Here is a 144,179-nt window from a genome sequence, read left to right on the forward strand (position 1 = left end):
AACTCTGAGGAGTTCCAATCGGCAACAGCTGCCTTCAGCTCACGATTGGCAGCAACAAAATTTGTCCCGTTATCCGAGCGAACCTCTTTCACTTGTCCTCTTCGCGCTATGAAGCGCCGAATCGCGTTAATGCACGAATCAGTGTCTAATGACGAGGCCAACTCGATGTGCACTGCGCGAATGGCTAAGCAAGTGAATATGACTCCATACTTTTTAAAGATGGTTCTTCCACGCTTGACCTCCAATAGTCCGAAATAATCCACACCAACTCGAGTGAAAGGTGGGTCATCAGGAATCACTCGCTCTTGTGGAAGATCAGCCATAAGTTGGGTTCCAGTTTTCCCATGCAAGCGGCGGCACGTCACACACTTCCCAATCACTTTTCTAATAGCCATGTTGGCGCTCGGAATCCAAAACCTTTGGCGCAGCTCAGAGAGCATGTGATTGCGCCCTCCATGCCCAGTCTTCAAGTGAATCTGTTGGAGGAGTAAGTCTGTTATGTGAAAGTCTCTGGACAGGATGACTGGCTGCTTGCTACTTTCTGGCATAGCTGCACGACTCAGTCTTCCGCCTACTCTCAACAGGTCATCTTGAAGTACTGGGTTTAGCTTGTACAAGTGACTACTGCGCTTTATGCTTTGACCTTTGCACAAAGCTGCAATCTCCTCCGAATATTTCTCTTTCTGACAGAATTTGATTATGTCAATTTCTGCTTGCTCCAGGTCTTCCATTGAAAGTTGAGTAGGTCCAATGCTCATCTTGAAGTGGTCAATCTGGCTTTGGATCAGCTGTTCACTTTGAACTGCACTGTTTTTAGTGTCAACTGCACACAGCTCTTTGTGTTTTTGACAGAGGCATCGCAGCATGGCCTTCAACTTCAAGAACCACGCCACGATTATTTTCAATTTGATCCAGGATGAGAAGTGGTTGATTAGTCTTTCGAAGGGAGTGACATTCTCTTCCACTTCCACTCGATTCACTGTGACCTTTTTGATCTCAGGATCATCTGACGTAAGTTGTGTGTGGCTCAATGGAGTGTTGGGCCAATTCTCTTCGGGACCGTGGAGAAACTCAGGTCCAGACACCCATGTGGTGTTCTTCAGGAATTGATCCACTCTTTGCCCTCTAGAGGCGCAGTCGGCTGGATTCACGTCGGTGCTGACATGTCTCCACTGTTCCACATCAGAGTTTTTTAGGATAGCCGAAACTCTATTTGCCACAAACGTACAGAAACGCGTGGTCTCGTTCTGCAGATACTGGAGTACCACCGTACTATCAGTCCAAAATGTTGATTCTGCAAGATCCAGTTGAAGCTCTCTTCTTAGGACACCGTCCATCTTAATGGCTACCGTAGCCGCAATCAATTCCATCCGGGGAATCGTAGGAGGCCTAAGAGGCGCTACTCTGGACTTGCCCATCATGAACGCACAATGCGTCTTATTGTCTGCATTGCGCAGGAGAAGGTAGCTGACCGACCCGTACGCATCCTCACTCGCGTCTGCAAAGTGATGTAATTACGCGAATACGCATCTTCCAAATTCTTCAGGCTTGAGACATCTGGCCACTGAGAAATTCTCCAAGGCAGGAAGACTAGTTAGCCAGTTCGTCCACTGCTTCTTCACTTGCTCAGGTAAGTCGTCGTCCCATCCAATCTTCAGTCTGCATAGTTCTTGCAGGATAGCTTTCGCTGGCAAGACTACGGGTGTCAAAATGCCTAATGGATCATAGACTGAACCAATGACTGAGAGAAGTCCTCTCCTGGTGAATGGGCGATCTTTGATGGTGATCTTGAATTTGAATACGTCTGACTCAACACACCAGTTGAGACCAAGAGCCCTCTCCATAGGTAATTCGTCACGATCCAGATCCAATGTTTTCATTTCCTTTGCCAATTCAGACTTGGGAATGGAGTCAAGTACCTTCCGTCGGTTGCTCACCCATTTGGTGAGGCGGAAGCCTCCTTTAGCACAAATCCTCATGAGGTCTTGACACATGGATACAGCTGCCTCCTCTGTAGCAACAGACTTGAGGCAATCGTCTACGTAAAAGTTCTGTAAGACAGTCTGAACCACTTCGGGTTTGAACTGCCCACTCTGATCTTCGGCACACCTCCTCAAAGCGAAGCTGGCACAACTTGGCGAAGATGTGGCTCCAAATAGGTGCACAGTCATCTTGTGCTCCGTCAACGCCTGGTTGCAGTCGCCGTCTGTCCACCAGAGAAACCTGAGAAGGTCAGAGTCTTCATCAGACACCTTAACTTGATGGAACATTGCTTCCACGTCTGCCATGATTGCAACGTGCTCTTGTCTGAATCGTATCACAACACCAATCAGACTGCTGGTCATGTCTGGACCCTGAAGGAGTTGGTCGTTCAGGGATGTGCCTTGATACGATGCTGCACAATCGAACACAACCCTTAGTGTCTGTTTGACAGGGTGGTATACGGCGTGGTGTGGTATATACCACACCTTCCCTTCTTTGTGCATCATTTCATCCTCTGAAAGTTGCACTGCATAGCCCTTCTTTATCAGGTCTTCCATAAAGTCTGTATACTCCTGTCTGTAGCTGTCGTTTCGAAGAAACTTCCGCTTTAGGTTTTGTGCTCGCTGTTCAGCTATTGGTCGATTATTTGGCATGTGAACCAATCTGTTCTTGAGTGGTAGACACAAGGAGTAATGACCATCAACCAACACAGCAGATTCCGTGACCATGTCCATGAACTGATGGTCTTCCCTGGACATTTCCACTTCTTCATGTTTTCCACATTCTGGAAAATCCACTTTGAACTGTTGTAGCCACAGGTTCTCCAAACTGCTGACTGATATGCGGTTTGCTGTTGTCCTCTTTAGTCTTCCTTTGTTCTGACTGCTATACGTTTCCCTCAAAGGCCCATTTACAGTCCAGCCTAGCTTGGTTCGCACAGCGTATGGCCCATCACCAATACTGCTCACCAGCTCCCATGGCTCCATAGCTTTTGGCACATTTGCTCCTATGAGCAATCCAATGTCGGCTTCGATATGAGGTAAGTGTATTCCTTTAAGGTAGGTCCACCTTTCTAGATCCTTTTGTTTCGGTATGTTTTCCTTTCCAACAGGTATGGATTTCTGCGAGAAAACATCTGGAAGATCGATAAACTCCTCACCGGATAAACTGCTGACTTTCAAGCCTGACAATATGTGAGTACAAACAGGTTTCTCTTCGTTCATAGTTCTCAGCAGTATGTTGGTCTTTCTTCCAGTGAGCTTCAACTCCTTCATCAAGGCTTCGGTACAGAATGTGGCCGAGCTTCCTGGGTCTAAGAAGGCGTACGTCTGCACCACCGCGTTTCTCCTCTTGGTTTTAACCTGTACGGGAATAATCGCCAGCGTGCAGTCGTCTTCTCCGGCCCCAATCAGCCCACCACCTTCGGATTCTGCAGCAACGAAGGCACTGAGTATAGTTTGCGTTTCAGAACTCTGTGTCTCTGTGTTTGTTTCATCAGCGATGCCTTTTTTCTTTATGTGCAGCAACGTTGGATGCGTTAACGAACACACCTGACAGCTGACTTTTGCCTTACAGGATTTACTCATGTGGCCTTGCTTTAAACAGCCAAAACAACATCCCTTGCTCTTCAGGAAGTTTATCTTCTCGTTGTGTGGCTTGTCTTTAAGCTTAGTACACGAGTCCAAGTTGTGTTCACCATCACAGAAGAGACACGTCTTTGTGACTGTCATCTCTGAGTCCGTGTTTTTCTTTGACTCTGTGTTTGCCTCCTGTTTGTCCAACTGTTTAGCACTTATAGTGAATGACTTTTTAATTATGCCTTTCTTCTGCTCTTTGTTATTGTTTTGCCTAAGTGTAGGTGCTTTAGATGTTGTGCTATCTTTTATGTCTCCGAAGACTGGGTGCAGAGCGATCTTGGCTTGTTTGTTAATAAACTCTACCAAATCTTTGAACTTGACTCTCTTGTCAGGTTGCTCCTGCACACCAAATACGACACCTCTCCACCTTTCTCGTAGCTTATAAGGAAGCTTCGACACAATGGCCTTCAAATTTGCAACATTATCAAGCTCTTCCATATAATTCACTTCAGTCATGGTGTTGAGGCATGCTGTCAGAAAGAGTGAAAAGGCATTCAGTGCGTCAGCATCCTCTGGCTTTATAGGCATCCAGTTTGCCACCTTGTTCATGTAGGCTACAGCAATCTTGTAATCGTTGCCGAAGTGCTCCTTCAGTAACTCTTTTGCTCTCTGATAGCCTTCTTGTGGCTTCATATGAAGGCAGCTCTTCACCAACTCTTTAGGTTGATCACTCGTAAATTGCTCTAAAAAATAGAGACGATCCCTAGGGCTTTCAGTGCGTGATTCTACACCATGCTCAAATGCCCTTACAAATGTGTTGTAATCAAGGGGGTGACCACTAAAGGTGGGAATGTCTAATGGTGGCAGGCTCATCGTTTTCTGTTGTTTCACCATCATCTCAGTTATTGTATTCTGACGAGCCATAACACCGCAGAGTGTTTCAACTGCATGGTCACCTGCTACAGGGATAGCTGTAGGCTGCCATGTGCCAGTAAACTGTGGCTGCTGCGCACCAATAGACTGAAGCTGCACAGCAATAGGCTGAGGCTGTAGTGGGATGAATTGACCATGTGCACTTGTATTGTCACTGACTGGATTTCGATTTACAGGCCGTTGTATGTATCCAGACTCAATAGTTAATGAATTGCGTGATGAATGGCGTGACGCTTGGCTCACTTGTGAAAAGCATTCATTTTCATAATTTTCTAAAACTTTTATTTTTGCGTCCGCTGCTGCAAGAAGTGTTTGCAGATCTAATTGTTCCCTTTTTGCTTTTAATTCAGCTTCTTGCAATTGTCAATTTTGTTTTTGTTGCAAAGTTGTTGCCTCTGCGAGCAATGTAGCTTTCTCCATCTCTGCTTTAAGCTTAAGTTTTGAAGAAGTGGTGGATACTCTGCTTCCAGCTACTGTCTCGCGCCCTTTACTCCTCTTGCTCGAGACAACCGATATGGCAGACACGCTGTCCGAAGGACGAATTTCGGAGTCACAACGTTTTGATTGTTCAGCGCGAGCCGCAGCTGCTTTAATCCACATTTCCACATGTTCAATGAAACCCTGCATTCGGCTCGCATTTGGGTTAAACCACGACTTTTGATCCCTATCTCGTTCTTCCTCATTCATTAATTGTTGCAGACCATCGTTTATCTTACACAATTCTCTGAATGAGTCTTGAAAGTCCACACGCAATTTCTGTTTAACAGTGTCCACGCTACCATCGAATCCCATTAGCGTTTCAATCCGGCTAATTTGACTAGTTAGATGGCCTAGCTTAGCTTTCCTTGACTGTGTTAAGCGGTGTAGCTTGTCTTCGACAGCTTTCTCTGTCATTTTCGATTCTCTTTTTCCACTAGTTAACTGTTCAGTAACTTCATGCATAATGGCAAACTTCCGAAATAACACACAAGTTGCAGCTTACCAGAATGATCATCCACTCGTCTCGTGGTTAGTTACTCTTCTCGTCTTGATAAAACGTTGTCCGACGTTTTCACGATTTTTAACGAGTCCTTTTTCTTCCTTTCCAATTCCTTCTCCACACGAAGCAGAGAGGTTTTTCTGACTAAAGATGTAGGGTATTCTAACTAAAATTCTTTAGGTCGGAGCTTTGTGGCTGACGCGTGTTTCAGGATCCAAAAGTAAACGACATCTTCAACAAAAGTCACGTTTTGTATTTTTTATTGATGCAAAATAATAATAAAAACGAATACAAACGAACACTTTGCCTTTTAAGTTTCCACTATAATCGTTCCACAGTGTGACTACGTCCACGGTACAATCCACGGTACGATCCACGTACGGTCAGAAAAACCGTGAGCCTCCAACCCTCCTTCTCCCGCGTCCCTCTAACCACACTGTCCACTGCCCTAGCCCACCTGTGTCACCAAAGGCCAACCACGTCACTTCCCAAAATTACTTTTAAATCCACATTATCCTTTTGCGTATATTCTCACAAAAAAAAAAACATGAAATATACTAAGCATAAATTTAAACCAGTATCAAACATCTTATCAATATTATATTATAATATGAAACATGAACACCAAATACACATAACATGGGCAAACTCCGAACTAGGCATAAAATAGGCATCTGGCGCCTACAGACGACATTTATCAGATGTGTGTTTACCTGAGCTGTTTAATGTTGTTGCAACTCACGTCATGTTTTTATGACACAATTTATATTTATCTTTCAGGCCAGTCAGTTATAATTAAATTTAACTTGTATAAAATACATATATTTATCCTCTCAGATAAAAACAGTCTGCAAGCGAGTTAAATTTAATTAATGGTCGGCCGTTGTCAGCGTTATCGCAGTTAATGGCCCACCACTAATTTTATTTTATAATATGCATTACTGTAATGTTACTAATAATTGGCATATGTAACGAAGCTCGCGCTGCGGAGCGAGAGGACAGACACAATTGCTGAGAGGAGCGAGATTTATTCAAGGGAATACCATACTCATCGTCCGATAACCAGTCCGGGTCCATAACAGGAAGGCAGTCCGAAAAACATGCGTAACAAGACAGGGGACACGAGTACAGACAATGGATCAAAAGACAGGAACAATCAACGGTCAGGTACAGCGATCAACATAGACACAATCAAAATACCAGACAAAGGACAAGGGAGACTCAGGGGCTTATATACATGGGACCGAAACAAGGAACAGGTGTGGATGATAATACAGGGGCGTGGTAACAAACGAGGAATCACAGAGACAAACGAGCAGGGCGGGACAAACGGGCAAGGAGCACAGACATGAGGGAACCCGGAGTGACAGCTAAGGGAGGGGGCGAGGCCATACGTGACAGCATAATATATTTCGGTGTTTCGGTTTTCGGCTTTCGGCCTTGGTTTCCTCATTTTCGGTTTTCGGTTTTGGCTAAGAATTTTCATTTCGGTGCATCCCTAATAATTTTTGAAAATACACTCAGTCCATTAATATATAAATGTCAAATCTGCTTTTCCTCTTGCAAGCTTGCCAAAATGGCTTTAAATAGGCATTCAATTGTGCAAATTTGTCCTAAAATTCCTAGTTTCTAATACTGAGTATTTGTTTTCAGTGAACACGTTTTCATAAACACTGTCAATGTTTTTCATATGGAATTTGTAATTGTGCAAAAATAGTGGAATGACTTGAATATCTGTTCAGCTTTTGTAAAAGTTAACTCATGAACGAGACAAAATATAAGCACTTGTTTCCCATAGAATTGTATTATTTAATATATTGCACTATGTTTTCCAGTATATTTCCATATATTTTTGTTTCATAAGGGAAAAAATCCCGCACCACATAATTTTCCATTAGGGTGATCTGGGTCTGAAATCTCATGGGTTAAGGGAATTTATGATTCACTGTCTGTGACCCTCAGTTAATATTTTTCTATAAAGTAAAACTTTATAACTCTTTCCTGACACCCATGTGTTGTGAATTGTTATGATACGGGGGCCTCCTGCCCGCCGCCTCTGTCCACAGTGGCAGTATTTTGTGTTGTCCTGTTGTTGTTGCGTTGTGTTTGTCCCTCAGGCCTACTATTATCCCCTGCACCTGAGGGCTGTTCGTCCATCTACATATGTCTTGTCTTGACTTCTGGTTATTGTATACTTAATTCGGATCATGTCATGGGTCTGTGGTTTGCACACGTTATTCATTAAAGCCTCCTTTTTCCCTCAGACTTGACGCGATCGCTTCCTTTTTATTTTGCTCTCCTCGCCTGTCACAGAATAACCAGCCAACTTTCAGAAGACGCCGGGCTTCTTTACTTTCTCCTTCGTTTGTGGTCATGTCTCGTGGTAAGTGTTCGTCTGCGCGATATATGTTTGTTGTATATTTGTTGTGTGAGCGGGAGCTGGGTCGGTCATCGCTCGTCCCGCCGTGTTTTAATGTTTGTTCATCTTGTGCACTTTATGTAACATGGTGGTGAATGAGCCGGTGACCACATTAGTGCTCCTCTCATACGAGGCTGCGCCTGTCTCACATTTTTGCTTGGCCGTCATCTGTGTGTGTGGATGTTTGTTTGAACACTGTGTGTGTATATATGTGACAACGTCTGACTGGAACATTACACTGATTTGGTCGCCAGTGGCCTGACCAGTCAACAGGGGCTTGACCGTTCACTGTAGGACCAGGGCCTGTCCCTCATTAATGTTGTGTGTGCCAGTGTTAATTTTGACAGCAATTTTTTGTTTTAGTCTTAGTCTTTTGACTAAAATGTCATTTAGTTTTAGTCATAAGTTAGTTATTGGAGTTGTTTTCAGTTTTAGTCAACTAATTATCATTAGAATTTAGTTGATTAAAATATAAATGGTGTAATAGTCATTATATACACTTGCACAAAATGAAACATTTATTAACCAGTTACAGAATATTATTGTTTGTATGTCCAATATATACAAAAACAGATGAACAAATTAGACACTTTAAAAGTGTTGTAGTCATTACACTGCAATAGAGTTATTTTTAACTACTTAAAAGAGTTAAAATGTACCACTGTGCAACACTACTCAGTGTTCAAACTTTTCAGCACCAGAGTCCAGTGTTATAAACTGACTACCTTACAGTGTAAATTTTTTCTCAACTGATTTACCATGCTGATATTGATTTGCATACTGCAGCTTTGGGTGTGCAATTAATTCAATTTAACTTGAAAAATAGAATCACATACTACACAGCAAATTCGAAAGACACAAAATAACTCTATGGGAGTTAATTTCAACACTTTTAAAGTGTCTATATGGGTCCACACCCCAGGGTGTTATTTTAACACTTTTCAAAGTGTTGTAGTAATTACACTGCAATAGTTATTTTTAACTACTTAAAAGAGTTAAAATGTACCACTGTGCAACACTACTCAGTGTTCAAACTTTTCAGCACCAGAGTCCAGTGTTATAAATTGACTACCTTATAGTGTCAATTTTTTCTCAACTGATTTACCATGCTGATATTGATTTGCATACTGCAGCTTTGGGTGTGCAATTAATTAAATTTAACTTGAAAAATAGAATCACATACTACATGTTTTATCATTTTTTTCTCAACATGTGCACCACATAAAATAAAACCATTAAAAATACAGGATGACATTCTCATATTTTCAACGTATAACAATATGGCACTATGCAAGCTCTTTTATTATTCTCATTGGAGAACTACTTATCAAAGGATCTGAAATATGTAAGCTGATGTAATGAATTGACCAGGCGGAGAGGGATCCAAATGCGGAAGTAGGTCGCTTTTATTTACATAAATCACACACACAGAGAATGACCAGTAGATCACTAGCATTAGCAGCGGTAACGTTCTCTTGGGGTGGTCGTGACGGTCCAGGGTCGTAACGGGAGAGCAGAATCCAGGAGGTACAGAAGGGCTAGGGAGGAGACGAGGTCTATGGAGCGAGCAAGGGTCAGAAAACGGGGAATCAAACAGGAGATAGAAACGCTCGGTATGTGGCATGATGAGTCAACAATACTTCGCGACTGAGACGTGCTGGGGAAGGTGTATAAGTGTGACTGAAAGGGGGCGTGGTAATGAGAGGCAGGTGAGGCTGGTTAGGGAAGATCAGGTGGCATTCCTTATACTTACACTCAGTTATTTTAAAGGAGAGTTTGTTTAACACTTTATTTTGACACTGTTTTTTTGGGAGTTGGGAGTAAAACCACAGAGATGAGACTCTGTTCAGAGTTGGATTAACTCGGGCAATAGTCAGATTGACTCTCTACTCTCAAATATTTCATCAACACTGTGACGCGGGAGGCGGCAGACGGACAAGACACAGAATCCTTGCTGCGACAAACTTCACTTTTATTTAAAGTGCACAAATAGCGCAAGTAGCGCACGTTGAACATAAAACAGACACGGCAACGTGTAGACTTTAGACAACGACGAGCACAGGACACTGCGCGAGCGCACATTAAATAGACAAACCACATTAGCCCCACGTGACTATGAGACGAGTCACAGGTGAGACAGATTATCACATGACATAACCATAACCACGTAGATCCATAGACGATGCACGTGGACAACGTAAACACACGCCCAGAAGGGAGGGGCCGGGGTCCTCAACGTGACAAACACCAAATATTTAACTCTGCTGATTTTGCTGTGTGGAGTTTGTTATGAACAATACATATTACATTCTATATAAAACTGTGTGCCATAAAAACAGCAATGCCATAGCCCGCAGATGTTGTTTCATTTGTTGTATTTTTTCCAACATCATCGTCCCACATGGTTTACACACCATCTTGTTTTTCTCAAAGTCAAAGGAGAAATGTGTCCATATGTGTCGCCGCTCATCTTTCTCCCTGCTGACATTGTCGAGTTAACCACGAGTTGAATTTCATGAGTGACCACAGTTCACAGGCTAGTATGTTCTTCCCGGGTTCTGTGCGATGGGAAGATGTTAGTACTGATTGCAAGGTTATCCGGTTTGTCCCGCCTCTCCGTGTACGCTAAAGTAGTTACGGTTGGATCTCTTCTTAACTTATCCCTACCTTTCACTAAACTAAATCAGGTCTGATTGGATGTCGTCCATGTAAAATGACTCCTGTAATGGTGTGATTGAGCTCATACAGCCTGTTGGCAGTACCCTTAGAATTCAAAATAGTTCTGAATCTGAAGCAGCCTTAAATATAGAAAATGACACCAAATACCAAACATCACAAAATCATATTTTTGAGAGCTGTAGTGGGTAAATATTGTGTCAGTGCTCAAAATGGTTTAAAGTAAAACTCATATATTTACCTCAACGGTTAACCGTTCATGAGGCCTCAATGTCAGCAAAATCCGTGTGAAGCAGTAGGAACTCCATTTTGGTTGGTCTGGTGCTCACACAATTGTTACAACCAGATTTGTTGGGTCATTTTTCCACATGGTCTCAACCTGCAGTTAAATTGACATGTAATTAATGTATGACACACTTTACCCCTGCTCATGCAATATAATGTTGCATTTATTCTTTTCTGGACGTTACTACTTACCCTTGCAGTGGCCTTGTAGAGGAACAGATTTTGATCTTTCATCTCTTTGGCTTTTCTCATTTAAAATCGCTCCTGTCAGGGAAATTTGCTAATGTAATTTAAGATCCCATAAGAACATTATGATTTAGTACATTAGCAGAAAAACTGTGAATGAGGTTGGTCAGTGATTCGATTCAGTGATTCATTTGTAATCATGTCCTTGTTTGTGTGTAACTGGCATCAGGAGAATGTGAAGAGACAGAAATAAACTATGTTATGTCTGTCATCCCTCTGCTGACCATCAGCTCTTTCTGTGTTCTGCTAAAAACAGGAAAGATCCATATTAGGAGGAATGCACACGTGAGACAAAAACTGTCTACTGTGCATTCTCCTCCCTCAGGTTCTCAGTGTGCCCAAATGTACTGTAAACATGTGATAACAGCGGAATAAAGGAGATCGGACTGCCCTCTCTCCTCAGAGTTCTTGTTCAGAGTTCTTATCCTCATTTCATTACCACAACTCCTCCTTCGAATTCCCGACCTCGACGTTGCTTGTCATGACTTTCTTTCAGCTTACCCTGCTTATGAATACCTCTCCTCTTTAAGTCTTTAAGTCTTTACGTTTTCTACCTTGTAACATCTCTGCAGGTGACTTCCCTGTTGTAGACTGTGGCGTAATCCTGTAACTGAATAACACACGAGCCACTTTTGTAGAGATGCTACCTTCTCCAGCTTTTTTCATCATGTTCTTGAATACCTGCACTGCTCGTTCTGCCAAATCATTTGAAGATGCATGGGAGGGAGCAGCAGTCACATGTTTAGTTCCATTCTTTGTCACAACCATCATGGACACTCAGTTCCTCTTTTATCAAAGCAAATGGAATGAACTCAGAATCCAACACATGCTGTGGTCAACCTCTCATGATGTATTCTCTCACACTGGCCAAAACAGGATCTCTAGTTGTCCATTTGCGTACATCATAGTCAGACACCAGTGCTATTTCCTCCATCATTAGCAGTCTTCCCGATCCTATACCACTTCTGAGCATGGTAGTGGCAATCTGCTCAGAGCTTCTGCATTGCCATGGTCTTTGCCTGGCTTGAATAAAATGACATACTCATAAGCTCACAGTGCTACTGACCACCTTTGTATCCTTGGTGATACCATTTGAGGAAATGCTTTCCTTTAGTTGAAAAGAGACAGAAGAGGATTGTGATCTGTGCATATGGTAAACTTCCTACCATACAAGTACTTGTGAAAGTCTTCCCCATTGGGCATTTAATGTGACGATACAGCCCTGACCCCATAGGTGTGATGCATCACACGACAGAATGAGCTCCTTCTGACTGTCATTCAAGAATTTCCCTCTGGGATTCATTTATTGACTATCAATCAATCAATCAATCAGTCAGTCAGTCAGTCAGTCAGTCAATCTATCAATCTATCAATCAATCAATCAATCAATCATGCACTAACACCTCAGATGACCGGATAAGCTTCTTAGATTTCTCAAAAGCAGCTTCTTGCTCTTTTCCCCAGTGCCATTTGGAGTTTTTTTTCTGCTGCTGGTGTATAGGAGCTAACAATGTTGACAGATTTGGCAGAAACTTGTTATAATGATTCAACAATCGAAGATATGCCTTGAGCTCAGTAACATTTGTTGGTGAAGGTGCTTTCTGAATAGCACTGACCTTGTTTTGCAGTGGATGCAATCCTGTAGAATCCAATTTATGTCGGAAGAACTCTGCTTCCTTGCCCTTGAATGAGCATTAGCTCCGTTTCAGCCACAAGCCTGCATCTTCCAACCTTTTTAGAACTTCACTTAAAGTTTTTAGAAGTTCCTGGTCATTCCTGCCTGTCAGTAATATGTCATCAAGATACACGGCTACATTTGGAACTCCCTGCAGTAAACCCTCCATGATTCTTTGAAAGATGGCTGGACTGGAAGAAACTCCAAAAGGAAGTCTATTCATTGCCAACAGACCCGTATGTGTACTGATAGTGACATAGGGCTTTGATTCTTCATCAAGAGTCACTTGTTGATAGGCATGACTTAAGTCTAACTTGGTGAACTTTCTCCCACCTGCCAACATCTCAAAGAGATCCTCAAGTCTTTGAATTGGATACTGCTCTAACTTGGATACTCTGTTGACAGTTAGTTTGTAATCATCGCAGATTCTCACAGAATTGTCTGGTTTCAAAACTGGAAAAATAGGCGCTGCCCATTCTGAAAATTTAACTGGTTCCATAATGTTCTCCTCTACTAGCCTATCTATCTCTGCCTCTACTTTCTGCTTCATTGCAAAGGGAACTGGTCTTGGTTTGAAAAACCTTGGAACGGCTTCTTTATTAACATGTATCTTTGCAGGAGGGCCTTTCCATGTTCCTAAACCTTCTTTGAACACCAAACCGTCTTTGAAGTACCTCCTGCAATGTCTGTGTGGTCTCAGCAATCTGGTTTACAGCAGACCAGTACACAACCAGTTCTTTGATCCATCCACGCCCTAATAAATGTGGACCTCTGCCTGCCACTACTACAACAGGTAGCTGTTTGACAATGTCCTTGTACACTACATTGACCTTTGCTACACCTAAGGTCTCTACTGTACATTTTGAGGTTCTCTGAACATTTGCTTAACCCTAAAATTTGTCCCTTGCCTTCTAGTTTTAAATATTCTGCCTGTGTCAAAATGGTTACGCTACACCCAGTGTCTATTTCAAAGTTGACATCCAAGTCATTAACTTTGAGCTGAAGCTTGATAGGGTCTACTTTGAGAATGTTTCTCTCTGTTAGGTTGTGCATTGTGAATATCTCTTCCTCTTCATTTTCTGAATTTGAATTTTCACTGATGTAGTGGGCTGACTGTTTGTTTTCTCTTTTCTCATACATTTTCTTCCCACCCCCTTCAGACTTGGAGTGATCAACCGGGCTTGATAGGGCTCAGCAAGTTTCTCATGAGGCTGAGAAACTTCCCACATTTGACTTCCCACAGAGCTAAGAAGAATAACACGTTTCTTAGCAGCATCTGTAATCTCATTAGCCTCAAAAAAATGTGACACAATACTTATTGTGTATTTTGTGTCTCTTGTGCGTAGAGGTTGGCTGCCACCTACACCCAACACACCGCACATGGAACCTCTCCTAAAATACGCAACATCACAGCAATAAATCAACAACACAATTATAACCTGCAATAAAGGCACAGTGGAAATGAGAACCTAAAGAACCTGCCTATGTTACACTGGCTGAAAGAAAACCAACGTTTCCCCAAACAACTCACATAGATGTGTTGGTCTACTTCCTTTAACAGACATTTAAGACAGTGTAGTAGTTCATATTTACAGTAAAGAGGAAATAGGAATGCTTCTTACCCCTCCACCTTCCTGTTTAAGTTCCATGTCACATGCTCAGTCTCGGGTTAACAGACTTGTTTTCATAAGTAAAGGAGATGCATTTCAACAATATACAAGAGGAAGTCATTTATTTAGAGCTTATTTTAATTGGTAAATTTGGCAAAGGAGTTGGTCACCCAATGTGTGGCACAAGAGAAAACGGCCATTTTTTTTCTCAGAATTCAAATTTTACAATATTGATGATTCTGACATAAAAAGCCCTGCAGCAACAACTTTGTCTCCTAATGAACTGGATCAAACACAATATATTTGAACTTCAAAGTGTCTTTCAGTGTCTCAATACAAGGAAAATGTTTATGCAACTAACGCATTTATTTTAAAAAGATCAAGATTGGCAGGGTACTTGCACATAGCCTGGCTCGGTGAGGGCGCATTATGAGGCCTCCATGACTGAACACCCTCTCTACTGCTGCACTGGTGGCAAATCAATACCAATATTGCAATATTGTTAATAACTTTTCAGGCAGTGACTAACCTTTCCGGGTGGGTTTTCAGGTGGCAAATAAAATTAGATGTGGTGGAACCAGCGTCCTGTAGTTTTATGCCACATACGCTGCAGTTTGCTGCTCTTCTATTTGCTACTTGTTCTTGTACCCAAAACTTATGAATGGTGGAACAGAAAAGCTAGGTTTGAAGCGTTAAGTATAAACCGTTTGCGCAGGTTCGCGCGAGGTGTGCGGAGACGTGCGCTACAGTCACTCGCAAAAGTATAATCCAGCCTTTATACTTGACGCGTCGCGACCGGCGCGAGGGTCCGCTCGCCGAAAATGTTACGTCAGCGGGAAGTAAAAAGCATTCAGACAGGCGGAGAAAAGGTTGTCAAATGAAACACAAAACAACATTACAAATAAAAGATTGTTCACGAGTCTCAAATCACGAGTCCAAGTCAAGTTGCAAGTCTTTTGAATGCAAGTCTAAGTCGAGTCTGAAGTCACTGTGTATGCGACTTAAGTGCGACTCAAGTCCGAGTCCCAAACTCGAGTCCCCATCTCTGAGCCGTGTATCTTGATGACATATCACTGACAAGCAGGAATGACCAGGAACTTCTAAAAACTTTAAGTGAAGTTCTAAAAAGGTTGGAAGATGCAGGCTTGTGGCTGAAACGGAGCTAATGCTCATTCAAGGGCAAGGAAGTTCTTTCGACATAAATTGGATTCTACAGGATTGCATCCACTGCAAAACAAGATCAGTGCTATTCAGAAAGCACCTTCACCAACAAATGTTACTGAGCTCAAGGCATATCTTCGATTGTTGAATTATTATAACAGGTTTCTGCCAAATCTGTCAACATTGTTAGTTCCTATACACCAGCAGCTGAAAAAAAACTCCAAATGGCACTGGGGAAAAGAGCAAGAAGCTGCTTTTGAGAAATCTAAGAAGCTTATCCGGTCATCTGAGGTGTTAGTGCATGATTGATTGATTGATTGATTGATAATCAATCAATCAATCAAATCAATCAATCAATCAATCAATCAATCAATCAATCAATCAATCAATCAATCCCAGAGGGAAATTCTTGAATGACAGTCAGAAGGAGCTCATTCTGTCATGTGATGCATCACACCTATGGGGTCAGGGCTGTATCGTCACATTAAATGCCCAATGGGGAAGACTTTCACAAGTACTTGTATGGTAGGAAGTTTACCATATGCACAGATCACAATCCTCTTCTGTCTCTTTTCAATGAAAGGAAAGCAGTTCCTCAAATGGTATCACCAAGGATACAAAGGTGGTCAGTAGCACTGTGAGCTTATGAGTATGTCATTTTATTCAAGCCAGGCAAAGACCATGGCAATGCAGAAGCTCTGAGCAGATTGCCACTACCATGCTCAGAAGTGGTATAGGATCGGGAAGACAGGATGCTAATGATGGAGGAAATAGCACTGGTGTCTGACAATGATGTACGCAAATGGACAACTAGAGATCCTGTTTTGGCCAGTGTGAGAGAATACATCATGAGAGGTTGACCACAGCACGTGTTGGATTCTGAGTTCATTCCATTTGCTTTGATAAAAGAGGAACTGAGTGTCCATGATGGTTGTGACAAAGAATGGAACTAATCATGTGACTTGAAAAAAGGAAAAGTAATTAATTATATTATCCCGTTACTGACAAAATGACGCCGTTACCTAACGCCATTATTTTTAACGACGTTATTCACAACACTGATCACCACCAATGCTTATATGTGCTATGGAGATTTTTTATGTGCTCACAGACTATTGTCCTATAAAGAGAACAATCTGCAATATTTTTTTGTCTCCTTCCTAATGTTATCTGTCTATCTTCCCGCTGTGACGGTGGGGTCGCGGCGAAGGATGAGACACAAAATCCTTCTGGACTGACGTCACTGTTACTTTATTTACATATAAAGCGCATAAAACACACGAAGAACATAGACTCATTCACAACAACGTGTAAACCTTAGACAATGACGAGCACAGGACACTGCGCGAGCACACATTAAATAGACAAACCACATTAGCCCCACGTGATTACGAGACGAGTCACAGGTGAGACAGATTATCACACGACATAACCATAACCACGGAGATCCACTGACGCAGACAAAGCACGTGGACAACTTTAACACACGCCCAAAAGGGAGGGGCCGGGGTCCTCAACGTGACACCCCCCTTCTGTAAAAGGTGATGCGTTTCAGACGCAGTGGCTGCTCTGGGATCGCGGTGCTTTACACTGAGGCCCCAGAGGAACTTTATTTCCTGCAGAATCAATAAGGTATATGGGTCATTCCAGGATTTTGGTACATTTCCTGTCTCACCACTTAAATTCAAATATACATATCCAAAATATCTAAATGACTATTTTATTTTTTTTAACAATGTACTTGTTATAAGACAAACTGTAAAATTTGGTGGAAAAATAAGCTCCTTCGATATTATTCAAAAGACCGAATACCTTTGTACCACCTGTAACGTTTCTCGCGCTGCGTAGCGAGGAGACGGACACAATCGCTGAGAGGAGCGAGATTTATTAAAGGGAATACCATACTCATCGTCAGATAGCCAGGCAGGGTCGATAGCAGGAGGGCAGTCCGAGAAACACGCAAAGACAGGCATACCAAGACAGGGAGCACGGGAAACAGGATAAACACAAAAACGGTCGGGTACAGAGAACAGCAATTGGACAGGCACGATCACAAATCAATTCAAACAAAATACCAGACAAAGGACAAGGGAGACTCAGGGGCTTAAATACAAGGAATCTAACGAGGGGCAGGTGACGGTAATAACACGGGGCGTGGTAATAAACAAGGAATCACAAAGACAAACGAGCGGGGCGAGAGAAACAGGCACGGAAACACAGACACAAGGGAACCCAGAGTGACAGCTACGAGAGGGGGCGTTGCCCTACGTGACAGAACCCCCCCTCAAAGCGTGCCACTCCGGGGCACGCAAGGGCAGACAGGACAGGGACACCGACTAGGACAGGACAGGGAACTACGGCACACGGCAAGGGACAGCAGACACGGGACGGACCAGAGGGACAGGACATGGGACCTGGGGCATGGCAGGGACAAAGACAGGAGACGCGGAGACTGGCCTAGAGCTGGACGGGGACACGGCATGACATGGGATACAGGGAGACCGGACAGGGCCAGGGCGAGGCACAGGAGCAGGGCTGGACAGGACAGGACCGGGGACAGACACTGGAGCGGGGCCAGGGGACAGGGCAGAGGTAAACACTGAGGCAAACACGGCTTGAACAACCGAGACTGGGACAGGAACAAAGTGGGTGATTACTTGGGGAACAGACACAGGGACAGGGACCTGGAGGGACCGACCAGACACAGACACAGGGACGGGCACAAGGACACGAACAGGTACATACACAGGGACTGGGACCAACACAAATCCAGGGACAGAACATGGGAGCAAGGGGAACATGGGCAATGAGACAGGAGTACAGGGCAGAGCAGGGGGCACAAAAAGTCCAGGCCCAATAGAGGGCAGCACAGTCTCTGGGGTCACAGGCGCGGCCGGGCGGTGGGCAGCGGGCAAGGGCGCGGCCGGGCGGCGGGCAGCGGGCACGGGCGCGGCCGGGCGGCGGGCAGCGGGCACGGGCGCGGCCGGGCGGCGGGCAGCGGGCACAGGAGCCGGCAGGCGGGCAGCGGGAACAGGAGCCGGCAGGCGGGCAGCGGGAACAGGAGCCGGCAGGCGGGCAGCGGGAACAGGAGCCGGCAGGCGGGCAGCGGGAACAGGAGCCGGCAGGCGGGCAGCGGGAACAGGAGCCGGCAGGCGGGCAGCGGGAACAGGAGCCGGCGTGGACGACCTCTCCTGGGTCGCGGGGATAGGAACCGGCGTGGACGACCTCTCCTGGGTCGCGGGGACAGGAACGGACTGCCTACGGGCAGCGGGGACAGGAACCGGCGTGGACGACCTCTCCTGGGTCGCGGGGACAGGAACAGGCACGGACTGCCTACGGGCAGCGGGGACAGGAACCGGCGTGGACGACCTCTCCTGGGTCGCGGGAACAGGCCGCAGACGTGACATGACGTCCTCGGGGGGCGGAGTCGCCGCACTGACGTCCTCGGGGGGCGGAGTCGCCGCACTGACGTCCTCGGGGGGCGGAGTCGCCGCACTGACGTCCTCGGGGGGCGGAGTCGCCGCACTGACGTCCTCGGGGGGCGGAGTCGCCGCACTGACGTCCTCGGGGGGCGTGACCGCCTTACTGACGTCCTCGGGGGGCGTGACCGCCTTACTGACATCACCGGGGGTCCGAGCCGGCCACTCCTGGGTTGAGTGGCTAGTACTCCCCCCCAAAAAATTCTTGGGGGGCCTTCGGGGAGCGGCTTCCGGGAGGATGACGATGTCATGCGCTGTAGCTGCGGGGCTCTGAACCGGGGGCGCGGTCTTCCCTCCCCGGTCTGGTCTGCGCCTGGAAGAACATACAGACACAACTGCTTCTCGGTGGCTTTCATTGTGACTCCACCTCGTCGGAGGTATCGGGAGCTCACAATGGCTTTTGAAAGCCAACCGAGAGCCAAGCCAACGCTCGTCTGCACATTCATTCCGTCTACCCGAATCTCGCGCTAGAGGTTGCTCCTCCCTGTAGCGTGTGTCGAGTCGGGCAGACACGTAGCGCTTATCAGGGAGCTCGTCGCTAAAGCTAGAAACCGAAAGTGATTTCGCTTTGTTTTTACAGCGACGAGACTCCCCTGTACCCACAGCGCAAGGGGAATTCCTGTCTCTGGTTCGTTCACGCTGTAATACCGGAGAGTCGAACCGAATTAAACCAGTCAACATCTCATTACAGCGGTTGAACTTACCAGAGTCTCGCTCTCTCGCTGTGTCCTTGTATGGTCTGGTATTATGTAACGTTTCTCGCGCTGCGTAGCGAGGAGACGGACACAATCGCTGAGAGGAGCGAGATTTATTAAAGGGAATACCATACTCATCGTCAGATAGCCAGGCAGGGTCGATAGCAGGAGGGCAGTCCGAGAAACACGCAAAGACAGGCATACCAAGACAGGGAGCACGGGAAACAGGATAAACACAAAAACGGTCGGGTACAGAGAACAGCAATTGGACAGGCACGATCACAAATCAATTCAAACAAAATACCAGACAAAGGACAAGGGAGACTCAGGGGCTTAAATACAAGGAATCTAACGAGGGGCAGGTGACGGTAATAACACGGGGCGTGGTAATAAACAAGGAATCACAAAGACAAACGAGCGGGGCGAGAGAAACAGGCACGGAAACACAGACACAAGGGAACCCAGAGTGACAGCTACGAGAGGGGGCGTTGCCCTACGTGACACCACCTTAAAAAATGGCCGTTTTCTCTAGTCCCACTCATTGGGTGACCAACTCCTTTGCAAAATTTACCAATTAAAATAAGCTCTAAATAAATTACTTCCTCTTGTATATTGTTGAAATGCATCTCCTTTACTTATGAAAATAACTTCTTCTTCTTTGGTCTACATTGTTTTGCATGTCACAGTTTTTACACTATTAAGTTGTGTCCCACAACATGCGCGCAGCCCTGTTACCATAAGGACTTTTATCTGGCGGAGAAAGGGTTAAAAATATTTGTTTACTGGCACAAAGGAATTTGCATCACAAGGACATTTCCTGCCCACATGGCAAGAAAAATGGTAAGTGCTCTAACAATTTTCAAGGTTTTTTTTCCAAATATGTTTGTCCAAGTTGTGTGTGTCACTCAGTGAATGCAACTCTGTTCCTCATATTGTAAGACTAATATTGAGTAGAATCAAAATTTACTTTATATACTTATATAACCATATTTGTCCTTGATCTTGTATACATAGCTAAATTTTACAGTTAGCATCTGTTCCTGGGGTAGACCACAACTTTGACTAAATTTGCAACCCTGTTAGTTGCAACCCTGTTACTGCATACCAATTACATCTAATTAAAAAAAAACTGCTTCCGAGCTTGACAAATCAAACTTTTTGATAGTCTATAACCTGTAGTTAATAAATATGTGACTAAAAATGATCAAATTGAAGATCAAATTTTCAGAAGTGACCACCCCTGAAATGTACCAAAAACCTGGAATCCATGTTCATTCATTCATTATTCAAATGAGGTAAGGGCATGTTAATCTTAAAATCACTATAAATGTATAAATGCAAATAATAATTAAGCTCTTGGTGAATATAAATGAATGTGAATCACTATCTTTTGCATTAAACACTTAGGCCTACATTTAACTTGATTTTGTAGTATGCTAAAGTTATTTATCTTGTTAACAATGTGAACTTTGTTAACAGTTCAAATATTAAAGCCTTTGAACTCAAAGGTTCTACATAAATAATAACACCTAATAAACATAACATACATACTCAGCACAGTGTGCTCTAAGGGGGGGGGGTAAACATACATACCCAGCATATTGTGTTCTATGGGGTTAGAACACTGGGTTCTATGGATCAATGTGTAACAATCACTCTGCATAATGAAAGACATTAAAGTAAAACAGAAAATGAAGGCTGTATGAGACAGGGAAGAACACGGTTCAAGGACACAGACCCACAGGCATTCATGTTCCTGCTGCTGGCGTTAACTCCAGGGCATGATGGTTTTCACTGCTGTTTTTGACACAAAGATCCATATCAGTACCAGTTCTGCCACATCTTTGCCTATTGCCTCAATTACATCCTGTAGCACAGATCACTGTAGAAACTCAAAGTTAAAACTGAAATCCTCATAACTGACCCCAAAGGTTGTTTTCATGCCAGGATTGTGGAGAAATTGGCCTTTGGGGCCACTGAATGTTTCAATTGCAGACCCAAACTATTTTCCATCTGTTAATTAAATTGCACTCAGCTTTATATGCCCAACATATGTGCTCCAGCCCTTCAAAGTTTCCTGTAATGCCCTTTGTGTTGATGTGTCTGCTAATACCCAGACTAACCACACAACATCAACCAACAACCAGCTACTTGGGTTCTAACACTCTAGGGATAGAACAACGCACTCTGCTCAATTCACAATACTGGATTCACAATTTGATTTTCTCATGATATTTGAAACAATTGGTACAAATTGTACACAAATTGTTACAAAATGTAGCTTTACCATATATTGCTGAAAGCATTCCTTTATATTTCTGAAGCATAAATAATGCAAAAATAAAACAACATTCTTAATTCCCCTGCATTTAAATAAAATACAATGAGAAATAAAGGAAAGTTTGTTTATATTGTTGGTTTATAATGTGTTATTATACCAAATGTGCAACTGTCACAGCCTCATAGGTCAAGTGTGCCCCCTAGTGTAAATAATACAATTGCATAATAAACAGACCACGGTATTGCCCATCATGCATGTAGTCAAATTTCTGCAATGATAACTTCATTCACATCCTCACATTCCTGCCCTAGCTGAGCTTCTCTGTACATAAAGTCCAGCCTCAACATTTTGCTTAAGTTCTGATCCTAGCTTATTTCCAACAGCATCAGATTCTAACACTCAGAAGTATCCTTTCCCAATGTCCTCTCCTACAGTACATCTGATATTTATTGATGAGGTACATCTTTTGCCATTGAAACACTGTTACGATGGTTTACTCAGTCTGTGTCCTCTTTCTTTCATCTTCCAAATATATATTTACTCTTGTCCTGAAGATTTCACAACCAGCCAAACAAAAACTAACAAGTAACATGATCTGTTTCCTAACCCCATATTTTCCTTCTCTAGTCTGGCTCTCACCCTCAGACATCCTTCTGTAAATGTACTAGTATTCATGTGTTGGTCAGTCAGACTGCTTAACTGCCACAATTATTTTAAATACCATTGTAAACCGTGACACAGGTTAAACTTAAACATAAATAAAATGCGAAATAATGCCTTAACCGAGAAGATGGATCACAAAACAATAATAACGACAGTCCTGCTTATTCTCGCCGTTAGCGTTCACTTGTCATATGGATGTAAAATGAGTGATTATTACATAGTAAATATTCACGGTTGTATTGTTGCGTGTTCAGTCGGCAGTTGTTTTTTAAGTGAATGTTCTTATCTGGTAGTTGGTTATTTGTCTCTCCAGAAGTGCTTGGTTTTCTTTAATTAGAGAAAATACACTTATTTTCATGAATGTAATATGTAAAATTTGTAACTAGCCGATTGTGGAAATTGTGGAAAAACCAGCCAGCACCGATCAGTTTCACTTTAAACATCGGCGGCTTGATGTTGCCTAGTGACTGATGACGCTCTGTTTTAGTCGTTCATAATATAAGCAGTAAATATGGAAGCGCATTCCCGCCACCTACAATGATTTTTTTTTTCTTTATTATTTTGAGATAATAAGTAAATATTTTGACATACTAAGTAGATATTTTGAGATAGGCTACTAATTCTATTTGATGAAAATACGTGCTGGATTTTGGATTTTTTTTTAACCTTTTTATTTTTTATTTTACATTTTTGTTTATGGAATGGGCTTCCATAAGTAAGCGATAACGTAGTCTCGGGTATTTAAAAAGTTTCTCGATGATGTCATGTCATGCAGTTAACAGAAAAGTCAGATTTTACTGCAGCACTGTTGAACAGATCAGACTGTGGAGCTCCAGTATACAGTGGAGGATAAAATGTTTACTAAATGTAATAAGGTTCACACTCACCTCATTGTGTATTAGTAGGCTCCCATTCTCTGAGGTTCTTACACACTGGAAAGAACCTCCCAGAGGAAAATAAAGACCCGTGTTACACATGTTTGTTTGGTGGATGAACAACTGTTTATGTACTATGACAACAATATCAGGAATATCAACAAGACTACAAACTTAGACTGGATAGAGAAGAATGAGGGTGATGACCACTGGACACGTGAAAAAGCAAAACTGCAGGATATTGCACATAATACATTGCAATTTAGTGACTCCTCGCCTATTATAGTTAATGTAGTATCATAGCCAGTGATTTAGATTTATCAAAATACTGTTCTTCAGAATGTATATGTTCATTACGTCAGTAACAAAGTAATATAAATGTGGCTGTCAGATAAAGAAGTTTGGTTTGACAACAGTTTGGTGGTAGCAGGTGTTGCAGTTCTAAACTTGGGCCTTAAATGTTGAGTCATGAAAATGTGATCAATCCCAGTTCAATCATAATAAAGGGACAATATGATCAATCCAAGTTCAGTCATAATAAAGGGACAATATGATAAATCCCAGTCGTAATAGAGGGATTCCTCCCCACATCTAGCCAGAGCTTTGCTGCTGTATTAGCTGTACTGTGTGTCATTTCAAATGAGTTTGACCTCATGTGTTTGTCAGAAGCTGATGTGTATCTTGGTAAGGGTTTAGCAGTTGCAAGCTGATGTGTATCTGGGTAAGGGTGTGGCAGTCTGTGTATCTGGGAGGGTGCAGAGTTCACGACTTTCCCCAAATGCCTCAGAGCTGTAGATAAATACACACCTCCTGGAAATTAGCAAGTACTGATATATGACAGAGTAATCATTAGTAGGTGTGTAATGATGTTATAACAGTATGACAGAGTGACATTTTACATCCAGTTCCTTCAGGCATGCTGAATATCAGGATGTGAAAACTACTCAGAACTCTGGAAATAGGCAAACATGACCTGTAGTGATATATATCAGAGTGACCCTTTGACTTCCACGTGTGCAGTTTTAACAGCCAGGTCAATAGCAACAAACTGATGCCTTCAAAGTAATTGACAGCTGTTCTAACCAATAGAGCACACCCAGGTGAAAATGTTGACAGTTCAATTGTCTTGAATGGTCACCTACTGAGTGAGGGAGGACAATGTGCAAAAAATCAAACACAAAAGGAGGAGTCAAGTGTACCTGCCACACAGAGTCCTTTAGAGTAAACTCACACACAGATTGGCGACAGTCTGTGATTTGTACAATATTTATGAAATACCAATGATAAGCACATTAAATGCTTCGAGTCTACACTTTTAGTATTTTCAAAAAAATGCCTTGTTGTGATGTGGCTTTGTCTCCATTAACAGGAATCCACACAGTGCAGTGGATGTACGGCTGTGAGATGGATGACGGTGGAACCATGAGAGTATATGACAAGTACAGATATGAAGACATCCTCAGTCTGGATCTAAACACAGTTACCTGGACTGCAGCTAACACTGTAGATCACAATCACCAAGAAGAAGACTGAAGCTTCCGGACCTTCTGCTGATGACCAAAAAAAAAACTACCTGGAGAACACCTGTATTAACTATATGAAGGAGTACAAACACTTACATACCATCACTGGAGATGAAAGGTATTGTGCATTGAATATGCAATATTTTGTAGTATAAAAGACTCCAAATTCTGACATCTCATATTTTGTCTTAAAAGTACAATAAACATTTATGTTCTGTGTTAGCAGACTAGCAGAAATAAATCAACCTTAATTGAAGCATGCACATTTAGCAGAGGTACAAAAGTGCAAACTGTCACGGTGACAGCTCCGGACCCCTCCTTGTGGGCGTGTCGCTACGTTGTCTGCGTGCCGTTATGTCCATGTTTGTAGTTCCGTGGGTGTGGGTAATTTGTGAGCGTGTTCGTAGTCTCACCTGTGCCTTGTCTCGTGATCACGAGGGTATGTGTTAATCACCTATATAATGTGCGTTCGCGCAATGTCTTGTGCTCGTCTTTGTCTAAAGTTCGTGCCTGTGTAAGTGTCTGCTGTGAGTGCGCTACCGCACAGAACTTCACGTTATTTGTTCATTAAAATTTGTATGTTGCACCGTTTATTCGTTCGTCGTGCCTGCCTGCTCCGCACGTCACACAAACCTAATAGACATAAACACGACACAATGCAGATTGAACCATACAAAGAATACAGAGGAATGAATGCTCGGTATGCTTTCAAACAATATGTCAGCAATACTTTGCAATGCTTAATTAAAGTGACTGAGCTATATACACTCACTGGCCACTTTAGTAGGTAAACCTGTCCAACTGCTCATTAACACAAATGTTGAATCAGCCAATCACATGGCAGCAACTCAATGCATTTAGGCATGTAGACATGGCCAAGACGATTTGCTACAATTAAAACTGAGCATTAGAATGAGGAAGAAAGGTGAATTAAGTGACGTTGAACGCAGCATGGTTGTTGGTGCCACACTGGCTGTTCTGAGTATTTCAGAAACTGCTGATCTACTGGTATTTTCACGCACAATCATCTCTAGGGTTTACAGAGAATTCCAAAGGTCAGAGGAGAATGGCCAGACTGGTTCGAGCTGATAGAAGGGCAACAGTAACTCAAATCGGTCGTTACAACCGAGGCATGCAGAAGAGCATCTCTGAACGCATCTCTTGAGGTGGATGGGCTTGTCACGTATGACCGCCCCTCCCCCTTAACTGTCACTCCGGATTCCCTTGTATCTGTGTTCCATGTCTGTTCATCCCACCCCGCTCGTTTATCTCGTAATTCCCTTGTTTATTGCCACGCCCCTGTATCATTGTCTGCACCTGCTCGTAGTTAGTTTCCATGTATATAAGCCCCTGAGTCTCCCTTGTCCTTTGTCCGGTATTTTGATTTGTGATCGTGTCTGTTTCATTGCTGTTTCTCTGTACCTGACCGTATTCGTGTTTCCCCTGTTACCCGTGCTCCCTGTCTTTGTAATGCCTGTCTTTGCATGTTTCACGGACTGCCCTCCTGCTATCGACCCTGCCTGGCTTTCGGATGATGATTACGGTATTCCCCTGAATAAATCTCGCTCTTCTCAGCACTTGTGTCCGTCCTCTCGCTCCGTGGCGCGAGCCACGTTACATAATACCGGACCCATCAAGGACACAGCGAGAGAGCGAGACTCTGGTGAGTTCAAACACTGTGAATGGATGTCGGCTGGTTTAATCCGGTTCGACTCTCCGGTATTTCAGTGCGAACAAATCAGAGACAGGAATACCCCTGGCGCTGTGGGTACAAGGAAGTCTCGTCGCCGACCAAAGAAAGCGCAGTCTCTTTCTACTGGCTTTCGCGACGAGACTCCATCTGAGCGCTGTGTGTCTGCCCGGTTTTGCGAACACGACGGGAAAAAACCTCCTGTAGTGCAAGCAGCGGGCAGACGGTCTGAGCGCACAGACAATTTTCGCTTAACCCTCGGTTGACTCTCTCTGACTACCGCGAGCTCCCGGCGCCTCAAGGGAGGCGGAGCCGCAGCAGAGAGAGCAACCGAGGAGCTTGGTTGTCTGTGTGTTCTGCCAGGCTCACCCAGGACCCAGAGGATGAGGACTTCCCTCCGCCGACCCCGGAAACCACGCCCCATAGGCTCCCCAAGAATTTTTGGGGGGGTCGTACAAGCCACTCAGCTAAGGAGTGGCAGGCTGAAACCCGGGAGGACGTCAGAGCGGCGGACACGCCCCCCGAGGACGTCAGAGCGGCGGACACGCCCCCGAGGACGTCAGAGCGGTGGACACGCCCCCCGAGGACGTCGGCTTGGTGGACACGCCCCCTGAACGCATCTCCTCACCTCAGCGGCCTATCCCTGCGACCCAGGAGGGGTCGTCCACGTCAGTTCCTGTTCCCGCTGCCCGTCGGCGGTCCACGCCAGTTCCTGTTCCTGCGACCCTGGAGAGGTCGCCCGCGCCGGCTGCTGTCCCCGCGATCCTGGAGAGGTCGCCCGCGCCGGCTGCTGTCACCGCGACCCTGGAGGAGTCGTCCACGTCAGTTCCTGTTCCCGCTGCCCGTCGGCAGTCCACGCCAGTTCCTGTCCCCGCGACCCTGGAGAGGTCGCCCGCGCCGGCTGCTGTCCCCGCGACCCTGGAGAGGTCGCCCGCACCGGCTGCTGCTCCCGCTGCCCGCCAGCGGACCCCGCCTGTTCCCGCTGCCCGCCGGCGGACCCCGCCTGTTCCCGCTGCCCGCCGGCGGTCCCCGCCTGTTCCCGCTGCACGCCGGCGGACCCCGCCTGTTACCCCTGAGACTGTGCTGCCCCCTGTTGGGCATGGACTTTGTGTTCCCCCTGCTCCGCCCTGTGCCTCCTATGTTCCGTTGCCCGTGTTCCCCTTGCTCCCTGGTCCCATCCCTGGTTTTGTTTTGGTCCCTGTCCCCGTGGTTGTGCCTGTCAAGGTCTGTGTTCCTGTTCCCGTGTCTGTGCCCGGTGGTGTCGTCTCCGTCCCTGTCCCCGTGTCAGTGCCCCAAGTTTTGACCCACTTTGTTCCTATCCCGGTCTCTGTCGTCCACGCCGTGTTTGCCTCCGTGTATGCCCCTGCCCTGTCCCCTGACCCCGCTCCCGTGTCTGTCTCCGGTTCTGTCCTGTCCAGCCCTGCTCCTATGCCTCGCCCTGGCCCTGTCCGGTCTCCTTGTGTCCCCTGTCCTGCCCAGTCCCTACCCGGCTCCTGGCCTGTCTCTGCTCCCCTGTCTCCGGTCCCTGCCATGCCCCTGGTCCCTCGTCCTGTTTTGTCTGGTTCCTGTCCTGTCTGCCCTTGCGTGCCCCGGAGTGGCACGCTTTGAGGGGGGGTACTGTCACGTATGACCGTCCCTCCCTTAGCTGTCACTCCGGATTCCCTTGTATCTGTGTTCCATGTCTGTTCATCCCGCCCTGCTCGTTTATCTCGTAATTCCCTTGTTTATTGCCACGCCCCTGTATCATTGTCTGCACCTGCTCGTAGTTAGTTTCCTTGTATATAAGCCCCTGAGTCTCCCTTGTCCTTTGTCCGGTATTTTGAATTGTGATCGTGTCTGTTTCATTGCTGTTTCTCTGTACCTGACCATATTCGTGTTTCCCCTGTTACCCGTGCTCCCTGTCTTTGTAATGCCCGTCTTTGCATGTTTCTCGGACTGCCCTCCTGCTATCGACCCTGCCTGGCTTTCGGATGATGATTACGGTATTCCCCTGAATAAATCTCGCTCTTCTCAGCACTTGTGTCCGTCCTCTCGCTCCGTGGCGCGAGCCACGTTACAGGGCTACAGCAACAGAAGACCACACTGGGTGCCACTCCTGTCAGCTAAGATCAGGAATCTGAGTCTACAATTTGCACAGGCTCACCAAAATTGGACAATAGAAGATTGGAAAAACGTTGCCTGGTCTGATGAGTCTCGATTTCTGCTGCGACATTCGGATGGTGGGGTCAGAATTTGGCACCACCAACATGAACGCATGGATGCATCCTGCCTTGTATCAACAGTTCAGGCTGGTGGTGGTGGTGCAGTGGTGTGGGGGATATTTTCCTGGCACATTTATTTCATTGGGCCCATTAGTACCAATTGAGTTTCGTGTCAACGCCACAGCCTACCTGAGTGTTGTTGCTGACCATTGTTGTCTATCCCTTTATGACCAAAGTGTACCCATCTTCCAGCAGGATAACGCACCATGTCATAAAGCGCAAATGATCTCAGACTGGTTTTTTGAACATGACAATGATTTCACTGTATTCGAATGGCCTCCACAGTCACCAGATTGCAATCCAATAGAACACCTTTGGGATGTGGTGGAACGGGAGATTCACATCATGGATGTGCAGCCGACAAATCTGCAGCAACTGTGTGATGCTATCGTATCAATATGGACCAGACTCTCTGAGGAATGTTTCCAGTACATTGTTGAATATATGCCATGAAGTATGAAGGCAGTTCTGAAGGCAAAAGGAATTCCAACCCGGTACTAGCAAGCAAGGTGTACCTAATAAAGTGGCCAGTGAGTGTAGCTAATGACAACCGGTGGAACTCAGTAATTAGGGGAGGAGGACCGGAGCCAACGACGCTGAGCATGATGGGGACTGGAGTCTATGGGGTCAGGAGGTGTGACATGGTGTTGTTTAAAATGTATATCTGCAGTTAATAAATGATGTTGTGTTTGTGCGGCTTATAATTGCACAATTATGTGCAATTATCTGGCAGTGATATAGTATAGAAAGCAACAGAACAGGTGTTTTCCTAATATCCCTAATTGCAAATTAGTGTTAGTTGCTTAATTATGCTTCATAAATTCAGTATGATAATTTGGCACATTTGACACACTTTTGGCACACTTAATTACAAGCTTTATGATATTTACCTTGATGAGTTGATGAGTGTTACTGTAATGTTTGTAATGTATTGTAATAAAAATGTTTGATTGTTTTTATCTTCACAGGTTCCCATTCACTGAAGTATGTCCTCACTGCAGTCACACCAGGAGTCAATTTTGCAGCATTTTCTGAAGTGGCATTGGTGGATGAAGAGCAGTTTGTGCTCGTACTATGACAGCAACAGCAGCACATATGAGGATGGAGACGTTTGTGGATGTGGCTCCAGAGGATCCGGACTTGTCGCCGCTGGACGTCCTCTCTGCACCCCCAGAGGACCCGAGCCCACCTATGTGTCCCGGTACGCCTCGGTCCCTGCCCATCCCGCCCTGCTCTGGGCCTTCTGTTGTGCCTTGTTTCCGACCCTCCCCACCCTCTACTGTGGGTCCTGGTCTGTTTTTGCCTTCTACTTTTCTTTTCCCCTGTCTCCGTTTTTGTCTGTTCTTGTTTCAGTTTGTGTTCCTATTCCTGTGTCTGTGCCTATTTGTGTGCCCGTTCCATTGCCTGGTCCATGTTTTTCTCATCCTCCTGGTGTGCCTCCCTCTGGACGCCGTCGCCCTTTTTCTGTTGTTGCTCCGCCCCCCTCTCGTCGGCCTGTTCGTAATCCTTGTGTTCCTGGTTTTGTGGTTCCTGAGTCCGCTTACGCTCCTCCTTTGGTTTCTCTTGCTTCTTCTGTTGCTTCTGTTCTTCCGGTGTCTTCTGTGTCTTTGCCTGGTTTGTCTGTTTTTGTTGTTCATTTATGTGTTTGGTTGTTTTTCTGGTTGTTCTTTGTCTGGTTTTTGTGTTTTGGTTTATCTGGTTTTGTTATGGTTTAGGGGTTTTTTGGTTGGTGTACCTTGGAGTAGTGTGCTTTTGGGTGGAGTACTGTCTACCCAAATATCTAATTTACATGTATGTTATTATGTGACATCTGGATCCCTTTTGGAATATCACATTTTTAGGTATTTTTAGGTGGACTACCAGTTAATACTGCTCCAACAGAACAAGGTTCTGGTGTAGATCCTCTCTCTCTCTCTCTCTCTCTCTCTCTCTCTTTCAATACTTTTCTCTCTGTGTGAAGATTCTTGTGTTCTATCATCAGAAGCCAGAGTTTGGTATTCAAACAATGCTGGTGGTGTGAAGATACAGGTTGGTAAACAGGCAGGAAAAATGCTTGGAATTTGATTGGAGGAGAGAAGCTGGAGAACTGGTGGAGCAGGTTCATATTCAAATAAGTTTGACCACATGTGTTGGTCAGAAGCTGATGTGTATCTAGGTAAGTGTGTGGCATTCTGTGTGTCAGGGAGTGTGCTGAGTTTGCAACTTTATCTACAGCTCTGAGGCAGTTGGGGAAACACACACCCCCACTGGAAATTAGCAAGTATTGATATATATGACAGAGTAATCATTAGTAGGTGTGTAATGATGTTATAACAGTATGACAGAGTGACATTTTACCTCCAGTTCAGGCATGATGTATATCAGGATGTGAAAACTACTCAGAACTCTGGAAATAAGCAAACATGACCTGTAGTGATATATATCAGAGTGACCCTTTGACTTCCACCGGTGCAGTTTTAACAGCCAGGTCAATAGCAACAAGCTGATGCCTTCAAAGTAGTTGACAGCTGTTCTATAACCAATAGAGCACACCCAGGTGAAAATATTGACAGTTCACTTGTCTTGAATGGTCACCTACTGAGTGAGGGAGGGCAATGTGCAAAAAATCAAATGCAAAGGAGGAGTCAAGTGTACCTGCCACACAGTTATTGGTTGATTTACCACACCTGTTCCTTGTTCAGGTCTGCGTTCCACAGGCACTATATAAAGCCTGAACTCAAACTCTCGCTCCATCTTTATGTTTTTTTTTCATGATTTTATGTTTGAAGTCTGCTTTTCCTTATAGGCAGTTAGGTAAAGTTAGCTAGCTAGGTTAGGCTAATTTGTTTAAAACATCAGGAAGAGGATTCTGAAGACTGGCTGGATAAAGAAGATTGATGATGATGATTCAGAGTATTAGAACCCAAAACAGATTCCTAAGAAAATTCAGGAGATCTTCAGTGACAATGTGGCTACTGCAAAGGGAAACATTAACCAGACTGAAGGTGAGGACAAACACTCAGAATGATGAACACAGTGACACTTAACAACATTCACTATTACAGTTTAGTAGTGAGTATTCATGGACACCAGCAGTCAGGCAGTAACAGTCTGATGGATTCTGTACGTCTGCCAGCCTGTAGTGTTCAGATTAATCACCTGTTACTTGATTACAGTCACATAGCAACAGCAAACAGAGAAAATGTACACACATGACTATAGTCTTTGTTGGAATAATCACTCCAGACATTGAATAATATTTTGTATTGTTTTCTTACATTAGACCGTCCCATTTCTCTGGAGCAGAATACAAAAGTGCACATTTACAGCTACACATTTATGTGCACTCGCAATTGCAAGTGACTGATGTATCTAGAACCGTGTTCTAGAGACGATAAAGAAGTGTGGTCATTTGTGTAGATATTAACCTGGGAATTTGGTCATTGTGATTTATATGTTGAATGTTGCTGAATCCAAAAAGGGAGGACATTTTAATTAACTTAGTAAAAGTATTGATATTGTGGAGTTTATAATATTGTACTTGCTATTCTGCTGTAAGGGGGCCTTAAGAATAAAGACTGCATCTAAAAGCTATTAAGGTTAATATAAAGAAGTAGATGTAATGTAGTAATATGAAGTGGAGGACATGCAGATAAAACGCAATCGTTGTAGTACCTCTGTGATATTCTTACTCCACAAGAAACACAACTATGTTTTGATCCCACTCAGAACGAGATTGTGGAATGCTGCCACCTTGTGGCTCAGTATTAAATTACTTTCACTTTTGTGAAAGATTTGGTTTTATAGTCAGAAAGGTTTATAATGTATAACAATATAGCAATAGCATAAAGCAGTCATAGTCATTTAATGATAAAAGTAAGAGTTAGGAACTGTAGTTTACTTGTGATACATTTAATTTGAATTTGAGTATCTGGAGTGAAAAGACAAAATAAACCCAGTGATGTAAACTAAATAAAAGACCAACTCAAGTCAGACCTGTATTGAATTGATTAACAGAAGGCTTGTTTGTGTGGGTTCTCTGAATGTCCCTTACAACCATCTAAACGGGTGTTGATTGTCCAGCCCTCCTCAAAACAATTCAGTTAACAAGAAACGTGAATAACGTCAAATTAATAACTACCAAGTTTTAGAAATATAGCTGAGCCCCAAATACAGCAACATTTTTATAGACTGTAAAATAATTTATGTAACGTCTATATGAATTTTAAAAAGATGCAAATTCTCCTAATCATGTGTCGTGAAACAGCACACTATTGGCTGGAGGTTTGGGTGTAGCCAATAAAGCCCGGTTCACACTACTACGATTTTAGGCTGGTTTTTCAGTCACCGACTGATCGCAGACAGAAACTGTGGTCGGAGGTAAATCGGCGATCACTCGTCGCTCGCTCAGTCGTGTAGTGTGAACTGCTGAAAAACGCTCGTCGAGCCGTCGCCGACTGGTCGCCGACTGGTCGCAGACGACTGGCAGATATCTAGCATGTTTAATATCTAGCAGTCGGCGACTCAGAGTCGGCAGAAGCGTCTAGCTACAGCCAATGGGAACGCGGAGAGAGAACCGCGGCACCGCTGAAGATATCTCTGAAGAATGTAAAAAACTTTCAAGAATACTTTCAAAACAGTAACCCAGCAAACACACAAAATCCTCACCTTTCTTACAACTTTACTACAACACTGTGTTTAAGTTATTGTGACAGCACTGGAGAAATAGTGCGATTGATTATATTTATGTTCACTTGGGACTATGGAGTGTTTAAACGGTAAAAAAATAATAATAACGAAAATGTGGAGTACATGTACATTGTTTTTTTTCTCTTCTACGTGGTGTTGCTGGTTCTCGCGAGAGTTTCATTTTCGTGTTCTCGCGTTTTTGGACGGCAGCCAGATGAGTCGGCGATTCCCCAGTCGTGTAATTCGTGAGCCCGCGTCGCCGATCAGTCATGTAGTGTGAAAGCCACAACAACTGAAAGACTCGCGATTACAGCACGACCAGTCATGTAGTGCGGACGGCACAAAAACCTGACGACTGAAAAGTCGTGTAGTGTGAACCAGGCTTAAGAGAGCGCTATTCTATAGCTAGAGAGCGATATTATATTTAGCTGCTGCCCATGAGGCACCAGAACAGGCTCATGCAGTTTTTTGCATACCACTTTGTCCACTCTTCGCCAAGATCTTATGATCTTAAGCGAATCTTATGATCTTAAGCGAATCTTAAGATCTTATGATCTTAAGATGCTGCCAGACACCCTGGCTCGTCAAACATAGGTTTGTTTAGGCATTTTTGCAGTAAAATATTAAAGCTTCTTTGCTCTTTGCAGGTCTTCTAGGTACATAACCCTGTAAATTCTGGGGTTTTACTGTATGTGAAAGTATTAGATGCGTAATGGAGGTCAGCAGTAATGTAATACAGTGTTTTTTTCAGGTGAAGGCAGATCAGTGTCCACCTCAGGTGACTGTCATCAGGATTTCCTTGATAACTACAGAAAATAAGGTTTTTATAATTTCTTCTTTTTTTGGGTTCTCCATAAAGTTGTTTCTTTGTTTAAGGTTTAAGCCTAAACAGTACAACTTAAGTCACACACAAACTATTTCTTTGTATTTGTCTTTATATACAGACCTTTGATGGAAGAATTCAGAAGAGATGTCTGCAGATATAATTCTTCAACTTGTGGCATCAAGTGTCCCAGGTGCCCTCACCCAACATCCATGTCAGTCCTGTATATGTTTTGTCATTACTCCCCCACCCACTACACACACACACACAAAGTTGCAACCAAACCAGAGACTTTCCTCCCTTAACGAATGTCTAAGCCATTTCATCCATCCTGGCACAATACCATATGTGTAGGCCTGCAGATGATCATGGTTGAGGAACTTGGTGCCCCTTTCATGATGGACATTGCCTAGTACTGGGCCAAGGCATGAGTAAGGGACCTTTATGGGGAGGCTGCAGCTTTGGACACTGGCCCTTCGTCATGCTGTCCTTTATGGATACCAGGTCTCCAGGTCTTGATAGGTCTGCTCTTTCACATGAAGGTCATGATCTTTTCTGCTTCATCTGTGCAGCCAGCAGATGTTTCCTTGCCATCTCATGTGTTCCAACTTCTCTTTAAACTGCAAAGGGGATCTGCCTGTTGGGCCCACAGCCTTATTTACTTGTTTTATTAAATATATTAAATTTACTTGTAAATTTATTAAATATATTAAATTTACTTGTAAATCAAATATATTTGATTTACTTGACACTGGGGACACTTTTGAATAAAGTGCCATCCCATCCCATGACAGAAGAAGTGTTATCGGGCTCTGTGCTGTGTTTAACTGATGTCAAGGGGACTGGACAGTGGAGTTGTGGAAGGGCCCTGGTATAACTTTTCCAGTAGTATTGGAGAACTCCTCCATGCCACTCCATTGGGGGCTACACAGCCAATACTTCCTGATGGCTGGGCTCCTAAGGTCAACTTGCTCTTGTACAGGGATATCTTTCATGTCCATCAAGTGGTGGCGAAGCCCCAAGCATGGATCCTGGATTTGCTTATCCTCCAGCTCTTGCTTACTGTACTGGGACATTCAGTTGTCTAGAGGTCCCGCAAACTGCTGACCATTAGGGTTCTGGGAGCTGAAGCTAAGCTAATAACTGCTTGGATCTCATTGTACATTGCCACATGTATGATGGCAAGGGGCACCACATCATTCACATCAACTCCAAATCTAGCCCACTGCTGCTGTAGCATCTGGCAATGAGCACGTTAGGATTAAAATATCATATCTATCCACTATCATAGCCTTGAGACAACATCCTTAAGGGCCAGAGAGGAACTGGCATTTGGAGTAGCTTCACTCTGTTTAAAGAAACTTTCCAAGGACATCTTGACTTTCTTTGCCTGAGATGTGTGTGCTACTTTGGCCTCCACTTCAGTTCTGCAGCTTCATGTCTCCTGGTATTGCAGCATCTGTTAGTATAGCCTTGACTTGAGGCTTGTGATCTGCAGTGAAGTAGTCCATCTTGAACCAGGGGTCCAAACAAGATGCAATATCAAGCAGCTCCTAAGTAGCTTAATCTTTATACTTCTCATTGATGTAGTTCGAAATCGTGTTCTTCAGCTTCTTGGTCAGGTCTGTCTTCCTCTTGCTTAAGAAACATTGAGGTCTTGAAGAGGTTAAGAACTGGCTTTACACAGGAGACACTAACGTAGTCTTCCCCTGTAAACTCCAGCAGTGGGCCCAGTGTCTTGCTGTCTTGAATACTCATTGAAAAAGGAAGTTGACATTTTATTTGATTATTCGCATATTTACTCTTTACCCTGTATGGAAACCTTTTGAAGTGGTTGAATGCAAGCAGCTGGGAGTTCAGCTTAAGATCATATCATATTTGATGATCCAATGTTCTGTGACTCCAAGAAAGCCTGTGGGCTGACCATATATCTACAGGCAACGCCACCTTATCCGATACTGCTAGTTTTTCAGCTTAATCTTCCACCAGACTGTCATGCTTTGAAGTAATTGTTGTTCGTCTCACTGGACAGTACTTGTTGTCCACTGTTGACAAAGTATGAAAGCCTTGATGTTCAATGATGAACAATGTAATGTTGCAATTTATAATGAGATGTTACAGTATTGTTTGTAATGGCTTTCTGCTGGGGATGGTTGCAGTTGTATATTTGCACACTCCTCGATTCAATGAATTGAGAGATTGGAGGCTGATTGAGATCAAAAGTTGCTTTGGTATGGATGTACTCTTCATATCTGTAGATATTAAAAAGAGAGATTTATTTAGCCCACATTATGATCTTATGATCATATCACATGATAGAAATATTGTTTAGATCTATGAATGCAAGAATCCTAAAAGATTAATTTAATGTTAATCATGGAACCGCAGACAATATAGCAGGACTAAATCAGGAAGTCTGTTCTGGTCTTGATTTGGTGGTTTTTAGATGCACTCAAATTTTCATACATGAAAACAATTTTTTTATATGCAATGTGAGATAGTAGCATTTGAAACAACTGGTCACAACATTCCTGTTACATAGCACGCGTCAAGGGAACAGAGGTGGACACATGCAGAGTAGAGGGGACTTTATAAATAGACTTGTACAACTCACATTAACAATTTTACATATCGAAACAGAACATCTAGACAACGTGAGGACAGTGATGCATGATGACAAAATTGGAACTAAACAAGACAAACTAAACGTTTGTTAAGATTAAACTGAAAACACCACTAGGGGACGGACACAAATGCAGAGAAGAGCGAGATTTATTAAAGGGAATGCCATACTCATCGTCAGATAACCAGTCCGGGTCCATAACGGGAGGGCAGTCAGAAAAACAAGCGTACACAGGCATAACGAAAGGAAACACGGGGAGTAGGCAACGGATCAAAAACAAGAAACACAATACGGGCAGTCACAAGGATAAAACATCCAAACATTCAAAACAACCGACAAGGGACAAGAGACACTCAGGGACTATATATACACAGGACTTTAAACAGGGAACAGGTGAGGGCAATGACACGGGGGTGTGGTAACAAACGAGGAATCACGGAGACAAACGAGCTGGGCGGGATAAACAGGCAGGGAACACAGACATGAGGGAACCCAGAGTGACAGCTACGAGAGGGGGCGTAGCCCTACGTGACACTACACCTATAGAATCACAGCCAAACTAACCAAAGACAAGAATCGAGAGAGATAACAGAACTAACTGAATGGCACCAGAAAACTAGACACATACCGAATGACAGAACCATGCATATAACCAAGAACAAAGCAACGTAATTAACCACAAAAACAGAAAACAAAGGATATAAATACCATTACTAATGAAAACTAAACAAGACACAGCTGAAAAGAAGGGGCATTAACAAAACAAACAACGAACAAACTGAACGTAAACTTAATTGACACGGAAGGCAGAGTAGTTTTAAATAAATTTAAGTTTAACATTTCTGAAAGCCCCATAGAAATGAATAGCGGAATGTTCAGAATGTCAAACTATAACTGCCAGTTACTATGTGTGCCATCATTCAAAATGATCAAAAATCTCCTGTATAAACTGCTATGAAATCCTTCAACCTTCACCTAGAAGTTCCATTTAAATAGCAGAGAAACTTGTCCTTTCAATTAATTCAATTTGATCAATTAATTTTAGAGTTATGTGCATTTGTTTGGCTACAGGCACAGAAAACTGCTCCACTAGCTCCCATGTAAATTTCTAAATTGGCTTTTTCACAATTTGAAAATGAAATGAAAAAAAATATGTGCCATATTTTGTCAATTGTGATTTTTACACCCCAATCGAAATTTGTCCTCCGCTTTTAACCCATCTGTGCAGTCAGAACACACACACACACTAGTGATTACTAGGGGGCTGTGGATCAAACGTACCCAGAGCGGTGGGCAGCCCTAGCCCGGCGCCCGGGGAGCAGTTGGGGTTAGGTGCCTTGCTCAAGGGCACCTCAGTCATGGCCTGTCTGGGAATCGAACCCACGACCCTCCGGTCACAAGACCAGTTCCCTAACCGCCAGGCCATGACTGCCCCTGTGTTTAACTTATCATAAATCAGACAGTACTGGGTCGAACCACACACAATTACACAAAAATTAGCAAGGGGTCCTCTCTCACACAATCTCTTTGGTTAAGCAATAAGTTAAATATGTCCCAAACTACGAGTGTTTGTTCGGAGGGTGCAAATCATACTAAAACAAGGCAGGTACAGGAGGCTTCTGTGTAGAAGTAGCAGGTTTCATCCAGTGATGTGAGGCATAGGCTTAGCAATGTGCAGCATTGGACTGCACAACCTGTGGGCTTTAGTACTGTGCACTGTAGATGGGGAACAGGTGTCAGTACTGTGGTTATTGGGATCTAGGGACTAGTCTGGTGCGCGAGGGTGTGTGCTGCACGGGAGTGAGCGTGAGTGTCTGTGAGTAAGTGCTCCTCTAGTGGCTTCTAGGCCGACCCACCGTGACAAATGGGTTTTTGGTATTCTGAGCAAGTCAATAATAAGTCAAAAAAGCAAATTTTTACTGTTACTAAAATGTACAGTTTTGTATTCTTAATGAGAAATACAGTAAAGGACTGTTTTTTTACAACTTTCCTGTAAAAAAACGGTAAACAACTGCAGTTGATTTCCCATTATGTTGCTGTAAATTTAACAAATTTTCACTGTTACTAAAATTTATTTAAAAAATTAAAAATTAAAATTATTGAAAAAATACAGCATTCACAGTTTTGCAATACTTTACACTCAACTAATTTATTAAAAAATACATTATCAGTCTTTACAAAATCTACAAACTACAACAGAATGTGATTTGTGAATTTAGAACAGCAGCGTGTAATTGCAATGTGAAAAAAAAACACAGCTTCTTAATGCACTTTGCCTTTTATTTTAACATAATTTAAATTCTCTACATTCAAATAGTGCCTACTTTGTAAAAAAACAAACAAAAAACAACACAACCCTTTGACTGAAAATAGTGCAATAAAAGAACAAGGCATTCAGACTTGGTAATATTGACATGAAACTAGTCACAACATAACAGTTCCGATAATGAAACAACAGGAACAAACCAGACAAAGACAAACTTCAAGTCAAGTCAAGTGGCTTTTTATTGTCATTACATCTGAGTACAGGTACACAGTGTGACGAAATTTCGTTCCTCCGCAACCATGGTGCAACACAAGTCGACAGTACAACAGACAACATAAAGTGCAGCAGGGTAGTAGTTCAAGAATGTGCAAAATGTGCAGCATAGGGCATTCTCACAGCAAAACACTACAATAAATACAACAGGCCAGAGACAATTGAGACATGATGGTGTAAAGAGCTGGGACAGCGCAATGTGGTCTAAGTGGTGTCTGAGATGAGTGATATACTGTGTTATATGGGACATACATGAACACAGTGGTTCTGAGGTAGTTATTAGGTCCTGTGGGAGAGCAGCAAATATTTCTGGTGGGGGGTTCAGTGCAGTCTTTTTGTGCGTGTGTGGGGTCAGATCAGTGTTGGTGTGTGTCAGTTCCATATCTGGGAGTTGAGGAGCCTGACTGCCTGGTGAACGAAGTTATTACAGAGTCTGGAGGTGGAGGCTCGGATGCTCCTGTATCTTTTGCCGGACTGCATCAGAGTGAAGAGACCGTGTGATGAGTGGGTTGGGTCTTCCACAATGCTGGTGGCTTTGCGGATGCAGCGTGTGGTGTAGATGTCACTGATGGAGGGGAGAGAGACACCAATGATCTTCTCGGCTATCCTCACTATCCGCTGTAGGGTCTTGGGCTCCGAGATGTTGCAGCTCCCGAACCAGACGGTAATGCAGGTGCTCAGGATGCTCTTTACAGTCCCTCTGTAGAACATGGTGAGGATGGGAGGTGGAAGGTGTGCTCTCCTCGCTGTTGGACTTTCTTTGTTATGGAGCTGGTGTTGAGGGACCAGGTGAGGTGCATGAATAACAGCAATTCAGACTTTCTACCCTGTAAGAGAGAGAGAAAGGTTGTGAGGGAAAAAGAATTAAAGCAATGAGACAAGCTGGTGTCTTTGTGTGTGTGTGTGTGTGTGTGTGTGTGTGTGTGTGTGTGTGTGTGTGTGTGTGTAATGGGACTGAATAATCTCACCATTTCCCAGTGAAGTCCATCAGTCTTCTCCACCAAGTGAAGTCCACCAAGTCCCAGTGAAAGTCCATCAGTCTTCTCAGCAGAGTGGATACATGTGGGTTGACTGTTGTCATCTTTTTGCTGGTGGCTTTGCCAGTTTTCTTTTTTTTACAAGACTTTGCCCCGTCCAGCCTTGGTGCCTCGCTCAGGGTTTAAACCAATAAAGCGCCTGAAAAATAATAGTGTCTCTTCAGACAGTGTAAAACTCAAGTTGTGTAACTCACTTACATTAACAACACAACAAAAAGCAGAAAATGTTTTGTTCACAATAGCCTACCATTAAAGAGTTAAGAAACACTTGTTTTAGTGAAAAAATGGATGAATTCAAGAGTGCATGAGGCCTCTTCTTGGTATTCGAGATTGAAGATGTAGAAGATAGATTATAAGGCAGCAAGCCCTGTCAAGAAGGTGGGTTGGATACCCTCACATATTACATGGCCCTCAAAGCTGACCATCCAGCGCTGAATACAGTGTCCTGCTGTTCCACCTGAAACATGACAGAATTTTCCTGTCAGATTTTTTTGAAATACAGCAAATTACAACGTGTACCCTTGATAAATTGACACATGACATACATACACACACACAACACACACGTGTAGAGTGTATTTTTTCAATGGAAACTTACATCTGCATGAAGAACTAATCCTGTGGTGTTCTCTGAGAAATGAGCCATCAGAAGCTGTGTGACATTTTCGAAAGGTCCTTTTGCAATTAGGGATACAACACTGGAGTTTTAAATTGTGCATATTTCTGTGAATTTTCATGTGTCTCACATAGGCAACTGAGCAGTTACACTGATGTGCACATATCTGACAAGAAAACATAATTGCAAACTCGACTGTTATGATTCAATAAATGTACTTACTAAAATAAATAAAAGTACTTACTGTGATCAGTAGCGCAGCATCAAATACTCTGCAGTACCTGTAATGTCAAAGAAATATGTCACACTCACCAAACATTGAATAGGTCAAATAATACTGCTATGGGCTGCCATAGATTCATTAATTAATGGCAAACATGGTAACAACAATGGTAATTAATACTAAACCACAATAGAAAAACAATCTTACACTGACTAGAAAAAATAGTGAGTTACAGTAAAGGAAATCTTCTTCAGCACTCAATTTCTGAACTAAAATTTAAAATCTGGAATACCACCCAATAATCAGCAGGAAAAGAAGTCTAATGTTGTGCGGTGTATTTACATCAATAAGCATCAATACGCTTCACAAATTCACTAATAAAATATGTGTGCCCACACATGTAGGAATCATCTGTGAAAATGTAGCTAGCTACTGAATCATTCTTCAACACACACATATTTAGTAGGCTGATAAAAACAAACTGAAAACTTTGCTAATATACTTTGCACCAATTTCCGAATATAATAAAACTGCTACTCACCAAATAACTTGCTAGATGGGGATGGATGCAGAGAGACACAGATCCATGTTCCCATGTGTAGCTTGGTTTAAACAATGCAATTTCCCACAATGCAAAAAATACAACATCATACTGTAATTTAGATGGTTTGGTTGAATGATTAGCGGTAAAGTGCTGTATTTTAGAAAACCAGTATAGTCCTGTTAAAAGAACAGTAAATTACCAATTTTCTGTTTGTATTAACAGTAGAGTGCTGTTTTCAAAAATAACAGGTTAATACTGTTGGAAATCTGCTGTAAATTAACAGCAATTTTTTACAGTGTACAAACCATCATTCACACACAGTCACTCTCACACACACATACATTCACACACTGTACACTACAATATCATCACATCATACACAACATCACATCAACACACCCCCATACACAATACACACCATTCACACTACACAACTTCTTACACACAGCATGCATTACCACACAGAGGCGGTCTTTGCATAGAGGCGTTGCTAGGCAATTGCCTTGGGCCCCTCCCACTGTAGGGCCCCCTTGTCTAGCTAAAGCCAGGTTCACACTACACGACTTTTCAGTCATCAGGTTTTTGTGCCGTTCGCACTACACGACTGGTTGTGCTGTAATCGCGAGTCTTTCAGTTGTTGTGGCTTTCACACTACATGACTGATCAGCGACGCGGGCTCACGAATTAAACGACTGGGGAATCACCGACTCATCTGGCTGCCGTCCAAAAACACGAGAACACGAAAATGAAACACTCGCGAGAACCAGCAACACCACGAAGAAGATAAAAACAATGTACATGTACTCCACGTTTTCGTTATTATTATTTTTTTACCGTTTAACCACTCCATAGTCCCAAATTGCCAGAATTATTTCATCTCTCCGTTGCAGTGAACATAGATATAGACAATCGCACTATTTCTCCAGTGCTGTCACAATAACTTAAACACAGTGTTGTAGTAAAGTTGTATGAAGCTAGACGCTGCTGTTGACTCACAGTCGCCGACTGGGCTAGATATGAAACATGCTAGATAATAAACATGCTAGATATCTGCCGGTCGTCTGCGATGAGTTGGCGACCACTCGGCGAGCATCTTTCAGCAGTTCACACTACACGATTGAGCGAGCGCCGAATGATCCCCGATTTGCCTCCGACCACAGTTTCTGTCAGCGATCTACAAAAACAGTCGGCGACTGAAAAACCAGCCTAAAATCTTGTAGTGTGAACCTGAACTTACTTCTCGTGTATTAATGTTGATGGGCCCCCTAGCTAAATTCGCCTTGAGCCCGCAAATTGCTAAGTCCGCCACTGTTACCACACACCATACACAGCTTAACACATACTAAATTTACACACATTACACTCTAGGCCACACCTTTTCAAATCTTATAGTATTTCCTTCAGGAAATGCTAATCTAGTTTAGCTTAAGATACGTTAAGATATGTTAACATTCATGTTTGCAAAAGTGACCTTTCTTGTTAACGTTTGATCAATTTGACAACACAATAGGCACTTTTACAGCGCATTTTATTGAGAATACATACATTAAGTTGCTTCTTTAAATGGTCCATCATAAGACCACCAAACAAGTTGCATGACACAAAGGGCATCCTAAATAACAACCTACAACTCAGATATGGGTATTTCTACCTCTTACCTATTTGTGGTGGTGAGTTTTTGTTTAATTATTTCAATAGCTTTTAAACGGTCTATCATAAGAACACAAAACTAGTTGTATTACATTAAGTGCATCCTACATAACAACCTACAACTCAGAGAAGGGTATTTATAGGTGCTGTTCATAAATTCGTTGAAAGGACTCGGTGTTAAATATCCCTAGTATTGCACCATTTGTAGGACAGGTGGGCACTACACAGCTTTGCATTGGGACACATCATCAGTTGTGTACCTGAGCATCACCGAGTGTTTCGGCCTCTTAACATAATACACCCTCTGCTGAGGCAGGCCCACCGCAGGTTGATCAGGCCTGGATGTGTGTCTCGCTGTTAGCTGTGCCTAGCAGCCCAGGTGGTATCGCCTCTTTTCAGCCATATTCAATGGCTTGTTTTCTCAGCAGTGTTTGCCAGTTCTTTGATGGCTTGTCTGTGCACCTGCCCCCTGACTCCTATCTCCCTAAGGAGCTTTGCTGTCATGCTTGCCACAAAGCCCCTGCAGCCGACCTCCACTGGGTGCACCCTAATCTTCCAGCCCCTGTCCTCTGCCTCAGCTGCAAGATTGAATTTGCGCAGCTTCTTGCTTTGAGTGTTGCTGGGGTTGTACACAGGGGGCAAGATGGGTCCTTCCCAAGCCACAGGTGCAGATTAGTAGGAGAGAGTAGAACTTCATATGTAGCTGGGATGATGAAGCTCAGCCGGTTGGATTCCACCCCCCAGAGCTCACTCCACGTTAGCTTCTTCCTCTCAACCCCTTCCCACTTCATCCAGCGACCCTGTTTAGCTTGGGCCACAGCTCTGGAGCGTCTGGCTGCTTCTTCTTGTTGCTGTACCTCCTCCACCATCAAGTTGCGACGCTCAGCTGTGGTTGCCTTCCGCCAGAGCGGTGTCATGGTCCCTAGGCCAAATCCTGCTCTTTCTTGTTGGACGTGGCCACTACGTCCCAGTGCTGGAGGGCAGACTTGGCCTGTGTCACTGCTGTGGCAGGGGATCCACTTCCTCTCAGTTGCTAAGGTAGGTACAACACCGCTGACCATAGGGTCCCGGGACTCATTAAGGGACATGTTCAGCCTCACTTTTGCACACTTAAACTCTTCCACCAGACTAGAGATGGGCAGTGACACACTGTAAAAAAAAAAAAATAGTAAAAAAACGGTAAACGACTGGCAGCAGCGGCTGCCAAACAAAAACTTTAATTTTAAAGTAAAAAACCCTGATTTAAATTAAGTGAAAAAACAATAAATTTACAGAAAAATTCATTAAACATTCTGCAGAGAAATACCATTATTTTACAGATTTTTCCTGGATTATTATGATTTAGCACTTTTAATAAAGTCACAGCACTAATATTTTTGCAGAGAAATATCGTTATTTTACAACTTTTCCCTGAATTATTACAATTAAGCACTTTCAATAAAGTGACAGTACTAAAAGTTTTGCAGAGAAATACCTTTATTTTACAACTTTTCCCTGAATTATTACAATTAAGCACTTTCAATAAAGTGACAGCACTAATAGTTTTGCAGAGAAATACCTTTATTTTACAACTTTTTCCTGAATTAGTACAATTAGGCACTTTCAATAAAGTGACAGCACAAAAAGTGCTCTTCGTGACTTCCAGGACAAACTCAAATGTGGAATGCAAACTGCAAAGTTATTTTATACAAATGAAAAAGTATATTATACTAATGTTGAGCACCTCAATGTCCTCTATCATAACTTTTAATCATTTAAATCCCCAGGACTGTACTCAGTGTCTTTCTCTATCACCAATATCAGTAGCCTGAACACAACTACAAACACATAACACTGATGTGACATGAAAGATACACTACTTCACATTTACATGTACACTGTAAAAAATCTTTGTTTGCTTATGTTCTGTGAATATAAAAATTTATGTGGGCAAAGCATGAAACATAAAAATAGTTACTCCAAAAACAAAAAACGAGTTGTGCCATCAGCTGCTGCATTTTTACCATTCAACTTAATATTTTGTGTTCAGTGAATGAGCATTATGGTTCTCAGTCAACACGTCAAGTCCAAAGTAAAAAACTGTGTTGGGCGAGCAATAGTGGTAGTGGTGAAACTAATGCGCATGCTCGAGAGAAGTTTTTCTTGGCGCCTTCTGCACCAAAACTAAAATGAAGACTCAGCGTTTCACCGTTTATCTAGAGGACTTCAAACGTTCACTGAGTGAAGTTAATGTGGATCTTTACTAAGCTAACACAACTAACTTGGTGGTGTTTGTTGAGTTTGAATTTGAACTAGGTCGTATTTCAACATATTTTCCAAACGTAGTTATCAAAACTAGAGCTAAGCCAACAAGTTGTTTTTCAGTGTTTAACTTTGCTATGAGTTTAGTAATGTTAGTGTTAATACTGTTGTGGTTGGCAAGGACAAGCTACCGATTAACGGTTACGCGTTAACTGTCCGTTTGGAATTTAACTTTACCTCACGTCGGCAAACTGTTAGCATGCGGACTAACGTTAGCTACCTAGCTAGCTAGAACTGTGTAGTAATTAAGCATTTGCTGAAGCCCAATCGATTTCTAATTAAGTACTTTTTTAGATACTTTTTCCAACCACATACAGCTCCGCGGTCAGTTCTCCCGTTTCCCTGGATGTGTGTTGTATGCGTGTTAGTGTCCCCCCTCCCTTAGAACCAGTGTGTTTTTGCCGTTAGCGTATTGCTAATAAATTAGCATTGAGCTAACGTTGGTGTCATGGCTCATTCTTGTCCTCCTGACTCGACGACGTTTCAATTTTTATTACATTTATACAGCCTGTTTCATAATATTTTTGACATTTTGGTTTACTTTTTGACATGCAAATAAAATGCACAATTACTTAATTATATTCTGTATATTTTGAATTTACTTCATAAAGCATAAAATGTATAGTTCAGGCAACTTGGATACTAATAAATAATTACCTGAACTAAACAATTGTAGCTGGAACAACATAAAACATTTTGTTGGACTCACTAGGTGTATTTGGTTAATATATAACATTTTGTTGGCTCAACTTATTTTCTTTAATTAGACTGAATTCTGTAGTTGTCAGCAGAACTTAAAATTTGCAATTTGCAGAGCTTAAATTAGACCAACTAAAAAAATTAGGTGCAACGGGTCACTAAGATTTTTTTAGTTGGTGAGACTTGAAATTTTTTACAGTGTAGGGCATTTAGCAGACGCTCTTATCCAGAGCGCCTTACGAAGTGCTTTGCCATCTGTTCACAGAATTAATTCTAAATAGTACATAGATATGTCAGAATTCAAGATACCCTTGAACCAGAATACTATTAAACTACAGAAATCAATGCAAATACCTAGAAGTACACAAAAACATAGGCTGAATATTGCTAAACTACAGAAATTAAAATGGATACTTACAAGAAATGCAAACTCACATGGGTACTATATCATACAATGGAAACAACTATGACAAGTGCTAGAGATTTAGTCTGTTTGAAGACTGCTAAGGACTCTGCAGTCTGGACAGTCAATGGAAGCTCATTCCACTATCTCGGCGCCAGGACAGGTCTTGAAGTTTGTTTTCCGTGAGACTTTAAGCATGGCGTTTTAAGCCAAGCCGTACTTGAGGTTCAAAGTACTCAAGGTTTGGATGGGGCTTTGACCATGGCCATCATGTAGGGAGGGGTTGGTCCATTTTTGGCTTTGCAAGCAAGCATCGAGGTTTTAGATCTGATGTATGCAGCTACTGGAAGGCAGTAAAGAGAATGTAGCACTGGAGTGACATGTGAACTTGGGGAGATTGAAGACCAGTTGTGCTGCTGCATTTTGGATCAGTTTGTAGAGGTCTGATGACCCATAGAGAAAGATCCGTAAGTAAGCAGTCGCAGTAGTCCAGCTTTGAGATGATGAGAGACTGTACAAGCACCTGGGTAGCTTCGTGTGAAAGAAAGGGTTGTATTCTCCGTATGTTGCAGAGAAGAAATCTGCAGGATCTGGTCATTGGCCTCTCAGAAGTGAAAAGCTGAAATCTGCCTGTTAAAAAGTTGCAGACAAAATCCAAAGTTAGCTGCTGTTAATTTTGTGCCAATAACATTACAAATATTATAGTTCTTATGAGCTGAAATATTTACCATGATTTGGTATAAATGATAAGTCTTTGAATCATCATTTACTTGGTTAGATTCTGAATCTTTGCAGGTAGAAAATTTATTGATATTGAAATTACTACTCAAAGTTCATCCTTGGAAAACAATTGATGTCTAGGGGTACAAGTGTGCAGGTTAACAAAGCTCTTTTTCAAAGAGACAAAAATGTGATACGTTCACCTTATCGGAGTCCCTTTGAAAACCTACAGAGCTTTGTTAAGCTTATACATCTGGACATCAGTTTTCATCCAAGAATGAAAACTGCAAAGCCATTTCAAAAAGGGATCAGACTTCTGTTATGTTGAATCATGACAATGACGTCTGTGAATTAGCATTTAATCTTGGAAAACACATAAACAGTGAAGAGGGATTCAGGAGGTGGCAGATCCTGAAGATCCAGTGTAGTTTTGCAGCAGGGAGAGTCACTCACCTCAACATAATGGTCAGATTGATTTGTACTGTGAGCTAGGCTGTGATGCTCCTGCTCTGGGCTGTGTAGCGCTCCTGCTCTGGGCTGTGTAGCGCTCCTGCTCTGGGCTGTGTTGCGCTCCTGCTCTGGGCTGTGTTACGCTCCTGCTCTGGGCTGTGTTACGCTCCTGCTCTGGGCTGTGTAGCGCTCCTGCTCTGGGCTGTGTTGCGCTCCTGCTCTGGGCTGTGTTACGCTCCTGCTCTGGGCTGTGTTGCGCTCCTGCTCTGGGCTGTGTTGCGCTCCTGCTCTGGGCTGTGTTGCGCTCCTGCTCTGGGCTGTGTTGCGCTCCTGCTCTGGGCTGTGTTGCGCTCCTGCTCTGGGCTGTGTTGCACTCCTGCTCTTGGCTGTGTTGCACTCTAGCTCTGTACAGTAAACAAAATGTAGGCCAAACTTGGTGCATATTATTTTTTTGCTTTACATATTTAACATATGAGAAAGCATATTTATTCCCTAAGGGTTAAAATGCAATGGACAAAATCTTCACAATGATCCCAATAATAGTGTTTTAATTTTTTACACAAACCATACCTGGTCTTCACCCTTTCTTTCTTCAGTGCAGATCTGCATTAGCTTAACTGAGAAGTGGTCCAGCAGCAACATGAATTTTAATTGCATAGGATTTTCTCCATTAATCTGGAAAGGTTTTGACAAAAAAATGCTGCAGTTTTAAGTATATTCATATTCATTATATATTGTAACGGTGTCGAGTCAGAAGGACCAGAATGAGTCATGACACCAATGTTAGCGAACTGTTATTTTATAAGCAACACGCTAAGAGCATAAACAAGTGCCAAATACACTGATTCTAAGGGGAAAAGGGAGGGGGAACACTAACACACACTAACACACATACAACACACATCCAGGGAAACAGGGAACTCACCGCGGGGCCGAACAGTGACCGAATTAAAGTATTTTAAAGCATCGGAAAATATTAGATATTAATATTTTATTGTTTTCATCTTTATCAAATGAAACATTCAAGTGAAATGTGTTTTTAGACTGGGCTAACTAGCTAGTTAACTAGCTAACGTTGGCTTACATAGGGTGACCAAACGTCCGTATTTCCTGGGACATGTCCGTATTTCACGTCCTGTCCCGGGCGTCCCGGGATATTTTTTAAAACTGTGGAAATGTCCTGGTTTTTAAATTACGTTAATCGGGCCATTAATTCTACAGGCACTAGGACCCTGAGCACGGCACTGTATGACATGGAATCCCTGAGCCTCATCAGTTGAGCCTCATCATACTCAACTGGCGGAGAACCAACAACTTACGTTCGCCACCCCCCGCTCGACAACTTACGTTTTTCTCGACAATTTTACAAAGTTTTGCATTCAATTGGAAAAAATTTTAAAATACATTAAATATTTACAGTTATTTTCCAAAAAATTAGGATTTTTTTTTACAGTGCAGGGCTCCTCTGCAGTACAGTCCGATACTGCTGATGCACTTCGGAAGTCCAAGCCATTTTCTCACATATGAGTTCACTAGTCTTTCCAAGCAATTGGCATGGGTGAGTGAGACCTCATACATGGTTAGTGGCCACAGCAGCCTGGGTAGCAGCCCAAACTGGCAGTGCTGTGTTGTTTATTTGCTTAAGGCCATTAGTCACATCCTGCCGAAGTTGCTGGAGTTGCTGAGTGTCTTTGAGGTCTGCAGTATACCACCGCTCAAGGTTCTTGATGGGCTTCTCGAGGACTGTTGGGATTGGTTCCTCGCTGATGCAGAAACGCTCGCCTATTAGATGGCCTTTTACGATGGAGATGCTACATGACTTGCTTGACTTGAATTGTATCCTTGCCCATTGGATGTTTTCTTGGAGTTTGTGGAGCAATCATCTGGCGCAAGGTTTTGTTGTGGCGATGATGGTCATGTTGTCCATGTAGGCTCTTACTGGTGGAAGACGCAGGCTGGTTCTCTCGCCTCCCACCACCCAACGTGATGCCTGTATAATTAGTTCCATGGCATGTGCAGTCTGCCATGATGCCAATTTCCAGATGCTGCCAGGCAGTGGTGGTGTTTACAACCGTTATACAGAACTGGATATCCTGAAAGTAGCCCCTGACCAGATTGGTGTTGTGCTATGGTACCCCAAAGTTGCTGAAGGCAATCCACAAGATGTTGTGAGGGACCAAACCAAAGGCATTTGGAATATAATGAAAAAGATTATTTATTTCAGTAATTCCATTCAAAAGGTGAAACCTGTATATTATACTCATTCATTACATACATATATTTAAAGTGTTTATTTCTTTCTTTATTTATTTTATTTCTTTACAACTAATGAAAAATCCAAATTACTGGTGGTGGTGAGTTTTTATCTAATAACAGTGGGGAACCGTCAGGGCCCTCTACGCCCTCTCGGAGGGCCTAAAATATTCTTAAAACAATATATATATATATGTGTATATATAAAATTATCCAATTTCATTTTATCTACTTACAGTTTGACAATCAACATCTAAACAATTACAAAAATATAAGCAAACAAATTATTCAACCGTATCTATTCAATCTGTGTTGGAACGTGAGGGGTTAAGTGGAAGCCTGTGAGCCTGTGTCTCCCCCTATCAGGACTGTGATGCCTCCGCAGAATGTTGGTGATTGGTGGTCCCGCTGTTCGTTTACAGAGGGCCAGGCAGTTATAATTCAGTGCAATATCAGTTTCAAATGACAATAAAATTGACCAATCATATCTCCCCTCTGAGTGGGCGGGCTTAACTGTATGATAATTTCTGCCCGCTGTGAGGATGCTAGCTAGCGTTACCGTAGCACCGCTAGCTAGTTTCGATTCATTCCTTTGATGCCCTCGTGTGCATCGTTTACATATTCCGCTTCCGAGGAACGTGGAACTGTGGAACCTTATTTTGTTTGGAACCTTATTTTGCTATCAAAGTTATCAAGTACAGATATTATTGTTTATTGCGTTTCTAAAGCTGTACTGTCGTCTCATTTTTAAATTAATCTTTATTGCAGTTAATTAGGAGAGGAAACAATTGTTTTTTGCCCAGATTTAATGGTCACGGTTCGCTACTGTCTAATAATGTGTAAAACAACTTTGTGTAAAAATACGATTGTTATTTAGGATGCACTTTGTGTAATACAAATTGTTTGATGGTCTTTGAAACTATTGAAATTATTGCACAAAAAAAAGCTCAGTGCTCTGGGGCTTACGACCGCCACTTGCATCCGTGTTAATCGTGTTAAGGTTATTTGTAGACGGTGCCTTAGACGCGGTCATAATAGTACATTTTAAATAACATGTTGTCTACAACTTAAAATATGTCTATTCCTGGCGTAAACATAGTTGTAGGTTTTTGTTTTGTTTGCCAGAAATGAGAATTTGCATATTTTGCCACTTTTGCTAATACTGTCAAAGTTATTGAAGAAAGAATTCCAAATATGCGAATATGCGAACGTGAATCCAACATTACCGAAGTGTTCCAGTATCCGGATGTAAGCATTCAATTTTGACTGATGCCTCGAATTAGTTATCGCTACGCAACCGTTAGTTATATATTGATTTGCACAGTGTTTTCGTACATCGAGGTAGCAGCTACGTCTGAATTACTAGAAATATAAAAAGAAATTAAAATTGAAGTTAAACGGAGGCATATTTGCATGCGAATTTACCGATGTTCAAACGGTCCGGAACGGAACGATATCTGAATCTATAATCTTGTTTTAATGCTAGATTAAAGTAACACATTCAAATTTCTGGTATTCCACGACCTTGTGATCGAAGTCTGATTTTCCATGGATCACAGTAACGCCATGGTGCTTTTTCTTCCTATTTATCTGGCATCGGCGGGTAAGTTAAAATATTACCACACCTGATCTTACCGTGGTAAAGTTAGCTTAGGGTTCATATTCGCCAGACATTCACGAAAGAATGAGCTCGTTATAAAAAAAACAAAACAAAAAACAGATAGTGTATGATAAATACCTGTTATGCAATTTATTCTCACACAATGGCTTTGAATCAAGATTGATTTAGAAGATGTGAAAAGATCACATGTATGAATTAACCACGAGTTCAAGCTAGTCGATAAGCGCTTCAGTGCTAAGACGTCTTTTCAAAATGAAAGTCAAAGGGTGCAACTTTTAAACATGTGGACCTATAAACACAAAGGTATCAATCACATACAAGGAGCAATGCATTTGATAGGGACTTGGATATTTCCGCATGATAATGATTGAGCCGCGACCATTTTTTTCCGGTATTAACACGGAAAGGCATCGGCATCTTACGTAAAGGTTACGCTGGCATATGCCATTGACATCGGCATCTCACGTACAGATGTCAGTGGCATGTGCCATTGACATCGGCATCTTACGTACAGATGTCAGTGGCATATGCCACTGTTATCGGCACAGGTGACAGTGGCACATGACACTCACATCGACATCTTACGTTTAGGTGTGACGTCGACATATAACGTATGAAAACGTTCTGAAAAACTTCGGTAAAGTTGGTTTCACATTCGCACATTCGGAATTATTTCGGAAGATTAGTAAAAGTGCCAAATATGTAAATTTTTATTTCTGGCAACAAAAACAAACACATACAACTTTGTTTAAGTCAGAAACAGACGAATTTTAAATAGTAGACAACACGTTTTAAATGCACTACTTTCGCCGCTGCAACGAGGAGGGTACGGCTCGAGAAAAGAGACCACCTCCCCGTGGCTGCGTGTGCGTGGCTGCCTGGCCATGGCACAAACGCGTTCCTGATCTCGCGCATGCTCGTTCGTGTCCAAAACGATGGCCGAGTAACTAGTATATGTAGTTATTTATGTAGAAACGGTAAATTTGCATTTATTACTTTTATTTAGAAATTCCTATCACGCGATACTATAACGGAACTTCACCAGCGCGGTGCAGCCAGGATGAGAGAGCCATGGTGAGAGAGTCTCCGGCTGTTTCTCAATTCAGGGGCTGCAGCCTACGTAGACCGCGTAGACCACAGCCCACGGTGGCCACACACTTCGAAGGCCGGGTAGGCTGCATCTCACGGCTGTTAAATGAGACAGTCTAGTCTTCGCAAGACGTATGTTTGCGTGACCACGCTCTGCCCCGTTTCATACGTTACATACGTGTTAGCGCGCTGTCCGACAAATATCACATCACCCACAAATGCATAAAAGAAAATGCGTTGAACATGTATTCACGTTTGACGGGAAGTATAACTTCATAACAAAATTCAATGTATTTTTATAAACGTTACTTTTACGTTACTTTTACGTATAAACGTTTAGTAAATACTCAAAGCACATGTTTACCTGCAATATCATGAATAACTGGCATGTTATTTAGCATCTCATTGCAGTATAAATGTCCATATTTAAAAAATACCAACATTTAAAAACGAATTCTTCGGCCCGTACACTAGACTCCGCCTGTTTATTGTTCATAGAGCAATGAATCCTGGGATATGGTGGGATGCGAAGGATACTCAGATGCATCCTTCGTTTTCGGGGTTTTGAAGGCTACATTCGTCGGCCGCATAAGAAGGAGTCCACGAATTGGGACAGCCTCGTCGCGGCGCAGTGACGTAACCGGCCTACAAATGCGCACTTCGTGGGCTGCAGCCCCTGAATTGAGAAACAGCCTCCCAGTCTCGCGCCGTATACTCTTGGCTGCAACGCCTTGTGGCCTCCAGGCACCGTCTACAAATGACCTTAACAGGACGAAAGTGGAGGTCATAAAGGCTCCAGAGCACTGCGCATTCTTTTTTTTTTTTTTTTGCAATAATTTCAATAGCTTTTAAACGGTCCTTAAACCTGTACAGTTTAAGGTAGTTTTTTAAGGCTTCCAAGACAACGTGTTGGTCCGATGAACCACGATAACGGCGGGCATGGACTAGCCACATGCTAAAACTAGCCAGAGCTTTTACTTTTCATTGTGGCATGTTTTCATCACATCAGTGTTTAAATCAATCTCGTAATCATTACATTTAAAGGAGACATTTATGTCAGAAATACCGTACGGTGAAAAGCAATACCTCTGTGCCGTGATTACATTTCGAGCTGTATTATATTCAATTCTGGCACAAATTCAGCGTTTTGGTTTTGAATGGTAATTCTTGTGTATTTTTCAATGAAGAGATAAAGTGCATTGAAATGTAATGTAATAGTGCTTTTGGATTTCATTGTGGCACATATTCTGCATGTTTGTATGGAAAAGCAATGCATTTTGTGGATTGCATTTCCATTTTTGCCTAGTAGCGATTACATTTCGAATAGGCACGGATCCTCTCCGTATATACAGGCCATCTTATGTTCATCCAAACTCCAGGCTGCTAAAGCAAACTGAAGGGCTTCTGCAAGGACATCAGCAGTATGGTTTCATGCCAGCTAAGTGCACCACAGATGCTATGTTTGCTTTGAGACTGTTAATGGAGAAGGGAAGGACAAAAGGAGTTACATTGTGTGTTTGTTGACTTAGAGAAAGCTTATGATTAGTGGTGGACCGTTATCATTGTTAATGGCGTTCGTTAATTTGATACTCTTATCGGGCGATATAAAAAATATCGCCATTAATCTATTCTTAAAGTTGGGTTGGGAGCTGGGTCAAAATAGGTAAGCAATAACCTATTTATAATAACCTATGATGACTTTCACCTTGATAGTTTAGCTCGGTGTATTCCTAACCAAATTGCACAGTAGGGGGTGAGAACGAGTTTTCAAACCACAACAAATAGCACGTGTGCTTACATGGATGCAGCCAAGAAGTCGCCAGGTTTGCTTCATAGAAAATTCATTTTTAGGAAGCTTCCTAATGGAAACATTGACAAGACTAAAGTTGTTTGCACCTTATGCAACGCGGAAATAGTTTATTGTAGGAGTTCTACCATTCTGAAGTACCATTTACAGTTTTTGACGACTGCTAACATGCGTTTCCCAATACTTGTGATACATTGTCAAAACTCTAAACACAGCAAAACATTGACCTCACACAAATAGCCAAATAGTTAATATCGTGTTCAAAAGTGCATTTTCTTAACTAAATAACAATTCTGCATTTTTGGCAACATACTGTCTACACAATGAGTGATATTTACTGTTAGGTACTATATGGAATGTAGATTAGACAAAAAGGAGTCAGTAACAGTTTTGCAGTAAAGGGTATATTTTACTGTATATGGGACATTACTGTAAATTGTGGCCTAACCCAAAAAAGAATTACTGTAATTGTAAACATAATTAGCCATGGTCCCATATGTGTAAAAATACACATATACCAAAAAAGCCACACAAGTAGGGAAAAAACAGAATACAAAACTGAACAGTCTTGTTATTGTAATGTAAATGGTCTTCAGCAGTTGGCCATATGTTTTCTTCCTCATCACATCTGATGTTGGCCCTTGCCATGCACCTGGGATAGAACAGTTTGGTATGCCTTATTCACCCCTGGCAGTCTTCAGCTGAAATGTCTCTGCAGCTGGGATCCATTACATCCAGGAGGGACATTTGGTCATGGGGCTGATGATCATACACTTTCCACCTCCAGACTGAAAAAAGTACCTCAGTGGGGTTGAGGAAAGGCGAGTAGGGCGTGAGGAAAAGGGACATCACTTTTTGATGGTCTATAAACCAGTTTGTGATGAGATGAGAATGACAAAATACTACATTGTCCCATCACAAATGTCTTGTGTTTCCTCCCACCGGTTCCATTTCTGCTTCTGGAACCAGTTCTTGGTAGAGTTCATTCAAAAACAAAAGAAGGAGGTCGCTGTTATAGGGACCAATCTGGCATTTGTGAAGGACCAAACCAACACTTGAGACTGCAGGAAAAATTGTTATATTTGCTCCTCTCTGACCCAGTACATTGCTGTACTTCATTTTATTTCATTGATCTATATGTGCAAAAATATGTATTACAGTAATAGCTTTTCAGCTGCCTTTGTTTTTGCAGAACTTTGCATTTTATACAGTATTTAAGGTTTTGAACCTTAGGTTTTCATTTTTGACATGCTGTGTGCAAGCAATTGTAAATGAGGCAAAAATGATCCAGAATTTTGTTATTGGATCACCTTGTGTGTATAGAAAATTTAAGCATTATAAAAGCATGTAAAATGACTGCATGTTGTGCCATAACAACATAAATTGAACTAATAGTATAGCCACTGAAGGCTGATGTTGTGCTCAATGTGTTTAGAGTTTTGAAAATGCGACTACAGATTGGACAAATGCATTTTAGCAGTCGTCAAAAACTGTAAACGCAAAGCACCCGTTTGCTAATGCTGACGCTGGGTCAAGCACTGATGCAGCCCAGGGGAAGAGTCGCCGCCGCCAAAAACAGGTTAAATCAGGGGTCACCAACGTGGTGCCCGCAGGCACCATGTCGCCTGCAAGGACGTCATAAGTTGCACGCGGGCCTGTTCTAAAAATAGCTCACTATAGTGCCATGCACCAATGAGCTGCATCATTTTTTTTTTTTTGCTACTATTAGAGATTGTCCGCGGTTGCTAGCGGTCTTCCCGCTTAGCAATTGACACTCGCCACCCCCCCCCCCCCCACTCAACAACTTTTGTTCGATTGATGTGTATCAATCTGGTAACCCTCCGCAATAATTGGTATCCAAGAAGTAGCTCCCAGTTTCAAAAAGGTTGGTGACCCCTGGGTTAAAATGTACTAAATGTTGGCTTACATTTCAAATCTCATGTTTAACTGAATAAACATGTTATCAACCCCTTTTAATGTACAGTATGTAGGCTTACAAATTCATGTTTAACTGAATAAGAGTACATTTTATTGAGCATGTTTTTTTTTTTCAAGTATCAAAGTAGAACAGCTTCCTCAAGCAGTCATTGATGCATTTTGGAAACAGGAGAAACCCTATCTCAAAGACTGACTTTTAGTCATTACTTGGGTAGCACGCATGAGCCATTTTAATCCAGATTAATCTAGATTAATTTCAAGATTTCAGTGAGATTAATCTAGATTTTAAAAAATAATCTATGCCCACCCCTATTACCGTATTTTCCGGGCTATAAGGCGCATCGTATTATAAGACGCAGTCTGAATTATGGGGTCTATTTCTGTATTTGACCCACGTATAAGGCGCACCGTACTATAAGGCACAGTCTCAATTACGGACTATTTTTGTACGGTACTTACCGGTATTCTGTACGGCACCGTATTATAAGGCATGGAGTCACAGATCAGCAGAGACGGTGATGTGTGGAAAAAACCAAAAACGAAACGAAAACTCAACTTCTTTACTTGACACAGTTCATTTTCCCCGTTTCCTCCATTTCCGAACCATAGATTAATTTATGCAGAATTGTATCGCAGCTGCTCTATTCCCATTTACAGCCGCATAACCGATAGCCTGTAGCTTTAAGTGTGCCTCGTAAGTGTGTCTCTTCACTGGTGCCATTTTCGAGGGTTCTGGAAAAACAAATGTTGTTTTGCAGCATACCTGTAGGTAAGCGTAAGTACTGGTACAGTACGTATTACGTAGTGTTCTCTGATTGGTTTACGTGCGGTACGTTCTGTATGTATTACATTCTTGCGTCAGATTTTGGAACCCAGTACACGTATAAGGCGCACAGGATTATAAGGCGCACGTCCGATTTCTGGGAAAATGTTAGGCTTTTAGGTGCGCCTTATAGTCCGGAAAATACGGTAATTATATAGTATATTTGAGGGAGTCCATGTCAGGGTTTATTGTGGCATTACTCTGTGCAAACTAGAAGCTGGCATTAGCCTTCATACAGTTCTAAAGGCGCTATATAAATGGAACTTATTATAATTATTATTATGATGTTCAGGACCCAGGTGGTGCAGGAAATTCACTCCAGTAAACAGGCCTAGTATGCTAATTCAATAGTAAAAACTAGGGTCTTCATCAGGTGTAAAGTCAGTGCCACAGGCCTATAACTATTAAAGATAATGTTCTTTATCATATCCTCAGGTAATTTGTTTTTTTTTTTTGTAAATTTGTTCTTGTACACATAGCTAAAATACAGAAACTGGATGAAATGTTTATTTCTTATCTGTGTGTGATGTATCCAAAGCTGTTAAAAAATCTTACTTTGTCACAGCAAAAGTTAAGCGAGGGTGGGGGCGCACGAGAAGATGTGAAAGGTATTGGGCCAATGGTTTATTCCACAAATCAGAGGCGGGTACATTCACTTTGTTGTTATAACTTCAACATTTTGAAGGAATTTAGTTATTAAAATTGCTTCACAATAGAAGGCATGCAATTCATTTGTGTGCCAGAGAAATGTGCAGTTCTGCCATTCTTTTGCATGAGCTGAGGTATAAAATTACGCACTATGTAAATATGTATGTGTTGTAGCTAAAAAAAAAAATAAAAATAGACATATGTTTTAAAAATAACCCTTCAAAAAGCCAACTCTATCACATGTGGGGACCATGTGGACTTGTTGGCTGGGCTAGCTCTGGCATAAAAAAGCATAAAAGTAACAACATCCATTCTGAATTTGTTTACTTCGCACAATCAAAACTATTTTAAGTATATGGTATTTTTACACATATGCATACTGAAGTTGGACATTAGGACAATCCAGGTTGATTAAGCATCTTGCTAATATTGTGTTAAGTAAATAAAACTTAATTAATTATTTCAGTTCTGTGTCTTTAGTCTGGTGATTTGTTCTGAAGAGGCAGTTGGCAGTTATGATGCAAGGGAGTGAGGCAGGATGCCAGGGTGGTAGCAGGATTTAAATGTTTCATTTACGTAAGGTGCTAGCAGATGCATTAAACAGGGATCACCTATGGGGATGGCGTGAGACAGTGACTGACAAGGAAACAGACACGCACACTTAAATACTTATACATAAACAAGACGCAAGTACAATGTGGGGGAGACCCCTTGAATCCCAGGACTCAGTCCGCAGGTTGCACAGCGGTTGTGGGTGCAGCTGGGGAGCGTTCAGTCCCTTTTGCGGTGGTTGAAGTGTGCACACCACTCGCCAGTGCATCTGGAGAGTGTACACTGACCTTGGGAACCACCGGGAAGCACTCTAGCTGCAGAACGCGGTGCCTTGGTGGGCACTGCGGAGCACGTCTGGACCTTGTGGCATGGCGTGGAAGACTTCCCTCTATCCACATCACCCTCCTCCGATTACTCCACCTCTTCAGGAAAAAAGGGAGCCTCAAGGGCTCAGGGGAATAATCTCCAAGGAACCGAGGCTTCTTATTCTACATTTACTCCAGAGGAGAGTCCTATAGGGTGGTGAACCTTCCTATCATCAAGCAACCTCGCTGGGTTATCAGCTCCGTAATCTGGAATGAGATCCACAGAGGAGGAGAGTGACAGGTTATACCAGTCCTGATATGCTCCGCTCTGTTGGCCAGAGTCTGCCTCCTGGAAGGTGAACCCTCCCGGCATAATAGCCTGGGCCACCTGGGGAGGTCTGGAATGCTGTGGAAGAGAACCACTTGCAGGCTTACTGATCCTTCCAGATACCACACCAAAGAGGTCCTACCAGGGACCAGCCAGCTGGTCCTCCTCAGCAAAGCAGATCACCTTGCCAGGAGCTTTTGCTCTTGCATTGTGTGAGGCAACAAGGGAAGAGAGACATTTCAATCCCCTCTTGCTATGCTTCCTCTTTTGGCATTTTGTTCGATCAGTAGTTCTGTGATGCAAGGAGGTGAGGCAAGGCGAGGGCAGGCTTTAAACATTTTATTCACATAAAGATTAGCACTAGTAGACACGTTAAAGAGATGTAGGGGTTTCACCTACTAATCCTCAAGTAGATAAAATGTATTCTACAATTTAAAAAATACTAAGTAGCTTACATTATTCCATAATTATTAAATCAGTCTCATTAATTAAAATCAGTCTCATGTTCAAATGGAACCAGAATCACAATATTTACTTCTCAACTAAATAAAGTAATTAATGGTTTGGAATCTGATAAAAAATAAATAAAATAAAACTGATAGCAGAACCGAGATTATAAATCCCGCCTCCTCAATCACACATGCACGAGAATTCAGTCATATAGCATCAACTAAAATGGCACTCACTTTAAACAGTGAGCAGTGTGGTTGTATGCTAACATGAGCTCCTTTATTCTAGCTTGATAGAGGTACCGTAGTTCAGGGAATATGTTTCTGTGGTCGCATTGATCAGTCAGTTGTTGACATTCCATCATTACTTGTGCTTGTTAATTAAGAAGTACAACTTTCAGCTGTTTGCTGTTAATCATACTAAAGTTTGCATGCTCTGAATAGAGGAAACCAGAGAGCCTCTATTTAAAAAGGTCTAACCTTGGTTATGGGCAAACCAGAAAGAGAGATGGTGGAGCTGATCAGAGTATTTAAACACCTGAATTCCACATACTTTAGACACATCCTCTTTCTTCCTTCAAAGCAAGCTTGTTCTGTGTATTGCTGGTTTGGCATGGTACCTACACAGAGAACACCTTTGGGGCAACATCAGACAAAAACTGACAAGGACATGGACCAACAAACGCGTTTAAATAAATAAACATTAACAAGACAGAAGTGCAGCACATAACGTTAACAAGACAAACGACAGGTTATGCGAATCACAAAGACAATTTCATAGAGACAAACACAAATGTAAATGCACGTAGACGCAGACAAATAAACAGACACACCCGAGAGAGGAGTCAGGGGCTGTACCCTGACGCCAGTAATACAGTTGAATGATAACAAAGTCAGTGTTTTGGAGTGGACATCACAAAGCCCTGATCTCAATCCTATTGAAAATATAGGCAAAGCTGAAAAGGCATGTGCGATCGTGGAGGCCCACAAACATGGCTCAGTTACACCAGTTCTGTCAGGAGCAATGGGCCAATTCTGGCAGATAGAAATAATTTTGGTAATGTGAGACAATGAGGGAAAAAAATGCACAGGTGTCTTTTTATATAGTGTATGTAAACTTCTGGTTTCAACTGTAGCCAATGCTGTAAATATGGAGGAATTAGTCAGATTAATCAGTGAGTTCCTTGTATGTGTGAACAGACTTTGCTAATAAAACCTGATTTTGATGGTTTCCCTCTGTCCATCTCATCTGTTCATTCATTTAAATGCCAATCAATTTTGATCTATCGGACTGCTATTATTAAGACACCATCATGTTCCAGTCCACATGTTAATTGTAACATGTCCTACCCTACTGAGGATGTTGGCATGGAGAAACAACTGCTAGCTTTTCTCAGACTAGTAATGGCTGTGAGTCTCAGACAGGCCTCAACATGCTCTTCTGTTAGTTACTCTGCACTTAGGTATTTTCATGAGAAAACAACACCTACTCAGTGTGCTGTGTGTCTGCCTCCTCTAGCTGTGAGAGGATTAGCCTGTACTGTACATTTCACATCCAAATCACATGATCTTTGTTGCTCTGTCTGCAACATTTCTGTCCATAACATCTGTCCTTTGTCCTCATGTCCCTTATTAATGTCCAACATCCATGTCCATTAGATCTTTCCTAAAATCTTTCCACAGAAAGCTTGCTGATGAATTATGCAGTGATATTGAGTGACACATGAAAGGCCAGCCATCACCGGTGCACAGTCAGTAGTGATTGAAATAATGCAGCTTGGTTTGTTCAGACACATTTTCAAAGGTCTGTTCCCTTTCAGAGTTTAAAATGATAGCAGATCCTGATCCTTAACTTGAATTTTTGGATACCTGACTGAATTCCACAGGCTTTTTTTTCCAGGAAATAATGGTTTCAGGTTCAGGTTCTGGTGACACTGAAAAGCTCCATAAGATCTTCTTTTGTGCTCATGTCTTTGAACACCATTCAATAAAAATACAGTTATGTAATAACAATACATAACTGTCTAACTTTAGGTGATTTACATGGCTTCACATCAGCTTTCTACTGTATTTCTTCATACCCTTAATACCTTAGTACCTGTAGTTTTATACTTGTGTTTGAAATCTCCCGCATACCAACATCCTCAGTTAATGCTTCACTGTGCTCAGAGTTATTTTTTTATGTGTAATGATGATGTGATAATTGAGGCCAATTTCCTTTTGCGTTAGGCCTTGAGAAAATCCACTTAAAATGTTGGTTGACATTTAGCTTTGTCACCAAAATGCTAACATTGCAGATTAGGCAGATAGAAGTCTGAATCAGTTGTGTTTGAGATGTACACTATATTGCCAAAAGTATTAGTTCACCTTCCTTGACTCAGATATGAGTTTAAGTAACATCCCATTCTTAATCCATAGGGTTAAATATAATGTTGGTCTACCCTTTGCAACTAGAACAGCTTCATTTCCTCTGGGAAGGCTTTCCACAAGGTTTAGGAGTGTGTTTATGGGGATTTTTGACCATTCTTCCAGAAGCACATTTGTGAGGTCACATACTTATGTTGGACGAGAAGGCCTGGCTCTCAGTCTCTGCTCTAATTCATCCCACGGTGTGGCTGAGTTGCTATAATTTCCAAACACTTCAATTTTCTTATAATATAGCTGACAGTTTACTGTGGAATATTTAGGAGAGTAAGTTTCACGACTGGATTTGTTGCACAGGTGGCATCCTATCACAGTCCCAAGCTGTAATTCACTAAGCTCTTGAGAGTGACCCATTCTTTCACAAATGTTTGTACAAACAGTCTGCATGTCTAGGTGATTAATTTTCCTGTGGCCATGGAAGTGATTGGAACACCTGATTCCGATCATTTTGATGAGTGAGAGAGTACTTTTGGCAATATAGTGTATCTGCAATCTCATGTTGTATATGTTTTTCTCTCTACAGCAAGTCACTCTCTACGTTACTTCTGCACTGCAGTCACTCCAGAAATACATTTCCCAGAGTTCACTGCTGTTAGTCTGGTAGATGGAGATCAGTTTATGTACTATGACAGCAACATCAGGAAGAGGATTCTGAATACTGATTGTATAAAGAAGATTGATTGTGATGATCCAGACTGGGACACAAGACAGATTCAGGAGAGAACTAAGGAGATCTTCAATGATAATGGAGCTACTGCAAAGACGAACATTAGTCAGACTGAAGGTGAGGATGAACACACTCAGGAACAGCAACACAGTGACACTTAACAACATTCACTATTACAGTCTAGTAGTGAGAATCTATGGACACCAAGTCAGGCAGTAACAGTCTGATGGATTCTGTATCTCTGCCAGTCTGTAGTGTTCAGATTACTTGGTAACTTCAAGTTACATGGTTACAGTCACATAGCAACAGCAGGCACGCATAATTGCTCAAACTCCTGTCCAGTGTCCAGTCTTTTGTATTTACTTCTTCCCACACTACACAGATACAAGTTCACAATACACTCTTCTTTGCCTGACATTGGTGTTCTTAAAAACGTGGGCTTAGTCATCTGTGTAGATAAGAAATCCATAATTTGGCCTTTGGGACATGTTAACGAATAAAAATATTATTTAAATATTAAGGAAAGGTATTTAAATGAATTTTAACAAAGACATATCTACCACATAGCTTATAGTATTGAACATGATATTAATAATATTGATATTGTACTGGTAATTGGCTTTTGTACCTTAAATTAATATACTACTATGAGCAAATGACATCTGTAATCATTTCTATAGTAATAATTAATTATTTTGCGTCTGGCAATGAAGTTGAGGACATACAGAGAAAGGAAAAAAAACATTACACCACAGAAAACTGCCCACACTGTCTGACATCGCAGAATGCTGCCACCTTGTGGCTCATTGAATGACGATTTACTTTTTGTAAAAGCACACAATATCAGCACTAATTATAAAGACAACCCATGATTGAATAATATCCGGAAAACACAAGTGTGGAAGTGTGGAACACAGGTGGAAGTAATGTTTACATATATATATATATATATATATATATATATATATATATATATATATATATATAATAACTATCATAGAAAAATATGTATTAAAATATATAGTTATAGAAATATATATGAAGTGTCAATACATTTCGTGCCTCTTTAAAAACGTGCAAAACTGTATCCACTTTCACAATAAAAACCCACGTTGGTGACACACAATACTTGTGTATCCGCAGGGGTTCACACAGTACAAGTGATGTACGGTTGTGAGCTGAATGATAATGGAACCAAGAGCGGATTTGAGCAGTATGGCTATGATGGAGAAGATTACATCAGTCTGGATCTGAACACCCACACCTGGACTGCAGCAAATGATAAAGCTGTTATTACCAAATACACGTGGGACTCTGATATTGATAATACTATGGCCAAGATTAACTATCTAGAGAACACCTGTATTGAGTGGTTACAGAAGTGTGTGTCTTATGGCAGAGACACTCTGGAGAGGAAAGGTAGAGTGTGTGATCTGTAATCTAGTACTGTGTTCTGGCGTTACATGACTGTATTGTATGTCTTGGTGTATTCAGGTCTTGATATGTTCTGAATTTCCTTCTGATTCTTTGAGTATTTCTCCAGTCTCTCCTGAGGTGAGCCTGTTCCAGAAGGACTCCTCTTCTCCAGTGGTGTGTCATGCTACAGGTTTCTTCCCCAGAGGAGTTGAAATCTCCTGGCAGAAGAATGGAGAGGATCTGCATGAGAATGTAAATCTCACAGAGACGTTACCCAACCAGGATGGAACCTTCCAGAAGAGAAGCATTCTGACAGTCTCACCTGAGGAGCTGGACAGGAATGATTACACCTGTGTAGTTCAGCACAGTGGACTGGAGAAGGAGGGAGTGCTGAGAGTGACTGAACGCAGAGTCCTGAACACAGGTAGGATAAATCTGGTTGTAGATGGGAAAAAGCTGAATTGTAACCTTATTATATTTAACATACCAATAATGGTGATACAGTGATGTAACACACTTGTTTCAGGTGGAGTGTCAGTTGGTGTCATCGTTGGTGTAGTTGTGTCTCTCCTCCTGGTCCTCATTGGCTGTGTTGTCTTCTTCATCTGGAGGAAGAAGAAGAAGAATGGTGAGAGAGGAAGAGATTAAGCCTTTGGGTTTTAGAAGAACTAACTTTCCACACCAAAATTTAATACTAATACGGTGTAAATGATTTTGTGATTCAGGGCATGTATTGAAGCTCTAAACATGCTAGACTGGTCTTCACCAGATGCATGCTTGCCTCATATTGTTATCAGTGTGTCACAGTATGTTGGTCTCCCAGCATGACACACACACACACACACACACACACACACACACACACACACACACACTGCACCTGTCCCACTCCCAAGCACCCACCTGCTCCTTGTTTGCCCTCCTTTGTTCTCCCTGCCATTTAAGCCCACAAGTTTACCTTACCATATCGTTGGTGCTGCGCCTTGCCAGTCATCCTACTCTCAAACACCTCCATTTCTGTGTTAACCCTTTGTTAAAGCTTCGAGGTGTTGCTGCTGCAGTAATTTCTTTAGAGTTTGCTTGAGTTGAGCTGCATGGAGAATAAAGATTCTCTTAATATTCCCTCACCTTTCACTCCCTCTGTGCCACCACCATCACACAGTGCTGTTTTGCCCTAAACAGATGTGCACATTCAAACTGCATATGCAAAAAACAACTAATGTTCACATAATTAATACAGATGATACTCAAGTGCTCCTAATCCATTATTCCTCAGATTATTTTATTTTCTGAACTACATCTACTACATTGATCTCTTCATCATTAATCTCTGAGTGTTAAATTTTTAATATTTTACAGCCTCTGCAGGGGAATCATGGATCACCGTCTCCATGTAGGATTCAAAGAGTACGTTTTTATCCTTTGATCATTATGAGTCAGTTGCATCCACAAGACTGAAAATTTTATTGAAACCCTTGGTTGGTAGGATTGAACTGAAACAGTTCAAATAGTAGATACACTTAAAATTGAGGGTTTTTTTTGGCACTGACATGAATAAATTGCTTATTCTTTAAATTCCCAGGAATAGCTAGTGTCAGCCTGGATAAATCAGGCTGTTACAATACAGTAATATATATAATATTATTATTATTATATTAATAATGTAATATACAGTTATAATATAGTATATTATAATATTATACAATATTGATAAGATTTAGATCTTAAAAGCATATTTTATATATTAGGGTAAATGTGTAGTCAGGTTAATAACGTTACCTGTGACAGCTGTGTGAATTCTTTAGCCCTTTGTACAGTCCTGACCACATCTGTCTTGCGGTTAAACAGTGTGCTGCTAGGCCATCTTGCTTGCTGTCATGTATTCTGGCCAATAGGGGGCGCTAGCATGAGTATAACTGTTTCAAGCTCATGTACAGGGGTTGGACAATGAAACTGAAACACCTGTCATTTTAGTGTGGGAGGTTTCATGGCTAAGTTGGACCAGCCTGGTGGCCAATCTTCATTAATTGCACATTGCACCAGTAAGAGTAGAGTGTGAAGGTTCAATTAGCAGGGTAAGAGCACAGTTTTGCTCAAAATATTGCAATGCACACAACATTATGGGTGACATACCAGAATTCAGGACAAATTGTTTGTGCACGTCTTGCTGGCGCATCTGTGACCAAGATAGCAAGTCTTTGTGATGTATCAAGAGCCACAGTATCCAGGGTAATGTTAGCATACCACCAAGAAGGACAAACAGGATTAACTGTGGACGCAAGAGGAAACTGTCTGAAAGGGATGTTCGGGTGCTAACCTGGATTGTATCCAAAAAAACATAAAACCATGGCTGCCCAAATCACGGCAGAATTAAATGTGCACCTCAACTCTCCTGTTTCCAACAAAACTGTCCATCGGGAGCTCCACAGGGTCAATATACACGACCGGGCTGCTATAGCCAAACGCTTGGTCACTTGTGCCAATGCCAAACGTCTGTTTCAACGGTGCAAGGAGTACAAGTCTTGGGCTGTGGACAATGTTAAACGTATTGTTCTCTGATGAGTCCACTTCACTGTTTTCCCCACATCCGGGAGAATTACGGTGTGGGAAAAAAGGCTCAAAGAAGCGTACCACCCACACTGTTGCATGCCTAGAGTGAACCATGGGGGTGGATCAGTGATGGACCGAACCATTCTGGAGGACCATGTGCATTCAATGGTTCAAACATTGTATCCTGAAGGCGCTGCCGTGTATCAGGATGACAATGCACCAATACACACAGCAAAACTGGTGAACGATGGGTTTGATGACCATGAAAGTGAAGTTGAACATCTCCCATGGCCTACATAGTCACCAGATCTAAATATTATTGAGCCACTTTGGGGTGTTTTGGAGGAGTGAGTCAGGAAACGTTTTCCTCCACCAGCATCACATAGTGACATGGCCACTATCCTGCAAGAAGAATGGCTTAAAATCCCTCTGACCACTGTGCAGATCTTGTATATGTCATTCCCAAGACGAATTGACGCTGTATTGGCCGCAAAAGGAGGCCCTACACCATACTTATAAATTATTGTCTAAAACCAGGTGTTTCCGTTTCGTTGTCCAATCCCTGTACATGGCTGGATCCTCTCTAAATTGATCAGTGTTAAGTACATTGGTCTGAGTCAGTACATGAAGTTTTGTCAGCTTTCACCACTAGGAGGCAAAGTAACAGCATACAACAGCAAGGACTAGGCAGATCTTCACTAAGCCTGTAATACATGACACCTAGCTGGATTCACCCGTTCACATAAAAACGGTTGTTGTCACAGCTCCAAAGCCAAATGTGTAAAAGACCTGACTAATAGTTACTAATGTAAAAGACCTGACTAATAGTTACTAATGTAAAAGACATGTCTAATAGTTACTAATGTAAAAGACATGTCTAATAGTTACTAATGCAGCTGAATTCCATGTACTTAAGTCCTCTTTTCCTCTGCGTTTTCTTACATTTTAATAGACCAATAAATTTGTTACAGACTAGTACATAGTGATTAAAAATAAATTCATACCGTTCACATATCTTTTAGATTTGAATCCTGTTTCAAGGACCTTCATCACCTATACGTGATGCAGTGAAAATGGATTGATCATTTAGCAATAATCTTTCAGTTCAAATCATTAATCTCTGTGTTTTTTAACTTTGAATCTGTTCTGTTTTACAGCCTCTGAGAAAGATGATGTAAGAATTCAGAAGGACATATGAAGATATTCCAGTCTCCATCAAACCTGCCTTAAGTTTCACAGTGCCTCTCATCTGTGGCTCCAGCATGTGGTCTTTGTTTATATCTCTACCTACCATGTGGGTTTGTAGTTGGCCCCACCCCCTTTCCCTGCCACTCCCATCCTGAGTACATCCACTTTGTTAGTCTCTAATCTGGAAGTGAGGGAGCGAGACATAAGAGTGAGAATAAGTATTAGAATAAGATTATAAAAGAACAGAGTGGTGAGCTGGCGAGACAGCACAGAGAGGTACAGAGATGCGGATGAACACACTGAACACTCTGAGTCTGTCAGTGCAGGTGAGCAGCACACAGCACAGGAGGAGAGTACCAGTGGGCATCAATAGAGAGGAAGACAGGACACACCAGGGACAGGTGGCCAATCAGGTGACTGGGAACAGGACAGGTGTCCAAACAGGTGACTGGGAAAGACAGGTGTCCAAACAGGTGATTTGGAACGGGACAGGTGTCCAATCTGGTGACTGAGAATGGAACAGGTGCGGTCAGTGTGTATGTGTGTGGCAGTGAATCTGTTTTATGTTTTAATAATACAATTGAGTAATATTAGTTTATAATGTGAAAATAAGGTAATATCAGAAAAGAAAATGTGGTAGAGAGGGTAATACATTTACCCATCAGCTGCCAGAACACTGGATAGTCTGCCTGGTCAGGCTAGGCTGTGGGGAGAGTTATGCCGGTGACTATTAAAATCCACCAGGGGTTACAGTAGATCTGAGGAAGTTGTTTTTGTGAGTATCTGGTCTTGATAATATTCCAACACAGAGGTACATAACACAGGTAATTCCCCCATGTGTTATTCACATTATAAATCTGTGAATCAGTCTACATTGATTTTATGTTATGGTTCCATACTTGCACTGAGGACATTCATTTAGCATGATTCCAATTAGCATGATGTTGTTTGCCATTTGCAACATATGCCATTGATGCCCTTTGAGCTCTGACTTAGTATATTGCTGAACCACAGGTTACCAAGTCCTTATCTTAAAGGTTATAGTAGTGCTGGGTGGTATACCAGTTTGCACCAAAAACCGGTGTTTATTTTTGTTTATTATATCATAAGAATTTTTCATATATTGGCCACATCGGTTTAAATAGGTTTCACGTGTCTGGAATGCAGCACAGTCATAATTGTTTCTCAAGGGAAGCTTTTTATTTCTGCGCCGCTAAGCACACATGCAACAGAGCACTAATCTAGCTTGCTGAAAACAAGGGTTGGTGCAATTTATAATATTAAATAATTTATTTTATAAAATTTATAATAATTTAATTTATAAAATGTAATAAATTTAATAAGTTATTACATTTATAATATTAAATACAGTTATACCACCCAGCACTTATATTCCAAATAACTTGGATAGAGCACTTGATGAGGAGGGGTGTGCGTGTGTGTGTGCATGTGTGTGTGCGTGTGCGCGCGGGCGCATGCATGAGTGCGTGTGTGTGTAAACACACTCTGGATGGCACTGATGTCTGTTTGGCTCTGTCTTTGACTGTCCGAATGCTGTCGGTGTTAAAACGTCATTGAAATGTCCTGGGCTGTAAATAATGATTTTCAATAAAGTTTTTTACAATATTTTTGAAATCTGAGGGTTTTTTGTTTGTAAGTAAGTAAAACTTTATTTATATAGCACTTTTCTAGGTTTTATCACAAAGCGCTTTACAAAGGTAGATAGCAAAATACAATACAAGATCATAATAATACAATAAAATCCTACTTAAGGTAGAAATTAAATAGAATACTCAAAAATACAAGACTAAAACACATCGATCAAACGCTGTTAAACGCAAGAGAGTAAAAATGTCTTTAAACATTTTTTAAAAACCAGAACCGACTCAGTCTGACATTAACAGGGAAATTGTTCCACAATTTCGGGGCATAAACCGCAAAAGCCCGATCCCCCTTAGATGTTAATTTTGTACGGGGGACAGTTAGCAACCCCTGATCTGAAGACCTGAGACTTCTTGCACTATTAAAAGGACGTAAGAGCTCAGTAATATAAGATGGAGTCTTATTATGGACGGCCTGATAAGTAAGCATTAAAATTTTTAAGTATTCTGTAGCCTAACCAGTGTAAAGAAGCCAATATGGGTGTAATATGTTCCTGCTTCTTTGTCCTAGTGAGGAGACGGGCAGCTGCATTCTGAACCAGCTGAAGACGAGCCACCTCTCTCTTACTCAAACAAGTAAATAATAAGGCATTACAGTAATCCAAGCGGGTAGAGACAAAAGAATGAATAATATTCATTTCAGAAAATGGCAAGAAATTCCTAGCTTTACTGATGTTTCTTAGATGGAAAAAGCAAGTTTGAAGAAGTCTCTTAATGTGTAGTGAGAAACTAAGCTGGGAGTTGAAAATCACACCGACATTTCTCACAACGGGCGTTGCCTTTAAGCCAACACAGTCAAGGGATGACTACCTTCTTGCACATTTTCTCTGAACCCACTATTAAAACCTCTGTCTTTTCATCATTAAGTTTAAGAAAATTTTGAGACATCCAGATTTTTATAGCTGCCATACAATTGGTAAGATTAGCCAATCTTCCAGTATCATTTCGCTTGACAGATAAATAGATCTGTGTGTCATCAGCATAACAATGAAAAGACATTAAAACTTCGAATAAGGTTACCTAAAGGCAGCATGTAGCATTGTCTTACCAACTATTACCATGCCAACAAAACTTCATATTGGAGAACAGGTCTATAACTCTCATAATTACTTCTGTCTACAGACTTCTCTAAATTGGTAATTTTTTTTTTTATCATCACCCTGATTATGGTATATATTGAGCTTTTATCTTGGCTGTACTAGTAAATATATTATAAGTGGAAACTAGTGCATACTTAATTAAAATGATCATATTTAGTCAGTATTTTTTCTTATTTACATAGTTATGTCTGTGAGAGACTGCTAGAATATTCAGGGCTGTGTGTGTTGGTTTGCATGTGTATAATAGAGGTATGAAGCACATGGGTATGAACATTTGTATATTGTAGGTACCCATCTGGTGGGAACCTCTATACACCTGTACAAACCCATCTGTTTGTGTATGTAAATTTGTGTGTGCTTATATATGTATATTTATGTGTGTGTGCACATCTGTTCTAAATGCTTTCCAACCACCTGACTCACCTGCAGCTTTTTACTGTTTGCTGCTTGTAAACCACATGAAGCAAACACAGTGTGTGCAGGCAGCAGCAGACCAGCACTAACCCAGCAGTTAACAGACCAGCACTAACCCAGCGGTTAACAGTGTCTAACCACCAGTCTGTTTCACACAGACAGTTTGTACCATCCAACTTTGCTCTTTAAAACAAGTATGTGATTATTCTGTAAATCTTTATGAAGCGCTACATAGTTTTGATTATTTAAACAAGCAATAAAGTATTCAGTGTGTATTATGTGCCATTTTAAGAGCATCACATCACAGTCAGAATCTAAATAACCAAAAATAACCATTCAGCTGACTTGCATCCTGAAACCTGATGAGACCTTGTATGTTCTCCTGTTATTATTAGTGTTTTGTGCGGCCTAACCACACAACTTTTAGCAGATAAATATGTTCACCTGTCCAACATCTCTGACCTACAGAGACACTGCCACAGCAAAACCACATTTCAACTGTACTGTCTGCAGGCAACCACAAACAACATTAATTTATATTTGTATTATTATATATATTATTATATATATTATAATAATATAATATTATTAGTTATATACACATTCTGCTAACACATCATGAGGTTGAAGGTTTTTGTCTGTCAAGTACACAGTTATATAGTGTAGACATGCAGTGGGTGGTTGACACCAGACTGTAGTAAGCAAGTGTGTGAAGGACAGTAGAAGGTAGTAGAATTTGCTAAGGAAACTGCACAGGTTAAGTGATAATCCATTAGTGGCTATGGTACTCCATGTGGTTGCTATAACAATGTTATTGGCTGATATTGTATTCTAGATGGTTGCTCATGGTATCCCTGATGATTGCAGGGTGGTTTAAGTGGTTGATATTCAACTGTTATGTTGCCTTCTAAAATCTAACACCATCTCCTTAGCGTAAAACAGTGTTAATATTGGCCTGGTCTCATTCATAGTAAAATCAGCCTGAAGTGTTTCTGGATTAATTTAAATTGCAGCCTTTGCTGTACCACCAAAACTAAATGAAATTATCCTACATGACACAATCACTGATAAATCAAACTGAGTGATTGTTTTTGAGCATTTATAAATGATGAGAATATAGATATTAATGATAAACTGGGAATACACCTGTGTTTTCAAAGGAACAAGTCACTTGGGCTTGAGTATAGACTCGAGTGGAGAGTAGATTATATTCTGAAGAGTAGATTTTATACTGGAGATTGAAAAAGGAGAGTAGATTTTATTCTGGAAATGGAAAAAGTGGACACAACACATAAATGTAGGACAATTCATCCACAATCAGATTCGGGGATACAGCTCAGCAGAAAGGTGAGTATAATCATGTTGTGTAAGGTGCAAGAGTGTGTGTGCATGTCTGTGTGTATGCATATAAGTGTGTTTGCAACTATCTGTGCATACATACCATTGCTAACCCAGTTTTTTTCTGACCGCAAGAGAGCCAACAGCCCTCACTGCAGTAAAACCACATGAACGTCTTTTTCCACCTTTGCTTAAGGTGATCTTCATAGTTCTGATATGACTACTGCACTGGTTACTGTGTAAACTCACCAGGAAACGCTTCATTTTGAAGGCTCAATTCAGGGTGTCAGTTTCCCAGGGCACAGATATAAACTTAGGATCACCACATGGTTCAGTCAGTTCCTTTATATTAACCCTACAAAATAGAGCAATAGTAGAGACATTTGTATGACTGATCTGGGGTTTTTTGTCTATTTTGTCTCCACCGTGGAAACCACATATAAGCAACTATACTCTTGTAGTCCCAGTTTGTTTTATGTTCAGTTGAGGTAAATGGTCCAGAGCCCCTCTTAATACCCCTCTGACCAGGCCATTCTCCTTTCCAACTTTCATCTTCCCATTCATCTAGAATTTGCCACATTCAGAGCAATGAGGGATGATTCTGAAGGTGTTCTATAGCATCTGGAACCAAGACCTTAGCAGCAAATCCTAAAGTCCTTAGCAGCAGATCCTGTAAGTCCTGTAAGATCCTGTAAGTGAGATGGGCCTTCGTGTGAGGCCTCTAGACTTATTACAGAATATCCCACAGATGTTCAATCAGATTTAGATATTTGTACCCTATGTCAACACCTTGTAACACTGGCATGGTCCTTCTGAAAATAGAAAATAACTGCACACCAGGGAAAACCTGCAAGACGTACTATTTTGGAGATGCTCTGACCCCAGTCATCTACCCATCACAATTTGGTCACATCAATGTCACTCAGATCCTTTTGCATGCTGCAGTACTAAACTGTCATTGAAAATGTGATAACTCAGTGCTGGCTGGACAGATCAGAACAAGAAATTGATGCTTGATGCTGAATTTTGTAAACTTTTAAGTCATTATCGAGCTTTCACAATTACCGTTATTTCTCGACTATAGAGCGCACCTCAATATAAGCCGCACCTACAACGTTTTTTTTTTTTAATGGAAAATGCCGCACCGGGCTTAAAGCCGCATATAGGCCTACTGAACTGAACTGAATATATTTAACTGAACTGATCAGTTTCCGAACGATGCCTGCATTTCACGTGCGACGGTGTTCAGTCGGTGTTGTGCTGAATTCCGACTCCCCTCGTTTACACACGCATAAAGACGATACAGATGTTATTGTCGATCTATGCATAAATAAGAGCTATACTTTAATTATCCATCACCGCAAACAGCACAGCATTATCTATGTCCAAAGCCACACTGGCTCAAGGGTGTTAATTATTTTAAATAAAATACACACTGGCTATACCGAAGTTCACCTCTGACCACATGACTTTACAGTATTACAGCAGTATTATGTCTAAATATCTAGTTAGGACCAATCTAGAGTGCTCAATGAAGTTATAATCACGGAATTTGGCATAACACATGTTGGTTTGAAAAAAATTCTCTGTCTTGCATGTGCTAAATGAAAATGAGCACTTTATTCTTTGATTTACAACTTTGATCTACCACCTGATTAACTTTCTGCTCTGCCCCCTGCATCAGTGATAGTCATGGAGTCTTTATTTTTATAAGTATTTCGGTATTTGGTATACATTGCAATTCAAAAGTGAGATTTGGCTCTATGAAACATGTCTTTGACATGTTCAAATATGTCAACAGGTTTTTATAGATGACTTTGTTGTCATTATGTATTATGACTATAACATGATAACATGACCACAAAAAGGGAAGATAATTAATTCAATCTCACACCCTGTTATCCCAGTTCAGGAGCTCCTGTCTGTGTTCCAGATGTTACTGTTGAAGATGAGGGAAATTACTTTCTTATCAGCAAAGAGTTTTTGTGAGTTTATATTCAGGAACGTATGTGGTACTATACAGTATGTTTGACCTTTTGAAAATTTTATTTTGCAGTGAAATTATGGCAGTCCACAAATTTTCTTTCAGTGCATAAGCCACACCCCCAACTACATAGAGTCAAATTTCCCCAGTGTGTCTACAATGACAGCAGGGATGATTTGTATATCGGTTCTGCTTCTCCTCTTCTATGCCAATAGTAAGTAATACTAATTAATTTATTTTATAGAGAGGGTAAAATATAACATTTCAAATAAAAAAATAACAGCTACATCTGAATGTTTTCTGTACTGTCCCCCCTCAGGTAGTTGGTGTTTATTTTCATTTTGTGGTGTTTATGTTCATTTAGTGGTGTTTTCTGGATTACAGATTTGCTCCCAGTGACTCTGGGATCTCCAGACTCTTTAATATTGGTGGCAGAACTTGGTGATGATGTCACTGTATGGTGCCAGTATGACCCGATGCAAGCAGCTTACATATACTGGTTCAAACAGACAGACAGTTCTGTACCAGACCAACTTCAGTGCCAATTATATAAAAAACATTTTGCAGCAAGCCCCTGTAATGTTGTTAATCAGAATAATCATATGCTGATGTCTGTAAACTCCCAGAACAGCTCTCTGACAATACCTGCAGTGAATCACTCAGATTCAGGACTGTATTACTGTGGCATTTGGCAGAGTAACAGTATTTACTTCAGTAATGCAACACATTTACAAGTGAGAGGTACGTTTCTGTGTAAAAGAATCATGTTACATTGCTCACATTTCTCTGGCTTGTTTGAGAAAAGATAATTTTGCATTATTCCATTCTACATTAATGTAACTGTATTAATATTAATCTTTTTTTCAGAGCAAGAAGAAACACTTCCAGATCACAGTACTCAAGGTGGTTATGACATTCTTCATCTGATCAGTTTCTCTTTTGCTTATTAAACTTCAGCTCTTAAAATTATCTTCCTTCTGCAACAGTTTGTTATTCTTCTGCTGTTTAAAAAGTAAAATATGAATCAAAAGTAAGATTACTTGAAATGTGCAGCTTTATAAAGATCTGCCTGTTCTTCAGAAGTCTTCGCAACACTATCGGGGGTGTTTGGTGGTGTGATTGTGGTTCTCATCATTGTTCTTCTAGTCATGTTGAAGAACAGAAAACAACACACAGGTACCAATGACCTAAAAACCCTCTTTTGCATGTTCAAAAGTAAAATTTAAGAAATGTAAATTGAGAAATGTATTGACAAATGTATTGATAAATGTATGCTTATTAACAGTTTTGACTGTTTCTTACAGACACTGGCTCTATAGTGAAAAAGGTAATAATGCACTAAAAAGGTTGAAACCCATATAAATATACAGCAGAGTGTAGACAGTATGCATTCAGTCAATAAGAAACAATTAAAAAGTAGGAAAATGAAGGAAATTTTATAGTTATTTACATTTTCAGAAATAGCTGCACATTATTCAAATAATATGGAATAATTATATAAAAAGCGTATTCTAATCAAGGAAATATGACATTTATCAGTCAGGATATTTTGTGTGTCATTGCAGGAGCAGGATTCTAACTATGCTGATCTACAATTTTCTAATAAGAATATCAAGAAAGCAGGAAGACACAGTGAAATGGTGGATCCTCATGTTGTGTATTCTACAGTAAAACCCTAGCAGTGTGTTGGGATAGAACAGAGTTATATATCATTACAATTATATATCATTCATAGTTATACATAATTACTGTTACATATCATTACAGTTACACATCATGACAGTTATCAGTCAGTTACAGTTATCATATCATTATTGTTCAAATATCATTATACTTATACATCATTGGAGTTATACATCATTCCTTCATTGTTTGGAAGATATTTACATACTTCATTACTTTAAGCAACTACAGCTACAAGAGGCTGATCTCCACCATAAATGTCATTTCTGTACTCTGTAGTTTTGACAAACACAATCAGCAGACAGTGTTGATATGTCAAATGTAAAAGCAAATGCAAAAAAAACTGCAATATCTGTTAGGATTTGAGTGTGATGTATCACAGATCGATTAACCCAGGGGAGTTTAGGAGTGTGATGTATTTTTTCACAGGGAGTCTGTTTTGGGGAGACTGATATGAAGTTTGGGGAGTCTGATATGGCCAGTATACGGCGGATATGGAGGGCAAATTTCTTTTATTCATGATACTTTTATTCATGGTAATTTTGGTAACACTACCACAAACAATTAATCAATTGAATGTTACTGCTAAAAAGTTAAGGACTTGAAAATTCGCTGTGTACACATCGGTTTGTATTTTTAGTAATTTATGCAAAAATGTCTCAAATATGGCTCTTTATTACTCTTTACTGTATATATAGACTTAAACTATAAATATGTACAATTTTTCTTTGTGTGCGTTTTTGTGGGGTGGGGGTAGCGACATTTCATTTGATATATGTAGCAACAGCTGATATGTATTGTGATTTGCTGTTTGTGGAGAGTGGTTGAAATCTTTACTCATACTTACTTATCTATTCACTTTACGTTGGTCTTTTGTTGTAATTTTCTGTTGTAAAAGGCATTTGAAACCATATCATGAAACCACCATAAGTGTCACATGTTGCAACGTGTTATAAAAAGGAAGCGAACGCGCAAGTCTCAAGGAAAACGGGAGTTTAATAATGACAAGCACTTCCTTCGTGAGGTTAAATGAAAAAAAAATGTAGACATAAATCATGAGGGACATACACATAACACCACAAACATAGGACAAGGTAAACACTGCAGCTGCTGATGGAGGTGACCGGGGGCCTCCGTATCGTAACACTAGGACTTCGTTATATTCAGTGAACACGTCACTAATGATGCATTATTTCTGACCACATGAAACTAAAGTTAAGAAACCAAACTACTGTAACTTTTATTTACAGATAAAATAACCTGGTACTTTCTGGTAAGTTGCTGTCAATTTGACAAAAAAATTTCATTACAATTGTTAAATTACTTTTGTATGTTTTTATTACAATAGAAAGTAACTCATCTTAATTTAAACTTGTTCGTAGCCTCACAAGTTGTCCCGACATTAACAAAATTAAAATTGTTTAAAGCAGCTGCATTGCTCAATGCATCTGATGGGGTAGGCAGTGCTGAATATTTGTTCTAATTATCTAGTTATCTTTCTGAAGCTAATGAAATGCAGACAAATGAACACATTCATATATGTACAGAGAAGCAATAAACATCTGTGTTTGTGATGAAGAGGAGAGCATAATAAATGTGTGCATAGATTTGTCATGATTTTTTTTTATGACAAGAAAATGAACAGGTAGGAGTGCTCAGGCGTTCACACATTTTATACTAAGACTTCACAACAGATGTTGGCACTGCTCTCCATCTTGTCCTTTCCACTTGTAAGATTATGGCTCCGTCCGAAATGCCAAAGCAGTCAACGATAATGGGTAATAGATCTGAATACATAGTATGCATTAAACAGTAAGTGAAAAGTACCTGGATGGCTTACTGAATCGGGAGCCAATTTGAGGTATGCAATTGCAGCACACTGTCCTATCCAATGATTCAACTGGAGCATTTTACTATGATCGTTTGACATCATTTGTCATACGACATAGGTAAAATAGCAGACATAGTATGTCCGAGTTTTTATGCATACCACCCAGCCATCTACTATGAGCAGCACGTATTGCATTGAAATCTAGTGCATACTGCTTAATTATGCGCTATTGAGTCATGATTGGTCATAGGGTTGGTAGAGTCAATACCGCCATCTGGTGGAACTGAGGGCTCATTGCAAACTGCAAGTTAACTATACGAAGGGAGTATTCATTCACACAGGAATGTTTATTGCTTATGTTTTAGATAGAGACTTAATCACAAAGACTTATTGTTGAAGAAAAAGTCTGTTTTCAGAGTTCTGTGAAAGTAATGATAATTTTCACAACTGTTTTCTATGATCATTGTACTGATACTGATAAGAGTGATTCATGTATAATCTTTAAGTGCATAGCAGGGCCTTGAGTGAATGCAGAAATGTCCACTGAGACAGAAGTCTCAGACAGGGTCCTGGAAAATAACTTGCTATAGATTCATATAAGGTGTTGTTTTCTTATTAGCTACTAACTCATGATTTAATTCTGCAAAGTAACACTGACATCAGAGCCATTAAGGAAACAGAAGTTCAGGGTCAGTCTTAATATCTATCTTTTTGCACGTACTAACGCGAATAAAAGGTCAGCTCAGAACCTGCGAGTCCAGAGCTGACAGGTATGCTGGACATGCTGTGTAACTCTCAATAAAATGCTCATTACATTAATAATTCTCACTTTGACTCAAGTGTTATCTATTTTTCCACTTATTTTTCCACACTTATATTTAAATTCTTTATAGTTTTCTGGTGGGAAAAAAATATTTCACTTTTGCTCAGACACAGTGCATTCCACCTCATCACTGTAACCCTGCTGTTCAGATGTGTTACAGCACATTCATTATACTGTAAACATGCATAAACAAGCATAAATCAGGGTCAACCATATCCAGTCTTTGTGCGTCACCTATAGTGGTTTCTCTGCTCTGTGATGGATTCAACCCATAAGCTAATAATCCAGCCCATCATGATGTGAATCAGGTGCTTCATGAAAGGGAAAGCTCTGTGAATGGGGAGGACCGTCTCCATGACTACACTTCCACCGTGTGCCATTAGAAGTGGCTTCACTGGTGCAATAGCACATACTCAGAATAGGGGGTGACTTAATAATTTCAGGTCTTTTTTGATAAATAGATGATCAAATTATTAAATTACCATTGGAACAGGAAAGGAACCAGAAAAGAAAAGAGAAAAACTGTCTAACACTGCACATCACTGCACATCACTGTACATCAGTTCATCTGGCCTAATGTGCACAGAATTCTGCCCCTTTGAATACTACAGTAAACCACCACATCATCACTGTAAGCACAGAACATGTCAGCATCTCCAAACACTAAGACATTCATAATCAAACAAGAACATCCCAGCTACAATGTCCTTCCACCAGCTATTTAACAGGTGGTGAGTTTTTGTGAAAAATCACTAAAGCACACAAGCACAGGACTGACTGCTTTAATTGGTTGGAGAGGAAGGATTAGTCACTCTCTCTCTCTGTTAAGGGAGTTAAACCAAAGGGAGTGGTGAAAACACAAATAACAATGTGGAAAGCAGTTATCTTGGCTGATTTAATGGGTGGATGAGGCTGGTCGCAAATGTGAGCTTTTAAATAAATGTTTAACTGACACACACACACACACATTTACATTACATTTACATATATGGTATTTAGCAGACGCTCTTATCCAGAGCGACTTACAAAAGTGCTATGTAGTTGCTTGGAATCTCCAAGGTAGAATAGATAGTCCTGAACACAAGGTACTCTAAGCTGGAAAAACCACTAGACGAAAGTCAAATGATACCTAACAATTATACCTGAATATACACATCCCCTGAGGAAAAAGACAGTAAACAATTCCTATAACCCAATTATGCACAATACCTGAGGAAAGAGACGATAAATTACAATAGACAAAGCATAATTATGCAAAGTGCACTTGAAAGAGGTGGGTCTTCAGTCGGCGTCTGAAGACAGCAAGTGACTCCGATGTTCGGACACACAAGGGAAGTTCATTCCACCACCTTGGAGCCAGGACAGAGAAAAGTCTGGATGCTTGTCTCCCATGTGTCCTGGATGATGGAGGGTCAAGACGAGACATACTTGAGGCGTGGAGGGCTCTAGGTATGCATCTGGGTTTTACCATGGCAATCAAGTAAAGAGGAGCTGGACCATTCTTTGCTTTGTAGGCCAGCACCAGGGTTTTATATTTGATGCGGGCAGCTACCGGAAGCCAGTGGAGGGAGGACAGCAAGGGAGTGACATGGCTGAACTTGGGAAGGTTGAAGACCAACCGAGCTGCAGCGTTCTGGATCAGTTGCAGGGGTTTGATGGCATGCATAGGAAGACCAGCCAGTAGGGAGTTGCAGTAGTCCAGTCTTGAGATAACAAGGGACTGGACAAGGACCTGAGTGGCCTCCCTAGAGAGAAATGGCCGAATCCTCCGAATGTTGTGAAGGGCGAATCTGCATGATCGTGTTGTGTTAGCAACGTGGGCCGTGAAGGAGAGTTGATTGTCGACAACTACACCAAGGCTACGTGCTTCCATGGATGGAGTGATCACGGTGTTCTCGAATGAGATAGAAAGATCACGATGAGGACTGGCTCTTGCAGGGATGTACAGCATCTCTGTCTTGCTTGGGTTAAGCTTTAGGTGGTGAGCTGCCATCCAAGAGGTAATGTCTTTCAGACATGCAGAGATTCGAGCTGAAACCTGTGTGTCAGAGGGTGGGAAGGAAAAGAAGAGCTGGGTGTCATCCGCATAACAGTGATAAGAGAAGCCATGTGCAGATATTGACTCACCCAGAGAGCGGGTATAAAGGGAAAAAAGAAGTGGACCCAGCACTGAGCCTTGTGGAACACCGGTGGAGAGTTTGTATGGCGTGGATGTTGATCCTCCCCATGTTACTTGGTAGGAACGACCCTCCAGGTAGGATGCAAACCACGTCCATGCATTGCCAGTGATACCAAGGCCTGAGAGAATGGACAGGAGGATCTCGTGATTGACTGTCAAAGGCCGCCGAAAGGTCAAGCAGAATCAGAACTGATGATAGTCCAGTTGCTCTAGCCACATGGAGTTTCTCAGTTACTGCAATGAGTGCAGTTTCCGTAGAATGTGCCGGCTCGAAGCCAGATTGGTTGGGGTCCTGAAGCTGGTTCTGTGAGAGAAAAGAGGATAGCTGGTTGTGTACAGCCCGTTCAAGGATCTTAGAAAGGAATGAGAGGAGAGATACCGGTCTGTAGTTGCTGATGTTGGTGGTGTCAAGGTTGGGTTTCTTTAGGATTGGCACCACCCTAGCCGCCTTGAATGATGATGGCACAATTCCTGAAGATAAGGAGTTGTTGATGATGGTCGAGATGAAAGGGAGGAGTTCGTGGGAGATTGTCTGGAGGAGTGTGGATGGGATGGGGTCCAGAGGGCATGTGGTGGGACTGCTGGATGTCAGCAGCTGAAGCACCATCTCAGCTGAGAGAGGAGAGAAGGAGGTTAGAGAAAAGGGAGGAGTAGGAGGGGACACAGTGGGCACAGGGACTAGGGAAAAGGTGCTGCAAATCGTATTGAACTTCTCTTCAAAGAAGGTGACAATCATCTGCAGTAAGAGAAGTGGGAGTTGGAGGGGGGGAGGGTTTGAGGAGAGAAGAGAAGATTTTGAACATCTTGCGTGGATCTGATGTAGATGCCTCCAGCTTCTCTCTGTAGAATGATGTCTTGGCAGCAGTTAGTTCCATGGAGAATAGGGACAGGAGAGACTGATACAAGCGAAGATCAGCAGTAAGCTTCGATTTCCTCCATCGCCTCTCAACCATCCTCAGTTCTCGTCGGTTGTTACGTAGGGTGTCCGAGAGCCAAGGAGCAGGTGGGGAGGATCTTGTGGGTTTGGAAGAGAGGGGACATAAGGTCAATAGATGAAGAGAGGGAGGGCACTAAAGTGTCAGTGGCAGTGTCTGTGGAGAGACAAGAAAAAGAGTCATGGGACGGGAGGGCTGTGGTGATAGTAGAGGCAAGTACTGATGGAGAGATGGAATGAAGGTTACGACGGATGGTGGTAGTGCCTGTAGCAGTAAGGGTGTGACGGTGGGGAGGAAGAGCTAAGGAAAAAGATACAAGGTGATGATCTGAACAGTGGAGAGGAGTTACTGCAATGTCCATCACTGCAGGTGGTCTAGTGAAGACCAGGTCTAAGACATTGCCTGCTCTGTGTGTTGGAGAAGACTGGGTGAGGTTGAGGTAGAATGATGACAGCAAAGGAAGAACGCCAGATGATTGTAGTTTATCTGTTGGGAGGTTGAAGTCACCAAGCAGAAGAAGAGGAGTTTCATCATTAGGGAGGACGCTCAGAAGTGTGTCCAATTCCTCAGTGAAGTTACCTAGGGTGCAGGGTGGACGATAAACAACAATGATGTGAAGTGTGGTTGGGAAGCGTACCAGCAACTGGACAGAAGCAATCCAGTGCCACCTCCCCTTCCAGTCTGTCTTGGAGAGTGCGAGAAGGAAAATGCAGATGACAGGGCAGCAGGAGTAGCAGAGTTCTCTGGGGTGATCCATGTCTCTGTTGGGGCCAAGAAGTCAAGGGACTGATGAGCTGCAATGGCTGTGATGAAGTCTGCTTTCTGGACTGCAGACTGGCAGTTCCAGAGCCCCCCGGTCACAATGATCGGGGTGTTTGTTGAGAGTGGAGGGTAGATGAGGTTACTGGTAGTGCGTTTTCTGTAGTGATGTTTGAATTGACGGCGACTATAGGGAGTAAGAACAGGGATGGAAAAACACATGATGAATAATGAATGAAGGTAGTATATGATGTGTGTCAAGGTGTGATACTTAACCAAAAAATGAAGATGGGCTTCAGTTGATTGAAGAGTAGAGGATGTCTAACCGCTACAGACGTCTGTAGCGCTGTAGCGGACTGCCACTTATAAGCAGCAGTCAATATGTGGTCCCGCCTCCTCAGTTATTCACACTTCCTAACCCGAAACTAAGACAGCTGATTTCACTAATGACAACAATAGATACCAAGTAGACTACAGACTAGCAGAATCAAGCTGAAAGTAATGTAATCCAAGGCCTACCTTAAAAACAGAAGACAATCCCAAGAAAAACACAGCACAACTAATTCCAATCAGAAATGCCACTTATTTAAGCAGCAGTCAATATGTGGTCCCGCCTCCTCAGTTATTCACACTTCCTAACCCGAAACTAAGACAGCTGATTTCATTAATGACAACAATAGATACCAAGTAGACTACAGACTAGCAGAATCAAGCTGAAAGTAATGTAATCCAAGGCCTACCTTAAAACCAGAAGACCCAAGAAAAACACAGCACACACACATACATGTGTAGGAGTGATCAGATGTGTTCCTGTGGGGGATGCAGGATCTGGTGTTCCTCCATAAAACCATGGGGGGCAACAAATGGTGGGTTACCTCAAGAGGTTCCCATAGAAATGGGATAAAACTGACCATTTGTATTTTAGTTATATCAGTGTGTTTGTGTGGCATGTTTAGTCTCATTTTGCAGCTTGTTGTGTACTGGGTAAGGGTTATGCTAACAGGGTAAGAGTTCCATCACTCCCTGAGAAGGTTTGTAGACTTCACCCCAAAGGTGGCAGTCCTGTATGGAATGCACACTGTATGCAAATGTACTCTGATATCTTTACCAGCAACCTGATTCCCATTGGTTAACCTGGTTTTTGTGACTGCTGTCCCTTTGAGATGCTGGGGGGATATAAAAGAGAAGTTTGTGGGTGCAGGGGTCTCTTCTTTCATCTGGGCTCTTGCTCCTCTCTTCTCTCTTGGCTTCCTTTGGGGTCCTTCTCCGTGAGGCAGCCTGCACCGGTTGGTATCTCTGTTTCCATTAGGTATTATTGTTACTTTAATCTAGTATGGTTGTTATTGTTTTATATTTTGTTGGTTATTGAATAAATCTGGTTAATTGTGTAGCCACGGTCTTCCTTGATTATAGCTATACTGGGCCAGATGAGCTCATTATTAGTATCAGTTAAAAGGTAAATCAATGCTAATACCAATTCCCTCTAAAGTATCCCATCTGCTACGCATGTTTATGATAAACCTCTGACAAAGCAGGCTATTGTTTATAGCAAGGCTCTTTATAAAGTTGGTTAGGTATATTCTATAACCTGTACTGATCTATTTGAGAAGTGAGTTCTTTTAGATTTTTATCAACTATAATTTGGAGTCAGATATTTTATAAGTTTTATGCATGTCAATCCTTCTTCTGCAGCTATTTCTGTCCTTGGTTGTAGGCAAGCAGGTAGGTTAGTTAAATCTCATAACTAAAACCCCTACACATGCACTCACTGGAAGAGAGGGATGAAGAACAAGTTCGTTCTACTTTTCTTAAAATGTAAAAGTAGAAAGTTGCTCATAATATATTTAATAAAAGGACAATTTTATATAACGATTTTTATAATTTACTTCTTATAATTTTATAATTTACTATAATTACTAATTATAATACAAAGAAAAAAAAGTTGACATTGTTAGTTCCATGTAATTTTTGTAATGAGTTGTAATGTAATGTACTGGTCTGGCTTGAATGACATGACACATGTGCAGCCAGCTGCAATTCTGCCTCCTTCACTTGACCTTGTAAATGAGCTGCCTGTGTCAAACAATGTTCTGGCATTTGAGAATGGAGCAAAATCCTTTTGTGTTTGTCTGTGGCAGCATGGACAATCAGGTCACTGTGATGAACTCTTATTTCACATTTCCAGTATTTGCAATATGCCTTTTTCCTCATCATTAGGGACACTTTTAATCCATTCCATCAAACCTTTACCTTTTTCCCAGTCCTTACAATACCACCTACCTTATTTCCCTCATTTACCTGGCATATTACCTAGCTACTGCTGTTTTCTCTTCACAGCTTGTGTGTTTCTTTCTCTCTCTCTCTCTCTCTCTCTCTCTCTCTTCCGCTCTCCTTTTCACGCTGTCCTTTTTCTCACTCTCATTCCCTCTCTCCTGCTCTCTGTTTCACATTGTCCTCCCTTATGTCATTATGTTCTCCTGATTCTTAGTGTCGACTTGTACACGTTTGACTTGTAACACCAGCGGTAATTTAGTAGCCCAACTAATAGGCCCTTTTCACAACAAAGTGGAAATACGTCACCGCCATGTAAAACAAGTTGCTGTACTCGCAGAAGGTGGTTCTTGTCAATTCACCTCAGCATGGAGCGTGTATTTACTTAATCCCTGTCGTCACTGCTGAGACTGAATTTTGAAGACATTTTCAGGATCATTGGAGAACATTCAACAATGAAGGGTTCCAAGTTAAATAGAGGCTACAAATTGTTTGTTGAAGAATTCATTCACTCATTCCAGGGTAAGGTGACACCAGCTAGCACTAGCTAGGTAACTAACTAACTATTATTTAATGTATCCAGCACAGAAACAAGCGGGAAACAGCGATATAGGGCGCAAAGCAATAAAAAATATCATTAAATATTTTGCAAAGATTTTTGTTTATATTTTTTAAATGTAACTAAAATTGTAATTCTTAATATTTCCAGAAGTAACTGTAACCAGGGTTGCCAACTTTTGAAGATCACTTGGAGTGAGACGAACGTAAATCGTTGACTGTAATCACGTCGTTACATGTAATTCGTTATTCCCCAACACTGGTCGTGGCCCGGTTACACCATCAACTCTGAGGGCGACACACTGCTACATCTTCGTGGTGTGCGATTTGTTTAAAAGCCTAGCAAGCCGCCAACACTTTTAAAACAGGCGTAGTGGAAAACGGGAGACTAGCGGCATGAAGTATCTGTGCTATTGTGATTCTGCTTTGAGTTTCGTTGAGTGAGACGCTGTCTTCTGTCACACGTTTTGGAATAAACCACATACGAGGTGCAGCAAATGCACCACAGATGGCTGAGGGAGGCTTCAAAACTACTTATCTTCTTCCTAAAAGTGAGTGCAGGTCAGTGGCGTTGTAACGAGTGTTGATAACGGGGTTTATCCACTTTTTACTTAGAAAACAACAGTTGTGTACATAACTCGTAGTGTGCGTGCACGCATGCATGAGCAACCTTGCCGTGCCGTGACCTCCTCCAACCGTGCCAAAGTCCTGAAGCATATGTTTATATCGAAGTTTGTGTTTATGGTTTTTATTTTATGTGCTGTTCGTTTAGCTTCAAACGCGCATGTGCGTGAGATGAAAACACTGCTTCCCAATAAGGACAACATCAATTCAATAAACAATTTGTGTCAAGTTTGCTATCAAAATATTAGGGAAAAAATGCATAATAAAACAAAAATATGAAGATGAACAAAGGACGTTTTTAACAGAGTGGGCAGCCCTAGCCCAGCACCCGGGGAGCAGTTGGGGTTAGTTGTGGGTCATGGCTTCAGGCCTGCGAATCTGACATTTTTGCCCAGCAATTATGCCTATATCTGCATAGGAATCACAGATTTGAAAAGTTCCAATCTGATTTAAGGCCCCATCACAGTACTGAAACAGCATTAGTCAAAGTAAAAAATGATCTCCTCCTTGCTTCAGATCAAGGCTATGTATCACTGTTAGTGCTTCTTGATCTTAGTGCAGCTTTCGACACAGTAGATCAGGGATGTCAAAGTCAAATACACCGAGGGCCAAAAAACCATATTTGCTACAAGCCGAGGGCCGGACTGGTTCAATGTTTATTAAAACATATTGAAATGATTGCACATAGCCTATTGAACCAAGACCTAACACAGTGTTTATTATTTAATGCTTAAATAAAGCAATACTTTCTTATGGATCTGTCAGTAATTTAAAGTGAAAACATTTTTCAACAAGCAAACAGATAAAAACAAATTTCCTTCAAAGAAAACATGTCCTGTACATTAAATGAATAAAGTAATAAAGGTTTGAAAAGTGCTGGAATTTAGGCTAAAGTACTTGAAAATGCTTGAAATTGTAACTACTTCGTTTCACAACAAGTAGCTATCTGACTGAACAGTTCACTTTCTTGTAATTCCAGGACGAAACAAGTGAGAACGTGAAGACGATAAGATTGGGCGTTTTGAAAATAAACAACCATTAAAAAATGTGAATAAAAAGCGAATTATTTCAAATCATTTCAAATATATGTATAAATATTTAACTTAATTAAGTTTAACGTGCTGAGAAATATTGAAATGGACCTTCAAGCACGTACAAGTGCTTGAATTCCACCTTGTAAAGGTGTATGAACCCTGCAAATATGACTTTGTTCATTGCGCTGAGGCGCGGCGCGCGCAAAGTTACAAAATTCGAGAGGTGCACGACCTCGCGAATCGACAGCGCGCGAGGCCCTCGCGCACGGGCGGAGCCACTGCGATTACGTCATTTTCGCCGCACTGACCCTCGCCGCTTGTGCGCGCTGCAGTGATTTTGCGGGCTACCATTGCATTGTGGGGAATGTAGTGTTTGTGCGTGCAAAACACCAGCGGGCGGCTGTGGCCTGCGGGCCGGTTCTAATAGTAATTAAATATCATCCAGGGGGCCATAGATAATCAATTGGCCTTGACTTTGACAAATGTGCAGTAGATCATAGGATCTTGCTAAAGCGGTTAGAACGCTGGGTTGGAGTATCAGGCACAGCATGGTTTCACTCTTATTTAACAAATCGCTATCAGTTTGTAGAGCTCAGTAATATTCCATCCAAACGTACAAAAGTTAGATATGGGGTCCTGCAAGGCTCCATCTTAGGACCACTATAATTTATATTATATATGCTACCATTAGGCCCAGTTAAAAACAAACATGGTGTCAATTTTCACTGCACTGTAAAAAATCCAACTTTTGTTTAGTTCTCGAAACTAAAGTAAGAATGTAATTTGAACTAAAAAAAAAAAGTTGGTGAGGTTCACATATCATCTTAAGTAATTTCAACAAATTCAGCTCCAACGTATTTCTAACTTATTTTCCTTTGTTGATGTAACTTACTATTTTACGTTTCTTGTCCACTGAACTAACTTGTTTAATGAACGCATGCGCACTTCAAGTTAGTAGCGTTTGCTACGGGGTTTCCCGGCTGTGCAGGAGCTTATGCACGTTTGCAAGTCCTTTAGCTACCGCAACCGCACGAGGTATGGAGTACGTTTTCAGTAGTAGGTCATGTTGCAGATAAATTTACTTTATTTTCACATTTCTCAAGATTGTATACTTAAAGGGTCAAAGTAATTCTTGAGGTTAAAATCAAATGTTTCAATATAATAAGCCAAATAACACTTATGACTATATGCCCAGCTGTCTTGTATAAACAGGTATAGAAAATGTTATTTTCAAATAAGTCACTTTCAACAAAGTTTTAATGTGTGTTAATGGTCTCGTTTCCACTAAAGGCTAATGCAGTTAAGGTGTAGCAGTGTTAGCATAGTTCTAAATGTATGCAGACGTTCTTACATTAGCCTGGTAGTGTATAAGTAAAGGACATTATTGTCAAACAATCATTTCGAGATGTTGTAAACGTCCTAATTCTGATGTAGCAACAAAGCAAATGGAGAAATAAACTATAGACGGTCTAACGGGTCCTCACATTTGCGACTTTAGCTAGCAGGCTAGCTAGCAACCTCCGGCAGTGGAAAAGAGGCCTCCCGCCCCGCGCAGCTTAAATTAACACATATAATGAATTCTGAGTGAATGTTCTTCACTTTAGGCTTTAGTGTCCTGCTGTGTATTTCAATATGAACGTTTCCGTGACACTGTAATATGTAAATATTTAAGCAGTCATTGATATTTTTAATATTGTATGTCTATGGTTATTTGTGCTTGTTGGCAAACGTCTAACTTGCAAAACACTTGGTAATGACATTGACTCCTGTAGTTAGTAGTAGTAGTCTGACTCAGTGCTATCTTGAATTCTGTCCTATCTGTACTATTACCTAGGATGAATTCTGTGATCGGATGCAAAGCACTTTTGTAAGTATAAGAGCGTCTGCTAAATGCCGTAAATGTTAATAGATGCTGCTTTTATGTACATTTTAATGTTGTAATGAAATGTGGAATTTTGTAATACTCTTTAATACATTTTTATTAATGTTCATCTTGTTGGATTGTGTTCTTTATTGCTATAAAAATACTATATTGCCTTTGTCTTAAAATATTAAGTTGACTGGACTAATTTTTATAAGTTGTGATAGCTTTTGTTCTGTAATTAATTCTATGAACAAAATATTTTAAGTTAAGTGAACTCGTAATATAACTTTATATTTTGAGTTGGGCAGACTTTTGAGTGAAAAGTTAAATTTACTCAAAAAATCACTTGTAATAAGTTGACAATTTTTTGTGTTTGCTGAACTTTTTTTTTTACAGATGACACTCAACTTTACATATCAGCCAAACCTGATGACAAACTCAGTTTAGGAAAAATTGAGGCCTGTGTAAGAGATATTAAATGCTGGATGTCTCTAAACTTCCTCCAACTTAATGAGGTTAAAACAGAAGTTCTCCTCCTGGGCCCTAAGGCCTTAAGACAGAAAATTCCAGATCTAATGCTTAATCTCGCAGACTATCCCATTACACCTGGCACAGTAGCCAAAAACCTAGGCGTCATACTCAACTCCAACCTATCATTTGATAAGTACATAGATAATACTACTAGGATAGCTTATCTACATCTCCGCAACATTGCCAAATTAAGAAATGCATTATCACAGGATGATGCAGAAAAATTGGTGCACGCCTTTGTTAGCTCCAGATTAGTCTACTGTAACTCACTACTGTCAGGATGTTAAAATAGGAATCTAAATAAACTTCAAATAGTTCAAAATGCCACAGCCAGAGTTCTGACCAGAACTAGAAAGTTTCAACATATTAGACCAGTCCTATCAGCCCTGCATTGGCTCCCAGTTAAATTCCGTATTGATTTTAAAATTCTTTTATTAACTTATAAAGCACTGCACGGGCTTGCTCCTGAATACTTCCAGGAACTTATTTGCTATTATGAACCCCCCCCCCCCCCGTCCACTACGATCACAGGGTGCTGGTCTTTTATTAGTTCCAAAAATTAATAAGGTAACAGCAGGGGGAAGAGCCTTTTCTTGTAAGGCCCCCCAGCTTTGGAACAACCTTCCAAAATGCATCCGGGACTCTGACACAGTCACAATCTTTAAGTCTAGGTTGAAAACCCACTTATTTAGTTTAGCGTTTGATAATTAATATCCCCCCTTAGATAAAGGTACAGATCCAGGTGTTCATAGGTGCTCGTGGTCACTCAAGTTTGTTGACAGTGCAGTGGACGGATGCCATTGTCTCAGAATGCCCCCAAGCCTATGTTACCTTCTGGTTCTGCCTTTTTTAGCTAGGCTGTAATAATTTAACTTAATGCCGGAGTTGCTGCCACACTCTAGAAATGTTTATGATTTCATCTGTCCTGTATATGTCCTCATACAGAGCTAATTTTCCCTGTTTTATTTTTTCCACATGGCTGCCCACCTGCTCGAGGAACAATGAGATGAGGAGAGACAAGCGATCCATCCTAGGCCGGCCACCTCCTGCCTAACCCGATATGCATACACCATTATTACATATTTTCCTTTTCTTTATTTCTTTGTCTAAAATTGTTGTTGCTGTTGTTGTTGTTGTTGTTGTTGTTGTCATGGTGACTGGTGTTGGCCAGAGGAGGATGGGTTCCCCCCTGAGTCTTGGTTCCTCTCAAGGTTTCTTCCTCATGCAGAAAAACTAGTTTTTCCTTGCCACTGTCACCCTTGGCTTGCTCACTGGGGGCTAGGACTCGGCACTTGTAAAGCTGCTTTGTGACAACAACTGTTGTAAAAAGCGCTATATAAATAAAATTTGATTGATTAATTGAATCAAACCCACGACCCTCCGGTAACAAGACCGGTTCCCTACCACCAGGCCATGACTGCCCCGCACTGTTTGTGTGTCAGGACCAGCCCTGACTATAACCGATATATAATCTTGTTTTGTGCAGACAAGGAACAGCAAACAACACATTTCTAAAAGTGAATGAGTTACATTATGTAATGTATGGGAATGCATTAATGCAGCAATAACCACAAATAACCATTCCAAGAAAAGTACCAATAGACATTAATAACGACATGATAAGTCTCTTCCATTGACAAGATATATTCACCATCCATTCCTCCACAGGGTTATTAACTCCTTCAACCACACTTCTGTGAAACCAACCTGCTCAGTTAGGAAGCAACACTGATTGTGAATAATTTTCACCTGCTGTTGTGCAAATGGAAGAGACAACAGGTAGAAATGAGAGGCAATTAGCAAGACAACTCCTATAAAGGAGTGGTTCTGCAGGTGGTGACCACAGACCTTTTCTCTGTTCTCATCTTTTCTGGCTAATGTTTTGGTGACTTTGGTGGTAGTATTTTGTCAGTTCTCTCACCATAGAGGTAGCATGATGTGGTATATACAACACACAGAAGTTGCTCAGGTAGTGCAGCTCATCCAGAATGGCACATCAGTGCGAGTTGTGGCAAGGTTTGCTGTGTCTGTCAGCAGTGTCCAGAGTGCAAGCAGTACACCAGGAGACATGGAGGGGGCCGTAGGAGAGCAATAACCCTGCAGCAGGACCGCTACCTCCGCCTCTGTGCAAGAAGGAACAGGAGGAGCACTGCCAGAGCCCTGCAAAATGACCTCCAGCAGGCCACTAATATTCATGTTTCTACTCAAAATGTCAGAAACGGACTCTATGAGGGTGGTATGAGGGCCCAATGTCCACAAGTGGGGCTTGTGTTTACAGCCCAACACTGTGCAGGGCTAATGGCATTTGCCAGAGAACACCAAGATTAGCAGATTCGCCATTGGCACCCTGTGCAATTTACGAATGCGAGCAGGTTCACACTGAGCACATGACAGGGTCTGGAGATGCCGAAGAGAATGTTCTGCTGCCTGCAGCATCCTTTAGCATGACCGGTTTGGCAGTGAGTCAGTAATGGCGTGGGAAGGCATTTCTTTGGAGTGCCCCACAGACTTCCATGTGCTAGCTAGGGGTTACCTGATTGCCATTAGGTACTGGCATGAGATCCTCAGACCCATTTAGAGACCATATGCTGGTCCAGTGGGCCCTGGGTTCCTTCTGATGCATGACAATGCTACGCCTCATGTGGCTGAAGTGTGTCAGCAGTTCCTACATGATGAAGGCAGTGATGCTATGGACTGGCCTGCCAATTCCCCAGACCGGAATCCAATCGAGCACATTTGGGACATCATGTCTCGTTCTATCCACCAATGCCACATTGCACCACAGACTGTCTAGGAGTTGACTGACACTTTAATCCAGGTATGAGAGGAGGGAGGACATACAGGCACGTGGAGGCCACACATTACTGAGCCTCATTTTAACTTGTCTTGAGGCATTTCCACTGAAGTTGAATCATCCGGTCATTTGATTTTCCACTTTCCCATGTGGCCTGTGACACTTTAAGGAAGTGAAGAGTGTTTTTAAGAAGGTGGAATATCAGCAGCCCTTCACTAATCACACTGTACTGTCAGGGCCCTTAGTGAAGGACAGAGCAGCCCTTCACTAATCACACTGTACTGTCAGGGCCCTTAGTGAAGGACAGAGCAGCCCTCCACTAATCACACTGTACTGTCAGGGCCCTTAGTGAAGGACAGAGCAGCCCTCCACTAATCACACTGTACTGTCAGAGCCCTTAGTGAAGGACAGAGCAGCCCTCCACTAATCACACTGTACTGTCAGGGCCCTTAGTGAAGGACAGAGCAGCCCTTCACTAATCACACTGTACTGTCAGGGCCCTTAGTGAAGGACAGAGCAGCCCTTCACTAATCACACTGTACTGTCAGGGCCCTTAGTGAAGGACAGAGCAGCCCTCCACTAATCACACTGTACTGTCAGGGCCCTTAGTGAAGGACTCTCTCTCTCTCTCTCTCTCTCTCTTTCTGAACATTCCTCAGCCTGTTTCCAGAGTTCTCTCGTACATTCAGGATTCATTTGGTTTTCTCTGCCTGCCACCATCGCCACCTCCTTGCAGCTGCAGTTCCCATGGCAACGCCTCTTGTCTTCTGTTTTGATTTTACTTCCTGGTTATCTCTTTGGGTCATTCCACTAGAATGGTTCAAATTGGACTTTGACATTTTCAATTTTTTTGATTAAATATATCATTTCTATGTATACCTCACAGCATCAAGGATATTTTTAACTATCAGAAAAACATGTTTTCCCATCTCAGGCATTAGCTCTTTATTATTATTGGTCATTTCTTCAAGATCTGGGCAATGGTTTTCTTCAACCCCGTTACGTACACAGTGGAAGCTCTCTGAATATGATCATAAAATGCATTTCTGAAGAAATCAATATTTTCATATTAATCAGATGTCCCCAAAACTAATTCAATAATTGTGAATACAAAAATGTTACAGAATCTCACTTTTTTGCAATACTAAAGTCTGAAATGTTCATTTTCATGAAAGCGCTCTTGTCATTTTTCATCAAAAGTGGGGTTTAACTAAAGAATCTTCACCAAAATCAATAAGCTTATAATAACTCTCAACATTTTAGACAGAAGTCAACAAACATTAATTTTTTTTCAAACCATAAAAAAAAAAATGTATTAAAATGTGGGCGTGACGGGGTTGAGATTAGGGTAACAGGGTTGAAGATGGTAACGGGGTTGAAGGGACAAACAGGGCTTAGAGGACAGGATGCTGGAAATTCACAGGTGAGGTTAGATAATGATGGATATGTTAGTCATGAGATTCAGCATTGTGACTAATGTTAGTGTGATGATGATCTGAATGACAATGTGTATCCCATGTGGCTTTGAAATCAAATCAATGAGTGGTGTTCTAAGAGGCCTCATCATGTACTACTAGCTTGTTTGTTTGATTAGTTCTACATGACATAAAATGATGAAAAAAACATCAACATTTAGGAGTGCTGCCTTGGAGGACTTTATTGTCCCCATCCATGTCAAAGAAGAACAACAGATATAAATTGCAGTTGAACTGAGTTTTAAAAACTCATGGCAACTACAACAACATCTAATCTAGAAACATTCTAAACCGAATAACTCATGTTGACAAAGTGGAGTGTGTGTGTGTGTGTGTGTGTGTGTGTGTGTGTGTGTGAGGGTGTGAGGGTGTGTGTGTGTGTGTGTGTGTGTGTGTGTATGTGTGTACACGTGAGGGTGTGTGTATATGTGTACGTTGAGGATGTGTGTGTGTATGGGTGTGTGTGTATGCCTGTCTGTCTCTCTTTGTGTGTGTATTTGTGTCCTGTAGTTAAAAGGAAGAAGTTGCCTCGTTGTTTGTACTGCGGGCCGTGACTTAAAAAGTGCAGCACAGACAATTGTGGATGTTGGGCATGAAGGTAATCCAGCACAGGATGTAGGTGTTGCCGTATTGCTGGAGCCTTTGGGGAAGATGGTGCAAAAGCACACAGGCTGAAGAATGTTTCCTTATACGTTGGCACCTTTTTTTGTATTTTTCCTTCATTTTTCTTTCTTTTTCAACTTTTTCCTTGAGTTCTTCTATTTGCCTCTTGAACTTGTTTCTTTATTTTCTGTTCCTCTTCTGTGCCACCAGATGTTGCCTACAAAACAATACAATGAAGTTAAGGGTTATGTGCCTTGCTCAAAGGCACTTCAGTCATGACCTGTTGGCTCTAGTAATTAAACCGGCAACCTTCCTATCACAAGCCAAGTGCACTAAACACCAGGCCATGGCTGCCCCTAGTATTAGTATTTGTAAAAGAATGTTAATCAAATATAATAATAAGTAGGTAACAACAACCAAAATCTTAAAATCACAACCCCATCACAATCTCTCAGCCCCGTTACTGTCAAACGTAATGCGGTTGAGTGTGACGGGGTTGTGATTTTTGCACAAAAAGGCAACTGCTCTACATACTGTATACCAGAGAGATAGCACAAGGCATGCATGAGATTCAGAATTAGCATATAATTTTGAAAAAAAATCAAATTTTTTTATAAGTATTAGTTTTCTGTCTTTTTTTTATGTGACAGTGTTGAGTCACTGAGTTTGGCGACCACAATATCACAAGATAAATGACCAAAATTTAATAAAAGAAGGAAGCCAATTGCCTGTCTTTGATGTCCTGTTGTCCAAAAGACTTGAGTGATGTCACTTCTTGATGTACATGCTCATACGGATCATACCATTGATTTTGTGGGGGAGATTCATTTGTGTTACGGGGTTGAGGGGTTACTCAGGTACAGAACTAAATAATGTGTTTTTAATGAATAATTATCAATTAATTTTGAAAAAAAATATCACAAACAATTAAACACAGACAGTTGTTTAGGTTGATAGCAAAATATATCAACATTTTATGTGACGGGCAGGGGTGAGCAACAAAAAGGAAGCGATCACGCCAAGTCTCAGGGAAAAAGGATGGTTTAATAGAAAGTGTGCAAACCTAAAACCCGTGCAATATCTCCAAATTAAGGATATAATGACCAGCGGTCAACTGGTACAAAGACAAGACATATATAGGCAAACAAACGACCCTCAGGTGAAACGGATCACGGGCTCCGCCCACCTGAGGGACGCAGATGATGTCACCAGACAACAACAACAACAGCCGCTGTGGACGGAGGCGGCCGGTAGGAGGCCGCCTCACCGTGACAGACCCCCCCACCAAGCCGCACTCCCCTCCACTGGGTGTGTGGCACACAGCGGCTGCACACAAAACATGAAGGGGCAGGAAGGCAGAGACAGGCAGGAACACACCTCCTGCCGTCCGGGAGCTGGAACACAAAACACAAAACATTAGGCAGCTCACCTCCCCGGGAGGGACCCTGGACCGACCGGACCGTTAACAACACAAAACCACGCCCCGGTCGGTCACAGGGCCCTCACGCCCTAACCGGCGTTTAGCCAGAGAGCCCCAAGGGTGTGCGGACGAGGAGCTACGACTCCTTTGTCGTCCTTAGTGTGTGTGTGGGTGCAGGTTACCTCCCCGAGGCGTGGCTACTTCTCCTCCTGGACCTACCTCCCCCCAGAGCTGACCCCGGCCCTTGGCTAGGGGTCACCCCAGCCTCCTGGGGAGCCAACCCCTCCTGGGGCCCCTCATCGCACGGTGGACTCCTCCACCCAACCCAGGAGCGCCAGAGACCGAGGCCCAGAGCACCCCCGACGCGGGCTAGGGAGCAGCCCCAAGGGCCTCCTGGTCACCCCGGGCAGGAGGGAGGATCTCCATCTCCAGCAGGAGCTTCTCAGACCGGAGTCCCATGGTCCCCAAACATCCGGGGGCCCCATCCCTCTAGGGAGGGGCTCTTCCTGACCAGGCTCCGGTCACCCCACAACACAAGGGGGCTCCTGCCAGGTGGAGACCCCCACAAGGTCCAGGAACACCACAACACCGCCAAGGGGAAGCACCTGCACAGAAACACACACACACACACACACACACCCAAACACACACCAACATAAAACACAAACGCGCCTCAGACGCCCTCCGTGCCATACCCAGTGGCACGGGACCACAGCCGGTCCCCCCCAAACACACATTTAAGGGGAGGAGCATGCATGGAATTACATGTAACAGTTGACAACACGCTAGGACAAAACACACACGCAAATACTAGACAAACAAAAAACGGTGTACAAACAGACAGATGGAACCCATCACATGCGCGCTCTGCTTACACAAACACACAGTGACGCGCGCCGCTCAGAGCCGCAGTCGCTCCCCACATTAAACACATGACACACGGGGAGCGAGGTGACAGTGACGAGCGGCAACCGCGTCACACATAAAACATTCAACATAGAACATAACGAGCACGCGCACTGGTCCACACGTCCGTCGACATGTACACATTCATAACACACACGAGAGTCTACCAGGCAGACACCCTGGTCCTCGCCGTGCCACAGACACACAAGCGCACGGCGGAACTCTCGCAACATACAACGGACACGAAGAGCTGTCTCAGGGCAGACTGCCCTGGTCCTCGCCATGCTACACACACACACACAAAACACAAAAGCACGGCGGAGCTCTTCAAACAAAACACCACGCAGACAAACACTTACCACGAGACATGACCACGAACGAAGGAGAAAGAAAAAGACTCGGCGGCTTCCGAAGGGTGGCTGGTCATTCTGTGACGGGCAGGGGTGAGCAACAAAAAGGAAGCGATCACGCCAAGTCTCAGGGAAAAAGGATGATTTAATAGAAAGTGTGCAAACCTAAAACCCGTGCAATATCTCCAAATTAAGGATATAATGAGCAGCCCTTCACTAATCACACTGTACTGTCAGGGCCCTTAGTGAAGGACAGAGCAGCCCTCCACTAATCACACTGTACTGTCAGGGCCCTTAGTGAAGGACAGAGCAGCCCTCCACTAATCACACTGTACTGTCAGGGCCCTTAGTGAAGGACAGAGCAGCCCTCCACTAATCACACTGTACTGTCAGGGCCCTTAGTGAAGGACTCTCTCTCTCTCTCTCTCTCTCTCTCTCTCTCTCTTTCTGAACATTCCTCAGCCTGTTTCCAGAGTTCTCCCGTACATTCAGGATTCATTTGGTTTTCTCTGCCTGCCACCATCGCCACCTCCTTGCAGCTGCAGTTCCCATGGCAACGCCTCTTGTCTTCTGTTTTGATTTTACTTCCTGGTTATCTCTTTGGGTCATTCCACTAGAATGGTTCAAATTGGACTTTGACATTTTCAATTTTTTTGATTAAATGTATCATTTCTATGTATACCTCACAGCATCAAGGATATTTTTAACTATCAGAAAAACATGTTTTCCCATCTCAGGCATTAGCTCTTTATTATTATTGGTCATTTTTTCAAGATCTGGGCAATGGTTTTCTTCAACCCCGTTACGTACACAGTGGAAGCTCTCTGAATATGTTCATAAAATGCATTTCTGAAGAAATCAATATTTTCATATTAATCAGATGTCCCCAAAACTAATTCAATAATTGTGAATACAAAAATGTTACAGAATCTCACTTTTTTGCAATACTAAAGTCTGAAATGTTCATTTTCATGAAAGCGCTCTTGTCATTTTTCATCAAAAGTGGGGTTTAACTAAAGAATCTTCACCAAAATCAATAAGCTTATAATAACTCTCAACATTTTAGACAGAAGTCAACAAACATTAATTTTTTTTCAAACCATAAAAAAAAAAATGTATTAAAATGTGGGCGTGACGGGGTTGAGATTAGGGTAACAGGGTTGAAGATGGTAACGGGGTTGAAGGGACAAACAGGGCTTAGAGGACAGGATGCTGGAAATTCACAGGTGAGGTTAGATAATGATGGATATGTTAGTCATGAGATTCAGCATTGTGACTAATGTTAGTGTGATGATGATCTGAATGACAATGTGTATCCCATGTGGCTTTGAAATCAAATCAATGAGTGGTGTTCTAAGAGGCCTCATCATGTACTACTAGCTTGTTTGTTTGATTAGTTCTACATGACATAAAATGATGAAAAAAACATCAACATTTAGGAGTGCTGCCTTGGAGGACTTTATTGTCCCCATCCATGTCAAAGAAGAACAACAGATATAAATTGCAGTTGAACTGAGTTTTAAAAACTCATGGCAACTACAACAACATCTAATCTAGAAACATTCTAAACCGAATAACTCATGTTGACAAAGTGGAGTGTGTGTGTGTGTGTGTGTGTGTGTGTGTGTGTGTGAGGGTGTGAGGGTGTGTGTGTGTGTGTGTGTGTGTGTATGTGTGTACACGTGAGGGTGTGTGTATATGTGTACGTTGAGGATGTGTGTGTGTATGGGTGTGTGTGTATGCCTGTCTGTCTCTCTTTGTGTGTGTATTTGTGTCCTGTAGTTAAAAGGAAGAAGTTGCCTCGTTGTTTGTACTGCGGGCCGTGACTTAAAAAGTGCAGCACAGACAATTGTGGATGTTGGGCATGAAGGTAATCCAGCACAGGATGTAGGTGTTGCCGTATTGCTGGAGCCTTTGGGGAAGATGGTGCAAAAGCACACAGGCTGAAGAATGTTTCCTTATACGTTGGCACCTTTTTTTGTATTTTTCCTTCATTTTTCTTTCTTTTTCAACTTTTTCCTTGAGTTCTTCTATTTGCCTCTTGAACTTGTTTCTTTATTTTCTGTTCCTCTTCTGTGCCACCAGATGTTGCCTACAAAACAATACAATGAAGTTAAGGGTTATGTGCCTTGCTCAAAGGCACTTCAGTCATGACCTGTTGGCTCTAGTAATTAAACCGGCAACCTTCCTATCACAAGCCAAGTGCACTAAACACCAGGCCATGGCTGCCCCTAGTATTAGTATTTGTAAAAGAATGTTAATCAAATATAATAATAAGTAGGTAACAACAACCAAAATCTTAAAATCACAACCCCATCACAATCTCTCAGCCCCGTTACTGTCAAACGTAATGCGGTTGAGTGTGACGGGGTTGTGATTTTTGCACAAAAAGGCAACTGCTCTACATACTGTATACCAGAGAGATAGCACAAGGCATGCATGAGATTCAGAATTAGCATATAATTTTGAAAAAAAATCAAATTTTTTTTATAAGTATTAGTTTTCTGTCTTTTTTTTATGTGACAGTGTTGAGTCACTGAGTTTGGCGACCACAATATCACAAGATAAATGACCAAAATTTAATAAAAGAAGGAAGCCAATTGCCTGTCTTTGATGTCCTGTTGTCCAAAAGACTTGAGTGATGTCACTTCTTGATGTACATGCTCATACGGATCATACCATTGATTTTGTGGGGGAGATTCATTTGTGTTACGGGGTTGAGGGGTTACTCAGGTACAGAACTAAATAATGTGTTTTTAATGAATAATTATCAATTAATTTTGAAAAAAAATATCACAAACAATTAAACACAGACAGTTGTTTAGGTTGATAGCAAAATATATCAACATTTTATGTGACGGGCAGGGGTGAGCAACAAAAAGGAAGCGATCACGCCAAGTCTCAGGGAAAAAGGATGGTTTAATAGAAAGTGTGCAAACCTAAAACCCGTGCAATATCTCCAAATTAAGGATATAATGACCAGCGGTCAACTGGTACAAAGACAAGACATATATAGGCAAACAAACGACCCTCAGGTGAAACGGATCACGGGCTCCGCCCACCTGAGGGACGCAGATGATGTCACCAGACAACAACAACAACAGCCGCTGTGGACGGAGGCGGCCGGTAGGAGGCCGCCTCACCGTGACAGACCCCCCCACCAAGCCGCACTCCCCTCCACTGGGTGTGTGGCACACAGCGGCTGCACACAAAACATGAAGGGGCAGGAAGGCAGAGACAGGCAGGAACACACCTCCTGCCGTCCGGGAGCTGGAACACAAAACACAAAACATTAGGCAGCTCACCTCCCCGGGAGGGACCCTGGACCGACCGGACCGTTAACAACACAAAACCACGCCCCGGTCGGTCACAGGGCCCTCACGCCCTAACCGGCGTTTAGCCAGAGAGCCCCAAGGGTGTGCGGACGAGGAGCTACGACTCCTTTGTCGTCCTTAGTGTGTGTGTGGGTGCAGGTTACCTCCCCGAGGCGTGGCTACTTCTCCTCCTGGACCTACCTCCCCCCAGAGCTGACCCCGGCCCTTGGCTAGGGGTCACCCCAGCCTCCTGGGGAGCCAACCCCTCCTGGGGCCCCTCATCGCACGGTGGACTCCTCCACCCAACCCAGGAGCGCCAGAGACCGAGGCCCAGAGCACCCCCGACGCGGGCTAGGGAGCAGCCCCAAGGGCCTCCTGGTCACCCCGGGCAGGAGGGAGGATCTCCATCTCCAGCAGGAGCTTCTCAGACCGGAGTCCCATGGTCCCCAAACATCCGGGGGCCCCATCCCTCTAGGGAGGGGCTCTTCCTGACCAGGCTCCGGTCACCCCACAACACAAGGGGGCTCCTGCCAGGTGGAGACCCCCACAAGGTCCAGGAACACCACAACACCGCCAAGGGGAAGCACCTGCACAGAAACACACACACACACACACACACACCCAAACACACACCAACATAAAACACAAACGCGCCTCAGACGCCCTCCGTGCCATACCCAGTGGCACGGGACCACAGCCGGTCCCCCCCAAACACACATTTAAGGGGAGGAGCATGCATGGAATTACATGTAACAGTTGACAACACGCTAGGACAAAACACACACGCAAATACTAGACAAACAAAAAACGGTGTACAAACAGACAGATGGAACCCATCACATGCGCGCTCTGCTTACACAAACACACAGTGACGCGCGCCGCTCAGAGCCGCAGTCGCTCCCCACATTAAACACATGACACACGGGGAGCGAGGTGACAGTGACGAGCGGCAACCGCGTCACACATAAAACATTCAACATAGAACATAACGAGCACGCGCACTGGTCCACACGTCCGTCGACATGTACACATTCATAACACACACGAGAGTCTACCAGGCAGACACCCTGGTCCTCGCCGTGCCACAGACACACAAGCGCACGGCGGAACTCTCGCAACATACAACGGACACGAAGAGCTGTCTCAGGGCAGACTGCCCTGGTCCTCGCCATGCTACACACACACACACAAAACACAAAAGCACGGCGGAGCTCTTCAAACAAAACACCACGCAGACAAACACTTACCACGAGACATGACCACGAACGAAGGAGAAAGAAAAAGACTCGGCGGCTTCCGAAGGGTGGCTGGTCATTCTGTGACGGGCAGGGGTGAGCAACAAAAAGGAAGCGATCACGCCAAGTCTCAGGGAAAAAGGATGGTTTAATAGAAAGTGTGCAAACCTAAAACCCGTGCAATATCTCCAAATTAAGGATATAATGAGCAGCCCTTCACTAATCACACTGTACTGTCAGGGCCCTTAGTGAAGGACAGAGCAGCCCTCCACTAATCACACTGTACTGTCAGGGCCCTTAGTGAAGGACAGAGCAGCCCTCCACTAATCACACTGTACTGTCAGGGCCCTTAGTGAAGGACAGAGCAGCCCTCCACTAATCACACTGTACTGTCAGGGCCCTTAGTGAAGGACTCTCTCTCTCTCTCTCTCTCTCTCTCTCTTTCTGAACATTCCTCAGCCTGTTTCCAGAGTTCTCCCGTACATTCAGGATTCATTTGGTTTTCTCTGCCTGCCACCATCGCCACCTCCTTGCAGCTGCAGTTCCCATGGCAACGCCTCTTGTCTTCTGTTTTGATTTTACTTCCTGGTTATCTCTTTGGGTCATTCCACTAGAATGGTTCAAATTGGACTTTGACATTTTCAATTTTTTTGATTAAATGTATCATTTCTATGTATACCTCACAGCATCAAGGATATTTTTAACTATCAGAAAAACATGTTTTCCCATCTCAGGCATTAGCTCTTTATTATTATTGGTCATTTTTTCAAGATCTGGGCAATGGTTTTCTTCAACCCCGTTACGTACACAGTGGAAGCTCTCTGAATATGTTCATAAAATGCATTTCTGAAGAAATCAATATTTTCATATTAATCAGATGTCCCCAAAACTAATTCAATAATTGTGAATACAAAAATGTTACAGAATCTCACTTTTTTGCAATACTAAAGTCTGAAATGTTCATTTTCATGAAAGCGCTCTTGTCATTTTTCATCAAAAGTGGGGTTTACCTAAAGAATCTTCACCAAAATCAATAAGCTTATAATAACTCTCAACATTTTAGACAGAAGTCAACAAACATTAATTTTTTTTCAAACCATAAAAAAAAATGTATTAAAATGTGGGCGTGACGGGGTTGAGATTAGGGTAACAGGGTTGAAGATGGTAACGGGGTTGAAGGGACAAACAGGGCTTAGAGGACAGGATGCTGGAAATTCACAGGTGAGGTTAGATAATGATGGATATGTTAGTCATGAGATTCAGCATTGTGACTAATGTTAGTGTGATGATGATCTGAATGACAATGTGTCTCCCATGTGGCTTTGAAATCAAATCAATGAGTGGTGTTCTAAGAGGCCTCATCATGTACTACTAGCTTGTTTGTTTGATTAGTTCTACATGACATAAAATGATGAAAAAAACATCAACATTTAGGAGTGCTGCCTTGGAGGACTTTATTGTCCCCATCCATGTCAAAGAAGAACAACAGATATAAATTGCAGTTGATCTGAGTTTTATTAACCCAAATTAAAAACAATGGCAACTACAACAACATCTAATCTAGAAACATTCTAAACCGAATAACTCATGTTGACAAAGTGGAGTGTGTGTGTGTGTGTGTATGTGTGTGTGTGTGTGTGTGTGTGTGTGTGTGTGTGTGTGTGTGTGTGTGTGTGTGAGGGTGTGAGGGTGTGTGTGTGTGTGTGTATATGTGTGTACACGTGAGGGTGTGTGTATGTGTGTACGTTGAGGATGTGTGTGTGTGTTTGGGTGTGTGTGTATGCCTGTCTGTCTGTCTTTGTGTGTGTATTTGTGTCCTGTAGTTAAAAGGAAGAAGTTGCCTCGTTGTTTGTACTGCGGGCCGTGACTTAAAAAGTGCAGCACAGACACTTGTGGATGTTGGGCATGAAGGTAATCCAGCACAGGATGTAGGTGTTGCCATATTGCTGGAGCCTTTGTGTCTACTGGGGAAGATGGTGCAAAAGCACACAGGCTGAAGAATGTTTCCTTATACGTTGGCACCTTTTTTTGTATTTTTCCTTCATTTTTCTTTCTTTTTCAACTTTTTCCTTGAGTTCTTCTATTTGCCTCCTGAACTTGTTTCTTTATTTTCTGTTCCTCTTCTGTGCCACCAGATGTTGCCTACAAAACAATACAATGAAGTTAAGGGTTATGTGCCTTGCTCAAAGGCACTTCAGTCATGACCTGTTGGCTCTAGTAATTAAACCGGCAACCTTCCTATTACAAGCCAAGTGCACTAAACACCAGGCCATGGCTGCCCCTAGTATTAGTATTTGTAAAAGAATGTTAATCAAATATAATAATAAGTAGGTAACAACAACCAAAGTCTTAAAATCACAACCCCATCACAATCTCTCAACCCCGTTACTGTCAAACGTAATGGGGTTGAGTGTGACGGGGTTGTGATTTTTGCACAAAAAGGCAACTGCTCTACATACTGTATACCAGAGAGATAGCACAAGGCATGCATGAGATTCAGAATTAGCATATAATTTTGAAAAAAAATCAAATTTTTTTATAAGTATTAGTTTTCTGTCTTTTTTTTATGTGACAGTGTTGAGTCACTGAGTTTGGCGACCACAATATCACAAGATAAATGACCAAAATTTAATAAAAGAAGGAAGCCAATTGCCTGTCTTTGATGTCCTGTTGTCCAAAAGACTTGAGTGATGTCACTTCTTGATGTACATGCTCATACGGATCATACCATTGATTTTGTGGGGGAGATTCATTTGTGTTACGGGGTTGAGGGGTTACTCAGGTACAGAACTAAATAATGTGTTTTTAATGAATAATTATCAATTAATTTTGAAAAAAATATCACAAACAATTAAACACAGACAGTTGTTTAGGTTGATAGCAAAATATATCAACTTTTTTATGTGACGGGCAGGGGTGAGCAACAAAAAGGAAGCGATCACGCCAAGTCTCAGGGAAAAAGGATGGTTTAATAGAAAGTGTGCAAACATAAAACCCGTGCAATATCTCCAAATTAAGGATATAATGACCAGCGGTCAACTGGTACAAAGACAAGACATATATAGGCAAACAAACGACCCTCAGGTGAGACGGATCACGGCCTCTGCCCACCTGAGGGACGCACATGACGCCACCAGACAACAACAACAACAGCCGCTGTGGACGGAGGCGGCCGGTAGGGGGCCGCCTCACCGTAACATTTTATAGTTGTTTTTGGTATATTCTAATTATACTTTCATTGAAGGCCATGAGGGACATGACAAAATAGGTGGTGTCAGCAAAAATAAATAAATAAATAAAGTTTTCATAAAAAGATCAAACAAAAACAATTATACTGTATTAAAGGAGATATTTCAATGTATGTGTAAAGCTGTTAAAATATTGATTTTTGTGACCAGATAGATAAAATACACCTAAAGAGGGGATAGGGACTCAAAATGTGCTATTTCCAAGGAAATGTGCTTTTATTTTGCTTTTCCTTGTTTTATTTTGGAAACCTTGCTGCTTTCATGCCCCATCCTTAAAATCTCACATTTGCATCCAGCCTCAATCACCCCTTGAGTCAGCCAGGTTTCCTTTCACATCATTATTTGTTTTTTCACCACTCCCTTTGGTTTAACTTTGAATTAACAGCATGATCAAAGAGAGAGTGATACTGATCCTTCCACTCCTACCAATGAAAGCACAGTCAGTTCTGTTCTTGAGGACTCTAGTGAAAGACCAAAGCTACCACCTGTTAATAACCAGTGGAAGGACATTGTAGCTGGGATGTTCTTGTTTGATTATTAATGTCTTAGTGTTTGGGGATTCTGATATGTTCTGTGCTTACTGTGGTGGTTTACTGTGGTATTCAACGACGCAGAATTAGGCCAGATGAATCAATGTGCAGTGATGTGCAGTGATGTACAGTGATGTACAGTGCTGAGCAGTTTATTGCTCTTTTCTTCTTTTCTGGTTCATTTCCTGTTTAGGTGGCCTTTTTGTTCCTCAGGTTGAGCAACTTCATGTTCATAGTAGCCAGACATGCATGTATGAAGGAACACAAACAGGAGATATACAGGAGATGTGAGTGCAGTGAAACTGACAAACAGAGACTGGCTTTTCATAGTCATAGTTTGATCATCTACTGACATGAAATTAATAAGTCACCCCCTATTCTCTGAGTATGTGCTATTGCACCAGTGAAAGCACATGGTGGAAGTGTAGTCATGGATACGATCCTCCCCTTCACAGAGGTTTCCCTTTCATGAAGCAACTGATTCACATCATGATGGGCTGGATTAGCTTATGGCTTGTTTCCATAGAGCACAGATGTGATGAAGGGGAATACAGTGTGTGTGAAGAGCAAGGTTACAGTGATGAGGAGGAATGCAGTGTGTGTGAAGAGCAGGGTTACAGTGATGAGGAGGAATGCAGTGTGTCTGAACAGCACACATTAAGATGGAGAGCAGTGCAAAAACATCTGTTGTGAAGTCTTGGTATAATACTGTGTGAACCTCCTACCTGTTCATTTTCTTTTTTGTTTTTTTTTATCACAACACATTAAGCCACACCCACACATGAAGGCAAGAGTCTTTGTTGTAAGTATGATTAATACTAAGAGTAATGTATAGTGAAATATATGAAGATACGGTAAAAATTACATATGAACATGATAAAACGCAAAACATCACCTGGCTTACCCTGTATCTCCGGTTACCATGCCAGCCCAGAAGGTGGCAGCACCAGCAATATATAGAACAAGCTTGCTTGAACGGAAGACAGTGGGTGTGTCTAAAGCACATGGAATCAGTGTTGCCAACTTAGCGACTTTGTCGCTATATTTAGCGACTTTTCAGATCCTCTAGCGACTTTTTGTAGTAAAAAGCGACTAGCGACAAATCTAGCGACTTTTTGTGGTGTTATTGGAGACTTTTGGCGACTCTGAACAAACACGCTCTTCAGTTGCTATCCTCTGGGCCGTGAGCCCTGGCGGGTGCTGCCGTGAGCCCCACAACACTCAGTGCAGTCTCACACTCAGAGCAGACCCTCACCGCTCCACGTCCACACTGCGAATGAACTGCGCATGCCCAAAGCTGCCGCCGACGGGGGATGTAAATATAAGTGAGACACGAAAAGAAATCACTGATTTTAACTCACAGTCTCAGTCATTCTTCACCTCATTCATCACGTAGCCGGTCACTCGACTCGTCCACAGTGTGTGCGTCTCTGTGAAAGCTAACAACATAGCAAAAAAAACTATTTATGTAATTTACGTAAAAATTATTTTTACAAAGCATTAAAGTCATGTAGTTCTTTTGAGAAGTGACTGCTGTCGTGTTCTACCAAGGAAAACCACCATGCGACTTGTCTCTATGCCGTTTATTGCAGAACTGAACATGACTCCCCTCTGCCCCTAGAGGCATACATTGGTACAGCTTATAACGTATAGCTAGTCTAACATCAGCCATAGGCTTACACCACAACTGCCTATTTCAAAGGCAACAGATGTTGTTCATTTGTAGTTCTAACATATTAAGGGTGTTTTTTACTCATTTTCTTCTCTTCCAACGTTATTCATTTACAGCTTCAAAAACATGTATTATGCAAATTAGGTGATGACGTCATTTAGCGACTTCTAGCGACTTTTAGGACAACCAATAGCGACTTTCCTTACTGAGGAGTTGGCAACAGTGCATGGAATCACGTACTTTTGATCAGGAGATCGCTTGTTTTCCCTTCCCTTCTTTTAAGAGAGGCTCCATCAACGCTGTTTGTTTTCTTCATGTAGAACCACGCAAGCATTTGAGCATTTGAACATCAACCAACTGAAAATCGTATTTCCTAATGAACTAACCCAAGTAACCATGGAATCTAAAATAACATCCGATCAATGTATCCTTGTGATGCCGGAGGCGTCGGGACAGAGGCAGCCGGAGATGGGGGTTGAACGGAAGGATGTTTATTGTCCATGGCAACCAAACCAGTAAAGCTCTTAGCGCACACACCGCAAGTGATGCAAGGTAAAGCTCGTAGCGCACACCAGTAAAGCTCTTAGCGCACACACTATAAGTGATGCAAGGTAAAGCTCGTAGCACACACTAGTAAGGCTCGTAACGCACACGCATTGTGCACACGCACACGCAGAGACCAGAGACACTCATGTAGCAGCAATGTGCAGCACTGGACCAGATGACCTGCGGGCTTAAGAAGAGGAAAGTAAATAAGAAACAGGTGTTCAGTATACTGGTGATTGTGACTGTGGGAGTGGTTGCGTGCGCGGGGGTGTGTGCTGGGATTGGCTGCTGGCCGGGATGCACGCCCTCTGGTGGCGACCCGGCCCCCTCACCGTGACAGAGCCCTCCCCCAAGGACCCCTCTCGTCGGCAAAGTTCACTAAGAGGGAATTAAGCCCTCGGTAATCTATGCATGGCCTCAGACCACCGTCTTTCTTCCTTACGAAGAAGACGCTGGCTGAGGTGGGAGAGGTGGAGGGAGTAATATAGCCCTGAGCGAGAGCCTCCTTAACATACTGAGCCATGACCCGCTCCTCTTCCTGAGAAAGTGGATAGACTCGACCGCGCGGTGGCGTAGTACCTGCCTTGAGGGTGATGTGACAGTCCCAGGGTTGGTGGAGTGGTAACTGGGTGGCCTTGGCAGCGCTGAACACCTCCGCTAGATCACGGTACAGAGCGGGAATGACCGGGGTGGAGCTGATGTTAGGGCTCTCAACGCTGGGGGATTGCGCGAACACACGGGAGGGAGACCGGGTGCCCTGTAGGGGCGCTACCCACTTCAGCAGCTTACCCGTAGACCAGTCGATGACGGGGTTGTGGAGCTTAAACACTTAAACACTAGTAAGGCTCGTAACGCACACACTGCAAGTAATGCAAGGTAAAGCTCGTAGCGCCCACGCAGGTAGGGAACGCAGTGACGGACACGCAGAGACCAGAGACACTCATGTAGCGGCAATGTGCAGCACTGGACCAGACGACCTGCGGGCTTAAGAAGAGGAAAGTAAATAAGAAACAGGTGTTCAGTATACTGGTGATTGTGACTGTGGGAGTGGTTGCGTGCGCGGGGGTGTGTGCTGGGATTGGCTGCTGGCCGGGATGCACGCCCTCTGGTGGCGACCCGGCCCCCTCACCGTGACAGAGCCCTCCCCCAAGGACCCCTCTCGTCGACTCCCACACGGTCTTCCCCGTCGCCACGGAGCTGGCCGGTCTGGATGTTCCCTGTGGAAGTCGGCGATAAGGGAGGGGCCTACTACTTGAGAGGCCGGTATCCAGGAGCGCTCCTCCGGTCCGTAACCGACCCAGTCCACCAGGTACTGTAAGCCACCTTTTCTGCGCCTCGAGTCCAGCGGCGAGGGCGGCCGTGACGTCGAGGCCTCCTCCAATGCACCTGTTCTGTATGGCTTGAGAGCAGACACATGAAATGCACGCGACACACGTCTGTCTTCTGGCAGACTGATGCAGTATGTAACTGCATACGTACGGGCCGGCATATCTCTCCCCCAGTTTACCTCTCCTGCCCAGGCGTCCGTCTTCGGTGGAGACCCACACCTTATCCGCTACCTGATAAGATGGGGCCTCTCCCCTCCGACGGTCGGCTTTCTTCTTGAAATGCCGAATCGCCTCCTTCAGCCACTGATGGGTGTCCTCCCACACCCGCTCGCTCCTCTTACACCACTCCTCGACGATGGGCTGGTCTGAGGATGCGGCGTTTCAAGGACAGAGCGGCGGCTGGCGACCGAGCACGCACTCGAATGGAGTCATCCCCGTGCTGGAATGTGTGAGGGAGTTCTGTGCGTACTCGGTCCAGGGCAGAAGGGTGCACCATGTGTTCGCGTGCTCGCTGCAGTAAGCGTGCAGGAACTTTCCCACCTCCTGGTTCGCGCGTTCCACCTGTCCGTTAGCCTGTGGATGGTAACCAGAGGTTAGGCTCACCGTGATGTTCAGCTTGGACAGGAATTCCCGCCACACACGCGAGGTGAACTGCGGTCCCCTGTCTGACACGATATCCTCAGGCAGACCGATCTGCCAGAACACGTGCCGAAACAGAAGATCCGCAATCTCCCACGCGGTGGGCAGGCCCCGCAAGGGGGGGAAGCGAACCATCTTCGAGAACCGGTCTATCACCACCATGATGACTGTGTTCTCCTCGGACGGGGGGAGGTCCGTGACGAAGTCCAGAGCGATGTGCGTCCACGGCTGCTTGGGTGCAGGGAGAGAGAGGAGCTTACCCACAGGAGGAGTGTGTGGCACCTTGCACCGCGCACACACCGCGCAGGACGCCACCTGCTGCAGTACGTCCCGGTGCAGCCCCGGCCACCAGTAGCGAGACCCCAACAACTGAGCCGTTTTAGACACCCCTGGGTGCCCCGTCCCCACTGACGTATGAGCCCAGCTGATGAGGGCACTACGGTGCGCGGGGGGAACGTACTTACGGTGCGGCGGGCAACCTGGATGCGGGTTCGCTGCCTCGATCTCCCGATCAATCTTCCACTCCAAAGCTCCCACGACGCACTCAGGTGTAAGCACCGGCTCCTCGCTCGTAGACTCCGTACTGCCAGGAAAGGACCTAGATAGCGCATCCGCGCGCAGGTTCTTCTCTCCTTGCCGGTATGTCACCTGGAACTTGAAACGAGAGAAATACAGAGACCACCTGGCTTGACGGGCGTTCATCCGTTTCGTGGTCCTGATATATTCCAAGTTTTTGTGGTCTGTAAGCATGGTGAATGGATGCTTAGCTCCCTCCAGCCAATGTCTCCACTCACCGAATGCCTTCCGCATAGCCAACAACTCACGGTCTCCCACCCCGTAGTTTCGCTCGGCGGCGGTGAGCTTCTTAGAATAGAAGGCTATGGGACGAAGGGAGCTATGCTTTTTCGGCCGCTGTGACAGCACCGCGCCTACTCCCACGTTCGACGCGTCTACCTCCACTATAAAGGGACGGTTAGGATCCGGTTGGTGCAGAACCCGGCGCGTCGACATACGCTTGCTTCAGCTGGTTGAATGCTCTCGTAGATCTCTCTGTCCAGTGAAGCTTAACCCCTCCCCCTCTCAGCATGTCAGTAAGGGGCTCTGCGATCTGGCTATATGCGCGAATGAACCGCCTATAAAAATTCGCGGAGCCCAGAAATCTCTGAAGCTCGCGCCGTGTGTGAGGCTGCGTCCATTTCACGACCGCCTTCACCTTCCTGTGCTGCATGTGCACGGAGCCTGGCCTAATGGTGTAACCTAGGAAATTCATCTCACTGAGATGGAACTCGCACTTCTCGAGCTTGCAATACAAATGATTGCGCAAGAGTGTGCCCAGAACTGCCCGTACATCACGCACATGTTGGTCGTAGGAGGGAGAATAGATCAGAATGTCATCGATGTAAGCGACAACGCATCTATTCAGATACTTCCTTAAGACCTCGTTAATGAATGCCTGGAAGAACGACGGAGCAGATGCCAAGCCATAAGGCAAGACGCGATACTCGTAGTGCCCCGTAGAGGTACTAAATGCCGTCTTCCATTCATCACCCGCGCGTACGCGAATAAGGTTGTAGGCGCTGCGCAGATCCAGTTTAGTGAAAACTTTAGCCTTCCTTAACTGCTCCAGCGCCGACGGCACTAGAGGCAGCGGGTGGGCAAAGTTCACTAAGAGGGAATTAAGCCCTCAGTAATCTATGCATGGCCTCAGACCACCGTCTTTCTTCTTTACGAAGAAGACGCTGGCTGAGGTGGGAGAGGTGGAGGGAGTAATATAGCCCTGAGCGAGAGCCTCCTTAACATACTGAGCCATGACCCGCTCCTCTTCCTGAGAAAGTGGATAGACTCGACCGCGCGGTGGCGTAGTACCTGCCTTGAGGGTGATGTGACAGTCCCAGGGTCGGTGGAGTGGTAACTGGGTGGCCTTGGCAGCGCTGAACACCTCCGCTAGATCACGGTACGGAGCGGGAATGACCGAGGTGGAGCTGATGTTAGGGCTCTCAACGCTGGGGGATTGCGCGAACACACGGGAGGGAGACCGGGTGCCCTGTAGGGGCGCTACCCACTTCAGCAGCTTACCCGTAGACCAGTCGATGACGGGGTTGTGGAGCTTAAACCAGGGGAGACCTAACGTGATGGAATAGCGTGTGGAAGGCATTACAAAAAAACCAATAAGTTCCCTTCGGCCCTGAACGTGCATGGTGACTGGTGCAGTGCGGTGAGAAACAAAACCCCCGCCCACAGGTCGCCCGTCCAGTGCGAGCAAGCGTCTCGGTCTCTCCAGTTTGATCTGGGGCACCCTCAGCTGCTCAGCGACGCTCCTCCTCATCAGGTTCCCCGAGGCTCCCGAGTCCACTAGGACAAACACAGATAAGGACATCGCCCCGTAAGACACCGACGCCTCCCACGTTAACAGGTTACCCATCAGAGAGAGACTTACCCTAGCCCGCCCCCTCCTCGGACCAGCGGTCCGAGCGAGAGGGGGGGCGGCAGTACCCAAGTCCATGAGCTCAACTGTCGTGGTCTCGCGGGGCGGCGTGTGCACGGGAGCCTGCGGGGTAGGAGGAAGCGGCGCTCCTCCTTTTCGCTCCTGCAGCAGCCGGTCCACGGTGATCGCCCGGTGCACCACCTGGTTCAGGTCCTCTCCCTCGGGCTGACAGCTCAGTTCCGCCCTTAGGTCGGGTTTCAGCCCCGCTATGAAGACGTCTGTCTGGGCGGCTTCTTCCCAACTGGTTCTGGCGGCCAGGGTCCGGAACTCCAGGGTGTAATCAGCAGCGCTACGGTTTCCCTGAAGTAGCTGCAATAGGCTCTGACCACAAACCCTCCCGCGGCTGGGGTGGTTGAAAACCGCCCGCAGTTCGCGAACGAACTGGTCGTAGCTGCGGGTACAGGGTTTCTCTGCGCTGACCTGGGCTGCTCCCCAGTCCAGTGCCTTGCCCTGCAACCGGTTCACCATGAAGGCGACTTTCTCCGCATCCTCACAGTGGGGCATGCTGGTGAAATACAGTTGGCACTGGACCAGGAAGCCCTCACAGCGCTCTGGATCCCCGTTGTAGGGCTCGGGAGGAGGAATCGGTGTACGCGGTCTCGGAGAGGGTGTGGACGACTGCGCTGACAAAGCCTGTATGCAGCTCGTCAGAGTGGTCACAATCGCGCGGAGTTCCTGGAGCTCCTGCTGTTGTCTGCCCAGGGCGATGCCTTGGTGGGTCAATACCTCTATAGCCGAGGCACCCTCGCCTCCGGCTGCTCCAGGCTGCACATTCTGTAAATCAGAAAATATTTTCAATGACCACCCCCCCCGTACACCCCCTTCACATTTGTATTACATACAGGGGCTAGGGTCCACTGGACCCTGGGCTAGTCAAAGTTGGCAATCAACATTGGGTTGGGTAGTTGATAGTCATCAGTATGACTTTAAAGGATATACAAACAAAGGACAGAGGTGTTTGGCATGCAAAAGTGGGCAACCATCAACACTTTTGATGGTTGCCACATCAGGGGTTGATTGCATATTGTCAGACAGCAGACGAAGAATCTCTATAGAGACAAAGGGGTGAGATCTGAAAGAAGCATCTTTTCTCTCAGCCCTCATTATCCCTCCCTCCTCTCTGGACCTGTGTGTGTGTGTGTGTGTGTGTGTGTGTGTGTGTGTGTGTGTGTGTGTGTGTGTGTTTCACCCAATCATGGGGACATGATGCTATAAATGCTAAAAATGCTAAAAATGCTATAAAAGATGGCAAAGCTATTCTCAGTTCAGACTGCCTTACAGCTGATATTGGAAGAGACAGAGGATATTTTGATGGTGATTCAGAAGAAGAAATTTCAGGATCACATTTCTGAAATATCAGTCTGATACTGACAATGAAAAGGAGGATGAGCAGCAGCCAGCTCTGTTAGCACCAGCCCGTGAGCAGCTAGCCATAGGACCAGCCTGTCAGCCAGCATGATTTATGATTCATTTCCTTATTGTGTTACATTTTAATAAAAAAGTAACTAATAAATAAATAAGAGAGCAAACTAATTTAACATATGTATTGTTTATTTTACTTGCAATTGGGCTGAATCTGCTGATTATTTTAACAAAAATTGCAATGGGTCCACCACACCCAGCCAGACCCCAAGGGTGACGAAAAGCCCTGGATCCTACCAGGGTTTGTGTGGACAACTTGTCACACTATGAAGTTTAAAGTAAGATGAATTACTTTCCATTGAAATAAAAACATCTTGGTAATTTTAACAATGGTAATTAGCATTATTTGTCAAATTAAACTTACCAGTAAGTACCAGATCATTTTATCTGTGAACAAATTTTACAGTAGTTTGGTTTCAGAGCATACCATTGTGTGGTAGTGTTACAAAAATTGCCGTGAATAAAAGTATCTTGAATAAAATAAATTTGCCCTCCATAGCATCCTTATACTGGTCATATCAGACTCCCCAAACTCCCCTGGGTTTATCCAGACTGTGATACATAACACACCCAAATTGACCTGGCTTAATCTAGTCTATGATGCATCACACTCCTAAATTGACCTGGATTAATCTAGTCTGTGTGATTAATCACACTCAAACCCTGATGAAGCTTACAGGTTTTTTTTCTGGCTCTAATTATTTTGTATTTGAAACCATCAACACTGTCTACTGTACTGATTGTGTTTGTCAAAACTACAGAGTATGTATGTATGTATGACAGAGATCAGAATCAGGCTTTATTTGTCATACATTGTACAGGTACAAGGTACGAAATTTAATCCCCCCGGGGCCCAAAGTTAAAGCACCAGGAACCCAGAGTCGAGTCAGCCGCAGCATGTGCACGCGCCGCCAGGACTCCACAGGGTGGGGGAGAAACATAAGAGATAACATTAGGAGGAGACAAAAAAATATGACCACAGATTATTCTCACAAACAGGACAACAGTCTGTGTGCATGCAAAAAAATCCCCATAGCACATACAGCATTGATAACACAGACAGTAAGCAGTGAGAGGCATGATTCATTCAAATGGGGAGGGAGAGCCAGAAGCCTGGCACACAGTCTTTGTGTCAAAGTTCGTGGTGGAAGGTGAGAGCCAGCTATGACCGTCTCTGTGTGGGGGTAGGAGCAGGTAACCAAGACGACGACCTTCTGGGAGAGATTTGTTTGGGCGCCAATGCAGATAATCAGAATGAAGAATTTAGCAAGGAGCTCGTCCTTGAGCACTTGAGCACACAAACTCTTAACAACTCTTAAGTCAGTTGTCTTTCAACTGATCCAACTTCACGCATAGAGCATTGATTCCACCTACGATCAACTCCAAGCTTCTACCAACAGTCACAGTCTGTGTTCCAACAGCTCTAGCCACGGCATCAATCAAGTTGGGCATTTGGCGTGGTCGTTCGATAACTGACCCCACTTTTTTAATTTCATGATACCCCAGGGTAATGCCTAATCCAACCAGCAAAGCCACTGCGATCAAAGTTCCAAATAAGAGCACGTCCTCAACATCTTCCAGGGAGAGAGGAGCAAGACACAAACTACGCCTCTTGTAGTTAAGTAATGAAGTATGGAAATATCTTCCAAACAATGAAGGAATGATGTATAACTATACTGATGCATAAGTATCACAATATACCTGTAATGATGTGTAAATATAATGATATGTAACTGTAATGGTGTAACTCTGTTCTATCCCAAAACTCCAATGATGTATAAGTATAACGTGTAACAGTAATGATGTATAATAACTATGATATATAACTGTAATGATATGTAACTACAATGATATGTAACTGTAATGATGTGTAACTGTGTTCTATCCCAACACACTGCTAGTGTCTTACTGTTGAATACACAAGGTGAGAATACACTACTTCAGTGATTCTTCCTGCTTTCTTGATTTTCTTATCAGAAAATTGTAGATCAGCATAGTTAGAATCCTGCTCCTGCAATGACACACAAAAAATACATTGTATTACGTCATGGTGAGCCAGCCTAGGAGCCACCAGAGGGCGCATGTGCGCACTGAATCCTACTCACACAACCCCTTCAGTTCATCACACGCCCTCATGCACCAAACCACTCCCCCGGTCACAATCACCACATTATTGACACCTGACCCTTATTCCCTCACCAAGCACTTAAGCCCACAGATTCTGCAGTCCAGTGCTGCACTATGATGAGCCTTCGCCTCTCAACTCAAGTGAGCCTGCTTCATACAAGTCGCCACGCTACTGGACTGCCTGTCTGGACTGTGTTAAGTGTCACCTGCCTCTTCATTGTTGCCATTTGGCCTGAGTCTTTGAGTTGTTTGCACCATGGACAATAAAGCTTTTAGTTTACAGCCTCTGCCTCCTGCTGCCTCTATACCTGCATCATATATTATTTATTTAGTGTTTTGATTGACATTTTAAGCTTTTTATATAATGATTCTGTACTTTTTTAATAACGTGCAGCTATTTCTGAAAAGGTACATACAACATACAACAAAATAATTTTATACTATTTATTTGTTTATTGACAGAATGTAAAGCCATACTGCATAAATTGGTGTATATATGGGTTTCAACCTTTTTGAATGCATAATCAGAATTACCTTTTTCACAGTAGAGCCAGTGTCTGTAAGAAACAATCAAAACTGTTAATGAACATGCATTTATCCATACATTTATAAATACATTTTTCAATTTCCATTTCATACGTTTTATTCATGCAAAAGAAAATTTATCAGTTTAAACCGCAGTATCAGCAGTATAATAGTATAAACAGTATTTGCAGTATTATCTACCTGTGTATTGTTTATTCTTCATGATGACTATAACAACAATGATAAGAACCACAATCACTCCACCAAACACCACCATCAGTGTGGGGAAGATGTCTGCAGAGCAGGGAGATATTTATAAAGCTGCACATTTCAAATTAACTTACATTTGATTCATATTTTATATTTTACATTTACATTTACATACATACAAAAAAGTATTAATATTAATACAATTACATTAATATAAGATTGAATGTCAATGCATAATCATCTTTAATCACAACAGCAGAAGAATAACAAACTGTTGCAGAAGGAAGATAATTTTAAGATATTTTAAGATTTAATAATTTTAAGATAATTGCTTATTAAACTTATTAAGTTTAATAAGCAACAGAGAAACCAATCAGATGAAGAATGTCATAACCAACCTTGAGTACTGTGATCTGGAAGTGTTTCTTCTTGCTCTGAAAAAAGTATTAATATTAATACAATTACATTAATATAATATTGAATGTCAATGCATAATCATCTTTTACTCTTTTACACAGAAACGTACCTCTCGCATGTAAATGTGTTGCATTACTGAAGTAAATGCTGTTACTCTGCCAAATGCCACAATAATACAGTCCTGAATCTGTGTGATTCACTCTAGTTATTGTCAGAGAGGAGTTCTGGGAGTTTACAAACATCATAATATGATTATTCTGTTTAACAAAATTACAGGGGCTTATTGGAAAATACTTTTGATAAAATTGGCACTGAATTTGATCTGGCACAGAACTGTCTGTGTGTTTGAACCAGTATATGTAAGCTGGTTCCATCAGGTTATGCTGGTACCATAGAGTGACATTATCACCAGGTTCTGCCACCAATATTAAAGTGTCCAGAGAGCTCAGAGACACTGGGATAAAATCTGTAATCCAGAAAACACCACAAACAACACAAAAGGAACATAAACACCAACTGAGGGTATATAAAACAATATAGAAATTGGTATAGAAAACATTCAGATTTAACCCTAGGGACTTTATATTAAAAAAAGGATATTTTGTAAATCTTTGACATTTGCATAAACTTTGCTCTTTCTGATTAATAATGTAAACAAGGTTAGTATAACTTACCAACGCAATGGAAAAGGAGAATCAGAACATTATAAAATTACAAATATATTTTGTCATTTAAAATGTTATATTTTAAACTCTGTGATGAATAATGTAAGTAAGATTTGAATTACTTACTAACGCCATGGAAGAAGACAACCAGAACCGATATACAAATCATCGCTGCTGTCATTGTAGACACACTGGGAAAATGTGACTCTGCTTTATGTAGTTGGGGGTGTGGCTTATACACTGAAAGAAAACTTGTGAACTGCCATAATTTCACTATAAAATTAGAATTTGCCAGCACATAAATAGGTACAGGTCAATCAGGGAAAAAGACAACATTTATTCATACAGTACCACATACGCTCTTGTATATAAACTTTATTGTCACAGGGACACCGCAGGAGAGGCCTGCTCGAGTGCCGGAGTTCCCACGACCCGGAGGGGATCACCGCCTCACCTGTCCCCACAATCCAGAAGGGGTCACCGTCGTCTCCTGTCTCTGCTGCCCATCAAAGGATTACTCCTGTCTTCCTTGTGACTATGCTGCCCACATGTGGGCCAAGGACTGATGACTGTTTTCCTCTTCTGTCTGTTGCCCATCCATGCCTGTATCCCCTTTGCTGCCCTGTTCTGTTCCATGTTTTTTGTTGGTCCCAGTCCCTGTTCATATCTCTGTTTGTGTCTGCGCACCCGTCCCTGTGTTTGTATCTGGTGCTGTGGTCCGTGCTCCTGTCCATGTGTTGGTTCCTCAAATCGTAACCCACCTTTTTCCCGTGCCTGTGACAATGATCCAACATGTGTTTGCCTCTGTTTTAGCCTTGTTTCTGGTCCCTGGCCCCTCCCCATGTCTGCTCCCAGCCTTGTTCCGTCCTGTCCCCCTAATAGTAGTCCTTGCATGCCCCAGAGTGGCACGCTTTGAGGGGGGGTAATGTCATGTATGGATCCATTCCTGCTGTTAGTCCTGTCCATGTCTTCTGTTTAACCTTGTCCGGATCTGTTCCCTAGTAAGTCCTGTCCATGTCTTCTTTTGTTTGTTGTCCTGTCTATCCCTCTGTCATGCCTCTCTCATTATTCGTCCAGCCTTGTCTTGTTTGATTCCTCTGTAGTCAGTATTTAAAAGGCCCACGTCTGCCCTGTTCCCTTCTCGGTTGTTCCATGTGTGTGGGTTCAGTTAGTCTGCGGTATGTTTCCCTGTTTTCGGTTTCCATGTTCCATGTGGGCTGGCCAGAACAGAGATTACTGGCTGTTTAGTAGCCTGGTCACACGGGGAAAGGCACTGTTTCTGAGCCAACTGTTTCTGGCTTTAATGCTTCTGAGCCTCCTACCACTCGGCAGCTGAGGGAACAGACAGTGGCTAGGATGGGGGGGTCCTTCATGATCCTTCTGGATTTCCTCAGACAGCGGCTGGTGTATAAATTCAGAAGATTAGGGAGCTGAACCCTGGTGATGGACTGTGCTGTTCGTACTGATCTCTGTAGAGATTTCCTCTCAAGAACAGAGCAGTTCCTGTACCGGGTGGTAATGCTGCCCATCAGGATGCTTTCCACAGTGCATGTGTAGAAAGTCTTGAGGATGGTGGGCTTCAGATCAAACCTCCTCAGCCTTCTGAAGAAGTAGAGGAGCTGGTGGGCCTTCTTTACTATCTGTGTGGTGTGCGCTGCTCATGTAAGGTCTTTGCTGATGTTAACACCCAGAAACTTAAAGCTGCTCACCCTCTCTACCAAAGTCCCATTGATAATAATCGATGGGTGTACTCTCTCTCGCCTCCTGAAGTCCACGATCAGTTCCTTGGTCTTACTGACATTTAGAGAAAGGTTATTCTCCTGGCACCAATTTTCCAGGATTTATTACCTCCTTCCTGTAGGCCAATTCATCATTAAAGATCAGGCCCACAACTGTTGTTATCAGCAAACTTTATGATGATGTTGGAGCTATGTCTAGCAGTGCAGTCAGTATTGATGAGGCAGTGATTTCCATCATATTCAACAGTGATGATATTCAGTACTGCATTCAGACAGACCAACATATCACTGTGCAACACATACAGGAGCTCCTGTACTCCTATGACAGGAGTAACAGGGTGTGAGATTAGATTAATTACCTTCCCACTCTGTGGTCTATTCCTCAGGAAGTTTCAAATCCAGTGGCTTATGGTTGGGTTAGTGTTCATGTCTAAGAATGTGGTGAAAAGTTTTAGTGGGTTGATGGATAAAAACCTGAACTGAAAGCATGTGTAGATGTTTGGTGATTCCGGGTGTTGGAATTTGATTCCAGGATTTGATTCCAAGGTTTAGATATAGATATACAGATATAGATATAGATGTGCTGAAGACTGATCATGGTTCCTTTGACTACAGGGGATGTTGGGTGTAACGCAGCTCGCCCTGCAGAGCGAGGAGACGGACACAAATGCTGAGTAGAGTGAGATTTATTACAGGGAATTCCATAGACGTTGGCATAAGTACGTGCACAGGTCATAACGGGTAGGCAGTCCGAACGGGAGAGGTGAACAGGCATGACGAACAACAACAAGGACAACTCAAAGACCAGGCAGGATCAAACGGTGATCGCGACATGGGAAATACAGGGACTATAAATACATGGCACTAAACAAGACACAGGTGATCACACTGACAACACGGGTGTGGCAGACAGATGGAAACCAGGGCAACAGACAAGCCGGGCGGGAATAATGGGCAAGGAACAACACAGACACAAGGAACAGGGACACCAGAGTGATAGCTAAGAGAGGGGGGCGTAGCCCTACGTGACAGCACCCCCCCTCTAAGCGTGCCACTCCGGGGCACGCAAAGGCAGACAGGACAGAAAAACTGACTAGGACAGGACAGGGAACCACGGGGCATGGCGAGAGACAGAAACAGCAGACATGGGACAGGACACTACAGGACAGACTGGAGGGACAGGACCGGGCAAAGCAGGACAAGGAGACTGAGGCAGGGCAGAGACAGGAGACACGGAGAATGGCCAAGAGCTGGGCTGGGACAGGGCATGACAGGGGAGACAAGAAGACTGGTCAGAGCCAGGGCGAGGCACAGCAGCAGGGCTGGATGGGAACGGATCGGGAACAGACGAGGGAGTGGGGCCAGGCAAAGGGGCAGAGGCAAACACAGAGTTAACTATACTCAGGACGACAGACACAGACACAGGAACAAAGCGTGTCACAATCTGGGGGACAGACATGGAGACAGGAACAGAGACAACACCACCGGATACTGACACAGGAACAGGTACACAGACTCGGGCAGACACAACCACGGGGACAGGAACCAATACAAAACCAGGGATAGGACATTGAGTCCATGCCCACTAGAGGGCAACAAAGTCTCCGGTGGAATGGGACGAACGAGGACTGGCTGACGGGCTGCGGGAACAGGTGGCGACCCCTTCTGGGTCTCAAGAACTGGAGCTTGCGTGGATGATCCCCTCCGGGTTGCAGAAACCGGCCGCTGAGGCGAGGAGACATTCTCGGGGGGCGGAGCCGCCAAGCCAACATCCTCGGGGGGCGGGACCACCGGGCTGACATCCTCGGGGTGCCGAGCCAGCCACTCATGTGGAGAGTGGCTACTACTCCCCCCAAAAAATTCCTTGGGGTCTTTAGGGGAGAAGCTGGCAGGATCAGTGGAGGGAGGTCTACTTCCAGGCAGGTGTTGACCTCATGATCCGCTGTGGTGGCGGGGTTCTGATTCGGGGGCGTGGTCTTCCTTCTTCCCTGGTCTGGTCTGCGCCTGGAAGAACATACAGATACAACCGCTTCTCGGTGGCTTTCATTGTGACTCCGCCTTATCGGAGGCATTGGGAGTTCATAATGGCTTTTGAAAGCCAACCGAGAGCCAAGCCAACGCTCGTCTGCATATTCATTCCGCCTGCCCGAATCTTGCACTACAGGTTGCTCTTCCCTATAGTGTTTACCAAGTCGGGCAGACACATAGCGCTTATCAGGGAGCTCATCGTTAAAGCTAGGAACTGAAAGTAACTGAGCTTTGTTTTTACAGCGACGAGACTCTCTTTTACCCACAGTGCAAGGGGAATTCCTGTCTCTGGTTCGTTCGCACTGTAGTATCGGAGAGTCAAACCGAATTGAACCAGCCAACAACTCATTACAGCGATTGAACTTACCAGAGTCTCGCTCCCTCGCTGTGTCCTTGTAAGGTCAGTTATTCTGTAACGCAACTCGCGCTGCGGAGCAAGAACGCGGACACAAATGCTGAGGAGAGCGAGATTTAATAGAGAGAATTCCATAGTCAAAGTCATACAAACAGGCAGGGGTCATAACGGGAGAGCCATCCAAGTTTGACATATACAAAGGCTTAACAAATCAGACAGAGAAAAAAACAACAGAGACAATAAATATCGGGAACTGAAGTCACAAGGCACATGAATCCACAATAGAACGAATAACCGACCAGGGGCTAGGAAAACACAGGGACTATAAGTACACAGAACTAACAAGACACTGGTGATCACACTGACAACACGGGTGTGGCAGACAGACGGAAACCAGGGCAACAGACAAGCAGGGCAGGACTAACGGGCAAGGAACAACACAGACACGAGGAACAGGGACACTGGAGTGACAGCTAGGAGAGGGAGGCGTAGCCCTATGTGACATTGGGAAGGAGAATAATCCAGTCAGAGGGGTTCTAGAAGGGTACTAAACTGTTTACTTCAGCTGAACTGTCTTAGAAATTCTGAAACCCTTCAATGGTGAGTACAAAATAAGTCAGAAGCAGTTGGGTTAGATAATAAGTACAATGATTTATTTAAACATAGACATAGATTAAACCCTTGAGATCTCCGTTACAAACACCCACGTGTCAGTCACAGAGAGAGCTCCGAGACTCCCGTTACAACCGCACAGGGCGGTTGCACAGAGAGCCCCCCTCCCAGTCCAAACTCTCATCTTTTATACTTTAATCATCAATACACACGGTGTCCACGAGGCGAACACGAGGTGATTAACGAAATATGATTGGACAATACGTGACATAGTTAGCACTGATTTGACAGATGCATATTAGCCTCTCCCCCTGCATGCCCCCTCCACGCTCAGCATCCTCGTGATGGCGTGGCAGACTTTGTGTCGCCGTACTGCCGTCCAAGCTGAGATTATGCGTCTCCAGCGAGGTCAGTTTAGGAACACCAGAGGAACATCAGATTAAATGTCCCAGACAGGGCACACATACACATCTGAGGCCTACTGAAGCCACGAGGATGGCCCCAGCGCCATGATTTAACACACGTATATGTAAAAGATCTCTAACACATATACCTAATGTGTTTAATGTATTCTAAGAAAGCCTGACACAAATGGAAATCATCAAATTTCCACCACAATTCCCTCCTTTTTGTCCTTTATGGACAAATTACATCGACTACAGATCACTCCAGTACAGGCTTTCGATACTCATCAGTGACTACTCACGAGAAATATGATTTCAGGAAATACATGAAAGCAATTGAATCAACATCAGTTAGCAGATTGGTGATCTTGACATCTGTCATCATCGCAAGGTCCTCAGGTGTAATCGCTGTGCCTGCCGCCTGCAAGACACATCTCCTCAGGAGAGACATTAGTCAAGATACACAGAATAAAATCAACCACAATCATTAGGGTACACACAGTCGCCAGCCAGGTTCCCCAAACCTTCTTGTTTACCTGCTCTTCTCTCCTGGGGAGGTGCCACCACCCCCCACAGGATGAGCAAGAGCATAGGGTTCATGGTGGGTGATCGTTGACCTTTCTTGACAGCTGTTGTGATCGTAGTGCGGGCCCGACTACCCGATCTGCACTCCCGCCCACTCAGCTGAGGCGCCCGAACACCCTCCTTTCACCCTATAGGAGCTGGGATGCATCAGGCTGCTCTTTATCTGCTCAGGACTCGAACCTTCTTGCAGTGAACAGCCTGTCTGCTCAGGACTCGAACCTTCCCATGGACTCAAAGGCAAACCAAACCTGTGAGTCTGCATGTACCAGTACAGAAAACAAGGCATTAGCCAAATCAACGACTGAAAACCACTTACTGTCAGGTGGGACCTGTAATAGAACTGTATGTGGATCAAGCCCCAAAGACTGGTCGTATCCCCTTGAGCGCCTTTCGCTTCAAGGGATACTGTGGTTTACGAGGCCCGAAGTCCGACTTAGGTGCGATTCTCACAGACTCACATCCCATGATGAAGCCCGCATCACACCCACCCTGGGACCACAGCGCCTCAAGGACCTGCTCCAGTCTGACACACACACCCACTATCTTTGGACAATGGAATGTTGGCAGCTTGCCCAGATACAGCTCTACCCCCCCTTCTCACCCTGACTACCCAGTTCAGTGGTTTAGAGCCTGACTCTCACTCTCCCTGATACTCTGGTCCTCGACTCCCAGCCGAGGGTGAAACACTTAATCACTCAGTTACCCCGCCCGATAACCACTACAGTGTATACACGCACCAAGAGAGAAGTCACAACCTCTGCAATAAGCTTATATCAACACTTTGTACTCACCAGGGTTTAGTTAACTTAAATGTTCGTCTGTTCCTGGGAAAACTCCGACGCCGAGGAGGCACACACACCTGCGAGTCCCGCTCAACGGAATTTGTTGTTGACTGACTCAAGCAAGGCCTTCAGGCTTAGTCTCCACCTCAGGTGTGCCGTCCTCAGTCGTGGAGTCCCATCTGGGGTGCCAAAATGTCTTAGAAATTCTGAAACCCTTCAATGGTGAGTACAAACTAAGTCAGAAGCAGTTGGGTTAGATAATAAGTACAATGATTTATTTAAACATAGACATAGATTAAACCCTTGAGATCTCCGTTACAAACACCCACGTGTCAGTCACAGAGAGAGCTCCGAGACTCCGTTACAACCGCACAGGGCGGTTGCACAGAGAGCCCCCCTCCCAGTCCAAACTCTCATCTTTTATACTTTAATCATCAATACACACGGTGTCCACGAGGCGAACACGAGGTGATTAACGAAATATGATTGGACAATACGTGACATAGTTAGCACTGATTTGACAGATGCATATTAGCCTCTCCCCCTGCATGCCCCCTCCACGCTCAGCATCCTCGTGATGGCGTGGCAGACTTTGTGTCGCCGTACTGCCGTCCAAGCTGAGATTATGCGTCTCCAGCGAGGTCAGTTTAGGAACACCAGAGGAACATCAGATTAAATGTCCCAGACAGGGCACACATACACATCTGAGGCCTACTGAAGCCACGAGGATGGCCCCAGCGCCATGATTTAACACACGTATATGTAAAAGATCTCTAACACATATACCTAATGTGTTTAATGTATTCTAAGAAAGCCTGACACAAATGGAAATCATCAAATTTCCACCACAGAACACAAAACAAACTGGGACTACAACAATATAGTTCCTTATATGGGGTTGCCATGGTGGAGAGTTATACAAAATAGAAAAAAAGTCTAGAGCAGTAATGCAAATTAGTTTAGATCACTGTCATTCTCTTTTATGTGTTTAAAATGAAGAAACTGACTAAACCATGTTGTGCCCCTTAGTTTATATATATGCACTGGGAAACTGACACCCTGAAATCGTCCTTCAAAATGAAGTGTTTCCTTGTGAGCTTACACAGTAACCAGTGCAATAGTCATATCAGAACTATGAAGATCACCTTAAGCAAAGGAGGAAAAGACGTTCATGTGGTTTTGCTGCAGTGAGGGCTGTTGGCTGTCTTGTGGTCAGAAAAAAAACTGGGTTAGCAATGGTATGTATGCACAGATAGTTGCAAACATACTTATATAAATACATAAATACCTGCACCTTATACAATACATATAATTTCATGTTCTGTTCAGTATGACTTCACTCACCTTTCTGCTGAACTGTACCACTAAACATGAGTGTGCATAAATCCAACATTCAGGTGTTGTGTCCTCTTTTTCCATCTCCAGTATATAATCTGCCCTCTTCTTTTTGAGTCTGTGCTCAAACCCAGGTAACCTGTTAGGTGTTCTCCCTACTTTAACTTCTTAGGAAGAAGAGCTCCAAAATCTTGTTTAACTCTGATTGTGTCATGTAGGAGAATTTCTGTTGTTTTGGTGGTACCTCAAAGGCTGCAATTTAGATTAATCCAGAAACACTTTATGCTGATTTTACTATGAATGAGATCAGGCCAGTATTAACACTGATCTATGCTAAGGAGATGGCGTTAGATTTTACAGGGCAAAATAACAGCTTGTTATCAACCAATTAAACCACCCTGCAACCATCTGGGATACCATTACAACTGTTTAACAATCACCTAGTTACAGCATATCAGCCAATAACATTGTTATAGCAACCACTTGGAGTACCATAGACACCAACTGATTTTCACTTTGTGCAAATCACTCTGCAGGTTCCTCAGGAAATGCACATTTCTAGTTACTCTTTATTATCCTTAGTACTGGTGTCAACCATCCACTGCATGTCTACCCTATATAACTGTGTACTTGACAGATAATAACCTTGACCTTGAACCTAATACTCAGTGTTAGCAGAAGACCTGTATATTCACCTTCTGAAACATTTTGTACAGCATGGCCAAAACTAATTATACAAATACATATAAATAAAATGTGTTTGTAAAGTTTGCATGAATGGCTATCATATGAAACAGCAATCATGGATGTATTTGTCACTGCCTGCAGAAGGTAACGTTGAAATGTGGCAAAGGGTCTCAAAATAGCTGTAGGTCAGAGATGTTGGACTGGTGAACACATTTCTCTGCTAAAGGTTGTGTGGTTAGGCTGCATAAAACACTAATAATAACAAGAGAATATACAAGGTCTCATCAGGGTGCAGGATGTAATTCAGCTGAATGGTTTAGTTAGATTCTGACTGTGATGTGATGCTCATAAAATGGCACATGTGCAGTTAGTGGACCAAAGCCAAACACAGAATACTTTGTTTTTTTGTTTGTTTTTTAATCATCAAAACTATGTATTGCTTCATACAGATTTACAGAATAATCACATGCTTGTTTTAAAGAGCAACGGTGGCTGGTACAAACTGTGTGAAACAGGCTGGTGGTCAGATGCTGTTAACCGCTGGGTTAGTGCTGGTCTGTTAACCGCTGGGTTAGTGCTTGTCTGATGCTGCCTGCACATGCTGTGTTTGCTCAATGTGGTTTACAAGCAGCAAACTGTGAAAAGCTGCAGGTGAACAGAACAGATGTGCGCACACACACACACACACACACACACATACACACACATTCAGAATAGATGTACACAACCACAAGCATGCTGTACATATACAAGCACATGCAAATGTACAACACACTCAAACAGATGGGTTTGTACAGGTGTACAATAAATAGAGTGACAGTATACAAATGTTCATACTAGGGGTCAGCCCCGTCGACGGGGGGGACAACCGGGTCTGTTGTCCCAGGCCCCAGGGCCAGGGGGGCCCATCAAAGAGCCCAGCAATTTATTTTTTATTTAAAGTCTATAATTTTTAAATAATCTTGAAATCTTTCATTAATATAAAATTCTGTACTCAAAATAAGCTCAATGGCTAAAATATATATGTTTTTTTACCTATCTGAATATTTTCCATTAAGTGCATACACCCCCGCCTCCCACTGAAAAATGGTTAGATCCAGCACCCGTAACCGGCTGGAAATACAGTGGTGGATAGTTAAAGTAAATACAGAAATCTGGAGCGCAGAAAAGAAAGGAAAAACATTTGCCTGACAAATTTGAATGTTGCATTGTGTTCCCGATTTGAAAAGTGCTGGAATTTAGGCTAAAGTACTTGAAAATGCTTGAAATTGTAACTACTTCGTTTCACAACAAATATCTGTCTGACTGAACAGTTATCTTGTATTAGGTTAACAAATACAAAAGCAAAGCACACTACGGGGTCACGTGAACGTAGCGTTGCATGATGGGATGCAGTACACCACGAAGATAGCTCTGTTCGTGTACTGGAATATTTTGCGGAAGTAGTAGGTCATCCGGGTATGTTTCGCCTACTGGAAATTTTCATTTTGGTCACATACTGCATACGACATACTGATTTGGGGCTCGATCAGTATGCCAGTAGTATGTAGTAGACTATTTCGAACACAGCCCTTATTTGTGTTTAGAAACAACGGAAATGGCGATTATCGTCTGAAGCGTCTATATGCGCGTGCACGCGAGGGGACTCGGAATTCGGCACAACACCGGCAAACACAGGCAACATGTGTGATTATGTTTTCTCATATCAGCTATTTTTAACGATTATCTATTTTAGTAACCCACAGTAGATAGACTGAAGTAGATTGTTGTGGAGTTACAACTACCCTGTATATTGTAATCATGTGTGTGTGTGTGTGTATAGGTAGAATGGCATGGGTGGGCGGGGCTTAACTCCATCAGCCAATGACTGTGTAAATCCCACCCACCCGTAAAAACAGGTCCAAAAATCAAAAACGAGAAACTTCTGGAGGCGAGAGCAAGACCAAGAGAAGCGCGAACGAGAAAAGGCGCAACGAAAACGAAAATGGATTGTTCAAGAATATTAAACTCAAAATAGACTATTGAAAACATAAATATTGTGTTTACAAACCAGCTTTTTTAACTCTCAATATTAACGACAGTTTTCTCAATTACAAAACGTAATTTCTTGGTTATGGATTCTGTTTTTTGATTCTCAAAACATTAGGTCCTATTTTGACGCCATACACAATTGGAATGCTCTTAGCAAACAAAGGACGATAGCAGCGTACAAAGCAGAGGCTTGAAAGGTCCAGTGACGCTCGTTGAGGCAATGTGCAGCACTGGACCGGACGACCTGCGGGCTTAAGAAGAGCAACATAATTGTGTACAGGTGATTTAGTACTCAGGAGAATGTGATGGTAGGAGTGGTTGCGTGCTCGAGGGTGTGTGCTGGGATCGGCTGCTGGCCGGGATGCGTGCCCTCCTGTGGCGACCCAGCCCCCTCACCGTGACAGGTGCATTAGACCAGGGGCTCATCTCCTGTTTCCAAAATGCATCAATGACTGCTTGAGAAAGCTGTTCTACTTTGATACTTGAAGAATAAAAACATGCTCAATAAAATGTAGGCTACTCGTGTTCAACAGTTTATTCAGTTAAACATTAATTTGTAAGCCTACACACTGTACATTAAAACATGAGATTCGAACTGTATGCCTACATTTAGTACATTTAACCTGTTTTCGGCGGCGGAGACTCTTTCCCTGGGCTGCATCAGTGCTTGACCCAGCGTCAGCAGCATTAGCAAACGGGTGCTTTGCGTTTAAATGGTACTTCAAACTGGTAGAACTCCTACAATAAACTAATTCCGCGTTGCACAAGGTGCAAACAACTCTAGTCTTGTCAATGGGTCTGTCTCAAAACTTAGTGAGCTCTCTACATAGACAGCATCTTACGTCATGCCTTCCTCAGCCGGTAAGGCAATCCCATGATGCAACGCGGGGCAACACGGCACAGCTCAACTTTTTTCATCATGGCGGACGGAAGAAGGACGTCCAGCGGCGAAGTCATTTTCAAATGTAAGTTATTTAAGTTTTTATAGCGTAAGTGTTGTATTTTATGGGTTTTCTTGGCATAACAGAACACAAATTAGCGATTTATTGGGTTAGTCGGTGGCCTTTTTCCAGTGTTTTATATATCGATGGGTTAGCATTTATGCTAGCGGGTTTTGAAGCGTCAGAGCACTGTTTTAGATGGGCTGATGCTAACAGCCCATCTAAAAGCGTTTTTTATCAGTCACTGTAATATTTTATTATTATCTTATCTTAGTTATAGTTATCTTAGTTATTAGTTATCTTAGTTATAGTTATCTTAGTTATTCCTTTCTTGTATAGTTTGTTAGCCCTGCTGGGTTAATAGGACATGTATGTGGGCTTTTTAAAGTGATAGCCAGTGTTCAGATATACAAATGATTTCCACTCTTAGGGACCAGATCAGCAATCGAAGCCTTTATAAAGACTTGAATAAAATTATAGGTTTGTGGCAAATAAGTTGATAGAAAACCTGCTTTAGAAAACTAAATAGTTAATACGTAACTAATGCATTGTCAGTTACAGTATAAGCTAACATTAAGCTAATAATTGCTTAATATTCATGCATTTAGGCATCTTTCTAAACTATTTAAAATTAGGTAGATATTGCAAAATGTTTGATTACACTCGAAGCGTTTGTGTAGAACACTGAGGTTAAAATGTTGTATTTTCCTGAATTATAAAGCATCTTAATGCTGGCAGTGCAAATGTATAACATTTAATGAAAACAAAACTGATTTATTTGTTTCTGGTTTAATAAAATCACTGGACACCAGCAATGACAACAGCTGTAATGTCGTCGTCTTCCTGCATATCAGCTTCATCTTCATCTGCTTCCTCCTCAGGCTGAACAACATCTCCTGCTCCCATGCAGATGTTGTGCAGAGTGACACAGGCAGGGGCTTTGATGCGCACATGGCACCCATCTATTGCACCAACTACAGAGTGGAAAGCTCCATGGTTTCCCAGCCTCGCAAAGCCATCAGATATGCTCTGCAGTTCTTCTGGTTTTGGGTGCCGGATAACTTTCGGAAGGATTCGCCGCATTTCATTGGCCACTGTGAATTATATGGTGCACCGTAGAACGGGGCATAGAAAAATCACGGGATACAATGCGGTATGATGTGCCACAGGCCAACCAAAAAAGAAACCAACACTTCGATGGCTCCTCCCCAACCATGGGTGCTCTCATGGTTGATGAGTTGTAAAAGCACTTTCAGGGATTCACGGTTCAGGCGAAAGTCAGGCTTGGTGTCTTGGGTGTTTTGGCTTGCTCATTAGGGTTCTGGACCCATAGTATTGTTAACCTTTTAAATCCTGTAAAGCGCTTTGTGACATGTGTGTGAAGCGCTATACAAATAAACTTTGATTTGATTTGGGTGTCGTCCAGAAATATTCTCAGAAGTGGTACACTTGTGTTCAGAGCACAGTATCTTGTAGGTCTTTCTCCCTGCAAGAAATGGAAAAATAACTTTTAGTGTGTGTGTGTGTGTGTGTGTAGTTATTTTGCGAAACAGAAAAGTGATTTACTTCGTGTTTAAAGAATATCACTTATCTGTTTTGTAAATTAACTGTTCACACAGGTTCTAATTTGATCAATCTATTCATTTATTTATTTATTTAAAATGAATTGTCTACATGTGTATATTTGTATCACTTTGCATAAAATAAAATGTATAAAATGCGTATTTGCAGATGAGTTTTATCCTTTAAACACATACCTTTTATGCTTAAAAGACAGCATTATAATAGGGGGGGATTAATTGTTGAAATCAAGTACAGGAGCAAAGTTTTTACCTTTGAGAAAATCTGAGCAGATCTTACCCGTTCAAGGACAGAAATCAGCGCTCGTCTTCTTAAATTTCAGCGTCTGGCTGCAGCACGTCGGCTTTCACGTCTCCGTCGCTCTTCCTCCAGCGCAAAAACAATTAAAATTGCAATAAAAACTGCAACAGGTTCATCCATAATGCCGGTATAGAAGTGCAAAGCCTTCAGGGAGAGGAGTTATGAGGACCGCAAACAATTTCTGAGGGAACGTTCCATATATTTCCGCTGCTGCTCATCTACAAGTCACTTTGCCAAAGATTGCCAAGTGGACATACAGTGCAAGGAATGCAAAAGCACTCATCACATTTCAGCACTTCATCCAAGCCAGGCTCCTTCAAGGTCAAGGTCAGATTTACCTGCTTCAGAGAACGGCGGGGAGTCGGACGAACCCAGCGCTGACGAGGTTAGCCCCAACTGCACTGAAGTGTGTGGAGACGGAGTGAGCAGGAGAGCATGCTCAAAGATATGCCTCGTCAAGGTGTTCCCTGAAGGACATAGTGAGCAGTGGAAGCCCATGTACGCCATATTAGACGACCAGAGCAATCAGTCATTGGCCAGGACTGAATTCTTAAAGCTCTTCGACATCGTAGGAGATGCACAATCTTACACACTTAAGACGTGTGCAGGACTCAAGCAGACGGCCGGCAGAAGGGCCCGTGGGTTCATTGTTGAGTCAGTGGATAGCGCGATTCGTCTAACTCTTCCAACGCTTTTGGAATGCAACCAGGTCCCAAACAACTGCTCTGAAATCCCCACCTCGAACGCAGCTCTTCATCACAGACACCTGAAACGTATTGCCGGAGAGATTCCCCCCCTCTCCCTCTAAACTTGCCTTGCCTTGCCTTGCCTTGCCTTGCCTTGCCCCTCAATCCACAAGCCAAAATCCTGCTGCTATTGGGAAGGGATATATTGCGAGTGCACAAGGTGCGGGAGCAGATTAACGGTCCTGACGATGCCCCCTTTGCTCAAAGACTTGACTTAGGATGGGTCATCATTGGTGATGTGTGTCTTCGCGGTGCACACAGGCCATCCCAAGTGAATGCCTTCAACACCTCTATCTTGGAAAATGGTCGTCCTACCTATCTCACGCCGTGTACCATCACATCAATTGAGAAAATTAATCACCTACTCCACAGCACAAACCTCACCACACGTTGCTCACTGATGGGCACAAGAGAGGGTCTTGGACAATCAGTCTTCCAGCGCTCGCCCAGCGACCACCAACTTGCACCATCTATGGAAGATTTGAGTTTCCTTCAGTTAATGGATGACGAGTGCTATCAGGACAGCTCTAATAGCTGGGTTGTGTCTCTGCCTTTCCGTTCCCCCAGGCAGCGGCTACCCAACAACAGAGACTACGCCTACCGACGTCTCTCCTCACTTCTCCGAACCCTAGAAAAGCGGCCTAAGATGAAATCACAGTACCTGGAGTTCATGGACAAGCTGTTTGCCAACCAGCATGCTGAGGTCGCACCACCACTCTCTGAGGGACAAGAGTGCTGGTTTCTCCCGTCATTCGGGGTTTATCATCCCAGGAAGCCAGAGCAAATTCGCGTGGTCTTCGACTCAAGCGCGCCCTTTGAGGGAGTCTCCCTTAACGATGTGTTGCTTACAGGGCCTGACCTCAACAAAAGCTTGTTGGGTGTGCTGTTAAGGTTTAGAAAGGAACCCGTGGCTGTCACTGCAGATATCCAGCACACGTTTCACTGCTTCGTGGTACGAGAAGACCACAGAGACTATCTTCGATTCCTGTGGTATCGCAACAATGATCCAAGGAATGACATTATAGAATACAGAATGCGTGTGCACGTCTTCGGCAATAGCCCATCCCCAGCAGTTGCGATCTATGGCCTTAGAAGAGCAGCCAAGCAAGGAGAAGCGGAGTTCGGCAGCGATACTAGGCAGTACGTAGAACGTCACTTCTACGTGGATGATGGGCTAAAGTCCTTATCCACAGAAGCAGAAGCCATTTGCGTCATCAAACGAGCTCAGAAAATGCTTGCTGCATCCAATCTGCGTCTGCACAAAATAACGTCCAACCGAACTGCAGTTCTTGAAGCTTTCCCTCCCGAGGACCGTGCCAAAGAAATCAAAGACTTAGACCCTCTCATTGACGATCTTCCTCTACAGCGAAGTCTCGGAGTGTCTTGGAACATTGCCAAAGACACTTTCACCTTTCAGACGTCGAATGATGAGAAACCGTACACTAGAAGAGGAGTCTTATCTGTGGTCAACAGCCTGTACGACCCTCTCGGCTTCTTAGCCCCCGTCACCATTCGAGGCAGACTTTTACTCAGAGAACTGTCTGGGCAAGCCCGTGACTGGGACTTGCCGCTCCCTGACGACATAGAAGGGAAATGGACAACGTGGAAAACCTCCCTTTTAGACCTTCAGGAGCTCCAAATACCACGCCCCTACTCATCATTCCCGCTCTCCGAGGCTCGCAACAAAGAGCTATTCATCTTCTCAGATGCCTCCTTTCAGGCCATTTCAGCAGTGGCTTATTTGAGATTAACTGCTGAAGATGGAAAGAGTGAAGTCAGCTTTGTTTTCGGAAAGGCTAGATTGGCACCCAGACCAGAGATCACAATTCCCAGGCTGGAACTGTGTGGTGCAGTCCTCGCAGTGGAAATCGCGGAACTGCTAGTTGAAGAGATGGATCTGATGTTCGACCACATCACCTACTACACCGATAGTAAAGTAGTTTTGGGATATATTCACAACCAAATGAGGCGGTTCCATGTCTACGTGAACAACCGAGTCCAGCGGATTCGACAGTCTTCACGTCCGGTCCAGTGGCGATACGTTCCCACAGAACATAACCCAGCAGACCATGGGTCCCTGTCAGTCGCTGCAACCTCTCTCAGCACCACAACTTGGTTGTCAGGACCAGCTTTCCTCCAGAACACATCTCTGTATCCTTCTGAACCACAGGAAGCCTTTGACCTTGTAGACCCCCTTAGTGACAGTGATATACGTCCACTGATCACAGCTAGCGGTGCCGACATCGCAAAGAACCTGATAAGCACCAAAAGATTTGAACGTTTCTCTGCATGGGGCACACTTATAACATCAGTGGCACGCCTAATCCACATAGCTCGCTCCTTTGTTCAGCACTTACCTGACAATGCCTGCCAAGGGTGGCACTTCTGTCATACAGGTCCTACTGAAGAAGAGCTGGAGAAAGCCAAGATCCTTGTGATTAAGAATGTGCAGCACGAGTGTTTCTCCAAAGAATTGAACTGCATTGCTAAAGGACAAAGCCTTCCATCCCAAAGCAGTCTACGGAAGCTATGTCCCGTGGTCGACCACAGTGGGCTGCTAAGAGTGGGGGGCCGCATTATGCAGTCCAAATTGGGAATAGAGGAAACCAACCCCATCATCATACCAGGACGACATCACCTGTCAACCCTCCTCGTACGTCGATACCATGAGTCTGTGAAGCACCAAGGTAGACACTTTACGGAGGGCGCCATTCGCGCCGGTGGGTTCTGGATCACTGGAGCTAAAAGATGCGTTGCAAGATTTCTCTTCAGTTGTGTCACATGCAGAAAGCTTAGGGGTAAGACGGAACATCAGCAGATGGCTGATCTGCCGGCTGAGAGACTTCAAGAAGCGCCACCTTTCACCTATGTGGGCGTAGACATCTTTGGGCCATGGGAAGTGGTCTCACGCCGCACAAGAGGTGGACATGCCTGCAGCAGACGGTGGGCTGCACTGTTTTGCTGCATGTGTACCAGAGCTGTGCACATAGAGATCATCGAGTCCATGAGTGCCAGCAGTTTTATAAATGCCCTGAGGAGGTTCTTTGCTATTTGAGGACCAGCAAAGCAGATCCATTCCGACCAGGGTACTATCTTTGTTGGTGCCTGCCATGAGCTGTGTATGGATGTCTCAAATAGCAGTTCAGCCAGTATAGATAGGTATCTTCAGGAGCAACAGTGCAAATGGGTTTTCAACCCGCCCCACTCATCCCATATGGGCGGTGCATGGGAGCGTATGGTCGGTGTTGCCCGTCGCATCCTAGATCCGGAGAATTTGGGAGAGTGGAACTCCTCAAAGAGGAATGGAAACGCGTTCAGAGTCTAGCAGAGACCTTTTGGAGCAGGTGGCGTCTGGAGTACCTGAATACAGTTGTGATCAAATTTATTCAACCCCCACTGAAATAAAGTGTTTTGGCCAGTTTGACATTGATTTTGATCATTTCAGTCATCTTATTTACAATTATATCAAAGAGGCACTTATAAATTAGACAAACATAACATAATATTTATGATGGAATAACCACAAATGTCTTTACTGTGCTCACATCATTATCAGTTTTATTCAACCCCCTAGTGACATTATTTTTTAGTACTTAGTACAACATCCTTTTCCAGTTATGACAGCTTTCAAGCGTGAAGCATAGCTTGACACAAGTGTCTTGCAGCGACCTATGGGTATCTTAGCGCATTCTTCATGGGCAAAAGCCTCCAGTTCAGTCACATTCTTAGGCTTGCGCACTGCAACTGCCTTCTTTAGGTCCCACCAGAGGTTCTCAATTGGATTTAAGTCTGGTGATTGCGATGGCCACTCTAGAATGTTCCAGCCTTTCATGTTCAACCATGCTCTAGTGGACTTGGATGTGTGCTTCGGATCATTGTCCTGTTGGAAGGTCCAACGTCTCCCAAGCCGCAGGTTTGTGACTGACTCCATCACATTTTCCTCCAAGATCTCCTGGTACTGAAGGGAATTCATGGTACCCTGCACACGTTGAAGCTTTCCTGTACCATTAGAAGCAAAACAGCCCCAAAGCATAATTGACCCCCCGCCATGCTTCACAGTAGGCAAGGTGTTCTTTTGTTCATAAGCCTGGTTCTTCCTTCTCCAAACATAGCGCTGGTCCATTGTCCCAAACAGTTCTAATTTAGTTTCATCTGACCACAGTACACTGTCCCAAAACCTTTGTGGCTTGTCCACATGACTTTTGGCATACTGCAGTCGACTTTTCTTGTTCTTTGGAGTCAGCAAGGGGGTGCGTCTGGGCGTTCTGGCATGGAGGTCTTCGTTATGCAGTGCGCGCCTTATTGTCTGAGCTGAAACTTCAGTGCCCACATCTGACAGGTCTTTTTTCAGTTCCTTAGCAGTCACGCGGGGATTTTTCTCCACATTACGCTTCAGGTAGCGCACAGCAGTCGCGGTCAGGATCTTCTTTCTGCCACGACCAGGTAACGTTTCCACTGTGCCCTTTAACTTGAACTTGCGAATGATACTTCCGATAGTGTCTCTTGGAATATTTAACAACTTCGCAATCTTTTTATATCCATTGCCATTCTTGTGAAGAGCAATAACCTCTTCTCTTGTCTTCTGGGACCATTCTCTTGCCTTCACCATGCTTGGAAACACACCAGTAGATGTCTAGAAGGAGCTGAGTATCACAGTCCTTTTAAATCTGCCTAATTGGTGCTTATCATGCTTGATTGCTGCTCGTTGACATCCACAGATGTTTTCAATACCTGATGGAAAACACTGGAATGAACCTCTGTTCTTAGGAGTGGTAGTCGTAAAGGGGTTGAATAATTGTGTCAATGAAGAAATCACAAAAAGGCCATTTAATACTTTATGACAAAAAAAATTGATGCTATCTTAGTTGCATTTAGTTCTTTAACAAGTCCTTGTAAGATTTCATTATGAACACAATTACAAATGTGCACTGAATTCCATAAAACCCTTCGCAGCATTGGGGGTTGAATAAATTTGATCACAACTGTACACTGCAGTGTCAACGAAAGTGGCAAGACAACAGGCCTAACCTCAAGGAAGGGGACATAGTACTGATGAAGGACAACCAGGCCAAAAGGAATGACTGGCCCATGGCAATCATCACAAAGGTCTCACCGAGCCAAGATGGGAAGGTGAGAAAGGTGGACGTTAGAGTCTTCAAAGATAGAGCCAGGAAAGTCTTCACTCGACCCATCACCGAAGTGGTTCTCCTTCTGTCTCCCGAAGACTCTGGGTGAAGAGCAAGATAATGTGAGATCGATTTACGACCCCAGGTGGGGAGTGTTATGGACCCAGAAACTTCCATGTGTATTTGTTGGTTTGGAGCCCCCTTGAGGCCATTTGTGAAGTTATCTTTTTTAATACTTCCTCATTTCTGGTTTAGACAGGATGTAGTTAGTATTCAGGAAATAAGCATGCGCAGTGACAGTGTTCACACTGTCACAATGTCTGTAAGTATATATGTTTATAATGTTAATATTGATGCTTACAGTACATTATTTGTGACCTGTTACCATAAGTTGTGTGTTTATAATTAGGTGGTATGCTCCCCCTGTATGCCATGATGTTTACTTATAATAGCAAATTCATACACTTACTTGTGTGTATTATCTAGATCCGCTCCTTATTTATTGTGTCTGTAACATTTATGTTTATGATATTGTATTGCAGTTTCACACTGTGGTTGAGTAAAGAGTCCAAGTACAAGCCTCAGCTTCAGTGGAATTTATTGAATACTGTGTTTAGCTGTCTGGGTAGCCCAACCGCTGGCGAGACCAGTACAGTGACCACTCATATATTTATCTGTGACCACCACTATAGTGCTGAGAAACAATCTCTCAATAAAATCCCAAAATCTAAAAAAAAATAATAGTGCAGTTCTGTGTTCATTCAATTAAATTTTAAAGTAAAAAATAAGAATAAACACATGCATTGATAAACACAAGCACTGATGTCAGGCTGAATACTGACTGAAGTAAACATTCATACTAGGATGGTTAACTACAGCAGCTAGGGAGCACAAGGACCAGAACAGAGAAGTGTTACACTTCTGCCTGCAAGAAACCCAAGTTTGTGTGTGGGATGGAGGAGGGGTGGGGGCAGAAAGGAGTTTACTCCACTTTTAGTGGCAGGCGGCGTTTGTGTAATGTGTGAAACCTTCTTGGGTGCATGGGCACCTGCATGGGTAGCAGTATGGCTGAACTGAATACTCCTACCAGGAGAAACGTCCATACCATGAACTGCAGAATGACCTCTTTATCCCAGAGATAATGTGCAAAAGAAAAATCTGCATAAGTGGTCTTTCTGGGTCTTCTGTGCCATGGTCTTTAGGCTGAAATTTCCTGTTGCTGTTCTTCTTTGCCGCTCTAATGTTACCACGACAGTGTTATTGTTGACGGCATCACTCACGTTTGTTTCAACTGGTTGAGCACTGCTCGGTTCTGCTCCTTGTACTCCCTAGCTGCTGTAGCTAACCCTCCTAGCATTAATGATTACTCCAGTTTTAACTTCAAAACTTGTGTTTCCAATCATAACTAAAGTGCATGGTGCTGCTTCTTGTCCGCTCGTTTACACCGGTTGTCCTTTTTTTTGGATAATAATAATTTTGAATATCCATGCCACACAAAACGGTAGTGATGGGAAGATGATACCCCAAGGAGTGTATCGACACACTACACAAACTGTGTTGACACAGTATTGACACTGTGTTGGTCACTCAATAGTGACCCCTGCAGTATTTATAATATCATTGCAGGTGAACATAATGAAAAGTTGAAAAAGCATCCTGAAAACACATCAACTTGTGAAATATTTAATCGACATTCGTTTACTTAAAATATGATCTCATCATTTTATAATTTCATTTGCTCAATTTTTTGTGTCCAGAAGAGTCCAAAATTTGCTTAAAACCTTGTGTAAATGCTCAACCAACTCTGCAAAATATAGCAAATTTGTCTAATAAAATTCAGCTAAAATGTGCAACTTATGTAAGGATTTTCATTAATGAAAAAGAAAAATAATATAAAACACAAAAATGACAAGAAATTCATTAATTTATGTATTTTTATTGAGGAACAAAAGTTTTTGAAGTGTGTTGGCTCCAAGGCGATTTCTCCTCCTGCCTTAGAAAAAAGTCTTTCACAGGGTACAGATGAAGATGGTGTGCATAAATATCTAAGTGCGATGGAGAGGGGCTGACAGTCTTTGATGATCATGTTGATTATAGCCTCATCCACAGCTTGCTTGTTAGGAACTGTAAAGAAAAAATATTTTGCTTTATTAAAGTACTGACAAGTTTACAAACAATATTACATAGATACACAAAGCATTTTGTGTGTAATAAACTATTTTAAAACATTTTTATTTTATTTGAGAATTTTAACACACCTGTGGTACTCTCACCAGTATGTGCTGATTCTTCATTGCCATGCCGAACTCTATAATGCCTCAGCATAGATGAAGTGCTCTTATTGATGTAAGACAGCTCCGTGGAGCAGAGTCGACACTTCACCTACAATAAAATAAAATCAAAAGTGAGATTATCTGAATACAATTAAAAACCCTTACCAGAAAAGAGTACAAACATATTTAATAAAAAATATTGTACAAAGGAGAAACAATACCTTATTTGGCATCAAAAGATCAAAATGATTCCAGACAGTGGAAAACTTCCTGGTTCGATCCGTGAGGGCAAAAATACAAAATCCAAAAGCAACAGTAATACTCCATCCAACAAACCCGCAACGTGCTGATACAGTTCGCTTCCTTATAAACACAATTTGGCGCGGCACAGCCAAACGGCACACTTCGTTTCGGTCCCGACACACGGACCGACACACTTGTATCGGTCACGTGGTTTTTGTTTAAAGCAATACACGCACCAAAGCAATACACGGGGTTTCATTTTTGTGCGCTCGGCACAGTGTTGACGCACCAGTATCGTTCGTCCCATTACTACAAAACGGTGAGCGTAGTCGTTTCTACGCTGTATGAAAGTATGAACATTAAAATCAGTGAACCTCCCTTGTAATTGGCTAGAATGTTGCCTTACCTTTACTTATTGGTTGAATTGTATGACTGACAAACTGAGGTAGAAAATCTAGAAAGATGGACTCTCAGAGGTAAAAACAAACATATAAACAGCTTCCAGTCCTTCAAGAGGGAATGTGATTTGACAATTTACAGCTAAAACAGATACTTTTACCTTGGTCACTCCACCCAAATGGGACATGAGAAATAATCCCCTTGCCCACAGGAACGCCATCCAGCGCCTGCACACATAGTGATCAAGGCAACTTCAGGAACGGTATTTTCATCTTTTTTGCAAAGTCTTGGTCGATCAGGCTGATCGCTGCCCTGCAGTCAAGGACAGCCGAAACACAAGCAGAATGACCCCGGTGTGTGACCTTGACATTTAGTTTGAGCAAACTACCATGAGGAGGTCTTCTCACCACTCTCTTGTGTTGAGGTCTTTTTCTGCGGTGATTTGGCACTGCCTAGCTTTATAGGCTCTTGCTGTTGAGGCCTCCCATGAAAACGTCTATTAAGGCTGGTTCATTCCAGCAGGTGCCTGTTGCCAAATCACGGAATTCAATGATGAATTTTGCTTTGGGTCTTGCCCCTTGGTGCAGCCTCAGCAGTGCTTTGCCACACAGACTTCCTTTAGGAGGGTGATTAACTGGACAATCACCAACAATGATACGCGGTCAGGGAGCAAAAGGGTGGACACAAACGATGAGAAGAGTGAGATTTGTTAATGGGCAATCTGTATTCAGGGTCATACAAACAGGCAAGGGTCAAATCCGTAAGTGAGTCGTTAAACATGATACAATAACAAGGAACGAACCTAAGTGAGCAGACAGAATACACATGGAGAACAGGGCTGTAAAACTCACCACAATGAACAACTATGCAAAAGACCAAACACAGAGACAACAGGGCTATAAAACTCACCACAATGAACAGCAACGCAAAAGACCAAACGTATAATGTATATACACCATACTAAACATGAAACACCTGAATATGCTAACAAGGGGACGGTTGTTTATTCCTACTACATTTTGCTTGCTTTTGTGTACGACAAAAGTCAGCAGAAAAACCAGAAATGTCAATGTTTCCAGTACAATGCTTTCATTTCCTACAACACACATGATGAACTGTGGGTTATGAGAGAGTTGGTACCCCAGCTGGAGGGAGAGCAGGGCTGGAGGTTGTGTCTGCACCACAGGGACTTCCAGCCAGGAAAACCCATAGACAACATCGTGGACGGCATGTATGGCAGCCACAAGACCATCTGTGTGATCAGTGGCCACTACCTGGAGAGCGAGTGGTGTTCCAGAGAGATCCAGGTGGCAAGTTTCCGCCTGTTTGATGAGAAAAATGACGTCTTCATCCTGATGTTCCTGGAGGATATTCCAACACATCAGTTATCTCCATACTACAGGGTGAGAAGTCTAGTTAAGAAACACACATACCTCAGCTGGCCCAAATCACAGCAGGACACCCAGGACTTCTGGCAGAAACTGAGAGCAGTTCTGGAACCCAATCTGGAAAACACGACGTAATGTGAAGAGAAGAGAATTGAGTAGTGAAGACATCGAAAGTTTTCGCATCTCATGTTAACTATTCTTGATACATTTTTAACTGTATCATGCTTTTTAACAACACGATTTGTCATAAATCCTCACAGAAATGTAAAAAATCTGAGTGAGCTGCTAATAAGCAACCCACAAGCCAAGGTGACCATGGCAACTGATCAATTTTTGAAATCAAGAGAAATTAACCTTGATAAAGACTCAATCACTCTTTGTTCAACACTGGATGACAAATGAACACATAACAAATAAAGTAACTTTTTACTTTTAATGTGTTTAAATTAGCAATAGTTTAAAAGAGTTATGCCATTGTCTAATAGTCTTTAGACAGCTCCACTTCAATCTGTTTTTTTTTAATATATGCAAAATTCTTTATTTTATTTTAACCTGGATGGTGTTTTTCGAATGTTGCCACTGAGGTGACAAAAGCCAGGCATTTAAAAGGCATTTAAAAAGTTAGTCTTTTAGGGAGCCTGATTCTGAGTCCATTCTTGGCATTGAAGAACATTTTTCCCTTGTATATGAAAGCAGAACTGATGAGTCAGTAAATGAGGGAGAAGTTAATAATGAAAAGTTACTTCAGTTAAATGACGAGCCACTTTACACTGGTTCACAACTTACCAAAGCTCAGGTTTTTTTTACTTATACTGTCATTTGTTTTGAGACAGGCACTCACTGGTGTGGCCCTCTGTAACGCAGCGTGCGCTGCGGAGCGAGGAGGCGGACACAAACGCTGACGAGAGCCAGATTTATTAATGGGAAATCCAAACGTGGGGTCATACAGGCAGGCGTGGGTCGAACCAGAAAGGCAGTCAGAACAACTAACAAAACCAAGACGAAGCGACATTACCAAAACAGAACACAAAACCAACCGTAATGCAGACACACAAACAAACACAGGGCAAAATGGCAGAACAACAGGAACAAGGCGAGTACATCCACCAACAACACAGGACCAAACACCGCTACACACAGGACCAAACACCAGGATTAAACAGACCAGGGTAAACGAAGAACACATGAAACTCTAACGAGAGGGCAGGGTTACAAAATACAAGAAGGGACTAGGGACACACATGGCTAACAAAACAAAACACGACTGAATGACAGGAGAAGGAGGGGCTATTTGTAACACCCTCTATGATCTTCTAGATTTGATTAATATACACTGTCCAGAAAACAGTGTCAAACCTCAAAACAATTGTTCTTAAAAGAGCTTAAGCCAATACAGTGTCACCTACAGTGTCACATATACTGTCCAAACTGTAAGTATTAAATGTTAAAAGTTAGTGAAGGGCAGTGTACTGCCATGAGTGTACTGACAGGCATGTCAAACAGGCAGTGTACTGACAGGCATGTCAAACTCAGTTATGGCGCATTTCCACTAGGGCCTGCTTGGCGCGGTACGGTTTGATATGGATCGATTCGCAACGGAACGGTACGGTCGCGTTGTGTTTCCATTACAATGGTGGACCAACACAATGTGGGTGGAGTCGCTGTTGGCGCGCGGGTTGTAGTGTCGTGACATCATTTGTATGCGACCACAACACCGGTCAATGCCCCTTAACACATACCATTATTGTATCTTATTTATCTTTATCTTCATTATTGTATGTGGTTGCTCTAATTATTGATAATAAGTTGGTATTACTCAAACAGGCTGAACACACCCTGCATAAAAAGCATCAGTCATACAATCAAATGAAATCAAACTTTATTGTGAAATATAGATATTTAAAGTACAAAATATGTAAATAATATATAGTTTAAAAAGTGCAAAAAGCAAATTACCAAAAAATAACGTATAGCTTTATATGAAATAAATATTTATAGTACTACAAGCAACATTTTGTGTGCTTTTACTGGCGTCTGTCTCGCATGGTGTTCACAAGTTCGCCAAGCACCCCGAGGAAAGCCCGGTTGAAGGAAACATTTTCCGCCAACTCCGCTCGCCTCGTCAGTGGAAGGGGAATCTTGAACGTAAAAAAAAACAAATATTAAACACAAGCATTCCCGTGAAAGCAACAACAATATAGCGTAACTGCACAAAATGTGTAGCACGTCATCGCTGCTCATGCTGTGTTTATGGCTACAGCTAACTAGCAACTAGCAAGGCTAAGAGCTAGCTATTGTATAGTAGTGACTGTGGTGGTAACATTAACTACAAACACAGCTCTAAATTCCTGCGTTTACAATAGTTGCGTTCATATTACGTTCATATTACATCTTTTACGAGCCTAGTAAAACTGAAATCACAATACACTCACCATTCTCCGTGGCCTCCAGCACAGACATTGTGGTGTCCAGCAAGTTTTCTCTTCCGTTGCTGGCTGGCCGGTGACCGTATATGGCATCCATTTGCTGGAACCATTTCCAGTCTTTGCGGTTTGCTCCGCTGCGTCCGTTATGATCCTTCACCGCCCGGTAATCGCGTTAAGCTTTTTTAGCTTGGACCGACCGGCACTGCTGAACGGACCGCTGGTAGCCATGAGTGGCCATTAGCGCGGAAACCTCGCTAAAAACCTTTACATTTCTAGTGGCCCCGTCCAGTTCGCCCTGGATTTTTTGATCGCTGATTATTAACAGAAAGGTTT

General features: G+C 43.0%; 3 protein-coding genes, 3 long non-coding RNA genes and 2 pseudogenes across 16 annotated transcripts; 4 read left to right on the plus strand and 4 right to left on the minus strand.

The window, feature by feature from the left end:
• Window positions 1-7,479: 7,479 nt before the first annotated feature.
• Window positions 7,480-12,127, minus strand: LOC143510018 (uncharacterized). The gene is made up of 3 exons (XR_013129866.1): window positions 11,045-12,127; window positions 10,809-10,946; window positions 7,480-9,447 (listed from the first exon to the last, which is right to left on the minus strand). It is a non-coding gene; the product is annotated as an uncharacterized LOC143510018 (long non-coding RNA).
• LOC143510015 (BOLA class I histocompatibility antigen, alpha chain BL3-7-like) lies at window positions 7,743-69,991 on the plus strand. 10 transcript variants are annotated; one of them, XM_076998971.1, is made up of 12 exons: window positions 7,743-7,855; window positions 24,907-25,178; window positions 29,980-30,212; window positions 30,972-31,995; window positions 34,431-34,499; window positions 34,624-34,716; window positions 63,068-63,328; window positions 64,355-64,630; window positions 64,755-65,051; window positions 65,154-65,255; window positions 65,987-66,034; window positions 68,335-69,991. In XM_076998971.1, exons 6-11 carry the CDS (start codon window positions 34,650-34,652, stop codon window positions 66,022-66,024), a joined length of 1,041 nt encoding a protein of 346 aa, XP_076855086.1. In that variant the 5' UTR covers window positions 7,743-7,855; window positions 24,907-25,178; window positions 29,980-30,212; window positions 30,972-31,995; window positions 34,431-34,499; window positions 34,624-34,649; the 3' UTR covers window positions 66,025-66,034; window positions 68,335-69,991. The 10 variants fall into 10 exon arrangements, with proteins under 10 accessions (XP_076855086.1, XP_076855092.1, XP_076855087.1 ...); XM_076998977.1 differs by having other exon boundaries at window positions 34,624-34,695; XM_076998972.1 differs by having other exon boundaries at window positions 31,850-31,995.
• Window positions 39,732-41,430, minus strand: LOC143510020 (uncharacterized). The gene is made up of 3 exons (XR_013129868.1): window positions 41,300-41,430; window positions 40,633-41,158; window positions 39,732-40,491 (listed from the first exon to the last, which is right to left on the minus strand). It is a non-coding gene; the product is annotated as an uncharacterized LOC143510020 (long non-coding RNA).
• LOC143510019 (uncharacterized) lies at window positions 45,204-54,000 on the minus strand. The gene is made up of 4 exons (XR_013129867.1): window positions 53,635-54,000; window positions 48,878-48,982; window positions 48,311-48,711; window positions 45,204-47,767 (listed from the first exon to the last, which is right to left on the minus strand). It is a non-coding gene; the product is annotated as an uncharacterized LOC143510019 (long non-coding RNA).
• A 231-nt stretch (window positions 69,992-70,222) lies between the features above and the next one.
• Window positions 70,223-71,059, minus strand: LOC143509586 (uncharacterized; annotated as a pseudogene).
• A 2,974-nt stretch (window positions 71,060-74,033) lies between these two features.
• On the plus strand, window positions 74,034-79,151 carry LOC143509689 (uncharacterized). 2 transcript variants are annotated; one of them, XM_076998526.1, is made up of 6 exons: window positions 74,034-75,076; window positions 75,247-75,603; window positions 75,730-75,765; window positions 75,943-76,038; window positions 76,167-76,189; window positions 76,428-79,151. In XM_076998526.1, the coding sequence occupies exons 1-6, from the start codon at window positions 75,022-75,024 to the stop codon at window positions 76,539-76,541; spliced, it is 681 nt and encodes a 226-aa protein (XP_076854641.1). In that variant the 5' UTR covers window positions 74,034-75,021; the 3' UTR covers window positions 76,542-79,151. The 2 variants fall into 2 exon arrangements, with proteins under 2 accessions (XP_076854641.1, XP_076854642.1); XM_076998527.1 differs by having other exon boundaries at window positions 75,946-76,038.
• A 3,961-nt stretch (window positions 79,152-83,112) lies between these two features.
• Window positions 83,113-91,318, plus strand: LOC143509587 (uncharacterized; annotated as a pseudogene).
• A 49,658-nt stretch (window positions 91,319-140,976) lies between these two features.
• LOC143509588 (toll-like receptor 13) lies at window positions 140,977-141,555 on the plus strand. Its single transcript, XM_076998445.1, has one exon. It carries the CDS (start codon window positions 140,977-140,979, stop codon window positions 141,553-141,555), a length of 579 nt encoding a protein of 192 aa, XP_076854560.1.
• The last annotated feature ends 2,624 nt before the right edge of the window (window positions 141,556-144,179 follow it).

Source organism: Brachyhypopomus gauderio, chromosome 3 (assembly GCF_052324685.1).
Source record: "Brachyhypopomus gauderio isolate BG-103 chromosome 3, BGAUD_0.2, whole genome shotgun sequence".
NCBI classification, from domain to species: Eukaryota; Metazoa; Chordata; class Actinopteri; order Gymnotiformes; family Hypopomidae; genus Brachyhypopomus; species Brachyhypopomus gauderio.

Coding starts and splice junctions, on each gene's coding strand:
- LOC143510015 (XM_076998967.1), top strand. CDS start 30,086: ATGACAGCAACAGCAGCACATATGAGGATGGAGACGTTTGTGGATGTG. Junction 63,329..64,354: donor GAACATTAGTCAGACTGAAG/GTGAGGATGAAC, acceptor GTGTATCCGCAG/GGGTTCACACAGTACAAGTG. Junction 65,052..65,153: donor ACGCAGAGTCCTGAACACAG/GTAGGATAAATC, acceptor CACTTGTTTCAG/GTGGAGTGTCAGTTGGTGTC.
- LOC143509689 (XM_076998526.1), top strand. CDS start 75,022: ATGACAGCAGGGATGATTTGTATATCGGTTCTGCTTCTCCTCTTCTAT. Junction 75,604..75,729: donor AACACATTTACAAGTGAGAG/GTACGTTTCTGT, acceptor TCTTTTTTTCAG/AGCAAGAAGAAACACTTCCA. Junction 76,039..76,166: donor GAACAGAAAACAACACACAG/GTACCAATGACC, acceptor TGTTTCTTACAG/ACACTGGCTCTATAGTGAAA.
- LOC143509588 (XM_076998445.1), top strand. CDS start 140,977: ATGTATATACACCATACTAAACATGAAACACCTGAATATGCTAACAAG.